At 47.7% G+C, this 139,710-nt stretch overlaps 8 protein-coding genes and 1 pseudogene across 23 annotated transcripts in view; 5 read left to right on the forward strand and 4 right to left on the reverse strand.

The window, feature by feature from the left end:
* Window positions 1-999: 999 nt before the first annotated feature.
* Window positions 1,000-40,469, reverse strand: Spink8 (serine peptidase inhibitor Kazal type 8 (putative)). Of its 3 annotated transcripts, none has more exons than XM_085688878.1 (6): window positions 40,448-40,469; window positions 12,373-12,452; window positions 9,975-10,030; window positions 8,286-8,407; window positions 3,487-3,529; window positions 1,000-1,276 (listed from the first exon to the last, which is right to left on the reverse strand). In XM_085688878.1, exons 2-6 carry the CDS (start codon window positions 12,437-12,439, stop codon window positions 1,244-1,246), a joined length of 321 nt encoding a protein of 106 aa, XP_085545004.1. In that variant the 5' UTR covers window positions 12,440-12,452; window positions 40,448-40,469; the 3' UTR covers window positions 1,000-1,243. The 3 variants fall into 3 exon arrangements, with proteins under 3 accessions (XP_085545004.1, XP_085545002.1, XP_048279808.1); XM_085688876.2 differs by lacking the exon at window positions 40,448-40,469 and adding an exon at window positions 27,390-27,495; XM_048423851.3 differs by lacking the exon at window positions 40,448-40,469 and adding an exon at window positions 15,844-16,043.
* Fbxw12 (F-box and WD repeat domain containing 12) lies at window positions 36,163-77,152 on the forward strand. Its single transcript, XM_085688605.2, is given in 12 exon segments — window positions 36,163-36,252; window positions 36,972-37,009; window positions 37,183-37,380; window positions 38,071-38,099; window positions 38,295-38,400; window positions 50,146-50,199; window positions 50,201-50,363; window positions 54,941-55,151; window positions 57,487-57,668; window positions 58,307-58,431; window positions 75,851-75,997; window positions 76,747-77,152. Coding segments are annotated over 12 exon segments (1,749 nt in total).
* Window positions 42,064-42,182, forward strand: LOC125393789 (5S ribosomal RNA; annotated as a pseudogene).
* Window positions 76,488-102,295, reverse strand: Plxnb1 (plexin B1). Of its 5 annotated transcripts, none has more exons than XM_048424134.3 (38): window positions 102,271-102,295; window positions 97,499-97,551; window positions 95,638-96,750; window positions 94,814-94,996; window positions 94,310-94,438; window positions 94,084-94,184; window positions 93,287-93,419; window positions 92,876-93,032; window positions 92,485-92,593; window positions 92,298-92,406; window positions 91,238-91,912; window positions 90,935-91,057; window positions 90,621-90,743; window positions 90,187-90,280; window positions 89,928-90,100; window positions 89,648-89,799; window positions 88,320-88,425; window positions 88,010-88,146; window positions 87,586-87,762; window positions 87,279-87,414; window positions 86,869-87,111; window positions 86,137-86,313; window positions 85,912-86,060; window positions 85,147-85,247; window positions 84,844-85,061; window positions 84,553-84,731; window positions 84,356-84,422; window positions 84,040-84,186; window positions 83,266-83,434; window positions 82,911-83,014; window positions 82,751-82,835; window positions 82,397-82,569; window positions 82,108-82,268; window positions 81,874-82,021; window positions 80,705-80,769; window positions 80,503-80,578; window positions 79,506-79,580; window positions 76,488-78,368 (listed from the first exon to the last, which is right to left on the reverse strand). In XM_048424134.3, the coding sequence occupies exons 3-38, from the start codon at window positions 96,742-96,744 to the stop codon at window positions 78,264-78,266; spliced, it is 6,366 nt and encodes a 2,121-aa protein (XP_048280091.3). In that variant the 5' UTR covers window positions 96,745-96,750; window positions 97,499-97,551; window positions 102,271-102,295; the 3' UTR covers window positions 76,488-78,263. The 5 variants fall into 5 exon arrangements, with proteins under 5 accessions (XP_048280091.3, XP_048280090.3, XP_085544998.2 ...); XM_048424133.3 differs by lacking the exon at window positions 102,271-102,295 and adding an exon at window positions 101,963-102,052; XM_085688872.2 differs by lacking the exon at window positions 102,271-102,295 and adding an exon at window positions 101,182-101,352.
* A 2,008-nt stretch (window positions 102,296-104,303) lies between these two features.
* Ccdc51 (coiled-coil domain containing 51) lies at window positions 104,304-121,957 on the reverse strand. Of its 5 annotated transcripts, none has more exons than XM_048423014.3 (4): window positions 121,306-121,957; window positions 107,086-107,405; window positions 105,724-105,888; window positions 104,304-105,282 (listed from the first exon to the last, which is right to left on the reverse strand). In XM_048423014.3, exons 1-4 carry the CDS (start codon window positions 121,370-121,372, stop codon window positions 104,530-104,532), a joined length of 1,305 nt encoding a protein of 434 aa, XP_048278971.3. In that variant the 5' UTR covers window positions 121,373-121,957; the 3' UTR covers window positions 104,304-104,529. The 5 variants fall into 5 exon arrangements, with proteins under 5 accessions (XP_048278971.3, XP_048278973.3, XP_048278972.3 ...); XM_048423016.3 differs by having other exon boundaries at window positions 121,615-121,956; XM_048423015.3 differs by lacking the exon at window positions 121,306-121,957 and adding an exon at window positions 114,792-114,889.
* Tma7 (translation machinery associated 7 homolog) lies at window positions 114,902-119,229 on the forward strand. Its single transcript, XM_085688875.2, has 4 exons — window positions 114,902-115,034; window positions 115,132-115,187; window positions 115,270-115,357; window positions 118,942-119,229. Exons 1-4 carry the CDS (start codon window positions 115,019-115,021, stop codon window positions 118,974-118,976), a joined length of 195 nt encoding a protein of 64 aa, XP_085545001.1. The 5' UTR covers window positions 114,902-115,018; the 3' UTR covers window positions 118,977-119,229.
* Window positions 121,958-122,053: 96 nt separating the features above from the next.
* Window positions 122,054-137,364, forward strand: Atrip (ATR interacting protein). Of its 3 annotated transcripts, none has more exons than XM_085688873.2 (13): window positions 122,054-122,389; window positions 123,595-123,725; window positions 124,618-124,788; window positions 126,916-127,034; window positions 128,513-128,670; window positions 129,651-129,752; window positions 130,100-130,229; window positions 130,388-131,065; window positions 135,590-135,726; window positions 135,881-135,969; window positions 136,367-136,447; window positions 136,565-136,814; window positions 137,204-137,364. In XM_085688873.2, the coding sequence occupies exons 1-13, from the start codon at window positions 122,140-122,142 to the stop codon at window positions 137,269-137,271; spliced, it is 2,364 nt and encodes a 787-aa protein (XP_085544999.2). In that variant the 5' UTR covers window positions 122,054-122,139; the 3' UTR covers window positions 137,272-137,364. The 3 variants fall into 3 exon arrangements, with proteins under 3 accessions (XP_085544999.2, XP_048278968.2, XP_048278969.2); XM_048423011.3 differs by having other exon boundaries at window positions 122,055-122,389; window positions 135,878-135,969; XM_048423012.3 differs by lacking the exons at window positions 135,881-135,969; window positions 137,204-137,364 and having other exon boundaries at window positions 122,055-122,389; window positions 136,565-136,704.
* Window positions 137,365-137,504: 140 nt separating this feature from the next.
* Trex1 (three prime repair exonuclease 1) lies at window positions 137,505-139,224 on the forward strand. The gene is made up of 2 exons (XM_048423021.3): window positions 137,505-137,942; window positions 138,232-139,224. The coding sequence occupies exon 2, from the start codon at window positions 138,239-138,241 to the stop codon at window positions 139,178-139,180; it is 942 nt and encodes a 313-aa protein (XP_048278978.2). The 5' UTR covers window positions 137,505-137,942; window positions 138,232-138,238; the 3' UTR covers window positions 139,181-139,224.
* A 193-nt stretch (window positions 139,225-139,417) lies between these two features.
* Window positions 139,418-139,710, reverse strand: part of Shisa5 (shisa family member 5) — a 21,022-nt gene continuing 20,729 nt past the window's right edge. For all 4 annotated transcript variants that reach the window (XM_048423025.3, XM_048423026.3, XM_048423027.3 and 1 more), the window contains one exon: window positions 139,418-139,710. This exon is cut by the window's right edge and continues 775 nt beyond it. The gene's annotated coding sequence lies outside the window, so the exon portion shown is untranslated.

A 139,710-nucleotide genomic window follows, 5' to 3' on the forward strand; every position in this document is an offset into this window, starting at 1 on the left:
TTCTGTCCCAGTCTTCCACGTAGCTGGGATTGCAGATCTGCTCCATCAGGCCCGGTTGAGTTTGTTTTGAGCCCTAGATGCCTTGCTGGGAAGTATTTAGAAACACGACTATCCCCAGGAATTACTCCAATATCATACTCAACAAATTTTCTTTCAATACAACTCTGAATTCCAAGCTGGAGACAGTTCAGTGGTTAAGAACATGGGTTGCTCTTGCAGAGGATTGAAGTCAGGTAGCTCAGCCACCTGTAACTCAAGCTCCACGGGGTCCAGTGCCTCTAGCTTTTGTGGACCACCTGTGTATATCCACACCTAGACACATACACAGAATTTAAAAATAAAAATGAGGGCTGGAGAGATGGCTGAGCAGTTAACAGCACTGTCTGCTCTTCCAAAGGACCAGGGCTCAATTCCCAGCACACACATGGCAGCTCACAGCTGTCTGTCGCTCCAAGATCTGATACCCTCAGACGGACGGACATACATGCAGGCAAAACGCCAATGCATATTACGTTAAAAAAAATAAAACCTTTGGAACTGGAGAGGTGTTCAACAGTTAAGAGTACCTGCTGTTCTTCCAGAGGGCCAGAGTTTGATTAAAATCTGAATCCCTCTTATGGTATAGTTGTTTTGAGACATGCTGAGAGCTATATGGTTCACAGGACAAATATCCAATTTAATTATGACCAAAGTCCAAATATTGCTGCTACTGAGATATTTATTCCCTCACTTAGCATTTCATTGGTTATTTGGTCGTTATGTGAAAATATGGAGGGGTGAGAACATAGACTATCAGATATATTGAAAAAGGTTTTGCTGAGTAGTGATGGCGCATGTCACCTCCCAGCACTAGGTGGATCTCTGAGTTCAAGCCTGGTCTACATAATGAGTTCCAGAACAGCCAGGGCTACAGAGATAAACAAAAAAGAAAAGAAGAGAAGAGAAAAGAAAAGAAAAGAAAAGGTTCTTATTAACCGAGAAAATGTTTACCAGCCAAGCTTATGCTGAGAATCATTTATTGAAGAAGCAAATCAATGAATTTGATCCAAGTACCTTTTTGCCACCAGGATGCATTTCTCAATGAGCTATTCTTTTTTTCCTCCAAACGTTGGAGATTGAACTAAGGCTTCATACACACTAAGCAAATACTGTACCAGGAAGTCCAGCCCCTGTCCCCCAAATCTGGTGTCTTAGAAGACTCAGCCATCATGCTTCACTTGGCTGTCTGAGGATTCAGTAGCTTTTATTCGTGTTCAATGTCTTCCCCGGAGTAAATCTGTAAGAGAAATGTCTGCTTAGCGACACTGTAGTCAGTGAAATTATGAGAAAGGCTACTGCGCTGAGAACTGTACACACCCACACTCCAGGAGGATGCTGACCCCTGAACCGAGACTGATGAGAGACATTCTGATTTCACTGAGGATGAAAAGATAACTGAGTAGATGTGGGCAGAGAAGAGAGCAGAGGGTGTGGGTGCCTGTGATTCTGGGGACTTGGAGCCTCTCAGGGTGCTGCTCCAGCAGAGCAGATGGAAGGTAGAGGCATTAGATTAGAAGCCTTTTAGTGCCACACAGGGGATAGACCAAGGGCTGTGTGAAGAATAGAATGGGAAACGGATCCCCACATTCAAAGCACAGCCCTATCAGTTCTAAGCCCGGAGGGTTTGAGGCAGATCATATGACCTCTCCAGACCTCAGCTCATTTGAATGTGAGATGTAGCTAAGAGCTGTGCCTTTAAAGGTCTAGTGAGAGGGCTGGGGGAGGAGATAACAGCAAATAAAGGGTGTGATAGTAGGCACGAAGAAGGGCTGGAGATAGGTGTAAGGACCAGCCCTCCCCCTGTTGTATGCTGTATATGGATAGGGAACTTGTGCAAGTCTGTGCAGGGAGGAACTGCCATTCATTCATTCATTCATTCATCCATTTATCCATTTTCTTCTGCTTCACACCTTGATAAACACTGCTATAGACTTCTAAGTCACTTTGCAAAACTATGAGAAAATTTCTTTGCCATCTTCTAGATTTGGAAATTCTGGTCCATAAGATACATATGTACATAATTTGTTACATTGTCTAAAACATGTGAGATTTGTCCTCCACAGTGACATAAAGCCCTCACTGTTCCCAGAGCGTGTGAGAATACTGACATCTTGTCTCCAACAGCTGGGTACTTCCTGGCCTTCTGACTTTTCCGGCAGCCAGGAAATTGGCATCTTACTATTGTTTCGATTTGAATTTGTCCCGTTATTCCAGAGCATTTGAGCAGATTGCACGTTTTACAATTAAGCCGAGAACAAAACCAAGTGCACACTTTCTGTCTCTGAATTTATGTTTTAGAAACAGGGTCTTACAGCAGAGGGAACTTGTTTGACCTGTCTCTAATCTCAAGGGTAAGACACCAGAATCTTCTGTTTGTTCATATCGAACTCGTAGGTTTAGATTTCTTTTAGTTTATCATTGGTTTTCAGGCTTGGTTACATATACTTATTTTCTGTTTCTCTGTGTATCAGGCTATCTCTATAGACAGGATCTTGGACTTTCTTTTGCTTTAGTCTAAGAATGGCTGTCTTTCTTTCTCCCCTGCTTCCTCTTCCCTTGCATTCTCCCACTTCATGCACAGCATCTTTCTGAGTTGCTAGGCTGGTTCTGACCTTGCTATAGATGGGTTAATTGTTATTTTTTAGAGCTTGGGAACGTTTGAAGATGCCTTTAGAAGATGCCAAGGAGACCGGACATGGTGGTGGCACATGCCTTTAATCCCAGCACTTGGAAGGCAGAGGCAGGCGGATCTCTGTGAGTTCCAGGACAGCCAAAGATATACAGAGAAACCCTGTCTCAAAAAACAAAAAAAAAAAGAGATGTTAAGGAACTAATTAGATGTTGTAACAGCAATGGAGTTATATAAAGAAATGACCCAACTTAGCAATGCACTCTGGAGAATGTTGGGGCGAAGGATAGGTCCAAGTCTGTGTAAATTCTTCATCAAGCACAAAGAAAAATAGAGGAAAGACATAGGCCACCATCCCCCATTTTTAAAAATCTGCATGACAGATTTTACCACTCCTTCTCCCTTTGTGCATTTTGATGGTCTTCTTAACAGACTGTTACAGATCCCCGGTAACAGTGGCTGGTGAAATGTCCCAGGGACTAAGAGAAAATGCTGCACAAATGTGCGGACTTGAGTTTGAATTCCCAGTACCAAGTGAAAACCTTGACATGACTGTGTGTCCCTCTGCGTGGCATTGGGGAACTGAAGCAGGTGGATCCTGTCTCAAGGCAACAGAACAGAGCAATAAAGAAGTCACACACAGAAAGATACCTGGCAGCTACTCCGGGCTCCACATGTACACGTGTGTGCATACCCAAATATTCATGTAGAAACCACACACACATACACAACTCACGTTCATAAATCCTTGACAACGAGCTGTTAAATATTTGTGGTCTTTTTTCAAAAATGAAAAGATAAAGAGTGATTTTACTTACACATTCTCCATCATGCATTTTAATTATGGTTCTGCTTTCATATCTGAAAAAAATTATATTATGAAATGGTTATTTTTGTTCTGTTAGATGCCATAAACTATGACCAACTCTTTTTTGGTAGTCTTAGGCAAAGCCAAGAAATATTTTTTAATAACAGTGGATTAATATATATATATATATACATACATACATATATATATAGTATCTTTTAATTTTGTGTGTATGTGTGTTTTGCCTGCATGTATGTCTGTGTATCCTTGGAGGTCAGAAGAGGATGAGCCTACATTCTAGCTCCAAGGCTTCCATAGGCACCTGTATTTACACATATCATGCTCATGTGTGTATGTATACGTGTACATGCATGTGCATGTGCACAAACACATACACACAATTAAAAATAAAGCAATCTGCTGGGCAGTGGTGGTACACACCTTTAATCCCAGCACTCGGGAGGCAGGGGTAGATCTGAGCTCGAAGTCAGCATGGTCTATAGAGTGCATTCCAGGCCAGACTCCAAAGCTAGAGAGAAACCCTGTCTTGAAAAACCAACCAACCAACTAACCAAATAAATAAAACAATCTTAAAGTTTAAAATACCATTTAATGCATGTATCAATGAATTAGGAAACCTAGATGACACTCAAAATTTCACAGAAACACAGTTATCTAAACTGACTGGTAAAGAAATGAAACAGCTCAGTAGACCTTCAAGTAGAATCATTAAATCTGTGATCAAAAGTCTCCCAACTAGTCTTGTTCAGGCAACCATATTGCTGGGAAACAAGACCTGCATTATGTCTGCACCAGTTACCATGGCAACGTGGGTGGGGCCATCTCACAAGGCCCCACCCCTAGATGATGAGTTACTGCCAGTGTCTTCTGCAAGGATGGGGATTGGTTTTCTTCAGGAAGAAGCCCTTCTTAGGTTATCCCACCCCAAGTGGTCAGCCCTAAACAGAAGTAAACATAAGCAAACATAAATGAAGTCAGTAGGGTGTGAGTGTGTGTGTGTGTGTGTGCGCGCGCGTGCGCGCATATCCTAAGGGTCCTGGAGAAGTCCTATAAAACCACCATCCTCGTATGCGATCAGCAAGGGCGTTTTTATTCCAGCATGCTGGGGCCTGCCATCCCACACAAAGACAAGATGGCGAAGACCCGGAGAGGAGCTCACAAGTCTCCTTTTAAGCACAGCCAAGGGGAGGTCCTAGGGCAGTAAGGTCACTTTAGATATGATTGGCTCAAGCAAGTGGCGATCATATTAGTGTGTTCTAATTGGCAAGGGCTAGTCAGGGACTGGTCAGGGCTGGATGAGTCTTGGGCTTTGTCCTTGAGCTGCTGTGGGGGCTGGCTGACCTAGGTACCCACTGTGGGGGCTGACTCAATGGCCCAGGCTTGGGGCATCCTGTCTCCCTTGTCCCTGTTGTCAGGGGCACCAATGATTAATTGCCCTTTGTTTGTGGCTCTCTCAGAAACTGCTTGCTCAGTCTCAGGAAACTGAGGCTTGATCTCTGATAGAAGACTGAGCAGCCCGCTATGGCGTCTGCTTGGTCCTCTCATTTACGTACAATGATTAAGGAAACAGAGAGGGACTGGGGAGGGGGACACACAGGAGTTGGAGAGGGAAGAGGGAAGGGTGAGAACGATGTAAATATGGTACTTATGCTTAAAATTCTCAAAAATGAAAAGCTTAAAAAAAACCTAGAGGACCAAAACTCTCTCAACAGGGAGAGTTGCTGTTGGGTTGCTGCCAAGGCGACAACCTGAGCTCATCCCCAGAACGCACAGGTGGGAAGGAGGGAGTCAGCTCCTGCAAGCTGCTCACCTCCATGTGTGCACTGTGGCATGCACAAGCTCTCTTCCCTAAATAGATAACATGTGACCATTTTTTAAACGAAAGGATTCTAGACAGAAACTTGAATTTGCACACAGTGTAGTGGTGCATACTTGTAAATAGCCCTCAGGAGGCTGAGCCAGGAGGCTGTGAGTCTAAGTTTAGGCTGGGCAACAGCAAGCCTGAGGGCAGCTTACAACTGCTTTATTTTAGTAAGACCCTGTCTCAACAGACAAACTTGAATCTCTATGAAGAAACAGAGAACCAGTAGTGGGCAGCTCTTGCAAAGCTAGAAAAGATATAAAATGTATTTTTTGTTTGTATACCTTTTTCTCCAGATTCAAAAGAAAATAGCAATAGTTAACCTGGTATACAATAGTTATGCCTATGTTAACTGGTGTACAATACTTCTGCCCATGTTAACTGGTATACACAGTTATACCTGTGTTAACTGGTGTGCAACGGGCAAAGGTGTAGTTTGTACAGCAGTGATCACTTAAAGAACGAGGGAATATATACTATTTTCTCTGTCCTTCCTTTCTTCTTTTCCTTCCTTCTTTCCTTCCTTCCTTCCTTCCTTCCTTCCTTCCTTCCTTCCTTCCTTCCTTTCTTTTTCTAAGACAAGGTTTCTCTGTGTAGCCCTAGCTGTCCTGTAGCTCATTTTGTAGACCAGGCTGGCCTCAAACTCAGAGATCCACCTACCTTTGCCTCTTAAGAGCTAGGACTAAAGGCATGCATGATCTTTAACATCTTTATCTATAATTGCTGTAAATGCAGATTGGATTGCTATAAAGTTTATTTGCAACCTCAGGGGAGCTGCTAAGAAAATATTTTAATTAATTAGTTAATTATTTTTGAGAGAGTTTCTCTGTGTAGCACTGGTTATTCTAGAACTCACTGTGTAGACCAGTCTGGCCTTGAACTCAGAGACCTGCCTCTGTCTCGTGGTGTGTGCCATCACCAACCAGAGAAAATATTTTATTATACTTATTTTTTATTTTGTTTGTTTGTTTGTTTGTTTTAGATGGATTCACTATGTAGCTTTGGTGGGACTAGAGCTTCCTACATAGACCAGGCTAGCCTTTAGCTCACAGAGATCCCCCTGCCTCTGCCTTCCCAGTGCTGGGATCACAGTTGTGCATCATGACTATTTTTGAATGGTTGGGGTGTGGAACACAGGGCTTCACTTATACCAAGGAAGAGTTCTACCACTGTGCTATATCCACAGGTCAAGAAAAGAATTTACTTGTTTATTTAGTGCTTGTGTAGACATGTGTGTGTGTGATGGATGTGTGTTCTGTCCACGCATGTGTGTGTACAGGGACCTGCTTCTGTGTGTACATATGGAAACCAGAGGAGGAGATAGCCTGTTCTATATTATTTTACCTTATTCCCTTGAGATAGGGCTTCTCACTGATCCTAGAGCCTGGCTGGTGCTGACAAGCCTCAGTGGTCCTCCTGTCTCTGCCCCCATAGCGCTGGGGTTGTAGGCAAGCAGCCAAGCCTGGCTTCCTCGTGTTAGTGGTGGGCATTTGAACTCTGGTTCGTGCTGGGGCCACAAACACTCTTCCCCACAGAGCCGTTTCCCCAATCCCTACTTTTGTTTACTCTAGCAGAAGTGAGTTTGCGTATGACATCATCTCTTGGTTTGTGGGCCCCACCCCTGCTCTGTAACTGGCAGTTTTCTGTGCCAGTCATTGAGGCTGACATACAGATTTGCTTCATAACTCTTTTATGAACTCTTAGTGTAAGCTTTCTTATTTATACAACCAAGAACACCAAACAAGGCTGATTCCTGTTGGCCAAGCATCTCTCACACTGACCAAGATTATTTTTTTTTTCTTAAAGAAGACTAAAACAAGGGTGAATGTTTGGCCAGTCTCATGCCATTCTTCTTTTCTCTTAAGATATTGGGGACCAGGCAGTGGTGGCGCACACCTTTAGTTCCAGTACTTAGGAGGCAGAAGACAGGCAGACAGAGTTCGAGGTCAGCCTGGTCTACAAAGTGAGTTCAGGATAGCTAGGGCTACACAAAAACCTTGTGTTCAAAACAAAACATAACCCCAAAAAACAAACACACAAACAAAAGATATTGGCTTAACTGGGGAATATTACACAAGATATGGTTTTCCTGCCTCAAGAAAGCGGCTTCTGTCTGAGAATTCCCCCACTCCTGTTTGTAGGTTCCTTAATTCAGACTTCTGTGCCTTGGACCAAAGAGTTGGGCATTTTGCACAGGTGTTACCAAAAGCTAAATGTCACTGGCCCCAAACTAAACCACTGACAGGATGAACATTAAAAAAAAAAGTTGTTTTGGGGAATAATATTCATTCAAAGACCAATAAATCATTCACTGGGGAAACTCCTTACCCAACTTCCTCCTCCTCCTCCCCGTTTTCCTCCCCTTCCTCCTCTTTCTCTTTTTTTTGCCCATCTCCCTTCCTCCTCCTTTCCTTTAAGAACTGTTTTCGTCGATTGTATGTACGTGTGTGTGCTTGTGTGTATGCATGGGTCTGTGTGTGCTGTGGTATTAAATGTGGAGGTCAGAGGACAACTTTTGGAATGGAGGACCTGTCCTTCCGCCATGGCTCAAACTCCAGTCTCAGATTTGGTGCCTTTACCTGCCGAGCCATCTCACCGGCCTCTCTCCTCAGCAGGCTGTTCTCTGGCCAGGTGAGCCAACTGGGCTACGGTCACAGGTCACATGGTGTGAATGCTGCACCTGTGCTACTGAGTTCCCTTCACTTGGTCTTTGTCCGCACCAGACACTGCACTCTGGCCTCTGTGGCTTTCTGTTCGTGCATTGCTGACATGGAAGCTCATTCAGCTTTGGGGAGCAGGAGGAGAAAGGGAAGAAATGGAGAAGCAAGTAGTGGGGGTGGGGTGGGGGATGAGGGGTCCCGAGGAAGGAGCTAATGGAAGAGAGAAGATCTAATGGCAGAGGCAGGGATAATAAAATGGAGACTTACAGAATTCTGGAGCAGAGATGACACTCGCCGCCGTAGGTAACTTGGTCACTGCCACATATAGGCTCATTGGGCTTGAAGTAGGAAAGCATCCAGCATTTCCTTACGTTCTTGTTGCACAAGGCCTGAAGTGAGACACAACACTGTTGCCATCACCTCCCTCCAGGTCCTTTGTTACAGGTAACAGGGACAGGGATGGCGTAAGGAACACCGGGCCTGGAGTTTAGGCAACAGGCTTCAAATTCTCCGCATTTATCCTGGTCCTTGCCATTGACACCTGCATGACTGTAGTAGGTGTGCATTCCCCAGCCTCCCACCAGGTCCTTCTGAGGAAGAAGTCTCTCTTCTACAGACCACAAAGTGTGAGCGCTGTGGCACAGAGAGCAAGAGCTGGGAAATCTCTTTCCAAACAGGCGTCTCTGGAGCTGGAGCGACAACTCAGCACTGGCTGCTCTTCTGGAGGAACAGAGTTCGAGTCCCAGCTCCCATATGAGATGGCTCAAAGCTGCCTGTAACTCCAGCTCCAGACTATCCTAGACTCGCTTCTGGCTCCTATGGGCACCTACCTATATATAGGTGGCATACATCCATTTAGACACACATAAATTAAAATAAAATTTTAAGAAAAAAAGGAAAAGAATTTCTAAAAATGGAGATTTCTTCTTTTAATTTTCTTTTTGTTGTTTTTGTCCTTTTTTAGAAAAATATTTATTTAGCTTTATTTTATGTATATTTGCTATAAAGGTATCAGATACCCCAGAATTGGAGTTACAGTTGTGAGATGCCATGTGGGTGCTGGGAATTGAACCTGGGTCCTCTAGGAAAGCAGCCAGTGCTCTTAACTGCTGAGCCATCTCTCCAGCCCCCTTCTTTTCTTTTCTTTTCTTTTCTTTTCTTTTCTTTTCTTTTCTTTTCTTTATTTTATTTTATTTTATTATATTTTTGTTTTGTTTTGAGACAGGGTTTCTTTGAAGTTTTGGTGCCTGTCCTGGAATTCACTCTGTAGACTAGGCTGGCCTCAAACTCACAGAGATCCTCCCAGTTGTGCCTCCTCAGCCCTGGGACTAATAGTATGTACCACCATGCCTGGAAGAACTGGAATTGCTTATGAGCATTGGTGAATGACTTACAATCTGTGCCTTAAACGGCAGTGTGCTCAAACTTGTCACAACAAGGTTAAGATATAGAGTTGACAAAGAAGGCATCACGGGGTTTGGAGTGAGGGTGATATATACATGTCCTGGATATCACCATGGAAAGGATGTCCACAGCCGCGTGGGACCAACCTGAATTCTGGTTTTGTTTTTCGAGATAGGATTTGTCTGTGTAGCCTTGGCTATCCAGGACTGCTCTGTAGAGCAGACTGGCCTTGAACTCAGAGATCCACCTGCCTCTGTCTCCCAGGTACTGGGATCAAAGGCGTGCACCACCACCACCTGACTGGAACCAACCTGGATTTGAACCATGACTTCCTCATGCATTTAGTGGTAGTTATTACAGGAGGCTTGCAGATGGTAGTAATGTGTAGGAAGAGCCCCCAGGGACAACCAAATGAGCTGCACATACTCTGGGACTCTCTTATTACGATCATGGTGTTCCCAGGCAAGTTCCTCCTGCTCCCCACTCCCAGGTCCCTGGGAGGGAAACTGACTCTCCATTCCTATTCTTGGGAACCTGGGAAGTGGAGCTCACCTTTGTCTCCTGGAAGATCTCATCAGTCACGCGAGTGCCCATAGGGAGAGGGAAATCTGGAAGACAAAAGCACACATGGCGAGTTATTGCCCGGTCTGTGTCCTCAGGGAAAAGGCTAGGTGATGGAGGCTCTGCCTGTCATTCAAGGGCATCCCGTCCCATCATCCGAGCCCAGGGTTCCCCTTTAGCGCAGGCTGGCCTCTACAGGAATGAAGAGAGTCAGGCGCTCCGGCCTCTTAGTGAAGTTGAGACCTGGCCATCCCCTTCATGTTTCGTGGGTAAATACCTTCCCAAAAGCTTTAGATTTCTTGTCTTTTTTGTCTGTTTGTTTGATTGATTTTGGTTTTTCAAGGCAGGGTTTCTCTGTGTGGCTTTAGAGCCAGTTTCCAGAACTTGCTCTGTTAGACTTAGGCTGGCCTCGAAATCACAGAGATCCGCCTATCTCTGCCTCCCAAATGTTGGAATTAAAGGCGTGCACCACTACCACCCAGCCCTCATCATTTTTAAACTTTTTAAAATTTGTATATGTTCATTTTATGCAGTAAAGACATTACATATTCTGTGAGGCTGGAGAGATGGCTCAGCAGTTAAAAGCCCGCATTACTGCATTACTCCGGCAGAAGATCAAGGTCAGTTCTCAGCTCCCACAGGGTGGCTCACAACCATCCATAACTCCAGTTCCAGAGCACCTGACACCTTTTTCTGGCCTCTGAAAGCAGTGCACAAACACACTGAATGTATGAAAGCAGTGCTCAAACACAGTGAACATATAAAAGCAGTGCTCATACACACTACACACATGAAAGCAGTGCTCAAACACACTGCACATATGGAAGCAGTGCTCAAACACAGTGCATGTATGAAAACAATGTTCAAACACACTGCACGTATGAAAGCAGTGCTCAAACACAGTGCACGTATGAAAGCAGTGCTCAAACACAGTGCACGTATGAAAGCAGTGCTCAAACACAGTGCCCTGCTTGTGGGTCTCCTTGCTTAAGGCCTGGTTACCTGCAGGATCCATGGATTGAAACAGTCGTCAGAAGGACATGAAGTAGGATGTGGGTAGTGTGTTCAGTAGCTGAGAGGTGAGGGCTGAGTGAAAAGTGAGGCTATGTGGACATGTGCCCATCTCCCTCCAGATAGGATTACACTGCTATGGAGGGAGAGGAGAGATTTAAGACATGAATAATCATTCTCAGGTAATGTGGGATTCCCCTCTGTATGTTGCGATTATCATTGATAAATAAAGGAACTGCTTTGGGCCTATAACAGAGCTATAGGGGAACACAGCTAGGTAAGGAAAACTAAATGGAATGCTGGGAGAAAGGAGGCAGAGTCAGAGAGAAGCCATGGAACCCCATTACCGGTAAGCCACAGCTATGTGACGATACACAGATTAATAAAAATGGGTTAAATTAATATGTAAAAGTTAGCCAATAAGAAGCTAGAGCTGAGCCAAGCAGTGATTTAAATAATGCAGTTTCTGTGTGGTTATTTCAGGGCTAAGCGACTGGGAATGAAGAAGTGGCCTTTCTCTAACACTCAGGTTTTTACAAAGCTTTTAAAGGTGTGAACCTTGTGGGAGAAAGATCAGTTTGAGAGACAGTAGCTATGGAAAATATGAGACTAAAGATGAATGAGGCACTGGGGATCTTAAATAAGAAAAGAATGAGTAGGGGTTGTCAGCTCTACAGTTAACTGTAAAAGCCGCTTTTGCCTAAAAATGGTTAAACACGGGGGTTGGAGAGATGGTTCGGTAGTTAAGAGCACTGCTTGCTCTTCCAAAGGTCCAGAGTACAATTCCCAGCAACCACATAGAAGCTCACAACCATCTGTAATGAGATCTGGTGCCCTCTTCTGGTGTGCATGTACACATGCAGGCAGAACACAGTACGTATAATAATAAATAAATAAATCTTAAAAATTGAAAGGTTAATCATTAACTAGGAGAATATCAGAATCCCCTTCTCCAGAGCCTGCTGAAGTTCTTTTTTGGTTTGAAATATGTACAGTTACGAACCATGGAAATGAATGCTTCCTAGGACTGAATGTCCTCTTGATAACCTAGTATTTTGGAAAAGTCAGTGGCTCTGGATTTGAAAGGCTGGGATTCAACTGCAGGTTTTGGTACTTAGTAACACTGTGTGACTCCTTTCTTTCTCTGGATTTCAGCTTCATCAGTAACACGAGGAATTAATGATCAAATAAATCTAAATGGTGCCTGAGGACATAGCTCCATGGCACAACGCTTAGACAGTGTGCGCAGGCTCTAGGTTCCGTCTCCAACACTGCAAACGAACGAATGAATGGCCCTACATGGCACTTGCACCTCTAATTTTTCCATAGCTTAAATCGATTGCAGGAAATGTGGACAGAGCAAGAACTTGCAACTCACCAACTGCAAAGGAAGTCCACACTGAGATGGCTAGAACAAGGAGGGCAGTTGAGAAGGTCGCCTTCATGGTGACAGAAGACCTGTGGAAGGAAGCACAGTCATTTGGTGACAGCAACAAGGAAGGCAGGTCTGGCTTTGCCCTCCGGCTTGCAGTGGTTTCAGCAGTGGAAGACACCCCTGCCTGAAGCAACCTCAGGGGTAAAGACAGCGCCAGGGAATGTTATCAGCTCTATCCTGGAGGAGAGCGGCTTCTCCATGTCCCCTGGTCCTCGAGTGTAGAGAGCAGCAGCCGTTTGCTGTCTCCCCCGTTCTCAGGGAGAGAGGCCTTCTGCATCCTAATAAGCAGCTGCAGAATCACCCTTGCTGCAACAGGAACTGCAGCGACGTGAGTCATAAGTCATTCTACTGGGTAGCGTTAGAATCAGAACCAGGACATCCAGTGTCATCCAGATGACATCAGCCCGTGTGTCAGAGAAGCAGACCACCCTGGATGCTCCCCTCACCAATTGCTTGCCAAGAACTCTCTATTTTTAACCCCTGCATAAAACCAAACCACAGAAGCTAAAAAACAAGGTTAGTACTTTTAGAGACTTTCCCATAGCTTTGGGCTTTGATGGATTAGACCTTTCCTTTAGTTTTGGCAGGTCCTACTCTCTACACGCTGAGTTTTACAGCCTAAACAGTGCTTCCATCATGGAGTCAGTTGTGCTAAGGTCTCAGGGTCTGCTAAGTCTGGGGCCCTGTTACAGTGGTTTAAATAAGAATGGTCCCAAAGGCTCATATCTTTGAATGTTTAGTCATCAGGGAATAGCGATACTTGAGTGAGAAAGATTAAGAGGTGTGGCCTTGTTGGAGTAGGTGTTGCTTTTTTTTTTTTTTGAGGACGTGTGTCACTGGGGTGGGCTTTGAGGGTTCAAAAGCCCAAGTCAGGCCCAATGTTGCTCTCTTCCTGCTGCCAGCAGAGCCCAGTGTAGAATTCTCAGCTCCATCTCCAGTACCATGTGTTGTGAGATGTTTGTTTACACTGTGCGAAGACATGTCGTTGCGATTTGTTTAATAAAAAGCCAAAGGGCCAATAACTAGGTAGGAGAGGTTAGGTGGGACTTCTGGATAGAGCGAGGACCTCATAGGGTTAGAATCTAGGGAGACACCAGCAAGATGCCCAGCAAGTCAGATGTACAGAATGGAAAAGAGGTAAAAGCCACATGGCAGAATGCAGATGAATAGAAACAGGTTAATTTAAGTTATAAGAGCTAGTTGGGAACAGCATCAGCTAAAGGCCGAGCTTTCATAATTAATAATAAGTCTCTGTGCCATTATTTGGGGGCACAGCGGACAAGAGAGCTCTACTACAACCATGTCTACCTGTGTTACCCCATACTCCCTGCCGTGATGAAAATAGCCTACATCTCTGAACTCATAAGCAAGCCTGCAGGGAACCATGGAGCTGGGTTGGCCTAGCTGTCTTGAGAGGCATGTGTCACAGGTTTTTCAGGTTAGAGTCCGTGGTTCCTGGGGCAGAATGTGCCTTCCAGGTCCTGAGAGACCAATGTGCTCCCTCAGGCAGTGAAGCGTTTAGGCCACTCTGTGTTTCTCTGTGTGTTTCCTTGGAAATCAAGGAAGCATGGAAACTTGATGGGGCAACCGGTCTTAAACATTAATCTTGTGTACCCTGTATGACTTGCAAACTTCATAGTATCCTGGCAACTACAACAGCATTGATCATGGCAATCGCCATTATATTCTGTTTCTAATAAAGGTACAAAAAGTCTGATGGCTCTCAATAAAATCGTCACAGCCTCAGTTGTGCTGTGGACCCTCCAGCCTGGTCTGATTTCATTCCTGGCGGCCCTGTCAGGTGACCTTGGCCCCGTAAGTAAACGTGGGAGCTTACACAAGTTCCAGTTAAAAGCTTTGTCTTATAAGAGCTGCCTTGATCGTAGCGTTTCTTCGTAGCTATAGGACAGTGACCAAGACAGTGTTCTTAGGAATATTTCCACAAGATTGCATAACTATAGTTCAGTAGCCCCGTATGATGAATAAACTAGTGGGGGAGTAGAGCCCACTGGTTTCTCTTTCGGTGTCAGGTTGGCTAAAAGGAGTAATGGAGTGGTGTTAGGCAAGAGGAATTCTAAAGAATATGGAAGGCCGTTAGTGTTCAGACCGCAGCCAGAAGTAGAGCAACTTTTGTTGCATTGAGAGGCACAGAGGGTGACAAGGCACCTTCTTCCATCCAAATGGATGATCGTATGTCACTCACTAAACACACATATCTTGCCGGGAACCCTTGAACAATGAAGTTCTAAAGCAGCACAGGATTTTTCCCGATCAGCGGCTTCCTTAGGAACAGTGTGCCACAGACACTGCAAAGCAAGGTGACAGTCACTGCTGCACATCTGCAGAAAGTGCCTTCCAAAACAGCGGCAAAAACTGGGTCCCCATGCCCCAGGCCCCACAGAAGGGAGAAGCGGGGCTGAAATCACATCGGCAGTGAGAATTCCCAGACTGGACTAGAAACAGTACATCAATGCCATGACATATGGAGTAAGGGTAGTGTGATTTCAGCAGACTTCATGGGTGCTAAGTTAAATTTTTAAGGGGCCCATTTCTGAGGAAAATTCCTAGTGTTTGCTCCGAAGCCCCATTTGGAGCAGTGAAGAGGAGACCGAAACCTGTTTCCCGTCCCTGTTTGCTGTAAAGTGAGCAGGTCACAGCCAGCCCAGAGCAAAAGAACTGTGGAGACAACTGCCTCACAGCAAAGGCCCGGCTGTCGGCAGCATGACAAGGATCCTAAACATGGGAGAGACTTCCAGACACGCCGCTTATGGCTAAGTAAGGAATGTGCCGCTGTGCCCAAGGACGACCTTTTACACATTATTAAATACAGCTATCTATCTATCTGTGTGTGCATAAATATGCATATATATGTATACACACACACACACACACACACACACACATATATACATCTCACTGTTTAACAACAAAAGAAAGAAACTGATTTTTAAACCCAAAATTAATAAGATACCAGAGATGACTAATAATATTTGTGAAATGAAGAAATAAGTGCCAGGAGTTTTTCAATGAACTGTTCTAAAGTTGCAGTTACCTCTGGGGTGTGACCTGTAAGTCAACAGATGGTAAGAAAAGAAAAGGACAGAATCCCAGACACTCACTGCCATGCTTAAACTTTGATCATGCATTGCTCTGGAGTTAATAGTTAGTGACCAATGAAATTCCCAAAATGAAAACCAGAGAGCTGGTAGCACACGCTCACTTGCGCTATTGAGCTGGCGAGAGCACACGCTACTCTCGGTATCCAGTACATTTTGCTACTCTTTTCATCCTGCACACTTCCCAGACAAATGATCAAGTTGGGCAATTTCAGCCCAGGACGTCCCTGAATAAAAAATGAATAATAAAACAAGTTGTTTCATTCTTAAAAAGTTGCCAATTGGTAGTTCACGTTACCTGCTGTGACTCCCGCGGTTGCTCTGAGAAACTGGCTGAGCTTTTAGGGGAAGAGGAAATAGCAAGACTGGCAGGAGGCAGGTGTTGTCGCAGAGGACAGTTCCTGGCAGTGAAGACAGTGAGCTGCGAAGTTCAAAAATATAAAGAAGTACAAGCCAGGGGTGTAGTGGTGCGTGCCTGGGTCTCAGCACTTGGGAAGCAGAGGCAGAGGTAGGCAGATCTCTGTGAGTTCAAGGCTAGCCTGGTCTATATAGTGAGTTCTAAGACAGACAGGGTTACATATTACATATTGAGACTTCATCTTTAAAAAAAAAAAAAAGGAAATACAGTTCAAATGACAAATTCCATGCTTCCAAAATCCTGAGTTCACATTTCAGCGTCCTGGAGGTGGAGCGTATTGTCGTCCACTGCCACTTTGAAATGTAACTCCTCTTGCCAAATTTGCTATCATTTTAGAAATAGGCCATACTTAATTTTTTGTTTGTTTGTTTTTGAGACAGGGTCTCCTGTGACTGATCGAGAATACTGAAGAGAACCTTGAACTCCTGATCTTCCTGCCTGGACCTGTTAAGTACTAAGATTATAGCTGTACACTACCATGTACACTGATTGAGTGATTGATTTTGAGTTCCTTTTAAGCCAGGTAGAGGTGGTGCACACGCCTTTAAGCCCATCATTTGAGAGGCAGAGGCAGGCGAATCTCTGTGAGTTAGAGGCCAGCCTACAGAGCAAGTTCTAGGACAACCAAGGTTACACAAAGAAACCCTGTATGGAAAAACAGAAACAAAACAAAAAGATAATTTTATCCTTAGGTGTGCATCTGCCACATAATGTAGATTTCTGTGGAGGCCAGAAGAAGGCATTGGATCCCCTGAAGCTGGGGTTACAGGTAGTTGTGAGGTAGGAATTGGGTGGGAGGAACTGAACTTATGTCCTCTGGAAGAGCAGAAAGCACCCCAACTGCTGAGCCATCTCTCTGGCCCTGGTTTTAGTTTTCAGAGACAAGGTCTCCCTCTGTAGTCCAAGCCTCACTGTGTAAGTGAAATTTTATCCTCCTGCTTCTGCCTCTCCACGATTGGGATTACAGGCATGAGTTATTATATCTTGCTCAACAATTACATTCAGGATAGCTTCAGATAATTACACATCATATTAATTACCATCTACACATAGGTAGTTAGTTATTTTATCCAGAGTCAAAACATATTCATATGTGATATCTTGTCTGTACAAATAAAGTTTGTCTGAAGATCAGAGGGCAGGGCCAGCCACTAGCTAACCATAGAGATCTGGAGGTCTGTACAGACAGACAGGAAGTGATATGACTGGATGGAGAGAGGAAGTGATACGGTGGAAGGAAACAGGAACTCGGTCTCTTTTTGGCTGGGAAGTTGAGCAGGTAAGGAGGCAGTGGTTTGGCTCCTTTGTCTCTCTGCTCTCTCAGCATTTTCCTCTACATCTGGCTCAAGTCTTTTATTATTAAGACTTATTAGAACTCATGCTACATATTCATCTTTTGGAGGAGGAGATTTTGAGGGAGGGTCTGACGCAGCCCCACCTAGCCTGGAGCTTGTATGCTTTCCTTATTGAAGCATTAACTTGTAACATTTCTAAAATTGCCTACTAGAGTCTTTGTGTATGCACATGTGTGTATGTGTGTGGGTAGGCACACACATGGGCTAGTGTACAAATGGATACCTCAGTGTTATTCCTCAGATACTGTCCATCTTGTTTAGTTATAAAGATTTATAGTTTTTTATTTTACATATGTGAGTGTTTTGCCTGCATGTGTGTATATTCATCACAGGCAACAGTATACACGGATTCCTGAAAAGGGCGCTGGATTTCCTGGAGCCGAGTTACAACCTGATGTGAGCTGCCATGTGGGTGCTGGGTACCAACCCAGGCCGTCTGCAAGAGTAGCAAGTATTCTTAATCACTGAGCCATCCCTTCACCCACCCTGCCCCACCCACCTCCATCTTGTATTTGGAGACAATGTTTTCACTAGCCTGAAGCTTGCCAGGTAGAATGGCTGGCTGGCCATCCAGATTCCGGAATCTGCCTTCCCTAGTATAAGATTTGGGAGCTGAAAAGAGGACTCAGCTTTGAAGAGCACTCATTGCTCTTGTAGAGGACCTGAATTTAGTTCCCAGCACCCCTATGGTGGCTTACAACCCTTCATAACTCCAGTTCCAGGGCATCTTATGCTCTCCTCTGGCCTCTGTGAGCACCTGGCACACATGTGGTACATACACAGACATGTGAACAAATCTCATAAAATAAAAATAGGCTGGCAGTGGTGGTGTACGCCTTTAATCCCAGCACTTAGGAGGTAGAAGCAAGAGGATCTCTGTGAGTTCAAGGCCAGCCTGGTCTACAGAGCAAGTTCCAGGACAGTCAGGGCAACACAGAGCAACCCTGTCTTGAAAAACAAACAAACAAATCATCAAATCATCATCATCCTTTTTTAAAGTGAGCCCTAGGCTATCATGATGGCTCAGAGAGTGAAGGTATTTTTAAGCCTGGTGCCTCAAGTTCAATGTCCAAAATCCACAAAAAGGCAGAAAAGAGAACCGAATCCTCAAAGTTGTCATTTGGTCTCCCACCCCCCAAAAACACATACAATCTCTCCTTACACACACACACACACACACACACACACACACACACACACACAAAACCTAAGTCCAGCAAGATGAATTAGTGGATAAAGACACTTGACACCAAGCCTGATAACCTGAGTTCAATACCTAGGAGAGGTGTCTACTATGGTGGAAGAAGAGAACTGAGTCCCAAAGATTGTTCTCTGACCTCCTCAAGTGCACTATGGCACACACATCCAACCCCCTCTTCCAAAATAAATAAATGTAATAATGAAAAAATTTCAAGTTAGATCATTTCATGTTCTCATCAATTTCCATTTTATCTGTGTACTTAATCAAATAGCCCAGTGGAGGCCAAGGAGGAAGCACAGTGCATCCCCGGGGGCTCCAGTTACAGGAAACTTATCCAGTGCTACCTGACCAGTTTTCATGTAAATGAGATAACCAGGAACTTGCTTAGCTTATTACAGTGTAAATAAACCCAGAAGAAAGGCGGCATAAAGAGAGTTGGTGGAAATCTTTGTTCCAGAATGGGCATGTCATCATAAATGTTACAGCAAAGATTTTTTAAAATAAAATTTTATGTGATGTAATAGTATTACTCAAATTTAATGTTTTGATGAAGCAAATTATATTGTTATCTAACTACCAAGAATCAGGAAAATTGCTGGAGTTTGATGGCGCATGCCTTTAATCCCAGCATTTAGAAGGCAGAGGCAGGCAGATCTCTGAGTTCAATGCCAGCCTGGACTACCAGCCTGGTACTGTGGGAGAATGCTTTTGTACACTGTAAAGATTTGTTACTCATACTGGTTTAATAAAACACTGATTGGCCAGTAGCAAGGCATGAAGTATAGGTAAAGCAACCAGGCTAGGAGAATTCTGGGAAGTCAGAGAGATACAGACACCAGCCTGTCTGCACAGGAAGCAAGATGAGAATGTCTCATTGAGAAAAGGTACAAAGCCATGTGGTTAAACACAGATAAGAATTATGGGTTAGTTTAAGTTGTAAGAGCTAGTTAATAATAAGTCTGAGCTAAGAGACCAAACAGTTTATAATTAATATAAGCCTCTGTGTGGGACTGAATGGCTGCAGACCTGGTGGGACAGAAGCTTCAAGCTACAGCCTGCACTACAGAGTGAGTTCCAGCACAGCCAGGGCTACACAGAGAAACCCTGTCTCTAAAAACAAACAAACAAACAAAAAGTATCAATAAAATCAGACCTGGAAAACTGCTTCAGTGTTATCTAATCCAAGTCACTCATTTGACATGAGGCTTAAATGACAGAGGCATTGGGTATCTCCATACTTACAGGTAGTCAGGTTCTAGTCAATCACAGGAAAGAATATCTATCATCTCTATTTACCATTTGTCTATCACCTGTCTATCTATCGTCATCACTTTCATTTGGGAGAGACACCAAGAACCCACTAGAAAGATTCTAAATTGGCATCTTAGAAACAGAACCCTGGAGAGGCTTTGTTGACTACAGTGGTGTTGGGATGAGAATGTCCCCCATAGGGTCAGCTGTTGGAGTACTTGGTCTCCAGATAGTGGTGCTTTTTGTGTAGGTTTAGAAGGTGTGGTCTTGATGGAGGAAGTATGTCACTGTGGGTGGCCTTTGAGATTTCAAAGCCACATGCCATTTCCAGTTCTTTATTTTCTCTGTCTCCCGCTGATAGCTCCAGACATGAGCCCTAGGGCTTTGGGCTAGGGCTTCCATGACTTCTGCCACCCTGCCACGACATACTTTTGTCCCTCTGGAATCATAAGCCAAACAAGCTCCTTTTCTATACCTAGCTTTGGTCATGGTGTTTGTCACAGCAATAGAAACGTAACCAAAACAACTACATCGCCCCTACTCTTCGGGATAGTGTGCTACCAATCATTATTTTTAGCCATTGCCACAATTTTCCAGAAATAAGCTGAGTACCAGTGTTCACCTCTTTCTGCTTCCTGACTGCAGATGTCATGGGACCAGGTGCATTGAGCTGCCACTGCCATGATTTCCTTGCTGTGGGATATTTTTTTATATTTATTTATTATGTATACAATATTCTGTCTGTGTGTATGCCTGCAGGCCAGAAGAGGCACAAGACCTCATTAAGGATGGTTGTGAGCCACCATGTGGTTGCTGGGAATTGAACTCAGGACCTTTGGAAGAGCAGGCAATGCTCTTAGCCTCTGAGCCATCTCTCCAGCCCTGCTGTGGGATATTTTGATCGCACTCTGACACTCCCAAGATTGCCAATAAAGTTCACTTTGAATCAGAGGGCAGAGCTAGCTACTAGCTGACTGAAATTAGCCATAGAGGTTTTGGAGAGCCAAGGGCATATAGAGAGACACAAGAAATAGTAAGGAGGGTTTAGAAAGTCTTGGCCTTTTTTGGATTGAGGAAGAAGAGAGGGAGGAGGTCACTGGTCACTCCACAGCATCTATGATCATTCAGGTTCTCACCCGATATCTGACTCCCAAGTTTTTATTGATAGCGTATAACCAGATAAACTGTTCACATCCCCCCTGTGATGGGCTGTGCCTGGAACCGTGCGTGAGGCACAGTGCACACTTCTTCAGGTTGCTTGTGACAGGGTGTTTGATCATAGTGTCAGAAAAAGTGACTAAGATCAGTGATATCTCATTGAGTTGTTTAATTTTTTTAGGTTTAGGTTAGTTGTTTAATTTTATTATTTTTAAGTATTTGTGTATGGGGGGTTGTTCACTTGAGTGAATGTGCCCACGAAGAGAAGAGAGCATTGGATCTCCTGGAACTGGAGGTGCAGTTAGCTGGGAGCTGTCCGCTGTGGGTGCTGGGAACCTAACTCCTTTATCTTCTGTCTGCTGAAGTGTATGTTAAGTATTTTTCGCTTTGTTTTGTTTTTGTTTTTTTGATACAGGATTTCTCTGTGTTATGGTCCTAGTTGTCTTATAACTTGCTCTGTAGACCAGGCTGGCCTTGAACTCACAGAGATCCATCTGTCTCTGCCTCCTGAGTGCTGGAGTGCTGGGAATAAAGGTGTGTGCCACTACCGCCCGGCTTAATAAAATATTTTTAAAAGTGTATAATAGAATTGACAATGAGAAGTAAATAAAGATCACATTCCCCATCAATGTTTGCTAAAACAGAGCAAATGTTTGTTGGGTCATCGGGCTTGGTGGCAAGTGCCTTTATCTTCTCGACAGCCTCTAATAATATCTTAAAAGTGAAAGGAAGAATTTAAATTCTTCTTATGCCTTTTGGTACCCATTTGTCTTGACCAGATCGCCAGATAGCTCCCTACATCCTGTTTGTAGTATCTGACTAACAACGTTGTTTTCAGTACAGAGGGTCAAAGTTGAGATTCCTCCAGGTTATACTGTGACATGCCACAGAACGAAATGACCAGAACTGTAGAAGGGTCAATGTGGGTGGCTTTTTTTACTAAGAAAATAGAAATTGTTTTTGATCTTCTCTTCTGAGCAGGTGGAAAGAACACACTCTTCCCATAACTAACTAGTGATGGAGCTGCCCACCTGCGCCTGAAGGCTAACACACGTGCACAGTGGCCACCAGGGAATAGCCACAGGTCAGGTTGTGCTAGCTGCCTCTCCCCTGCTGCGATGTGTGTCGGTTTTTGCAATAGTCAGACACAGGATGCAATGGGCCTAGTGGACCCCTTTATTCAAGGCTACAGTTTTGCCTGAATGAAGCATGGCTGCTTTATAAAGCTTTGATCCTTCGAGGCAATATCTGGCCTCCTCACCAGAATGAATTTTACTTCACTTTACCATTTATCTGCCACTGCCCTGCACATCTGTCATAAGTTTATATCACAGACCAGGAAAGTGATGATGGAGTAAGTTCCCAGGACCACGGCCTACGTAAGACGTAAGTTCACAGGACCACGGCCTACTTAAGATGTAAGTTCACAGGACCATGGCCTACGTAAGATGGACTCAGTGTTTCCCAGTTCGTTATGAAAGTTATAGCTGACATTTTTTATCACCGTGGCATGAGAGGGAGCTCATTGTCTATATCTCGCTGCACTCAGTAGAGCTAGGATTATTCCCTTCTCCAGTGGAAAGTCCCATAGGTCCCATTAGGCAAAGACTAGGTGATAGATGTTCTCTGTACTTACAAAGGTCCATTCTCAAGAACATCCAGACAATGGGCTCTGTGTGAGACCGGGGAACGTGATTTTCTCCTGATGGCTGACGTGAGTGTTCTGCACCCCTGTTCTTTGTTGCTTCTGTCTGTAGATCATAAAGTCGTTATCCTCATTATCTGTGTAGCATTGTTCCCAGGACCAGCAAGGCCTGCTTGCCACCGACACAAAACCTGGTAGCTCAAGGCCCCCAAGTTGCAAAGACAGCCTTGTTTCTGGCTTCAGCAACTGTACCTCTCTTGCTTCTGACAGTGAAATGTTACCTCTAGACCCATGTTAGATAGAATTCCATCTTCTTGCTGGGACCCAGGGAACCCAGTTTCTTAGTAGCTCCCCTGCCTTCACCTGAAGACACAGTAGGTGGCCGAGCCCTCTCAAGGATGCTCCACCCACTTAAAGAGTCCCATTCTGGGTTGCTTTGGGAACAGGTGTGGCTACGATTGTCTGGGAATGTGATGGACTAGTGGGGCCTCATGTTCAGTTCTTACAACTTCGCTGAAATGCCTGACCCTCTTTGTTGGCCACAGCTGCTCTGCATCATTCACGATGGCAACTTATGTCTCATCTTCAGAGAGAGCTCTTCATTAGCGTTTCTATTGCTGCGAAGAGACACCATGACTGTGGTCAGTCCTATAAAGGCAAACATTTAACTGAGGTGGTAACTTACAGCTCCTGTCCTGTTCTTTTCTCTTTCTGTTAATTACGACCCTATAAACTCTCAGCAGGATTTCCACATTCCACATAAGCAGAATATATTTCTGAAGCGCAGTTCTTTCCAAACCATGGTGAAGGGCTGGAGGGATGGCTTAATGGTTAAGAGAACTGATTGCTCTTCCAGAGGACCTGAGTTCTAGTCTCAGCAATCACATGGTGTCTCACAACCATCAATAGTGGGACCTGATACCCTCTTCTGGCATGAAGGCATACCAGCAGGTAGAGTGTTCACACATAAAGTTTACGAAAAAAAAAAAAAACAACCCAGAAACCATGGTGAAGACTTACCTGGAAGGTAAATATGAACACAAAAGTTACGAAAGGGGCATATCAACTTTGACAGAGTTTGCTAGACAGATGTGGTAGGTGGCTCATGCCTGCAATCCCAGCAGTTGGGTGGTAAAGGCAAGGAGGATTAGGAACTCGAGGTTACCCTTGCCTATTTAGCAAGTTCAAGTCCAGCCTGAGCTACTTGAGACCCTTTGTCAAAAACAGAGGTTGAGCTAGAGAGAAGGCTCAGAGGTTAAGAGCAGAGGACCTGAGTTCAATTCTCAGCAACCACATGATGGCTCACAACCACCTGTAATAAAATCTGGTGCCTTCTTTTGGTCACGCAGGTATACACGCAGGCAGAATACTGTATACATAATAGATGAATACTAAAAACAAAAACAGAGATTGATTGATTTTGAGATAATTTATCATTTATACATGACTGCGTGCAAACCACCTTGCAAAACCTCACAGCTTTAAAGAAACTATTTAGCTCCTGTGGGTTGGTGCTTTGACCCTGGCTCAGCTGACTCAACCTGTTTCTGATTTAGCTCCACATCAGCTGGGTTTAATGCGTGTGTGGGCCACCAGGTGGCAGTTCACTCAGGTGCTACTCATCTGGATGGTGGTCCTTGTGTGTCGGGAGGATGGTGATGAGTAAGGCCATGGATCTCTGTTGTCAGACTAGCCCAGGATTGTCTACTTGCCTGGGCACAGTCCCTAGAGACAAGAAGCCAGCCTAGCCTCTTGAGGCATGGACTCTGCCGTTTGCTGCTTTGTATTAGCCAAGGAAAAGTCACAGCGACAAATCTGATTAAAGACAGAGATGGACTGGGATACAGGGTTAAATCTTGGGGTTCAGTCACTAGCACCAGAGAGGAGAGTGTGTGGGGGACAGGGAGTCAGAAGTGGGGAGGAAGGAGGAGCAGGCGCACTTTGGATGGGAGGAGCTACAGGTCTCATTATAAAGAGGTGCCCCTCTCCTAAAAAGGCCAGGTCTTTTTAGGCACTCTTTTGTAATCCCACACTGGAGATGCTTGGATACTTGATGCCCACTAGACAGATGGCCTAGCCCAATCATTGAACTCGCAACTAATGAAAGACTGTCCCAAAGTAAGGTAGAAACTGGTTGTGGTGGCACACACCTTTAATCCTAGCATTTGGGAATTAGAGGCAGGTGGATCTCTGTAAGTTCAAGGCCAGTCTGGTCAACAAAGTGAGTTACGGGACAGCCAGGGCTACACAGAGAAACCCTGTCTCAAAATCCAAAAACAACAACAACAACAACAAATAATGTACACAGCACCTGAGTAACACCCTGAGGTTGTCCTCTGGCCTCCATACTCACAATGACACACAGACACAGACACACAGACACACAGACACACAGACACACATGTGCTCAAACATGAATGTGCACAAAATCAGAGGTGTGCTTAAAAAGAGGCCATGGAAGCTTGCAACCGTTTTACAACCTCTGCCGTGTCTTTTTCTTCCTCTCACTTGGAAAAAACTTCAATTTGTATCTTTTGCCTATAGTCAACCCTTTGCTAATTTTCATATCTGTCCTTTAAATAACAAAGGGTCAACCCCCTTTATGAAGCTTTTTGGTAGCTGCCCACAGGAAACTTCCTGTGTAACATTGTGGGCTTATCACAATATTTTTATGTGGAACTGACAAGGTGACTTAGTGGGTGAGGGTGCTGCACAGGCCCAACAACCTGAGTCCAGCCCTGGAACTCACAGTGGAAGGAGAGAACTGACCCCCCAAATTGTCCTCTGACTGCCACACACATGCTGGGACTGCCTTCCCTCATACAAATGTCATATGCACACACATGAAATAATTCAGACATGTTTATTTGAGAAAAAAAAAAGCAGATCTTTTCAGAAAAAAAAAGGCAGGAGCAGCTTGTGTGGAATTGTACATCAACACATTTTTAAAAATATTTTATCACATTCTACTGAGTGCATCTATTTAATTTTGTAGTTCTATCTTTTTATCCTTGTGAGATGGTTAAAAAAAAATACAGCCAAACCATTCCAATTTATGAACATGGATCTCTGGTTGTTATTTCATTTTTGTTTCTGCCAGGTGAGTGTACTTAATATTCATTTTGTCCTCAAGAAAAATAATTGTCCCTATTTTGGTCAGTATTGGGAAATACAGCTTTGTTGGGTCTTCTGGGACAGAATCTGGGGATGTAGAGGTTGGCCTCAAACTTACCTTTCTGCTTCAGCCCCACAGGTGGGGAATTATAGGCAGGTACCTCCATGCCCAGATAAAGATTTTTTTACATTTATTTGGTTTTATTTTTGTTTTATTTTTAGTCTTTTTTCAAAAGTTAATCATTTTCACAATATTAATTCTTCTATTGTGAGGTGGGAGATCTTTCAGCCTTCTCCTGTCTTCCTCCATTTCCTCAGTGTTTTAACATTTTTATTGTAGGGGTCTTTTACTTCCTTAGTTAGGTTTATTCCAAGCTAGGTAGCAGCCATCTTCATCTTCTGGGATTTTTTTTCTTTTCTTTTAAAGATTTATTTATTTACGGATGAGTGCTTGGTCTACACATACACCTGCAGGCCAGAAGAGGGCATTATATGCCATTACAGATAGTTGTGAGCCACCATGTGGGTACTGGGACTTGAACTCAGGGCCTCTGGAAGAGCAGTCAGGGCTCCCAATTGCTGAGCTTTTCTCCAGCTCCCTGTTTATAGTTTTTAAAGATTTTATTTATTATGCATATAACATTCTGCCTGCATGTATGCCTGCGCTCCAGAAGAGGGCACCAGAGCTCTTTGTAGACGGTTGCGAGCCATGTGGTTGCTGGGATTTGAACTCAGAACCTCTGGAAGAGCAGTCAGTGCTCTTAACTGCCGAGTCACCTCTCCTGCCCCACGTTTATTTATTTATTGTTTGCATGTGGGAATGCATGTGTGTAAATTCAGAGGATAGCTTGAAAGTGTTCATTCCCTCCTCCTACCACGAGGGTCCCAGGGGCTGAACCCAGGTCCTCAGGCTTGGCAACAAATGCCTTTACTTACAGAACCCTTTCACCGGCTCCCAGCTTAAGACAAGACATTTTCTCCACCCAGAAATCTTTACAAAGGTAAGCCAGAAAGAAAACTTTAGTAAGCCTTAAACCAGAATATGGTGCAAGCCCGGGAGGACGCAGGCAGAGCTCATCCTTTTGCGTTGCCACGCAAGCACAACCGATTACACAGATGCTCTTTGCAGCCCTGCCTGGTAATTAGTCCTTAATCAGTCCTCCAGTAAGAGAGTTTGACAAGGCCATTTGTTTATCCTAAATTCACCTGATAATTAGGTCACCATCTGGATTAGTTAATTGGTTTTATACAACGGAAAAAGAAGTTTTCTTTATGAACGAGCTTGTAGTTTTACAATTGGGAGCCAGACTTTCACCGGTCAGGGCTCCTAATCATCCACAGAAACTGGGAGACAGGGCCCTGGTATAGCTCATCAGATTATGTCTCTGTACTTATGTAACGAAACATTTTATAATATAATGATTATTTCATATTAAGAAGACATTTAATAGAAAAGAATAAATTCATATAGAAGTGTAATAGGTTTATACATACTGTATAATAAGATTTCAAGTTAATCTGAATGACATCTTCAGAGAAGTACCTAGACAACCAGAATTTGAGTGGACAGAATATTTAAAGAAATACACACCATTCTGAGACATGAAGAACTTAATTATCTTTTCTAAAGAAAAGTAGGGAAATCTTTCCTTTGTTCTTCAGGGGGGAACTCCGCTCCGTTTCAATCTGTCCTCGCCCTTACCTTGAGCAGAGCTCCTCTGGGTCAGCTGTGGTCTTTAGTAACCATGGTATTTGGCATGCTTCTATTCTCATCCGCTTAGCATTGATTAATCCAGTCCCTCGTCCATCAGGTCATAATTAGATCGCATGCGCCAGAGACGGGTCTGGACTATGTTGATTCATCTGTGAGTCAGAGGCAGACTCCTTTCATTACGGAAATTGTATTGCATAAAAGGAAACATAACAAACAGATAAATAAATGTACTTAATAATTTATTTACAGTCTAATCACAGGTGCTATTAAGCATAACGAGGACATTAAAACAGCACGAAGGCCTGAGCTGGATGGGGGACATTGTAAGAGGGACACGGGTGTTTGAACTGTGAACTGAACTGGATGGGGGACATTGTAAGCGGGACACGGGTGTTTCAATTGTGAAGAATTTCAAGGAAGACGAAGGGAGTCAGTGTCACAAGCAAAGAAAATGAGATTTTTGACTGGAGGAAGGGAACAGATGTGGGTGCTATTTGGCTGTGAGGAGGAACATGGGAAAATGATCTGTGGGGCCAGAGAGAATTCTGCTTTAAAACATGTAAAGTTGGAGCTTTCACTTTTTATTTATTTATTTATTTATTTATTTATTTATTTATTAAGTATACAATGTTCTTTCTGTGTGTATGCCCGCAGGCCAGAAGAGGGCACCAGATCCCCTTACAGATGGTTGTGAGCCACCATGTGGTTGCTGGGAATTGAACTCAGGACCTTGGAAAGAGCAGGCAATGCTCTTAACCTCTGAGCCATCTCTCCAGCCCGAGCTTTCACTTTTTTTTTTTTTAAAAAAAATGTATTTTATTACTTTTTTTATTTATAAAAGTTTATTAATTTATAAAAGTTTCCATTTCCGCCCCTCCTCCCAACACCCTCCCACTCCCCCCACTCCCTCTCCTCCTCCCTCTCCATCCCTAAGAGCAGTCAGGGTTTCCTGCCCTGTGGGAAGTTCAAGTCCCACCCCCCCAGGTCCAGGAAGGTGAGCATCCAAACAGACTGGACCCCAAAAATCCAGTATATGCAGAGGAAACAAGTCCCAGTGTCATTGTCAATGGCTTTTCCGAAAGACCCCGTGCCAGCCACATTCAGAGAATCCGGCCACATTCAGAGAATCTGGTTGGATCACGTGCTCGTTCAGTCCCAGTCCAACTGGCCTTGGTGAACTCTCATTAGATCAGTCCCCTTGTATCAGTGCTCCAATGTGGGTCTCTGTCTCAATCTCCATCCATCAACGGGTGAAGGTTCCCTCTGGTCTTGCCTTCTTTGCTCACGTTCTCTTTCCTTCTGCTTCTCATTTGGACCCAGGGAGTTAAGTCCAGTGTTCCAATGTGGGTCTCTGTCTCTGTCTCCATCCATTGCCAGATGAAGGTTCTATGGTGATATACAAAATATTCATCAGGGGGCTGGAGAGATGGCTCAGAGGTTAAGAGCATTGCCTGCTCTTCCAAAGGTCTTGAGTTCAATTCCCAGAACCACATGGTGGCTCATAACCATCTGTAATGGGGTCTGGTGTCCTCTTCTGGCCTACAGCCATACACACAGACAGAATATTGTATACATAATAAATAAATAAATATATTAAAAAAATATTCATCAGTATGGTTATGGGCCAAGGCCGGTTCAGGCACCCTCTCCTCTGTCCAGAGAACAATCTGGGGATTTCTCCTTGGACCTGGGATCCCCTTTATAATCAAGTCTCTTGTAAACCCTAAAATGACTCCCTTAGTAGAGATATATACTTCCCCAATCACATATCCATCCTTCCTCCCCCCCATCCCAATCCCCCGAGCTTTCCCCATTCCTCCCCTACTCCCTTCTCTCTAACCCTCTCCCCTTCCAACAACCCTCCCACCCCCCCATGCACCCGAGGTTGCTTGGCACTCTTGTCTACTTCCAATCTCCAGGAGGATAACTACATGATTTTCTTCAGGTTCACCTTCTTATTTAGCTTCTCTAGGATCACGAATAATAGGCTCAAAGACCTTTAATTATGGCTAGAATCCACTTATGAGTGAATACATACCATATTCCTCTTTTTGGGTCTGGGTTACCTCACTCAGTAAAGCGTTTATTCCTATTTTTATTGAAACATTTTACATATATGTCTCTGTGTGCAGGTGCCCATGGAGGCCAGAAGAGGGCATTGGATCCCTTGGAGCTGGAGTTACAGGCAGTTGTGAGCTGGGAACTGAACTTGGCTCCTTTGGTAAAGCTGTGAGGTCCCCTAACTGCAGAAGTATCTCTGCAGCTCCTGAGATGCCTCTGAAGAAGAATACAATAACAGCCAAAAAATTACCCCTCTTTTGATTTTATGTACATGAGTGTTTCACTTGCGTGTGTGTCTGTTGTCCTTGCTTGTATGTCTGTCTAGCACCCGTGTGCCTGCTACCTATGGAGAGCAGAAGAGGGCATCAGATCCCATGGAACAGGAGTTGTGAGCAGCCATATGAGTGCTGACAGTCAGTCCTGGGGCTTCTGAAAGAGCAAGTGCTCTCAACAGCTGATTTGCCTTTTAACATCAAAATACAGGGCTAGCCTGTGACTCCACCTCCAGGTGATCTAACACCCTCTTCTGTCTTTCTTGGACACCCGTTCACACCTAACATATGCACACATGCAGACACACTCATAAAGAACTAAAATTTTAATTAAAAAATCAAAATACAGATGTTGAGGAAACAAGGGGTTAGCTTCTAATCCACATTAATTGTTGGCAGGAGGTATTGTGAGAGGAAGCAGGGCACAGACATGGTTGAAAGCAGGGATCCAGACTTCCTTAGCTGGATACAATGGTGTGGTTTGTGGAGAATGCATGCTCCTATGAAAACAGATTAAAATGGAAATCAGATTTTCAAAACTTAATCTTTATGATCTCTTCAGAGAGTTGCCTGGCTAACTAGGGTCTGAGTGGGCAGAGCATGAAACGGGAACTGGAGTGGCAGGTCAAAATTCTTCATCTGGTTTCGGCCTGCAGGCATCTGGCCGTGACCTGGAAGGCTGCTGGACTCCCAGTCTTAGAGATTGGGTTGCTGGGCGGCTGCAGAGAGAGCCAAGTAAGTGGCGAAGGTGAGCTGTGGAAGGCCAGACTCCGGGAGGAGAGGGGAAGGCGGAACCCGAACTCTGACTTGAGGGAGATCCCCCTCCCTTGAAGGCTTTCATCAAACGCAATACTGCATTGCACATGGGAGCAAAACTGTGGGTGAGAAGCCTCTAATATCTGCCAGGCTCTTAAGGTCAAAGAAGAAAACCTTGGGTTTCAAGACCTAATCAAGAAGAGGAGGTCTTTCATAAACACACTTCTTTTGTTTATTATTGTGATGTATGTGTGTGGGTGTTTGGCCTGCATGTGTGCCTGTGTACCAAATGCATGCCTAATGCCCTCAGAGACCAGAAGAAGGCGATGGGTGTCCTGAAACTGGAGTTCCAGATGGTTGTAAGCAGCCATATGGGTGCTGGGAATTGAACCTGAGTTCTCTGGAAGAACAGCCAGTGCTCTTAACCACCGAGCAATCTCTCCAACACTATAAACACACTTCTTTGTGGTTGTTGTTGTTGTCGTTGTTTTGTTTTTTTCAAGACAAGCTTTTTCTATGCAACAGCCCTAGCTGTTCTGGAACTAACTTTGTAGACTAGGCTGGCCTTGAACTCACAGAGATCTGCCTGCCTCTGCCTCCTGAGTGCTGGAACTAAAGGCATGGACCACCACCCCATAACCTGTAAACGCTCTTCTTTAGGGGCTGAGACAGCTTAGATTCACATAATGAAGTAACATTAAAGTGTCCCAGAAGACGTTAAGAGTCACATAGCTGGGGACTGGAGAGGTTGCTCAGCAGTTAGGAGCTCCTGTTGGTTTTCCAGAGGACTGAAGTTCATTTTCCAGCACCCACATCAGGCAGCTCACAACCTCGTGTAATTCTAGTTCCAGAGAATCAGATGCCCCCTTCCAGGCACCAGCACATTTGTGTACACACGTGCGCGTGCACGCGCGCGCACACACACACACACACACTCACACACACGGGGCTGGAGACATAGCCTGCAGGTAAGAGCATCTACTGCTCTTGCAGAGGACCCAGGTTTGGTTCCCAATTATCTGTAACTCCAGTTCCAGGAAATCCAACAGATTGTGCTCATACATACACTCAGGCATTACACACACACACAAAATAAATAAATATTAAAAATAAAATTTAGAAAAAAAAACCCAACTTTGAAGCTGCGAATCTGCTTGACATTAAAATCACCTTTGTCGGACCAGGCGTGGTGGTGTACACCTTCAATCCCAGCACTGAGGAGGCAAAGGCAGGCAGATCTCTGTGAGGTCAAGGCTAGCCTGGTCTATAGAGTGAGTTCTAGGACACAGAGAAACCTTGTCTCGAAAATCAAACAATCAAAAGGATCATCTTTGACCAGCCTTGCTAAAGAGACAAATAGATTTATTACTGAAATGGTTCACTAGACCATCACAGCAAATCTGAAATAGATCAGCATGTAGGCCATCAGTTGGTTTCCCATCTAAGAGTTCAGTGCAATATGTTAAAGACCATGTTGAAAAACAAATTCACAATGAGTCACAGGCTTAAAACAGAAAAAGGAAAGTGGGGGATAAAAGGCCAGAGAGATGGTTCAGTGGTTAAAGCACTCACTGCTCTTGCCAAGGACCAGAGTTCTGTTCCCAGCGTCTACTTTGGGCAGCCCACAGCCTCCTGTAACTCCAGCTTCAGGGGATCTAATGCCCTTTTCTGGTCTCTGTGGGCACCCACACACGTGTAAACAGAATCTTTTAAAACTTTTTGTTTGGAAGAGGGTCTCTATTGTGCCCAAAGTGGCCTGGAATTCTTGATCCTCCTGTCTCAGTCTTCCATGTGTTGGGATTATATGTATGCACCATCATGCCTGACCTTATCGGCGAATCAATCCCACACCAGTTATGTTTTAAGGGGTTATTTATTTTGGGGGGTAAAACTTACATACACCATAAACCGTCAGGAAGGGAGCCAAGTCGCAGGAGCCGGGAGCAGGAGCCAGGAGCAAGCACCGGAACCAAGAGCCGGAACCAAGAGAGCCTGATCCGGATCTGCTTCTCTTTTTAAAAGAGAAATATACCACGCCCCAGTGGGCTGGTATTTCAGCAGCTATTGGCTGACGGAGTGGAATTCGCTCCCCGCTGCACTGTGGGCTCGTATTTCAGGGACTCTTGGTTGAGGCAGCGGAAGTTACTCCCACAACATGACCTTTTTTCCTTTTGTTTTTTGTTTTTCTGAGACAGGGTTTCTCTGTGTAGCCCTGACTGCTCTGGAACTCATGCTGTAGACCAGGCTGGCCTCGAACTCAGAGATCCATCTGCCTCTGCCTCCTGCGTGCTGGGATTAAAGGCATGTGCCACCACCGCTCGGCTCCTAACTTTAATTGTGTAGATACTCAGGTTTAATATAATCATTGTTGAGAAGAATACCATTTTCCTTATGGAATGACCTTGGTACCTTTATTGAAAAGTAAAGTTGTCCGTGTGAGTTTTTGCACCTGCTGCTCACGCCAAATTCTTGGAGTCATCTTGTCTTTCTCTCCCTTGCTACCTATCTAGTCTATCTCCAAATCTAGCTGACTTTAACTTCAAAATATTTTGTTCTTACTGGCACATCACTCCAAAACCATTGGCTGCACCATCATTTTGTTTGTGTATCTTACAGTCGAGAGGTCAGAGTAGGAGAGTGTTTGCTTCGGGTCTGTCCTAGGCAGGATTTCTATTACTTCAATCAAACACCATGGCCAAAAGCAAATTGGGAAGGAAAAAGTTTATTTGACTTCCACTTCCAGATTGCAGTCCATGATTGAAGGAAGTCAGGACAGGAACTCAAACACATCAAGAGGCAGGAGCTGATACAGAGGCCATGGAGGTGTGCGGCTTACTGGCTTGTTCAACCTAACCCAGGACCACCAACCTGGGGATGGTATCACCCATAGTGGCCTGGGTCCTCCCCCATCAATCACTAATTAAGAAAATGCCCTACAGGCTTGCCTACAGTCAATAATTTGGAGGCATTTTCTAAGTTGAGGTTCCCTCCTCTCAGAGGATTCAAGCTTCTGTCAAGCTGATGTAAAACTAGCCAGGACAGGGTCTGACGGGTTGCAGTCCAGTGGTGTCCCGGGCTGCAGTCATCCTCAGATTCCTCTGTATTCATATGTCTGCTGCAGAATCTGAGCTCAGGCATCCTTCTCCCTGTCTCTCTGTAAGGGTCTCTTGATTTGCTCTCCCTTTACAGAACCACAGAGTAGCCAGACTTCTTACATGGAAGCGGAAGATTGTGAGGGCAACAGCTTGGTAATGCCTCAAGTCTGTTATCAGCATCTGCAGACACGTCTTCCTGCTGCCCTCGGCAAGGTCACAGCTGCTTGCATCAGGAGTGGGTTAAGAACCTGGGTGCTTTCTTGCTCAGAGCCCCTCGCTGATGTTGTTGAAGTGGTTATTATGGGATTCTCAACCAAAGTGAACATGCAAATGTATCTTTATTCAATAGCTGCAGTGGATTGATTGGCAATGCCTTGTAAAAGATACGTCCATGCCCCAAACCCTGGAACTTGTATTACCTTTGATGACAAAGGTGTGAATGTTCCTTAATATGATAAAACACCTGGCTCGGTGGGATGGGGGGATGGGTAAGCAATCAAGAGCATATGCTGCTCTTATAGAAGACCCAGGGCCCTGCCAAGGGACAAGTAGTAACTAGACCTGGGAGAGAATGCATTTTTCCCACATACCCCATCTCATTTACACTCATTTGTTAATGTGCTTCAGGAAGCTAGAGCAATGACCATCTTCAGCTCTCACTGTGTACTGAGTATCAGGGCCACCAAAAACGTTTCTCAGCCCAGCTCTCTAGTCACTTGATGGTGACATTGCCGGATGACCCGTCAGTGGAACAACCAGTAAAGTTATTTCTTTAGGGACTGGAGAGATGGCTCAGTAGTCAAGAACACTGACTGCTCTTCCAAGACTCTGGGTTCAATTCCCAGCACCCACATGGCAGTTCACAACTATCTGTAACTCCAGTTCCAGGAGATCCAATGCCCTCTTCTGGCTTCTGCAGGTAGGAGGATTTCATGTTTCAATTCTAGGCCAGTCTGGGTCATAGGATGGCACCCTATCTCAATCAATCACACACACCAAAAAAAAAAAAAACCCTTAAATAAGTATACACTGTAAAACTAATCAAATCTCGCATGTGGATGGAAAATGTCTGTTGCTAAGGGGTTTGGGGTAGCAATGCCTCATGCTGTTATAGGGAATGATAACAGCTTCTTGTTGAACCTAGTTCCCTAGGGTCCAGGACACACACTCAGAAAAGGTCAGAACCATCCTCTGGCTCAGCAAACATGCAAACAGAAAATTCAAAGCCAGGCATGGTGGTGCACACCTTTCAATCCAGCACTTGGGAGACAGAGACAGACAGATCTCTGAGTCTAAGGCCAGTCTGGTCTATATACCAAGTTCCAGGCTAGTCAGCCAGGGCTAGGTAATGAGACTCTTTCTCAAAATAAAATAAAGAAAGGAGAGAGAAAAGAAGGAAAGAAAGGAAGAAAGGAAGGAAGGAGGAAGGAAGGAAGGAGGAAGGAAGGAAGAAGGAAGAAGAAGGAAGGAAGGAAGGAAGGAAGGAAGGAAGGAAGGAAGGAAGGAAGGAAATTGACAAAAGTATGGCACAAGGAGCATTTAACTCCTCATAGGCTTGTACTGTGACCTGTAGCCCTGTCTTCTGCTGCTTTGGCTTCTCAGGGCACTTCACGTTCTAACCTCCGTCCCTGTCGTAGCAAAGTCAGTGGTGGCGTCTGCAGTCCTCAAAATTATTTTCAATCTGAATCAGTGGACAGCATAGTCTAAAAAGCATGTCTATGTGTATATATGCCATGCCTATGACCATTGTGTGTATGTAGTATGCATGTGTCTTCGTGTATATATGCATATGACCATAGTGTATATGTGTGCATGCATGTGCCTATGTGTGTGCATATATGAATATGTCTGTGTGTGCACACTCTAGTTTAGTGCTGGATTCTTTGAGTTTTTGTCTGAAAGGACAAAGGAGCGCAGCTCCCTAGGGTCCAGGACACACGCTCTATCCTGTAGATGCATAGAATGTAATTTTGGAACAAAAACATATTCTGATTTCTGATTAGTAATATATGCTTGAATAAAATCATCATGGGGCTTTTGGTTTTCTTTTTTTGAGACAAAGTCTCATTCTTTAGCCTAGGCTGAATTGGAATTCATGTGCCGTGATGTGTAAGTGCCTATATACATGAGTGCACGTGCGCGTGTATGCGCACGCTGGCACATGTGTGCACAGAGGTCAGCAGCAGGCTTCAGGTGTCTTCCTCAGGTGCTCCTTTCTACCAGAAAGCTAAATACACACATGCAAAATCTCAGAGGCTGTATTGGCACTGAGAGGGAGACCCTACCGGTCTAATTCCGTTCTCAAGGTAGCCATCAACATGAAAAACAGATTCCCTGTACCATTTGGAGCCTCCTAACGGGCGTCACATAAACAAGTGAACTGAGCATGTTACTCAATATTTTGTAGAAAGTTCTGGCAAGTACATCAGGCCGAGAGCCTACACCCCTGCAGCTCACTTCAATCAAAGCCTCATGAGCAGCAGGTATCAATCCCGCTAATTGCTGCCGTCTTTGGCCAAGTCTTTAAAACCAGAGCAAGTCAGGGAGGAGAGCGAGTGTAGGCTTAGGCCATGAAAGATGGAGATTTTTTTGCCTAGTGTGTCATTATGGGAAATCTTCTCCTATCTGGATGCCTTCAGCTTGCTACAGGCTGCCCAGGTGAACAAGGTAAAGACTCTTCACTTTTTACTGCTGTCTAATTGACCAGCTCTGTGCCTGAACGCCTCCAGTTTGTATACTCCTACAAAAGGCCCTGTTGGCCTTCTCCTCCCCCCAGCCACGGAGTTAGCTACCCCAGCAACACACTCACACAGCCTTTCTTCACTCCTTAAACTGACTCTATTCAGACCTGTCCATTCAGCTCTGACGCACTAGCTCATTTGCTTCTCTTGACCACTAGGAGTGTTGAACTACAGGACAGCAAAGGGATACGCTGAGGGCTCGTGGGCTAGCATCATCCACTCTGAAGACCTCAAATCCTGGTAAATGAGTCAAGTGTGCTAGCGCAAACCTGTAACAGAAGCATGTGGGAGGCAGAAGCAAGAGGACCAGGAGGTTGGGTCATAATTAAGTGGTAAATTTAAAGTCATCATAGGCTACGAGAGCCCCTGTTGCAAAACAGTATGGTAACAACAAAATTCTGTTAAATTAAAGGAACAAGCTGATGGGTGGAGTTGTGCCACTGATATGTGAGACCCTTGAGGCTCCCAGGTCAAAGGTCATCCTTCCTCCAAGCTCTTACAAGATGACTTGTGTTTGCTTGGGGTAGGGCTCCCCAGGCAAGCTGGGCCTGGAGACCTGGGACCTGTGTAGGTCAGCCCAGTGCAGAACAAATAGAGCAGGGGGAGGCTTGCTGACTGACTTAAGGACTCCCTTCTCTCCTGCAGAGCTGGCATGAGGTTACAGGCAGTGATTTCCTGTGGAGGTAAGGAAAGGGGCAGGACGGGGCTTCTGAGTCCATCACCACCACCCCCCCCTCGCCCGCACCTCTGGTGTGTGAGATACATCCAAGAAGATGAACGTGATGAGAAGCTCGTGGAGTGTGACAGGGGCTCCGAGGGGGTGAACCAACCGGGATAGCGTGACTGTGCCTTGCAGGAAGCTGTGTCTGAAAAGATGACCCTGTTGTGACATCCCCCTAGAGCTCCTGAACGCAAAGACTTGGAAGCAGTTCTTCCTTCGCCAAACTAGGCAAGAACACTTCATGACCCGGGCAAAGCCAGAAGACTTCATCTACAAAGAAATACATGGGGACTTTGGTACGGACACCCAGTCGATATTCCCCCATTCTATGCAGTCTTATATTCTCATTGGATAAGAGAAGGGGAATTAGAATTTAATGGGTTGAGGTTGTCATCTAGCCATGGAAGCAGCACTGGTTCTTGTCTTGTCTCCTGTGATCTGAAGGAAACACCCAGAGTGATGGTGTAACAGCGTAAGCCAGCCCAGCCCTATCTCCCCATTTCTCCAGAGGCGTCCTATCCTCCCCAGAATATACAGAAAAGTGAATTGGAAAATTTCTAAATAGCATAAGCTGTTATTTCCCTTTCCCTAAAAACTTCCTTGTGACAGTTTTCTGATGGAGAGCTACTTTAATTTTTTTACATTGTTCTTAGCATGTGCATGTGTGATTATGTACATACACATTATGTGTATTCAGAAGACAACTTTGTGGGATCTCCTGATGGAAAGTCTTGTTGTTCGAGAGAAGGCCTCATTATGGATATGAGGACTCGATATGAGGACCAGGCTGGCTTCACAGACTTGAGATCTGCCTCTTTCCTGGGACTGGAAGAGTATGCACCGCCATGCCTGGCTTTTTTTTATTTTTTCAGAAAGGGTCTCATGTACCAAAGGCTGATATCAAACTCTCCATATAGCAAACAGCAATGACTTTGAATTTTGGATCTTTTTGCTTCCAAACGAGGGCTGGGATTAGGGTTTATGGGATTCTAGGAATAGAACCTAACGCTCTACCGACCCTAGTTACAACCCTAGTCCCCAGGACCGGTTTTGTATCTATAGAAACAGATTAAAGAGTTAAAAAATCTGAGCCGAGGCCAACCTGCAGCTTGTTTGGCTGCCTCTCTTCATCCTTCCCCAGCTGTTACCCGAGCCTTCCTGCAAAGGGAGAGGGAAATGGGAGCAAACCTTTTTTGAGTCACCCCTCAAGCATCTAGTGTCCAAATATTGTTGGGGTTTCCTTGCAGGCTTGGGTAATGTGCACTATCTCTCTGGGAGGGGCTTGACCAAAGAAGGACAAGGAAGACCGGTTGTCTGTGTGGTGATATCCTTGGCTCGTCTTTCGACCTGGCCCAGGAGCAGCTAAAGGGGCCTAGACCTGAATCCTGAATTCATCTCTTGTCACAGAGATGGGGTCTCCTTGTACAGCCCGGCTGTCCTGGAACTCCCGATGCAGACTGACCTGCTTCTGCGTCCCCAGCGCTTGGGTTTAAGGTGTGCACCACCACACCTCCACTCTTGGTTTCTCCCCTCCCCCCCCTTTTTAAAAAGATTTATTCATTTTATGTGTACAAGTGGTTTTCCTGAATATATGGATGTGTACCACATGTGTGCCTGGTGCCTGTGGAGGTCACAGGAGGGAGTTAGATTCCTTAGAACTGTAGTTACAGATAGTTGTAAACTTTGGGTGCTGGGCATTGAACCCAGGTTCCCTGCTGATTCATCCTCCGGTGCCTCTCTATGTCTTAAAGTTTTCATTTTAGAGAGCTTTCACTTACTTGGTTAGGTTTACTCTCAGATTTTTTTTTTTGGATATTTCTTTTTTATTTTATATGTGTGTATACCTGTGTGAGTTACAACTGGGGGCCGGCAGAGGCCAGAAACGGCTGTGGGATGTTGGGTAGGCTCTGGCAACCCACCTGGGGTCCTCTGCAAGCGCAGTGACTGCTCTTAACTGCTGAACCACTGCTCCAGCCCCCTACTCCAGGGTTTGGTTGTTGTCTGGAGGTTGCACTTCCTTCGTTTGCTTTATTGCTAAGAGGAAGGCCATTGGTTTGTTTTGTTCAATGTTAATTTTGTAGCCTGTCAATGTGCTGGGAGCTTATCAGTCCTAAGAGTTTTCTGGTGGAGTCTTCAGGGTCTCTTAAGTACAGAATCACAGCTGGGTGGTGGTGGTGGTGGTGGTGCACGCCTTTAATCCCAGCACTCAAGAGGCAGAGGCAGGAGGATCTCTGAGTTCGAGGCCAGCCTAGAACTACAAGAGCTAGTTCTAGGACAGGTTCCAAAGCTACAGAGAAACCTTGTCTCAGAAAAAAAAAAAAAGATATAGAATCACAGTGTTTGCGAATAAGGCTACTTTAGCTTCTCCCTTTCCTATTGGCATTCCTTTTGTTTGCTTTTCTTGGCTAAAACAGTACCATACTGTGTTAAGAGTGGACTAAGTGTGGCTTTCCTTGTCTTGTTTCTGATGTTGCCGGAAATGCTTTGAGGGCATCCAAGAGGGAACAGTAAAGGAACTACGGATGTGACTGCTCATATGACTATGGTTTTAATATAGATATGAGAGAACAGCCAGTGAGCAGAGAGAGGAAGGAGACTGAACATGGCCAGCAGGCTGGCCTTGGCCAGAGCTAGGGAAGCAGGGGAGCAAGAGAGTAGTGGAGACAGCAGGAGAACAGAGCATAGTGAGAGTAACATAGAGAATAGTGAGTTAGAGGTGGGTGAGTAGTGCAAAGGGCGGGAGACTGGATGGGTGAAGGCGGAGAGATCGCACGCTTATGAAAAAAGGAATCCCACACTTGCTCAGAACTAAGAAATAGACCAATGTTTATTAAAAGGTAAAATTTACAAAGTCAGGATTCTCTGCTTGAACGATGGATGAAGATCAGATCCAAAGCAAACTGAACAGCAAACAGGGCCCAGGGGGAAGCAGAGAGGAAGGGGCCTGAAGAATGCGCTTCAGCATCCAGGTAAATAGTCTATGAGGCCACGCTCCAGTAGGCGGGTAGTTGCTAGCTATGAACCTTCCCGCAGCACCTCCCCCTTTTGTTTAAATAAGAGAGTTCTAAACCTACTACAAAATTATATACAATAAGAACAAATATCCTATTCTAACTAGCTTAAGTCCTGTATAATAAATAACTTGGCCAAGTCTTAAGAGGAAAATAACTACATTCATCTAGTCTTTAACCCATTGAAGATCGGAGAAGGGAAATAATGTTACCTGAGTAATTAGGAAGTGCAATCAAACAACTTACAAATCATGCAACAAATCATAGACAACTAGCTATCTGGGCAATCACCCAAAGTCACATTTGCAACATTGAAGCAACCAACTTTGGCTAAGGCCTAGAATGACTGACAAATTATTTTTAAAGGCAAGAAAATTTTCAAATCTTACCCTGTCTTGGCAAGATTTGACAGTTCTGCTTATCCACCTCCGGATACTCTGTAGCTCGCTCAGTTCTTTCTAATACCACCTAGTACCACCTACCCAGGAGTGGCACTGCCCACAGTGGGCCAAGCCCTCCCACACTGATGATTAATTGGGAAAATGCCCTCCAGACTTGCTTAGAAGCAATCTGATGGAGATGGTTCTCCAGTCGAGGTTCCTCTTCTCAGATGACTCTAGTTTGTGTCAAGTTTACACACACAGAATCATCACCAATAAAACAAAAACTAACGAGGACAGTTTGTCAAGAACAACCCTCATTGTGTTGAAATATGTTCCTTCTATTCTGAGTTTCTTCAGAACATATATCATGAGATGTTGGATAATGCCCTTTTCTGCATCTATTGACATTCAATTTCTATCCTCGAGTCTACTTATATAATTTATAACACTTATTGATTTTATATATATTAAACCATGTGTGCATTTTTATAATAAAGTCAACTTGATTGTGGGAGTGATTTTTTGGTATGTTCTTTTTTTTCTTTTCTATTTCCCCTGAGACAGGGTTTCTCTGTATAGCCCTGGCTGTCCTGGAACTCACTCTATGGCTGTCCTGAAGTCACTCTATTGACTAGGCTGGCCTTGAACTCAAGAAATCCACCTGCCTCCTCCCAAGTGCTCAGATTAAAGGTGTAAGCCACCACCGTTCAGCTTGGTATATTCTTTTCCTAAGACTTATTTTTATTATTTTTACATTTTTCTATGGGGGGGGGTCTGTGCACATGGGTACAGGTACCTGTGAGGCCAGAAGAGGGAGTTGGATACCCTGGAGTTGAAGTTACAAGACAGTTGTGATTACCCTAGGTAGGCACTGAAAACTGAACTTGAGTCTTCTGGAAGAATAATGTTCTCATAACCGTTGAGCCATTTTTCCAGCCCCCTGGTGTACTCTTGAATTTGATTTGCAAGTATTTTGTTGAGAATTTCTGTATTTATGTTCATCGGGGGATTGACTGTTACTCTCCCCCCACACACACTGCTTGTTTTTTTTTTGTTGTTGTTATTAAAACTTTCCATCTCCTTCCATCCCATTTCCCTCCCACTCCCCCCACTCCCCCTCCCCCTCGCTCTCCAGTCCTAAGAGAAGTCAGGGTGCCCTGCCCTGTGGGAAGTCCAAAGCCTCACCCTCCATCCAGGTCTAGGAAGGTGTGCGCCCAAATGGTTTATTATGTATCAAGTGTTCTGCCTGCATATATCCCTGCAGGCCAGAAGAGGGCACCAAATCTCATTACAGATGGCTGTGAGTCACCGTGTGGTTGCCGGGAATTGAACACAAGACCTCTGAAGAGCAGCCTGTGCTCTTAATCTCTCAACTACTCTTCAGCCTGCAGCTCTCCCTCCCCCTTTTTTGCTATGTCTTTTTTTCTAGTTTGGTATTGGGTAATAATAGCTTCATAGAAAGAATTTGGAAGTGGGGCAGTAGTGGCGCACACCTTTAATCCTAGCACATGGGAGGCAGAGGCAGGTGAAACTCTGAGGTTGAGGCCAACTTGGTCTACAAAGGGAGTTCCGGGAGAGCCAGAACTGTTAACCGAGAAACCCTGTCTTGAAAAAACACACACATCTACAGCCATACCACCCTGAACTCGCCCAATCTCATCTGGTCTTGAAAGCTAAGCGGGGTCAGGCCTGGTTGGTACTTGGATGGGAGACCACTTGGGAATATCAGGTGCTGTAGGCTAAAAAAGAAAGAATGCACACATAAAAGTTTGTTAATGTCCCTTCCTAATGTCCCTGTGGTGTGCAGTGGTTTGAGAAGCATTGGTGTTAGTTTTACTATGAGGTTTGGTAAACTTCACCAGGGAATTAATCTGGCCCTGGGTATTTATTTGTTCAGCTTTTTGTTTTGTTTTGCTTTGTGTTACCTTTTTGCATGTGTATGTATGTGGTAATGCATTCATGTGTACATTCCTGTTCATATCTTAGTTTAATTTCGGCAGGTCATGTACACCTAGAAATGTATCCATTTTTATTTTCTAATTCATTGGAAAGCATTTATTTTTAAAGTACAGCCTAATGAGTTTCAGAATTTTGCTGATCTCTGTCATCATGGCTATCTTCTGTCATTTCATTGATTTGTGTAATTTACTTAGTTTGTTTTTTTTAAAAAATATTTATTTATTTATTATGTATACAGTATCTGTCTACGTGTATGTCTGCAGACCAGAAGAGGGCACCAGATCTCATTACAGATGGTTGTGAGCCACCATGTGGTTGCTGGGAATTGAACTCAGGACCTTCGGAAGAGCAGGCAATGCTCTTAACCACTGAGCCATCTCTCCAGCCCCCTTGTTTTTTATTTTCATTTCATTAATTTCTTCTCATCTCTTTATCACACATGTATTTGTGTATGTATGTGCACATGCATGTGCCTACAATACCATGGCGTGTGTGAAGGTCAGGACAACCTGTGGGAGTCAGTTTCCTCTTCTTGTCTTGTGGTTGTCAGTACACTGAACTTAGTCTTTGTGGAAGTGCCTTTACCAGCCAAGCCACCTACCTCACTGGCCCCTTTGCCTGGATCTTAGTGATTTATTTATGTCTGACATTGGGGTCGCTGTGTTTTATTTCCCAGGCATATTCACTTATTTGAGGTTTCTCTGAGAAGAGTTTGTTTTGAGAGAAGGTCTCACTATGTAGCCTTGGTTAGCCTGGAACTCAGAGATTCGCCTGCCTCTGCCTTTGCCTTCTGATTTCTCTTCTCTCTGGTGTTCTCTGATACGTTAATGCAGGAGTTTGGATCTGTAAGCTTTGCTCTTAGGACGGCTTTCCCTATATCTGATGGTTTTTCTATGTTGTGGTTTTTGTCTTCATTCAATTCTAGAAATCTTTGTTCCCTTTTGATTTCTTCAATGACTCCACTCACTATTCATCAGTTAATTTGATCTTCGTGAATTTGCATATGTTCTATAGATCCTATGACTGTTGGTTATAACTTTATTCCAGTGTTATCAGATGGAATACAAGCATTTCTCTTAGAATATATACTATATATTCTACAATATTTGGGTAGAATGTTCTATAGATGTCTTAAGTTTTTTTAACCTATGTAGCAATTTAACTCAGTATTTCTGTTTATTTTTCTGTCAGGATGGCCTGCCAGTTGGTGAGAGTGGGGTATTAAAGTCACCCACTACTTTCGTGCTGGGATTAATCTGTAACTTTCCAGGGGTGTTTGTTCTTCAAGTTTGAGTACCCATTGTTTGGTGCATATGCTTAAAATTGCAATGTCCCCTTGATGATGGATCCCTTCTTTGTAACATGAGGGCCGGCTTGTTGGGGTTTCTGTCCCTCCCAGTACCCCAACAGCCGGCAAGCAACAAAGAAAAATCATACACAGGACTCCATAAGGTTATAAACTGATTGGCTCATTAGGTCAGGCTTCTTGTTAACTCTTATAACTTATATTAACCCATTATTCTCATCTATGTTAGCCATAATGGCTCAGTACCTTTTCCAGCGGGGGCAGCTTACATGTTGCTTCTTCAGTGATCTGCGCAGGAGTGCTGAGAGAGTTTCTGCTTCCAGAATACTCCCAGTCTCTTTGCTCCACCCCTACTTCCTGTCTGGCTTTCCCGCCTATACTGCCTGCCTGGCCAATCAGCGTTTTATTAAAATATGATTGACAGAATACAGATAATTCTCCTGCACCATTTCCCTCTTTTTTTTTTTTAAACAAAGGAAAATACCCATAATCCATTTGTTGGGAATGTGGGCGTAGTATTTCAGGCTACTTCCTGCTGGTTGGGGGTGCTGATAGTCTTAAGGGGACCTAAAGAAAATTTAGAGTTATAATCAAGTCATGACTGGAGTATCCTGTGAGTCTCGATCATCTCAGGCAGCAGTCTTGGATCAGTTCTGGATGTAGACCTCTGTCATCTGGGCCATCTGTTCCTATCGGAGATTTTTCAGGTGGCCTCCCTTGGTCAAAGGTGATTATTCTTAACTCTGAATAAATCCAGAGTCTCTCGTTTTCTGTGGAAACAAAAGCAAAATCTCTTCTCCAAAGTAACATACCTTTTGACTTCAGTTTTGAAGCCAAGGTATTTTCAAAATTCCTATCTTGGGTTAGTTCAGCAGCATTTATAAACAAAAGTCTTTTAGCAGTTGTTGCTCCTTCCTCAGCAATCAAACAATTTAAAGAGAGCATAAAAGCATACAGTATGAAGATTCTCTGTGCATTTTCCATCTTTATGTGGCTTTATTTTAACCTCTATTTCTTTTATTTTTACTTTTACTTTTTGAGACAGGATCTTTGTATATCTTTGTCCTGGAATAACACTGTAGACCAGGCTGTCTTTGAACTCAGAGATCCTCCTGTCTCTGCCTCCCCAGTGCTGGGATTAAAGGTGTATGCTACCACACCTTGAACTCACAGAGATCTGTCTCTGCCTCCCAGGCATTGGGATTAAAGGCGTGTACTACCACACCTTGAGGTCACAGAGGTCAATCTACCTCTACCCCTTGAAGTCACAGAGGTCAATATGCCTCTGCCTCCCAGGCATTGGGATTAAAGGTGTGTACCACCACACCCAACTACTCTCTTTCTTTCCTTTTAACTTTAAGAACTTTAACTTTTAGTCTGCATATACACACTGTAAACCATTTAGAGGTTTTCTTCCTCTTTGAATCTCTCTTTACTGTATATTTTTCTTTTTCTGACCATATGAGTCTTTAATTTACTAAGCAATATGGAGAGCTGTGGCTTTGATGACTAGATCCAGCTCATTCCTTAGCTTTTCAGCCTCAAGGCTGAGGTACCAGCCAGAGCTGTGTTCACTGCCACAACTCTATGGCATTTCAAGGTCCTTGCCAGCAAGCAAGCTGCAGCATTCTGCTCACAGACCACACTCAGTCGGACTGCCTGCCTGAAAGAGTCAGAGTTTGCTCTGGCAGGACAGCCCAGATAGCCGGCATTTTAAAACAGCACAGTTTTTCTCCTGCTACAGCTGAAAACTGAAAAGAATGCGTTCAGCTTGTCATCAACAACATTTAAGTGTTTTGTGGCAGGACCTCTTTAAAGAGCTGCAAGGTTTTGCAGCTAAAGCTGAGTCAGGAAGCCTCTCTCAGATGAGAGCGCTTGCTTGCCTCTAGCAAGCAAAGTAGACCTGAGAAATTGCTGCTACCAACAAAACATGCTTTACTCTATTCTTTCCCAAGCTTTCTCAAGCTTTCTGTGGATTCAGTTATCCACGTCTGGGCGCCATATGTAACATGAGGGCCGGCTTGTTGGGGTTTCTGTCCCTCCCAGTACCCCAACAGCCGGCAAGCAACAAAGAAAAATCATACACAGGACTCCATAAGGTTATAAACTGATTGGCTCATTAGGTCAGGCTTCTTGTTAACTCTTATAACTTATATTAACCCATTATTCTCATCTATGTTAGCCATAATGGCTCAGTACCTTTTCCAGCGGGGGCAGCTTACATGTTGCTTCTTCAGTGATCTGCGCAGGAGTGCTGAGAGAGTTTCTGCTTCCAGAATACTCCCAGTCTCTTTGCTCCACCCCTACTTCCTGTCTGGCTTTCCCGCCTATACTGCCTGCCTGGCCAATCAGCGTTTTATTAAAATATGATTGACAGAATACAGATAATTCTCCTGCACCACTTCTTTTTCTTTCTTTCTTTCTTTCTTTCTTTCTTTCTTTCTTTCTTTCTTTCTTTCTTTCCTTCCTTCCTTCCTTCCTTCCTTCTTTCCTTCCTTCCTTCCTTCCTTCCTATCTTTCTTTGTTTTGTTTTTTTTTTGAGACAGGGTTTCTCTGTAGCTTTGGAGCCTGTCCTTAAACCACTCCGTAGACACTCCGCTGCTGGGATTAAAGCACGTGCCACCACTGCCTGGCAATAGATCATTTTCTTAACCAGAATAAAGTGACCTTTATCTCTTCTGGCTAGTTTCAGTTTGAAGTCTATTTTGTCAGACATTAAAAGAGTACCTGTCTGTTTCCTAGGTCCATTTGCTTGGAATTCCTTTTTCACCCTTTTACCCTAGGGTAGTGTCTGTCTTTTTATGGTGAGGTGCATCTTGGGAGACCTTTTGTTAAGAGCTTTGTTTTGATACCTGCTCTTGATCTCTTAAGTGTTTTTATATCTCTTGACTCAGTTTTAATAGATTTTACTAAAGAACTGACTTTATAGAGAGACCCCCATGGTACCAGCACACAAATTTTGTCAAGGCACAGCTTGGTCAATTTAGGGAACCCACGCAGGTGTTGTAGAAGCAAAATTTTGTGATTTTTAGATCTTCTGATCCTGTGTGTGCGTAACTAAGAACGGGAGCTGTGCTCTCCTGGGGATGGGACACTAGACACAGGCTGTTCTCCCCAGGATTCTTCCTATGGTGGTCTCTGCCACCAGGGATTGGGTACCTCATCCCAGGAACTAAACAGAACAGAATGCGGCTGGCACTGGGCATTGTTTCTCTTGGGACCTTAAGCTGTGTGTCTTAGGGGAGGAAAGGCAGTGGAGCCGTGGCAACATTGCTTGACACAGCACCAGTACACCTGTGTGTGGGAGAATCAGGGGAATCTTGGTTCTCTTTTCCCATCTGGTTTGTTAAAGGTTGGGAGCCCTTGTTAAAGCCCTGGGAGAGGGATAGTGTGAACCATACAGGGCCCTACTCTTTACCCTAGTCCCTGTGGGAAAGTACACAGGCCTGGCTATGCCTGTGGTTCTTGAGGAAAGTACCCATGGTTTGCTTCTGCATCATGACACCAGATCCCCACTGTGCACTCCCTGCTGGTTTGGGCAAGAGTTTTCTTGTGTACTCTGACTTGTGAGACAGCCATTTGCTGAGCCGGTGTAGTAGAATGTCTATGAGGTTCCAGGTAGACTTATCTGACTCTCAGGCATGGGGCGTCAGAGCAGTCTATGGGGTCCCAGGAATGGGGTGTGCAGGCTTTCCTACTCCAGGACAATCTATGGGGTCCCATATTTGGGTTTGCAGCTTTTCTCCCAGAGCAGTATAAACATAGGGCTAGCTTTCTTCTTGAGGAGACTCCAGGTTACAGCATTCTATGGGGGGCTCTGGTAGGCGAGATTCTTTATTATCTCTGGGGGGGGGGTGACTGATCTTCTTATAGATGAAGATGCTAGCAGTAGGTGACGATATTCTTTATCTTGCTATGACCTTCCCTGTTCTGAGTTTGCAAGGTTTCATTTTTTTCTACGGTTGAATCCCAGTGCTCAGTAGTCATGTATCAAAGTACACAGCTGTGTGTCTGTGCCCCCACCCCCATGGAGAAGTGGGTGAACGAATGCTGAATGCTTCTAAGAGAACATACTGCTTATCCTCTGCTCTCAAACACTTTTCTTTTTGTCTTAAAAGGTAAAAGAGTCCATGCTATATAGTGATAGAATGAACATTGTTTGAGAGAAAGTCTCAACGAGTTGTCCTGGCTGCTCTGGAACTATGCCGACCAGGCTGACCTCCAACTAAACAGAGATCTGCCTGCCTCCTGAGTGCTGGGACTAAAGGCATGAGCCAACACACCCAGCAAATGTGTTTTGTTTTTATTTGTTTGTTAGTTAAGTCACTGTTTTGTTTGGCTTGTTAGGTCACAAATGTTTAGAAACATTGTCAATTGTCACAACAAAGTGGAAATGTACTATAATGAACTGGATGATCTTGAGGTCGAAGGTTTTTTAGTTTTTTAAATTATTTTCTTGTTGTTCTCTTTTAGGAGATTGATTAAGACAGAATATCAAAAGGTCCTAGAACTCACTAGGTAGCCTAGCCTGGCCTCAGACTCATAGGAACCCTCTTAGTTCTGCCCCTAAGTGCTAGGATACAATGATGGATTAGGTTACCTGGCAGAGAGCTAAGTGTGGAACTTGACTTCAGCCTCTTGAGACTTAGAGTCCTGTGCTACATGGTACTAAACACTTTGATGGGTTACCTTTCAAAAGAATCAAAGTGGGAGTCGCATTTTAGTGAAAGATTAACTCAAAGAGGAGATTGCGTTTAGGGGAAGAAAGGGGTTACTAATAGTTCCCATGCAAATGGAGTTAGGGCTTAGAAATGGTCATATTGATTATTGTCTATATTTTTTTTCAAATATTTATTTATTTATTATGTATACAATATTCTGTCTGTATATGTGCCTGCAGGCCAGAAGAGGGTACCAGACCCTGTTACAGATGGTTGTGAGCCACCATGTGGTTGCTGGGAATTGAATTCAGGACCTTTGGAAGAGCAGGCAATGCTCTTAACCTCTGAGCCATCTGTCCAGCCCTATTGTCTATATTTTTATTAAATTCCCTTAATATTTATGCTTTTGGCTTTTTGGGTGGTGGTGGTGGGTGTTTGTGTGGTGTGTGTGTGTGTGTGTGTGTGTGTGTGCGTATGTGTGTATGATGTTTCTAAGCTAAAGAAAAGCCTGAAAGAGAAGCTGATTTTTATTTTCGATGTATAAGAGCTGGTGATACAATAACAAATTTTGTGATGATTAAGTCATTGTGAACAGGTTTTGTGTGTTATAAAACAATTTTAAGTGGAGTATGTTGGTGCATGCTTTTAATCCTAGCATTAGGGAGAGGCAGTTGGATGAGGTCAGCCTGGTCTACAGAGTAAGTTCCAAGACACTAGGACTACACAGAGAATCCAAGTCTTGAAAACCCAACAAACCAAAGTTAATACTGCCAGAAGTGGTGGCCAAGGCCTTTAACCTCAGCATTCAGGAGGCAGAGGCAGGTGGAAATGAAGACACAGTGCGATCAGTAATGAAAAGTCCCCAGACTATCTTACAAAAGATACAGCTTTAATAAAACAGAAGGAAAAACTAACACCAGAATTCCAACCGTCTGGAACGCTGAATCCAGGCCAGAGCAAGGGGTGGGGGTGGGGGGGCGGCGGTGCACCCTCCAGGTTTATAGGTAAACTTTTGCCTTAGGGCAACACGCCTCACAGACAGAATATGATTGGCTGAACTCCCCTATCATGGAAATCTGAGCTTGAGTTCAGCCTGGTCTACATATAATGAGTTCCAGGACAACTAGGACTGTAGAGAGACCATCTCAAAAACATAAATAAAATAAATTAAAAAAAAACCAACCAAACACTAGCCCCACGAGACATGGCAATAAGAAGGCAATGCATGCTACACTGTTAGTAAAAGGCTAAACTGGTATAGGGTGACTGTTCTTCATACATGTTTGTGAGAGTCAGTTCTCTCCTTCTGCCATGCGGTTCCTGGGGATTGCATTCGTATCATCTGGTTTGCGGGCAAGTGCCTGCTGAGGCAAATCACCAGCCATGTTTTTCTTTACAGTCTGTGGAGTGAATGCTTACCTCTGGGCATAGAATATATGTCCTGTTTTCATGTCCACTCCCACCCCATAAGTAATCTAGATGGTTATAGTTTTCTTTTTTGTTGTATCTTTTTTCTTTTTTGAGATATCCTTGTAGTGTAGCCCCAACTGGCCTGTAACTCGATAATGTAAACCAAACCGGCCTCAAACTTACAGTATTCCTCCTGCCTCTGCCTCTCTGGGCTGGGGTGACAGGCGTGTGCCACCATGCCTAGCTAGAGATACTTAGAATTTTTATGTCCTTTGCGTGTAAGAAGTGGTTCCAGTCTGGAAAAGGCTTCCAATTAAAGTTGGTGGGTGAAAGCAGTGGAAATAGCTCCTCAGACACACGACTGCCCTTGTTCCGCAGGGTGTTATGACCTGGGAAAGCCCAGCACAGTCTGCCCAGATTGAAAGTGGCTACGCTCTCTGAGATACACTTTGCAATCACCATAAATATGGAAGCAGCCATCAAGGTGTGGAACTGTCATGACAGGGATGCTCTGGCGACTAATGCCATGTCTGCCTCCTGTGGGTCGCTGGAAGCTGTTCTTACAAAGGATGGCCCATTTGTCTTGGTAAGCAACCCCCAAATCTAGAGTAGGCATACAGAACAAAACACTGGCCAGTTTGAGGTCCCATCACTGTCAAATCTGTTTGTCCTCTCGGAGTTGTCTCTGCAAACCTGAGAGTCAGTCACAGCACACGGATAAAAGACGGCTGAGCTAACCTCATGTACCATTCCTAAGTCATCTTGCTTTTCTTTGTTTTGTTTTGGTTTGGTTTTTCAAGACAAGGTCTCTTTGTGTAGCCTGGCTGTTCTAGAACTTGCTTTGTAGACCAGGCTGGCCTGGAACTCAGAGATCCTCCTGCCTCTCTCTGTCTCTCAAGTATTGGGATTAAAGACGTGTGCCACCCTCACTGTGCCCCTAAGCCGCGTTTTTAAAAATTTAAAACAATTTTCTGGAGGCCTGGGGCGAGATGGCTCAGTGAGTAGGAGTGTTTGCTGTGCAAGCGTGAAGACCTGAGTTCAAATCCCTGGCAATCACATAAAAAGTGGGTAATAAAAAGTACCTAAGTGTGCCGGCGGCCCCAGTGCTGTTGGGGTTGGAAACAGAAGAGTGACTGGGGCTTGCTGGCTGCCAGTCTGCCTTGCTCCAGGTTCAGTAAGAGACTACCTCAAGGGAATAAGGTGGAGACCGAGAGAGCAGGATGCCTGATCTGTATGCACAGGTGTGCACATCTCCATACACATGCACAAATATACATACAACACACAATTTTTCTAAATGATTTTACATTTTTGTGGTGTGGGGCAATGGTCTGTAGTCTGTCAATTATATTTTAAATAAACTGCTGATTGGCCAGTAGCCAGGCAGGAAGTATAGGCGGGACAACCAGACAGGAAGTAGAGGTGGGTCAATGAGAACAGGAGAATTCTGGGAAGAAGAAAGTCCATTCCTCAGCAGTCCTGACCCAGCCACAGAGCAAACAAGCTATGACTGTCTCGCTGAAAAAGGTACTGAGCCATGTGGCTAACATAGACAAGAATAATGGGCTAATATAAGTTAAAAGAGTTAATAAGAAGCCTGAGCTAATGTGTCAATCAGTTTATAACTAATGTAGACCTCTGTGTGATTTCTTTGGGACTTAACAATTGCGGGAACTGGGCAGGAACCAGGCAGGACAGAAAACCTCAGACAACATTTTTGCTTCTTTCAAATGTTTATTATTATTTTTAATGTTTTATTTATTCTTGTTTTATGTGTACTGGGTGTTTTCCTTGCATGTACATCTGCATGAGAGTATCAGATTCCCTGGCACTGGAGTTACAGACAGTTGTGGACTGTTGTGTGGGTGCTGGGAATTGAACCCAGGTCTTCTGCAAGAGCAGCCAGTGCCCTTAACCACTGAGCCATCTCTCCAGCACTCAAATATTTACGAATGTGGAGTCCATAATTTGGAAAGAAATAGTGGAGAGAAAACTGTGAATTTTATCAGATAATAAGGAAAAAGTATAATGTTGACACCCCAGTGAGTCCTTGGGGAAGAGTGGTTTAGGACTTAGAAAATCTCCCTCCTCATATATGTGTGTGTATTTGAGTCAAAGTCTTATGATGTAGTCCTGGCTGGCCTGAAACTCACTGTGTAGACCATGCTATCTTCAAACTCAGAGATTAGCCTGCCTTTATCTCCTGAGTGCTGGGGTTAAAGACATATGCTACCATGCCCTGAAAAAGTCATATTGTTTTGTTTTTTGATTGTTTTTTGAGAAGGGTTTCTCTGTGTAGTCCTGGCTGTCCTGAAGCTCACTACTCACTATGTAGACCAGGTTGGCCTCGAACCTAGAGATCCACCTGCCTCTGCCAAGTATTGTGATTAAAGGTGTGAAACACCGCCCTGTAAAAGTCTCTTTTTTAAAAAAAATTGTGTAGTCAGGCAGTGGTAGCACATGTCTTTAATGCCAGCACTTGGGAAGCAAAGGCAGGCTGAACTCTGAGTTTGAGGCCAGCCTGGTCTACAGAGCAAGTCTCAGGACAGCTATGACTGTTTCACAGAGAAACCTTGTTTTGAAAAACGAACAAAAAAAATTCATCCTGGAGCGGGGCTGGAGAAATGGCTCAGCGGTTAAGAAGCATTGCCTGCTCTTCCAAAGGTCCTGAGTTCAATTCCCAGCAACCACATGGTGGCTCACAACCATCTGTAATGAGGTCTGGTGCCCTCTTCTGGCCTTCAGGCATACAGGCAGACAGAATATTGTATACATAATAAATAAATAAATATTTAAAAAAATCATCCTGGGCCTGGTGGTGCACTATGTTTAGTGCCCTTGGAGGTCAGAATAAGAAGTCATTGGAGCCCCTAGGACTGGAGTTAGCAGTTGTGAGCTCCTGTGTGGGTGCTGCTCTCAAAAACCGCTGAGCCACCTCTCCAGTCCCAGAAGCTCTCATTTTTTTATTTCTTAAAATTTTCTTTTTTGGCTGTAGATATATATTTTTTTTAATTTATTATGCCTACAGTGTTTTGCCTGCATGCACGTCTGCATGCCAGAAGAGGGCACCAGATCTCATTACAGATGGTTGTGAGCCACCGTGTGGGTGCTAGGAATTGAACTCAGGTCCTCTGGAAGAACTGCCAGTTCTCTTAACCTCTGAGTCACCTCTCCAGCCCCCATGTCTCATTTTTTAAAAAATCTATTTTTTGTTTTGTTTTTCGAGACAGTGTTTTTCTGTGTAGCTTTGGAGCCAGTCCTGGAACTTGCACTGTAGATCAGGCTGGCCTCAGAGATCCACCTGCCCTTGCTTCCCGAGTGCTGGGATTAAAGGCACGTGCCACCATGGCCCCGATTAAAGGTCTATTTTTAATAATGTGACTGTGTGTAGGTCTGTGCATGTGAGTACAGGTGCCCACAAAGTCAAGAAGAGAGAGATTCAGACCCCTTGGAGCAGGCAAGGGTGAGCCACCCGAGGCAGGCACAGTACGCCTGAGCTGTCCCCCTGGGCTCGTAGGAAGTCTTACTTGGTGGGATTGTCTGAGCCACTCTGGGGGGCAGGCTGGTGCGTCTCAGAGTTGCCAGTGCTGCTTCCTTCATGTTTCAGGTTTTCCTACTGATTGACTGCTGGTGCTTTGATTTCAGACAGGTGACACGGATTCCCGAATTACAACTTGTTTCTAGACTTCCTGCATTGAAGGACACTATTGACACTCTCTGTTGCTCTCCTCAGAAGACATGGGTCTTCCTGAATAAGAAACATCCACACATCTCTCCAAAGGTAGGTCCGTTCCAGCACCTTCAACTTCTGGGCGGGAGAGTCAAGGATGGTCCTGCCCTCAGGGAGGACTAGACAGACCGCTCCTCTCTCCTGGACCCTGTTGTCCTCAGTCAGAAGTGATGCTCTGGGAAGCAACACTGCTCAGTCACTACGGCAAATGTCTATTAGTGTCCTTGAAACCTGGCTCAGCCAAAGACAGGTAGAATAAGGGTCCCTGGAGGCCTTTACTTTGCTGGCCCTGAACTCACAGCAATCTTCCTGGACTGTGCTCCTATCCTCCCCAGGAATCCACCTCTAGTGCTGGATTTCAGATATGGGCCACCGAACCTGTTGGGAGGCCCTGCTGGTCAGATGTTGCAGTCAGTCATGACCATGGCCCGGCAGTTCTCTCCGAACTAGGCACAATTTGGAGGACTTGTCCCTTGCTGCCCCTTTCCCTCCCCACCCCCTGAATTCTTCCTGCTATCTTTCTGTAGTCTAACCTTGTTTGGAGAATGTCTCTAAGCACGGTGCCTGACTTATCTCAGGTGTGGCCCTTGACACAGTTCCCTGAAGAAGCTTGAAGCTTTCTGCCTGCTGCCCAAAAGATAAACAGACCTTGTGTTGGACGGAGCCTTAGGATAGGACCCTGCTGCCACATTCGGAGCCTTAGGATAGGAGGGTGCTGTCTAATACAAATTAGGTGATGCCCCAGCCACTGTCCCCTTCCTGTGTATTTTCCTTACTCTGGAATAAAGCTGAATTCTAACACCAAAGCAGTCTCCCGGAAGGTATTTCTGTCTTGCTCACAGCCCAGACAAGGCCTTGCTTGCTGCTTCTGCCCCCGTGGTTGATGGACCGAGGGAAAAGAGGGAACCCACATGTAACCGGTGCTCTTTCTACTCCCTTCCCTCTTAACTCCCTGTTCTCTGGTGCTAGTTCATAGGTACTGGGAGGCAGACGGTCTGCTCAGAGGCCAAGCCCTTCCTCAGGGCCCATGCATATCTATTTGCTTTTTGTACATTGCTGTACTTTCAGAGCCAGCCTGGGTTATGCTCAGACTGTCTCAATGCCTCCTCATTAAAAAAACAAACAAAAAAATCAGTTCTGAACTGGCCCTCTACTTTTATTTGATGAGGAGTTCGTTGTGAAGGTCATTGAATCACCCTGTGACCTAGGTCAGGGACTCCATTCTATTTCTGTCTCAGAACATGGCAGGAGAGGCAGGAAGACAGTTACAATTTCATTAAGCAGAAGCAATGACTGCTGGGCCCTGTCTGCAGTGGCAGATGGAGCCAGCCACACCGGCCGGTTCTCTAAAGCCCCTCCCCGCCAGGTGCGGGCGTGCCAGACCCCCACTGAGCTGCTCTTACCAACTCTGCTGTGCAACCCTCTCTCCGCAGGTGTTTTTGATGAACAGCTTACTGAGGCCAATGGAGTACCCCACCCCCGTGCTTGCTGCTATAACACCTACGTTATGCGACAGCACCTTCTGGACCCCATGGCGGGAAGACAGGATAACGCTGATGTTCCAGAGAGGCCCTCACAGAGCCTTGGGATTTACCACGTATGATATAAAAATGGAAAAAAACAAGAGCAAAATAGATGTTAGAGGTAAACCTCGCCACCTTAAAAATTTCTCAAGCCAGGCATGATGACACATACCTCAAATTGGGAGCCTACAGCTGGAAAGCTTCACAAAAGGGCCATCTCATAAAACAAAGATCAGGCTGGTGAGGGGGCTTAGCATGTGCGCCTTCGTGCATACATGCACATAGATATGCACACGCTAATGATAGCTTAAAACAGTAAAAGGCCAAGAATGGTGGTGTACACCTTTTAATCCCAGCACGCAGGAGGCAGAAACAGGCAAATTCTGTGAGTTTGAGGCAAGTTCAATGCCAGCCTGGCCTACAAAGTGAGTTCCAGACCAGCAAGGGCTGTTACATAAGAAACTGTCTCAAAAAAACAAAAACAAAAATGAAACAAAACCAAAAACCAAACCAAACAAACAAATAAAACAAAACAAAACAACAACAAAACCCCTTTATTATGGGATCGTCAAAATGACTTAGAGAGGTGGTTCTCAATCTGTGGGTCATGACCCCTTTGGCAAACCTCTGTCTCAAAAAATATTTTTTTAAATATTTATTTATTTACTATGTATACAATATTCTGTCTGCAGACCAGAAGAGGGTACCAGACCTCACCACAGATGGTTGTGAGCCACCATGTGGTTGCCGGGAATTGAACTCAGGACCTTTGGAAGAGCAGGCAATGCTCTTAACCACTGAGCCATCTCTCCAGCCCCCTCAAAAAATATTTACATTTTGACTCATAACAGCAAAATTAGTTATGAAGTAGCGATGAAAAATAATTTTATGATTGAGGGTCACTACAACATGAAAAACTGTATTAAAAGTCTCAGCATTAGGAAAGTTGAAAACCACTGTCCTAGACACAGGGACACTCAGCTGCCAAGCCTTATAGCTTAGTCCTTTCACCATATGGGAATTAAACTAAACCCCTCCAGTTGTCCCTGACTGTCACTTGTGTGCCTGTGGCATGAATACCCACACAAACAATCATGTAAAAACAATTTTTAAGTTTAAAACAAACGCTATTTTCTTATCTCTCCCAGAAGTACTCATATGAAGTCATAAATGCATGACTTTGGTTGTTTAATTTTTATTTACTTATTTTTTTTTTTGAGATTGGGTTTCTGTATAATCCTGGCTGTCCTGGAACTTGTTCTGTAGATCAGGCTGACCTTTGAACTTAGTTATCCACTGGACTCTGGGGTTAAAGGCGTGCATCCCTGTGATGATTGGACTCTGGGGTTAAAGGCGTGTATCCCCATGATTGGACTCTGGGGTTAAAGGCGTGTATCCCCGTGATGATGCAAGTCTTTGTAAAGGGAGCAGAAGGCGCCTTAGCTAACCGTGAGCCCAAGCCTCTTTGCTGGCCGCATTCAACTGGTCACTACACTCTACCCTGCTCTCTTGGGCAGCATATTTCCATTTATGTTGACAGAGGTTTCTGTTCTGCCTGGACCCAAAGAAACACACAGAGGTCTATATTAATTATAAACTGGCTGGCCTACTAGCTCAGCCTTATTAACTCTTACATCCTACATTAACCCATAATTTTTGTCTGTGTCAGCCACGTGGCTTGGTACCTTTTATCAGGGGGGCAGTCTCATCTTGCTTCCTCTGTGTCTGGTTTTCTCTGTGACAACAGCAGACCGACTCTTTCCTCTTCCCAGAATTCTTCTATTCTCTTTAGCCGCCTCTTTCTGCCTAGTTGCCCGGCCAATACTTCCTGCCTGGCTACTGGTCAATCAGCACTTTTTTTTATTATTATTATTTTTATTTATTTTATTTTATTTTTTCTAAAATTGCAGCAGCAGCAGGATATTTTGGGTAGCTGACTACTTTCATGGAAGTCTTCAGAAAGAAGTCCCGGGCCGTGTAGTGAGATAGATTGTCTGGAACACAAATAAAAAGCCAATTCCTGCTTTCTTGGTCAAAGCTGTACAGCCAATAGAACTAGAGGGAGCATGTGTCCCTCTCTCAATTAAAAAAAAAAAGCATCAGCATTTTTTTAAAACAATACAATTGACAGGGTACAAGGTCTTTGTCCCACAACACATTTCTATCATGTATTAGGCACTGGGTTCTAAGGTCCTTTCTCAGTACAGGTGTCTTTCCAGTGTTCGGGCTATTATTGATTGTTCACACTGTCGGTGTCATAGCCTGCACTTCCATGGTCAAGGCCATGCATCTATCAGTCCACTGGACTGTCTTCATGGTCTCTACCAGGTTAGAGTCCCATGGAAGTAGGGGTATGATTTAGAAGTTGCCCACGTATTTTGTATTTTATATGGAGCAGTGCATGAAGTTGCAATGATTCAGAAGTTGCCCACGCATTTTGTGTGTTTTGCATGCAGCAGTTCATAAAGTTGCAGCCTTCCGGTTACCATATTACATTGAGAGCCTGGGATGGATGGGAGTCAGCGATAAGAATGCGATTGTGTTTTCAAGCAAGTCCTCTCTGTTTGTCTACAACATGCAAGGCATCCAGCTGCAGAGATTTGAAGGTTGCTTGCAAAGGACCATGAAATTACTAGTGGTATGTCTGAGATGCCTTCTTTCCAGTGTGGTCTGTCTGGGGTGCCTCCTTTCCAGTGTGGTCTGTCTGAGTGCCTCCTTTCCAGTGTGGTCTGTCTGGGATGCCTCCTTTCCAGTGGGGTATGTCTGGGATGCCTCTTTCCAGTGTGGTGTGTCTAGGTGCCTCCTTTCCAGTTGGGTATGTCTGGGACTCCTCCTTTCCTGTGGGCTTTTTTCTTTTTCTTTACAGATTTAAAATTTTTTTTTTTTGGTTTTTTGAGACAGGGTTTTTCTGTAGCTCTGGAGCCTGTCCTGGAACTAGCTGTTGTAGACCAGGCTGGCCTCACAAAGATCCGCCTGCCCTTGCTTCCCAGAGTGCCGGGATTAAAGGCGGGCATCACCACCACCTGTATGAATTTATGATTTTTAACTTATTACTGTTGGGACATGTACATATGCATGCACATGCAGAGGCCAGAGGCCAGTTTTCTGAAGTTAGTACTTTTCTCCTTCCACCCTTCCACAGACTCGAGGGAAGGAACTCAGAGTACCAGGCTCACTAGCAAGTGCCTTTACCTGATGGGCCACCTCACGGGCCCTTCCCCTGTATTTTGATGTGACCTTGACTCCTGTCCACTCACATCCAGATGTCCTTTGAAGGATTCCCTCCACGTCATTTCTACATTTACTGATGGCTCTTTGGATGTGTACATGTGGGAGGAGAGAAGGCTAAACCTCAGGAAGTGTTACCACATGCAAAACGAGACACATGTGGGACCACCAAGGTAAGCTCTGCTTTGCAACTTAAACTCTACCTTAGTAATAATTTAAAAACTTCTGAATAAAAATGCATTTTTAAAGTGCATTTTACTTTCTGTAAAAAGATATGACTAGGCTTATGATCCCAGCATCACATAAAAGCTAGTATTGTGTTGTGTGTGGAGGAGGATCCAGAAGTCCAAGGACATCTTCAGCTATGTAGGAAGTTTGGGGACCAGTCTGCACTAACTGAAAAGTCATCTGAAACCAAAAAGAAGATGAGAATTGGCTAGGCATAATGTATGCCTTGTAACGTAAAATGCTGCAGATCCTTGGAGGCTGCAGCAGGCCGAGGGTTCCAGGCAGCCAGGCAGGGAGCCTCATGGTGGGTGAGAGACCTCCAACAGGCACGCCTTGTAGAGTGAGGTTGGATATTTATTTAGTGGGTTATAGAAGGGAAGGGGAGAAAGAGAGAGAGAGAGAAACAGAGGGAGGAAGGGGAGAAATGGGGAGAGACAGAAGCTGCCTCTTTGAGAGGGAGATGGAAAAGGGAAGAGACTCAAGCAAGATCAGCTTGCTTCAGATGGGGGGAGGGAGTGGGCATAGCCTGTCTCCTAAAGGGACAGAGCAGTTCATTACATACCTTTAATCCTAGCACTTGAGAGACAGAGGCAGATGGGTCTTCTGTCAGTTCCAGGCCAGCCTGGTCTATAGAGAGTTCCAGGACAGCCAGGGCTGTTACACAGAGAAACACCCTGTCTGGGGGCGGGGGTCAGGGAGAATTGCTAATTCTTGTGATTGTGGTACATACAGCTACACGTCAGCAGTTTGACTCCCACAGTAGAAACGAGACTATGCCTTCACAGTTTGTCTTTAATGGTAGAATGGGCCTCTGAGTTCTGCACCCACTTGGGTTGCTTCATTCATGGAATTGGCTTTTTTTTTATCTCCATTTGGCTAACTTTTCCCATGAGTTTTACTTGCCTTCATCCAAATTATTCTCAATGAGCAAGGTGTGCTGGTACGTGCCAATTCCTAGCACTGAGCACACTGAGGCAAGTATTGATTGCAAGTTTCAGGCCATCTTGGACAATTTAGTAAAACACCCCGTTGCCCTACTCCCAGTCTCCAAAAGTAGGGGAAAAGTTCGCTTTGAATTGTTTTTTGTGTTTTGTTTTGTTTTTTTTGAGACAGGGTCTCTCTGTATAGGCCTGGCTGTCCTGGAATTCACTCTGTAGACCAGGCTAGCCTTAAACTCAGAGATCCACCTTTCTCTGTCTCCTGAGTACTGGGATTAAGGTGTAGGCCACCATTGCCCATACCAAGTCTATTTTCAACAAGGTCAACAACACACACATGACAACTTACCACTATAATTTATATTACATGTATGACTTAATGATATTTTCTCCCTATAGATATGGGAACACACACCTATAATTTCACCACTCAGGAAATTAAGGCAGAAGGATTACCTCAAGTTTGAAACCAGCCTGGGCTACATTCAAATTCATTGCTAACCTATATAGTGAAACCTTATTTTAAAAACATTTTTTCCACTCTGTGGGCTTTCTCTTTATTCTCTTTGTTTTGTTTGTTTGTTTTTGTTTTGTTGTTTTTTTTTTCACTTTGCTGTGGATAAGCTTTTCAGTTTGGTCCAATCCCATTTGCCAATTCCTGGTTTGGTCGCCTGTGTTTGGGGTCCTAGCCAAGAACTCTAGCCTAGCCCAGAGTCACAAAACGTTTTCTATAGATTTGCTTTTAGTCGTTTCCAAGTTTTGGGTCTGATCTTACCTCGAGTCTGTTCCGAGATAATTATTGAATTACTGATTAGTGGGTGATACAAGAATGTGGTGTTTAGCTAACTTCTTCAATACCGTATTGGAGAGACTATTGTTTCCCTTAAACCGGTTAACCATGCATGTGTGGGTTCTGTGACTGGGCTCTGATGGACCCGTTTCTATGGCAATGCCATTCTGCTCTGCTCACAGTAGCTTTGCGTGATGCATTTTAAAATCTAGTATTGTGATAACTCTTAGTTTTGTTGTTTTGGTCAAGAAGGCCTTCGCTATTTAAAGTGTGTGTGTGTGTGTGTGTGTGTGTGTGTGTGTGTGTGTTGGTTGTCATTTTGAGACATCTTTTATATCCCAGGCTGGCCTGGAAGTTGCTATGTAGCCAAGGCTAGCCTAAAGCTTTATGTATCCAAAGATTGCTCCCTCAGCCCCAGTCTTTCGATTGTCATCATTTTATTCTCTTTCGGGATTTGGAAAGGGCTTTTCTGTGTCCTTCCGCCTTCTGTTGACGCTGAGAGAGCTACTGTCACTGGAGTCTGTCACTCTGTAGATCCAGGTGTCAGGGCCTCTGATTCACGTTTTTAGTGTTGTTTGTCATCCCCCTCCTCCCCCGTGACAGGGTTTCAGAGTGCTGGGACTAAAGTTGGTGTGTGCCACCACTGCCCAAATTTTGCTCAGGTTTTAGAAATTTGATTTTGATGTATCTACTGTGAATATTTGGAATTTAATGTGTTTGGGTTGATCAGCTTTTGCCTCTGTAGATTTACCAATTTGGGGGAGGTATGTGTCTTTCTTGTGCTGGGGGAGTGAATCTGGGTCTTGCACATGTAAAGTATGGATTCTGCTAATGAACTTTACCCCAAAACTTGAGGGCATTTTGTTGTATTCTTAACATGCCTGGTGGGGGGAGGGGGAAGGGTTGCTATTTATTTATTTATTTATTTATTTTTACTCAACTTAGTGCAGAGGAAGAAATGGATGACAGGCTCCCTGAGTCTGCAGGGCCAGGAGCAGGAGAGGTGTGGACTTGGATTCGCACTCACGGGGAAGGTTTGATGTTTATGAGCTCCAGAGAAAGCGTGGTAGCTATGCCCCTCATTAATAGGAAATGAGCATGATTGACAGGACTGCGATGCACGTCTCCACGTCACCTGATGGCAAGGGACGCGTTGATGCTTCTGCTATGTCCACTTTGAGTAGACCGAGTATAGCTAGGGGAACAGAATTCAATTTTAAATGAATTTATAAATTAAAAATTTTTTTTTGTTTGTCTGTGTCAGAGTCAAAGTCTCACTGTGTAGCCTACACTAACCTCAGACTGTCTCAAACTCATCTGTTTTCCTGCCTCAGCCTCTAAGTTGATGTGATTCAAGGCATGCGACATCACACCGGGCTTCTCTTATTGCTAAGTTCAGATAGCCCTGTCAGAGATCCGAGAACTGTGACGGAGGCCTAGCACAGGAGGCTGGAATTGGCACTCATGCTAGGAAGTCTGCCTTTGCCAATGTGTGCAGCTACACAAAAATAATCTGAGATGGCTCAGCAGGTTAGGCGGTTGCCACCAAGCTGGCAGCCTGAGCTGAGTCTCAGCAGGTAGGGCGGTTGCCACCAAGCTGGCAGCCTGAGCTGAGTCTCCGGATCTTACTTGGAAGGAGAGAGCTGATTCCCACAGGTTATTCTTTAATACACACACTGTAAATAAATAAAAATCTTCTGAAGTATTTTTTATTCCTTTTTGAGACAGGATTTCTGTGTTGCTTTAAAGCTTGTCCTGGAACTAGCTCTTGTAGACCAGGATGGCCTCAAACCCACAGAGATCCGCCTGCCTCTGTTTCCTGAGTGCTGGGATAAAAGGCTTGTGCCACCCGGCACCAGCTGGCGCTGCCCCTCCCACCTGTGCACTGATGTCTTGTTTGTTTGTTTTTCCTCTCTGGCAGCATTATCTCCAAAGCACAGTGTGATAACGTGAGCATAGCTTGAGTAGTGGGAACGGGTTCTGATGCTCCTTTCTGTCGGCATATATTTTGAAAGTCTGCTCCTGAAAACTGAATGGGCTGTGTGTCCTCTTCCTTACTATAATAAACCTCTATTTGCAAGGCCAAACTTGTGATTTTAGTGTTGCTAAGAAGTGATGAGGACAGATGTGGTGCACACACCTTTAAACCCAGCACTCAGGAGGCAGAGGCAGGCGAATCTCTGAGTTTGAGGGTAGCCTGGTCTATAGAGTGACCAGGGCTACATAAGGAGACCCTATCTCCGAAACAAAATCCATGGCTAGATGTATATGCAATTTAGTTGTCAATCTATCATTCATTGATTCTAAGTTGACCAGGTCGTGTGGGCAGCTGTCCGCCTTTCCGTGCCTACCGCTGTAGAAACTGGGCTCAGATGAAGAGCGTTACTTTCCTGGATAAAAAAGCACCTTCTAAGCCAACCAATGGTGGTGCACAACTCTAATTCCAGCACTTGGGAGGCAGAGGCAGATCTCTCAAGTTCAAGGCCAACATCGTCTACAGAGTGAGTTCCAGGAGAGCCAGGGGTACACAGAAAAACCCTGCCTTGAAAAACAAAATAGGTACTTTTCAAATTATTTTTTGAGATTGTAATACAACACTACCATCTCCCCCTTCTTCCTTCAAGCCTTCCCATATACCCTGCTCTCCTTTGAATTCTTAGCCTCCTTTTTTCGCCATTTTTTAAATTAAACCTGCTCATAGTAACACACCTCCTCCAGCAGGGTCACACCTCCTAATCCTTCCAAAATAGTTCCAACTAGGGACCAAGTATTCAAACAATTGAACCGGGGGTGGGGAGAAGATTCTCATTTAAGTTGCAGCACATGCACACCACACACATGCACACTACACACATGCACACCACACACATGCACACATACCCCGCGTAATGCACCCCATGCACATGCACACCACACACACCACACACATCCACATACAAAAAGTTCATTGGGAGGTGAAAGCAAAAGGGTCCTCAGCAGAATGGTGACCAAGGTTAGCATGGGTTATATGACACCCTGTTGCAAAAGAAATAAGACCAAGGAACTGGAGAGCTGGCTTAGCAGTTAAGACCATAACTGCTCTTCCAGATGTCCTGGGTTCAATTCCCAGTACCCACATGGCAGCTCACAACTGAAAATCCAGTTCTTGGGGATCCAATGTTCTCTTCTGGCCTCCAAGGGCCCTACATGCTTCTGGTGCACAGACACGCAGTCAGACTAAACAAGGCCCCTGTGTGTCTATGGAAGGATGGCGCATGTCTGCAGTCCCAGCACCCAGGAGGCTGAGCCTGGTCACAGGGAGTTCAAGGCAGCCTGGACTATGTAACACCTTTAAAGTAAATAATTAAGGCTAGTAAGGATAAATTTTCTGAGTTGAGGAATGAAAATAATACAAAGTGAAAAGAGCAGGCAAAACAATGTCTTCATATCTTCATAGAAGTCTAAGGAATTTCACAATGAAATTCAGGGTTTCTGACAAATTGGAGTCATCATCAGAACTCTGACGCCAGACTCCTGGACAAGCAGTACTCCTGGAGATGAGCTGAGGAGACTCTTGCCATTGGAAACAAGTGATGGTGCTGACTGGCTCAGACAGAACAGAACCAGAAATGACTCTCCAAAGCTCAAACAGGAAGGACACTCATTCTTGGCACTGGGCTTTCTGTTAGTTGAAGTCCCAGCATGATAGAGGCATCACACATTAACCCGAGGATTTCATGAAGATATCATTTGAAGCTGTGTCAGAAGGCTCAGTGAGAGGACTATCCAGGCACGCCCGATGACTTGAGGGTCCACTCCCTGGGCCCACGTGGTGGGAAGAGCTCTAACTCTGGAGCTGGTCTCGCGCTCCACTTGCACGTTCTGGCCTGAGTATGAGCTTTGCTCATCTTCACTACCCACACACAGACTGGCCGAAAAGAATTAGAGAAGCAACAGGAATCAAACCAATTGGAATCTTAGCTTCTGTGTAGCCATCCTGTAGTCGAGCATGCTTATGATGTCCACTTCTGATCCACTAGTCCAGGCCAGTCCAGGTCCTTCCTCAGTCACAGAAGCCCATCAGTCGGCACCTGCCAGTAGTCTCTGATCAAATCCTCGCCTCCTGTGTGTGGTTGATATTCTGCTAACACTGCACTGATGTGTGTGCATCGGGCTGACTGAGGGGGGATTTTGGGACTTTTCCTCGGCTCAGCTCTCCAGAACGTCTGGGGCTTCAAGCTGTAGATTATAGAGAATTAATCCATGCCATCCCTTTATTAAAGCTCTTTGACCAGATAACCATTTAGTGGCATTTAAAATAGCGTAGGAAGGGGCTGAGAGATGGCTCAGCAGCTAAGAGCATTTGCTGACCTTACAGAGGTTTTAGTTCCTAGCCCTGCAGTTCACAGTCTTCTGGGTCACCTGCAACTCTAGTCCTGAGCAATCCAACACTGTTGTAGGAACCCTCTTGTTCGTTCCCGGTTGCTCAGACTCGAAATAACTGCACAGAAACTGTATTAATTAAATCACTGCTTGCCCTATTAGCTTATGCATATTTCTAGCTAGCTCTTGTCTCCTAAATTAACCCAGTTCTATTATTTTATGTTTTACCATGAGATTCGTGGCCTACTGGCAGCTCACATCTTTCCCCTCTGGTGACTCCATCTCCTGCCTCTGCCGCCTTCCTCCCAGTATTCAGTTCAGTCTTCCCCACCTAGCTCCATTCTATCCTATCACAGGTCAAGACAGCTTCTTTATTCATTAACCAATAAAAGCAACACATATACAGAAGGATTTCCCACACCACAACATCCTCTCTTAGCTCCTCTGGTACAAGGCAGGCACATGGTACACATACATACATTCAGAACACATATTTCAATTTCAAAAATTAAGAACCACATACCCATAAAATTGACTTTTAAAAAATGGTCCTTACTTTAAAAAGTATAAGTAAATGATTTAAAGCTATAGATCTAAGTACCCTCGCCTGTGAGTGTGCGCAGGGAGGCCAGAGAGCCGTGTTACTGTTTCCCTCTCTTGATCTACGTCTTTAAAAACAATTATTACATTTATGGGGGGTAACATGCATGTTGCAGTGCACATGTGGAAGTCAGAAGACGGCTTGCAGGAGATGGTTCTCTCCTACCTTTTGGGTTCCAGAGGCTTTTACTTCCTGAGCTTCCTGCTAGCCCCCCCCCACTTTTTTAAAAAATATTTATTTATTTATTATGTATACAATATTCTATGTGTGTGTATGTCTGCAGGCCAGAAGAGGGCACCAGACCTCATTACAGATGGTTGTGAACCACCATGTGGTTGCTGGGAATTGAACTCAGGACCTTTGGAAGAGCGGGCAATGCTCTTAACTGTTGAGCCATCTCTCCAGCCCCCCCCCCTTTTTTTTGAGACAGGCTATCTCATTGAACTTGGAGTTCACCCTTTCCTCTAGGCTGGCTGGCCAGCGAAGCCCTAGAATCCATTTGTGTCGACCTCCACTGCCCACAGCATGGGAGTTAAAGACACACTGCCGGTGATCTGAACTCCTGCTGCACTTCATGTCAGCTCTGTACTCATTGAGCCAGCTCCCCAGCCCCAGACTTGACTAGTGTATTCTGTACGGTGACATTTCACAGGAAAAGCCATTCTTAATCACAGAAACTTTGTGTGAAAGGCACTTTGGGACATCGGACCTGCTCCTACCACACAGAAACATGGACTGGGGTTGTCTTTCCCTATTGGCACCCATTATTTCATGGTAAACGATCTGAAAATCTTAAGTGGAAAGTTCTGGAACTAGGCTGAGGATATGGTAAAGTGCTTGCCTAGCATGCCCAAAACCCTGGATTTGATCCCTATCAGCACACACACACACACACACACAATGTTCATAAGTTTTAAAGTTTTACCCTGTAGGTTGGAGAGATGGCACTTGTGCTCCTGCAGACAGCCTAGGTTCGATTCCCAACAGAGTGGCTCACAACGGTCTATCTTCAGTCCTTAGTTTCAGAGAATCTGATCCAATGCCTTCTCCTGCCCTGTGGGCACTGCATGCATATGGTACACACATGCATGCATGTAGGCAAAACCACACATATGTAAAATAAAAAACCTTTAACCTGCTGGGCATAGTGGCACACATCTTTAATCCTAGCACTCAGGAAGCAGAAGCAGGTGGATCTCTTTGAGTTCAAGGCCAGCCTGGTCTACAGAGCAAGATCCAGGACAGCTAATTCTATGTAGGAAACCTTGTCTCAAAAATAGTAAAACAAAAAATAAATCTTAAAATTATGCTGGGTTGATGTAGTAGAACATGCTTTTAATCCCAGCATCAAGAGGCAGAGGCAGGTGGATGGCTGAGTTCAAGGCCAGCCTGATCCACAGAGTTCCAGGACAGCCAAACAGTACACAGAAAAACCTGTCTCAAAAATAAATAAGAAATGGACTGGAGAGATGACTCACTGGCTGTTCTTCCAGAAGCCCTGAATTCAATTTCCAGCAACCACATGGTGGCTCACAACCATCAGTAAGGCGCCCTCTTCTGGCCTGCAGGCATACATGCAGACAGAACACTGTACACATAATAAATCTTTAAAATAATATAAAAAGTATACTCTATTTACTCTATTGTTTACTTTTCTCATTGATGTGACAAAATATCTGAAAAAGCACCTCAAGGGACAGTTTATCTGGGCTAATGGTCTATGGGGAGACAGTCCATCATAATGGCATCATGGTGGCAAAGTGTGGAGAAGTTGCTCACTGTGTGTCTACAGTGCAGCAGAGCTGAACACCCTCTTGCTCCTTTGTTCCTTTTTAGTCAGCTCATGAGGTTGTGCTGCCTGGATTCAGGGTGGGTCTCCCCCCTCAGTTACACCTCTCTGGAAACAACTTCAGACTTGCCTAGAGGTATCCAGACAGGCTGACCTTGAACATTAACCCACCACCCACATTCTAAGCAGTGCTGAAAACTTGCTTGGTTTCATCCAGGGCCTGAATCATTCTTTTGTCCAACATGTGCCCGCTCTATACACTACCCATTCATTAGTCTCTTAGTGGCTGCCTGCCTGCTGGGGCAAACTGTCACAGTGTATCAGTCAGTGTAAATGAACACAGCCAAGAGCGTGAAGAGCAGCGTCCTCATCAAACAAAGGGGATGTGGGGATTTATTCAGGGCTTCTGTACGCAATCACAAGGGAAGGCACTTAAGGGTCAGGCACATGTTTGAGTATGCTCAGTTTAAAGTCCTAATCCAGGAGAGACAGACTCGGGTCTGTATTTCTGGGTGAGCTCAGCTCAAGGAACACATGTTTAAAGGATATGAAGGTAAACAAAAGATTTCTGCTTTCTTTCCAAAGCGTTTTTTTGCTGAAACAAAAGGACCTTTTAAAGAAAGGCACCTGAAGGTGCCTGCCTTGTTTTGTTGCTAACAGCAGGGACACTGGCGGACTGCCTCCCTTGTATGACTCACAAACCAGCTTCACTTTGCTTGCACCGTCTGGCTAGATTTTCTTTTTATATATAATTTTGTTGATTTTTATTGAGCTCTACATTTTTCTCTGCTCTCCCACCCCCCGCCTCTCTCCTCCCCTTCAACCCTCTCCCATGGTCCCTATCTTCCCTATTTACTGAGCAGATCTTGTCTTTTTCTACTTCCCATGTAGATTAGATCTATGTATGTCTCTCTTAGTGTCCTCATTGTTGTCTAAATTCTCTGGGATTGTGGTTTGTAGGCTGGCTTTCTTTGCTTTATGTTTAAAAACCACTTATGAGTGAGTACATATGATAATTGACTTTCTGGGTCTAGGTTACCTCACTCAAAATAATGTTTTCTAGCTCTATCCATTTGCCTGCAAAATTCAAGATGTCATTTTTTTTTTTTGCTGTGTAGTACTCCATTGTGTAAATGTACCACATTTTCCTTACCCATTCTTCAGTCAAAGGACATTTTAGGTTGTTTCCAGGTTCTGGCTATGACAAACAATGCTGCTATGAACATGGTTGAGCACACGTCCTTGTGGCACAATTGAGCATCCTTTGGATATATACCCAAAAGTGGTATTGCTGGGTCTTGAGGAAGGTTGTTTCCTAATTTTCTGAGAAATCGCCACACTGACATCCAAAGGGGCTGTACCAACTTGCATTCCCACCAGCAATGCAGAAGTGTTCCCTTTTCCCCACAACCTCTCCAGCATAAGTTGTCATCAGTGTTTTTGATCTTGGCCATTCTTACAGATGTAAGATGGAATCTCAGAGTTGTTTTGATTTGCATTTCTCTGATGACTAAGGCTCCTGAGCAGTTCCTTAAGTGTCTTTCAGCCATTTTAGATTCCTCTGTTGAGAGTTCTCTGTTTATGTCTGTACTCCATTTTTTATTGGATTATGTGTTCTTTTGATGACCAATTTCTTGAGTTCTTTGTATATTTTGGAGATCAGACCTCTGTCTGATATGGGTTTGGTGAAGATCTTTTCCCATTCTGTAGGCTGTCGTTTTGTCTTGTTGACCGTGTTCTTTGCTTTACAGATGCTTTTCAGTTTCAGGAGGTCCCATTATTAATTGTTTCTCTCAGTGTCTGTGCTGCTGGGGTTATATTTAGGAAGTGGTTCCCTGTGCCAATGCGTTCAAGTGTACTTTCCACTTTCTCTTCTATAAGGTTCAGTGTGGCTGGCTTTATGTTGAGGTCTTTGATTCATTTGGATTTAAGTTTTGTGCATGGTGATAGATATGGATCTATTTTCATTCTTCCACATGTTGATATCCAGTTATGCCATGCCATGGATTTTATTCCCCCCCCCCGTTTTGATTTGGTTTGAGAATGTTTTGGTAGGGGTGTTGGAGACAGAACTATGTGGCCCAACGTACTGGTGTGTACAAGAACTCTCCTGCCTCAGCCTACTGAATGCCAAGGTTATAGTCAAGAGCTGCCATAACCAGATGTCTTTCATTTTAAAAAAAGCTTTATAAGTATTTTAATTACGTGTATGGGGTGGCATATGCACATGACTGTGGGTGGCCTTGAGCCCAGGGACCTCCCTGAAGCTGTAGTTACCAGTGGTTGAAGCTTTACTGGTGGATGTCGGTACTGGGCAGCGAATTCATGTCCTCTTCCCAGCTGTGCGTGCTCCTAATCCATGAACCATCTCTCCAGCCCCATTAAAAGTTTTTTTATACTTTATTTTTATTTTATATCCATTGGTGTTTTTGCCTTCATGTGTATCTGTGTGAGGGTGCCAGAACCTCTGGAGCTGGAGTTACAGTTGCAAGTTGCTATATGGGCGCTAGGAATTGAACCCTGGTCTTCTGGAAGAGCAGCCAGTGCTCTTAACTGCTGAGCCATCTCTCCACCCCCCCATTAAAATTTAATTACTTTTTTAATTGATTGGGGCAGACCTGGCATGGTGCACGTGTGGAAGTTAGAGGGCAACTTTTGAAAGTTGGTTTCCTCCTCCTACCACGTGGGTCCTAGAAGTTGAACTCAGGTTGTGAGTTGTGGTTGCAAGCACCTTTACTCTCTGAGCAGAACTGTCATGTGTGCCATCTTTCCATCTTTCTTTCCTTCTTTCCTTTCTTTCTTTTTTTTTTAATGACAATATTGTGCAGTGATAGTTAATTTAAGTCTTTTTTTTTTTTTTTACTTTTGTTTTTGTTTTTTTGAGACAAGGTTTCTCTGGGTAGCCCTGGCTGTCCTGAAACTCACTCTGTAGACCAGGCTGACCTCAAACTCACAAAGATCCACCTGCCTCTGTCTCTCTGAGTGCTGGGCTTAAAGGTGTGCGCCACCATTGCCCGGTTGACAGTTAATATAAATTTTCTAATTTTTCTGACTGTTGATTTCCTGTGAATTGGGATATAGATGAGTGCTTCAGCTAGAAATACAGATGCATCTTGTGTCCTTTTAAGCATACTATAACATGCAGGGATTCAACGTGACCTAACTGTAGCCATAGCTACTGTAGTCTGGTCTCCTCCCTTTGTTTCCCATTGGATGATAGCTAATTGGAATACGTGAAGCTTTAGACCCTGCACCTGGTGCCAGCAGTGCCAGGAACCATCCTGCCATCTTTGATATTAGCTTGAGAAAAGCATGCATTAGCTTAAATTGCTTTTGTCCTCACTCCATAAGCTCCCTTCTGCTCGCACAGATTGTGGGGTGCACTGGTCTCCTTGCTACCCACAAACATGCTTCTGCAGGTAAGAAGTCTCCCAACAAATGACAGTCTGAAATCCTGGTTTGTCTGCCTTTTTCCTGGGTCTCATGCATTTGCTGCCTGTTCACACATACCATGGTTCTTTCTCCACGTGATGGCTATGAACCAGTAACTTAATACTGATAGCAACAGCAGGAGAATCAGAAATTAGCCCTACTCAAAGTTATTAGTCTTGCGTTAGACCAGTTGTTCAGAGAATTGAGGACAATGGAAATGACTTCAATATTCAATATTTAAAAACAACGCAAAGTAAGCCGGGTATGGTGGCACACACTTTTAAACCCAGTACTTGGGAGGCAGAGGCAGATCTCTGAGGTCCAGGACAGCCAGGGCTACAGAGAGAACCCCTATCTAACAAAAGATACAAGGCAAAGTGGGTGAAGTGAAATGCCCTTCTGCACTTGTGGGACCTAGAAACGGGACCTGCAGTTAGCTGTTACCTTAGCTTGTCAACTTTATATAATTGAGTCCCTCAATTGAGAAAATGCCTCTGTCATGCTGGCCTGTAGGGAAGACTGTAAGGCATTTTCTTGATTGATGATTGATGTGGGAGGGGCCATCCCACTGTGGGTGCTGCCACTCCCATCCCACTTCTGTCCCCAGGGCAGTATCCTGAGTGAAGTAGGAAAGCAAGCTGAGTAACCTCATGGCACTGGTCTCTGACCTCTGCTTCAGTGCCTGCCTCTAGGTTCCTGCCTTTACTTCCCTGGCGATGGATCTGCAAGCCAAATAAACGTTTTCTTCCCCAGGTTGCTTTTGGTTACAGTGTTTATCACAGTCATAGCAACCTAACTGGGACAGCTTAGCAACTGTCTTACCAGGACTTTCCTGTGGCCATGTGAACTCTGACAAGGACATTCTGAGAGCAGGGTTCTCTGGGTGCTGGCACTCAGCAAATGCTTCTCCTCATCGCAAATGATGAGACTTGGGATCTCTGTGATCTAAGACATCTGCTGACCTTGGGCTGTATCTGCTGGAAAGGCTGTCTGAGTTTTCTTCAGCTGGCTGGGCTCAGGAAGAAAACAGTTGTACTGACAAGGGATTAAAAGACAACCGTTTGATTGAGCTCCCTTGACACTGAAAAAAATCCCACCAAGAGAGTGGTGGTGGCGCACGCCTTTAATCCCAGCACTCAGGAGGCAGAGGCAGGCAGATCTCTGTGAGTTTGAGGACAACTTGGGCTACGAAGCAAGTTACAGAACAGCCAGAGCTGTTATGCAGAGAAACCCTGTCTCGAAAAACAAAAACAAAAATCCTATTGAGAATGCCACTTACTATAAAGCCAGATGCTTGTGTGCATTTGAGGATTTCTTTCCTTTTTAAAAGGGCAGATGGGGCCCTCTGAGATGCCTGATGACCTGTTTTGATCGGACCCACGTGGTGGAAGAGAACTGACTCCTTCTGACCACATGAGCCTGGTGACGAATTCTGCTTAGAGCCTGAAAGAGCCAGCCAGGCAAGGGACAAAGTGGTGCATGACAAAGAATTTTATTGATAAGCTAGCTGTTCACAAAATGACCAGTTAGAGGACAATGCTGTTGGAAACTGGATTATTTTCTTGAAACAGGTAACTGGAGACCGGGCGGCACCTTCTAACGGGTGATGTCGGTGACCAGGTATGCAGACCTGACCTCATTACTGGTCACAGATGTTTTTCAGTCCTGTAGATCTCAAGAACAGTAAATATTTCTGTTCAAATGGTCATTTCTTCGGGTTGTCCTTACTGATTAGTTGTGCAGAGTTCCTGGGATATTACACAGTGGACAGACTAGAGCAGGCAGCTGCCCAGAGGCCTGTTCCGGCCCAGCAAACACATAGTGGTGGCACACGCCTTTAGTCCCAGTCCTTCGGAGGCAGAGGCAGGTGGATATTTGAGTTCAAAGCCAGCCTGGCCTACAGTGTGAGTTCCAGGACAGCTAGGGGTATACACAGAGAAACCCTGTCTTGAAAACAAAACAAAAAACCCACTTCACCTGTGAAAGAAAAGGCCAGGCATACTGAGAGAAAGGAGAAGAAAGAGAGAAGGGGAGGGAGAGAGAAAGAATTAGATTTTAATGTTCTAGTTCAGAGTTACAAACTCAGCTTATGACGGAAACGCCCTAAGGACAGAAGGGCTCCCTGTGTAGTATGTGATGGGGACATTGAATCTCAAGGAGGACCCAGGTCTGTTTCTGCCCTTCCATGTGATCGACGCGGTAACCTTAGGAGGCTCAATGTGGAGCTTAGACCTTCTGCTCCCTCCCCTTCCTCACCTTCCGAGAAACCTGTGTGGAGTGGATCAGCCAGCAGGTCTGGCCTCTTGGCAAGGAGAACCTGGAGAGGACCTGGGTCCTGCCCTTGCAGGGATAGCTTTCCCACAGTGACTTCTCTGCCAGGTGGTTAGGGCATGACTTATGGAAGCAGGGGCTGAGGCTGCGTAGTCTGTTCTCTGTGTGGCCACTGCCAGGTGAAAGCCCAGTTCTTAATGCTCTCAGTCCATGGGGCTTCCTACCAGGGCTCCCTTCCTCCAGGGGCTTCCTACCAGGGCTCCCTTCCTCCAGGGTAGAGCTTAGCTTCTGTCTGATCTATTACCACACGCACATATCACACATGTGTGCTGTTACATTCAAACACAATGAGGAGCCTGGATGAGGCTGGGAGGAAGTGTCCTTAAACATGGGGCTCCAAATGCAGCATGTACCTCAGTCGGGGGTGAGGCATGCAGGCATACTGGCTTTCACATCTCTGGGGTGACTTGCGTCACCCCAGATGAAGCTATAGACTGAGAACCTGTCTTCTGCAGCCGGAAGCCTGCTGTTGTCCTTGGATCACAGCCTGGAGAGACAGCACGGGGGCACTGCCAGCTCTGAACAGTGTAATTTCTAAGGTCCTCCAGGTAGACTGTGTGGCTCCTCCCAAGGAGAACCAGGACACGGGGGAGAGGGAGGGTACTAAAAACCAGGAGACTTGGGGCCAACTCTTGCTATGGCTGGAACAGTCTTGCACAGAGACCCTGCTGGTCACTTACAGGGTTGGCATGAAAGGTGCTCATGTCGGTTCCATCCTTTGTCTTTCCTATTGCTGTCCACTCTGCTCTGCAGTGCAGAGCTGCCCTCAGACAACCTGAAAGAAGTCTGGCAAGTGGGAGGAGCATCCTCCTGTCAAGGCCACCTGCAGTAGATGTGGTGCCCGCGCACCACCCCTTCATCTGCAGCAGATGCGGTGCCCGCACATTGCCCCTTCAGCTGAGGTAGACGTGGCGCCCACGCATCGTCCCTTCAGCTGCGGTAGATGTGGCACCCGCGCATTGCCCCTTCAGCTGAGACAGGTGCGGTGCCCGCGCATTGCATTGCCCCTTCAACCACATTGCCCCTTCAGCTGCAGTTTTCCACTCGCCCCAGCTGCCTGGTTTTGTCTCTTTAAGCTCAAGGCTGGGGACAGATGCTCCACCTCTGGAGCAGAGACCTAGACTGAGGAAGCTGCAATCCCCACCCCCTAATGCCCGCCATTTGGTAAGCAGGCTCTGGACAAACTGTCCTCTTTCCTGGTACCACCAATGCCCTGCCTGGACCTGACCAATCTAGTGATTGTTTCCTCATTAAACCCTTCCAGATGCCAGCTTAAGATGTCACTCAACACAGGACGGCCCCCACCATGCGCCAGAATGCTGCTTCCCATCTCTGAAGATATCCAGCCACTCAGGGAAGTGAAATTAGAACCCAGGTCTCCTACCTCCCATGGCAGGGCATGGGCCTTATGTCTGGGAAGGCAGTAAAGTCTGGGTTGAAGGAAAGGTTCAAGCAAGAGGGGCTTGAATCCTCCTCCTGGTAACAAATATTCACTGTGGCAGCGAAGCATCCTGGCATCACAACCTACCAAACCACAAGCCTGAGCCAAGAGCATGGTGTCAGCTTCCCTGCCCACCACAGCCGTGACAAGTAGAGACGGGCTGTGAGCAACAGAAGCAACGGTGGCCCCTTCTGTGGGCGACCAACTTTCAGCTTCTTTTCCCACCCTCCCACCAACGAACAATCACAACCACTGCTGGGAACAGCCACAACGGTTTCCTACTGGCTACTCACTGCTACAGGATCATTTTCTGTCCTGAAATACAGCTCACTCTCCACCTAGATTTTGGAGCTTGACTTCCGCACTGGAGTCCACTGCGATTGTGTGTAGATGCTTGTGTCCGCATGTACACCTGAGCTCGGGAGCTCCCAGAGGCCAGAGGCGTCACATCTGGAGCTGCAGTTACAGATGGTTGTAAGCCACCTAATATGGGCTCCGAGGACCAAACTACTCTGGAAGAACAGTTAAGCACTTGTAACGGCACAGCCATCTCAATTCTACACTATGGCCAGGAGATGGCAGTATGAAGCAAGACACCAGCCATGGGACGGCACATTCCTTCTGCAGGTTCTCTGTGGGGTAGAGAGCCCATAGGTCTCAGGAACAGGTCATCCAGATAATCCAAGCACTTCCGCCTCCCCCAACCATCTTGCAGCCAAGAAATTTTCTTTCAGACATCACACAGACACCTTTTCCTTCAATTTCTGTTAAGTTTGGAATGGGATAAACTATCACTTTTTTTTTTTTTTTTTTTTGAGAAAAGATCCCTGTATACCCTTGACTGGTTTAGAATTAACTGTGTAGACCAGGCTGGCCTTGAACTTGGAGTGACTCTCCTACCTCTGCCCCTCAAATGCTGGGACTACAGGTATCCATCAGTATGCCTGGCAAGAACAGACACCTTCTTAAAATTAATAATGAGCTGGGCAGTGGTGGTGGAGCACTACTTTAATCCCAGCACTCAGGAGGCAGAGGCAGGCGGATCTCTGAGTTCTGGGACAGTCAGGGCTACACAAAGAAACCCTGTCTTGAAACACCAACAAAAGCAATGAGCTTTGCCTATGTGCACGCCTGGCAACCACAGTAGCCAGGAGAGAACGTCGGCTCTCCTGGGCCTGGAGTAGCTACCATGTGGGTGCTGGGAATAAAGCCTGGGTCACCTGCAAGAGCAATGAGTGTTCTTCACTGCTGAGCAGAAAGCTTCTGAGATCCAGCCAGGGCTGGTGGTGCTGAGCTGCCATCTCTGTACTCAGGGGGCCGAGGCAGGAGCAATACTGTGAAAACCAGGCTAACCTAGGTCGAGACCCTTCCTAAGAAAATCTACACGCAGGTATGAGAATTTATCAAGACTTGTAGTCATGGAAAAGTGTGTGAGTGAGGTACCCACAGAGGCCAGAAGAGGGCATCAGATCCCCCAGAAATGGAATTAAAGTGGTAGCCACCTAATGTGGGTGCCCGGGGACTGAACTCAGGTCCTCTGAAAGAGCAAGTGCTGGTAACCACTGCGGTCTTTTCAGCCCTTTATCTTTGACACAGGATCCTGAAAAATAGATGAAGCCATGAACCCCTGCCTTAGCAGACCGGAGGTGGGTGTGCACTTTTTAATGTGTTCTCCTGCAGGATCCTGGTGACACAGGCACTGGTGGGCACTGCTGCCCAGGAGAAGGTCTATGCTGTGGCCCAGCATAGTCTAGACTGGATATCAGTCAACGGCCTCCTGTGCTTTTGTCCCTCTCCAAGATTCAAGGTGACTTTCAAAGTACCTCGGTGCTCATCAGTACAAATCCAGATGTTACACCCACAAGCACCATTCTTATGTTAATATATATATGTATACACACACATACACACATACATACATACACACATGTGAGATGGGTGTGGTGATGCACACCTTTAGTCTAGCTCTGGAGGCAGTACGACTGAGTTCAAGGCCAGGCTGGTCTACATAGCAAGTTCCATGGCAGCCAGAGAGAAACAGTGATCCCCTATCTTAAAGAATTAAAAATCAATATATGCAAAATCTGGACAATTACTCCGATATTTAAACTGGTGGGGAAAGTGAGACACAAAGGGCCTTTGTGCACTAACAAGTCCATGAAAAACAACGAGGGCACACCTTTGTGAACTTGGAGAGAAAGGGAGAAGACGAACCAAACTAAAACGGGCTTCGACCCAAGTGAGCTATCGCCAAGTCCTGTTGGCATTGGCACGGCCATTCTTGGCCATGGTGTTTGAGTCAAGACTTAGCTTCCTATCGTATGTGGTAAGGTTTTATTTTCACGACATCTTTTATCACAGTGTTCTGTGAGGCTGAGACATGAGTGATTCAGAGCATCTTCAGGACTCGCCCTTCCCGTGAGTGCGCGCCCAAGCATGCCGGTACTCGGCCTTCCTCCCCAGGAACCCCCGCCTCCCAAAGGACTTCCAAAGACCGCAGAAGCAAGCCTGGAGCAGAGGTGCAGCTCTCTCCCCATGTTGATTCAAGCTGCCGCCCTCCCTGTGCCTGTCTGAAGTCTAGCCAAGACCTCATTCCCTGTCAGCCCATGGTTAGCCCTGGGAGAGGCAGACATTCTCAGTGAGGATAGGATCTGGACTAAGACAGCTATTATTAGTACTGAGGTTCGCATGCTCCCAAATGAGGACCCGACTGATGACCCCATCTGTGACTGTGGCTCCCACGTCGGGCCGGCAGGGGCAAGACGGGATGTTAGAGCTGACAGAAATAGCAGCAGTGGTTACCGCCGGAATGAAAACCAACATGGCTCCTGCTCTCTTGAGGACAAGGACTTTGGAGATGACAAAGAAGGCCTCCTCTTGGAATTGTATCAGCCCATCTCTTCAAACCTTCAGGGAAGACCCCAAAGGTGGCTGTCCAAGGGGGAGCTGAGGACACTAAAGCCCTCACCTAGTGAGGCCTAGGGCACTTTTCACCTCCAGTTCTGCTGATCCAGGCAGCTACAGACACCTCAGTCTTGTCACCGGCAACTTCAAACAGGAAAACGCCATGCAAGTGGGCCGCCACACAGGCAGGTGGTTGGCTTTGAGTCCCTGCCTTAAGGTACCTCGACATGGACCACAATCTGGAAATCGGGTCCAGACACAGGGCCATGGACAAGGACCCTTGATACCCACGGTGCCTGCAGTCACCTTTAAAGACGCCACACTTCTCAATTCCTTTCAAAATCATGGACCATGAGTGGAGACATGAGCACAACCTGCAGACAAGGTGGAGCCCTTGACAACGGAGAACCTGCTCTCCCCATCAGGCCCCAGCTCTCCCTGAGTCCTATCACGCTTCGACAGTGTTAAGGCCTTTCATAGGGGTCAGGAGATCCTTTAGAATGTGACTGTGCCCATGTCCCCAACAGCTGCCAGTCAGCAGAAGGGTCGGTGAGTCCCCGGTCAGACTCCACACCAGGTGTCATTCTTCCACAATGAGCTGCACCATGGGTGGGCCACTGCTCTCCCTCCCCACCAGCCTCCCAGAAGAGAGGGTGGGCCTGAGGCACCACGGCTGTTGAGGCAGCAGCAGCCTGGAAAGGCATTTTTTTTTCCTTTTTCCTTTCAGGCCTTGCAGTTGGCAACAGGAAACAGAGACAGAGGAAGCTCAACTGAGGTCAAGGAGGATGGATGAAGAGGACAGGAAGTGGGAGGGCTCTCTTCCTTCTGCTGTGATTCCTGATGGGACACAGGCCAGTGCAGAACAGTACAGTGTCCCCAGGGGCCAGGAGGCCCTACCAGACATTCTCTGGAAACCCTAAGTCCCCAGCTCCCTGTAGGCTGGCGTCACCCAGGCAGGATGTCACATAGTCAACAGGCTTGGGGCAGGCCTGGCACTGCCCACTGAGCCACTAGGTCCCAGGCTTACAAGGTGGGCCCAATGGGGCTGAAGCCAGCAGGAGACGGGGAGTCACCTTTCATTAAACTCTGCTTGTCAGTCACTACAGGCATCTACGAAGGTGGCTCCCCCTTGAGATTCCAGGGCTGCCGAGGAGGTGCTAAGATACAGCAGGCCAGGGCTCCCTGGCCCCTATAGATCCGTGACCTTGTTTTCCACAGCAGCAGCGATCTGCTGGAGCCGGTAGCCCAGCTGCATCTTCTGGGCAGTGCCGTCCTCCTCCAGGGCGGTGATGATCTGGAAGACAGAAGCAACAGAATCAGGGGAGACGTCTCTGAAGCCCACGATGACTGCAGGTGGACTTCGGAGGGCCTAAGGGCTGTAACACAGTCAGGGGTAAGTACAGAGAAACCCAGTTAATCACCTCACTTATTGTCAGGGAGAAAACAGAACTAAGTCACCATGGCTGTTTTTCTAGGGTTTTTTGTTTTTGAGGAGGAGGTCTCAGTGTGGCCTTAAACAAACTTCCGGCCTCTCCAGTGTTGAGAATAGAGTCCAGCGTCACCACACAGAGATGCTAAAGACCAGGCAGTTGGAGACTGACATACTTTACTCATTACTTAACATTCTTTCCCTGCCCAGCTCATTTCGTGCAGGATCCAGCCTTACACACGCACTGGCCTTCCCGAGGGTCTGCTGCAGCCATCCCCACTGCCCTGCCTGCCAGCTAACGGCATATCATGAGTCTATGTGCCAAGACCAGGAGGATATGGTATGGGAGACAGATAGGCAAAAGAACAACCAAAGAACCACAAACAGGGCTGCCTCCCTCTCGCTCCCACAGTGTGAGACTGCATCACCTCTGCTGGGGCCCCCACTGCACTGAAGGAAGCTGGTTTACCTGGCTGTGGCCAGACCACTAGGCTGTGGGCCATGACACAAGCTCCTGGACTCTCACAATGTCAGGCTTATCACTGATACCACATGAATGTGGTGATTCTACTAGAAACTCATAGGATAACTAACAGGTACTTAGAACAAGAGGCCTGTTCAAGAGAGGGCCTAGAAAAAACCCTCCATGACTTTGCTGTACCTCATTCATTCATTCTTTGGTTCCAGAAGTCCAGCCCAGTCTGTACCCACAGAAGTGGTAATATCTGGGACAAAGCCAACCCTAGAATCTTCAAGGGATGGCAACTAAGTGGTCTTCTAGCACATCCCACACACCATCTCCAGACCTTTGCAAACTCTCTAGGTAGCCCCAACCACTACTACCATGCCTGGAAGCCATACTGCAGGACCAGGATGGGGAACTGTGGGGACAGGGAGAGCGGGGCCATCATCACTGAACCAGTCGATGGAGCCCCCCTCAGTTTCCCTAGGAGCAGACTGATAGCAAAGTCTGCCTTGCAGTCGGGGCCCGGGTGTGCTCACCTGGTCATAGTATTTGTTGATATACTTGTAGAGTTCGTGCAGAGCCACGCGTGCCCCAAGGTCACCGGAGTAGTTCTGGGGAAGAGGGCAAACAAAAGGGGAGAGAAATGAGAAGGAAGTGAAGGGGGGGGGGAGACCCAGGACCCTAGAGAAGGATGAGAGCAGAGAAGGGGACCTGAAAAAGAATGGGCCCTGTGGTGGGAAGCCTCTATATAGGGCAGGACCCGAGATTACAGCTCAGGCCAAGGCCAAAGACCTCCATGGTAGGGTGAAACCCCAGGAGTAGTTTTGGCAGGGGCTGGAGTTTGCTCTGGAACCCACCTGCCTCTCCCAGGCGAGGCTAGAGCTAGATAGTTCTCCCATTCAGCCCACGTGACTTCAGGGCCATGGGACTGGCTGGGAACTCTGTGTCATTTTGCTCTGATCTTACTCAAATGTGTCCTGAGACCAGTCCAAAGTCCTCCATGGGGACATCAGATACTCAGCCTCTTTCTCTTGACAGTAATGCTGATTCAGCCTCAGTAACTCATGGAGATCTTAGGGGATCCAGGGCAGAAGCACACCCCCATGAAGGGCTTGACACAGCTGTATCCCAAAAGCCCAGCTGTCATTGGTAGTGTGGGTGTCCTTGTAACCACTTAAGGAACACTGTCCCTCGCTCCTAATGTTCTCATGTGGGTGCTACAGGTGCCACATGGTAGCAGAGCAGTGGGCAGGACGGGTAGGTGACTCAAAAGGCTCAGAGCTGAACACCACCTACTCCACAGATCCTAGCAAGGGCTACAACTATACAAGCACCTGCTTAGATCAGATTAGGTGACAGCTATCAAAACGAGACCCCTGCTCACTCTGAGATGCTAGGTCTGGCCTTTTGCAGTAACACCGGAACACACTGTTCATATGGCGACAGAGTGTGTGTCCTCTCCCAGCCAGATCACAGAGGTATAGAGGTCACAAGGGCTTTTCTATAGTTGAGACGTATGAAGGGAGACCTTACCCGGGACAGCTCGGCTAGGACCGAGTTCATCTCTTGGTCACTGGCCGGGACGGTCTGTTTGATGTCTGTATAGTATCTGCCAGAAAGCCAGGGACAACACGTGCTAAATAAACCAAGTCCATTTCCTTGGTGCCACCAGGGCTCACCCAGGGCCTCAGCTGCACACACCCCCGCCTCCCCAGACCCACTCCTTCCCCGGTACCTTTCCACCATCTGTTTGTAGCGGGGAATATCTCGGGCATACAGAAGCTTGTTGATGGGAGAATCCTAGACACCAGCAGGAGGGCAGCAGAGAGGAAGGAAGGGTCAAAGTTCAATAGCGTGATCAGCACCTGGGGTCTGGCCAGCACCAGTTTTATAACTAAACGACCCACATCCCAGGACCCTCCCAGCAACCAAGAAACCAGGATCATTGGTCACCCTAGCCTACTTCCTTGTTTTTGTTTTTTTATTTTTATTTTATATTTTATTTTTTTGTATGCATGTGTGGAGGTCAGAGGACAACGAGCAGGGGCTGGTTCTCTTTTTATACCACATGGGTTCCAGGGATTGAACCAGGTCATCAGACTTGTCAGAAGGCGCCATTACACCACGGCCCTGGCCCGGGGACCCCATGTCAGAAGACTCTTGAGCTGTGACTCCTAGGACGTTGTCTGGTGTTCTGCCCACAGCCTCTCCCCAGCAAGCTGCTGGTTCTTCCCCAGACTCTTCCTTTCACACCACTGACAAAAGACCTCCAACGCCCCAAGAAACCAAATCTGCTAGGCATCTGGGGGATTGATCTAGGACTGGGGAATCCATGACTCCACCAGGGACCACTGGTGACCCCCTGCAACTCCTCGGGCTCACCCCCAAACCTGAGCTCACCATCGTCTGGGGCCTGGGAGTCTTGCCTCACCCTTCAACACCCACATCGCTAATCCACACCTGTACCTTTGCTGGCTTGAGCTGGCCTCTGCTGCCGGACCACAGGCTAGGCCACCTACAGGTACCTGCCAGGAGTCGCTGCCGAATCACACTGTTTCCTGTGGCTACTGCCTGCCCTAATGGTGAGCCCTGACCAAGTACTGCTACACAGGACTAAACATCAGTCTGTCACCACACTCCACCCCAACTATGGGGCTACACCTACCTCCATCTCAAGTCTGAGCTGACACAGGTGCCACACCCCCTCCCTCCTCTTATCCCCTGAGATATGACTATGGCCACCTTTTGAAGAGACTGGGATGAGGCCTGGTGTGAGAATGCCTTAGGTTAACGGCTGCCCCCCAACCATCATCACCTTTCCAACTATGTCAAGAGCCTGAAGCTCTGTGCACCCGACACTGTCCACACCCACTTGGGCCACCTGGGTAAGCCCAGCCTGCTCACCCTGCCCAGTTTGTGGTCGGCCAGGGTGCAGGCATCCATGAAGGTCTGTGCAATGACGAGGAGCACCGCGTCCATGTTATCAGATGTCTGCACATCAAACACGAACTGCGGGTTTTTGATGATGTTGATCCAGAACCTCAACGGCAGGCTGCAAGTCGGGGAGAAGGGGGCCGGTAACTATGCTGGGGAGCCAGGAGGCCCTCATGTCTGTTCTGAGCCCTGCTCCTCCCACACCTGTTGGTCTTCCAGATGTGGATGGTATCCTGGTCAGAGATGCCGTGCTGCTGAGCCTGTTCATCCAGCAAATCGAAGAAGTACTTCACAGCCAGTGGCACAGGGCGGCTGGTGCTGAGAATCACCTGGAACAGGTCATCCACAAACTTCTGCAGTGTACCCTGCGGGAAGACAAGGCAGCTCAGAGCCCAGGTAGGAAGGAGACCAGCAGCCACTCCCTTGTACAGGCTCCACACCACCCGCCCCTACATCCTCTGGGTCACTGTTCTTCCTAATAGCCCAGTCCTACCTTCATGGACAGCAGGCGTGTCAGGTAGATCTCAGGAATAGCCTTGGCTCGCTCACGCTCCCCGCCCCGAAGACTGCCCCTCCGCGGCCTGGGAGGCTCTGGCTCCTCACTTGGCTTTACCAGGTGCCAGGGGCGGATGCCCCCCTCATCTACATCCTCCAGCATTGGGGTCCCTGTGCCAAGATGGAAGAGTTGGGTGCCCCCTACACGGTGCTGCCACCTTTTTGGGAAGCACCTGGCTGGGGCTCCTCTGAGAAAAAGAGACACAGGCCCTCCCTCCGTCTGAAGGGCTTTCCCTGCCACCCAGGACTGGACAAAACTAGTGCCCACAAAGAGGAGGAGGTGGGTACTCACGTTCTCCAGGGACATAATCTTGGTTTTCCCTAAGAACATGCTTTGTAAGGCAGGGGACGAGGGCCACCGTTGCTCCGTCTGGGACCTGCTAAGCACAGCTGGTGACCCTCCCACCAGTCTGTGCCCACCCTATCCAGCCTCCAGCTCCCACCCCTCCCACCTTGTAATGCTGCAGGGTATTCAGACGCCTCCACAGACCCTGGATCTCGGAAGTGACATCCTCATCAGAAAGGACGAGGTGCCCGGCCACTCCGGACCGCCATTCTGCAAGGACAAGAGAGGACCTGGCTCAGGGCTTTCAGCATCCTCTTTCTGCCACGCAGCCCATCCCATCCTAGGAGACAAGGCCCCTCCATCCTCTCCAAAGAGCTAGACCAGAACCCTCTCCAGGTGAAAGGTCATCTGGTAATGTTCCAGAGCCAGGTTTTGTAGCAACTTCCAACATCCCACCTGCCCTCACAGCACCAATCTTGGGCTATCTCAGGGTCCTCACGCCACCTTGCTCCCGCCCTCACCAACATCCAAGGTGCGAGAGTCTGGTCGCTGGGCAAGGGGCAGTCCCTTATACAGCTGGTCAAGCATCTTCTCCTTGGCCTGAGAGATGGTGTCACAGTCCAGGACTTTCACGGGTATACCCTGGGCTTCTCCTGCCCCAGGCCCCACAGCCAGAAGAGCATTTAAAGTCTACACAAGAAATGCGAGTGATTTCAGGACTGGTTCCACAGGCAGGATGACGGTCAAGGGCAGGGACAAGACTGCAGGCTCTGAGGCCAGCCCAGCACCATGCAGTCCTTACCTCCTCCCCCGTCTGCCTCCCTGCTTGATGCAAATGCTCACAGGGAGAATGGGAGAATCCCCAAATGAGCACATAACCCTCCATGTCTCAAATAGTCTCCCCCTGATGTGTTAGCTGTTCAGCAGACTAGCCGGGAGTGGGTGACAGGGAAGCTCCAGGCAGGCCTGCCTGCCAAGTGGCTGACTTATGGGACAAGATTGCATCCCTAGTGAGACGGCAAGAAAGCTACTCCGACCCAACACGGATCGTAAGTCAGGACCCTCTGAGACTCCCACCTCAATCCTTCCACGCTAGGGTTGTGGCTCAGTGCTGGAAGAACGCTTGCTAATGTATGTGAGGCCATGCGTTCCCACTACAATAAATGAATAAACAGCCCCTCCAGCAGGCAGCCAGAGGTCAGAGAGGATCTACATCCAGGTACAGACGCCAGAAGCCAGTGGAAACTGATGGTGTAGACCAGACATACGGACACCTGCCCAGAGCACACCCTCACCAGGGGACGGTACTCCACATCCTCTCTGAGCAGGCGGTTGTCATTCAGGGTGTACTTGGCTTTGCCAGTCACACTGTCCACGGGACCCTTGTCCACTTGATGCTTAATCCCTCGGAAGAGCATGTACAGAGGCTCGCCCACAGAGTCCTGTGGAAGTGTGGGCGGTCAGGGCCTCTGGCAGGAGGCGAAAGTACACGGGGCATGTTGGGTAAGGTCTTGTCTCTGGCAGTAGTAGGCAAGCTACATGGGCTGCTGGGGACTCAGTGTCCTAAAGGGCCCGACCCCCCCAGTGAAGACCTGTGGGCCCCGCTCTCACCCGCACAAAGGTGTAGAGGCAGATGGACATCCAGTTGGTGAGCAGCTTCTCCACCACAGTCTCTGTCCTGAGACAGCAGCAAAGGGAAGGCCAGGGTCAGCAGGGGGCTACAGGGCTCTGTTCCACAGATCACCAAACTCAAGACCCTGGCTCTACCTCCCGTGCTCCGGCTGTACTACACCCTGACAGCCACATACCTGCGCAGCATCAGCTTGGGGTTCTTGGCCACATATTGGGCCACCAGGTCACTAAGCAGAGTACGGAGGATGTCAGTGAAGTATTCGAGCTTCCCGTGAAGCGCAACAGTGAGCAGAGATGCAACATAGGCACGGTCCCGAGCAGAGAAGGTACGCTGGCTCTCCAGCGTGTGGATGAACTGAGGTCAGGGAGGGAGGAGAGCGAGGGGTGCGCTTTCAGAACAGGCGGAAGAGACTAGGGCCATCCAGTTAGGAGCAAGGAGGGATGGGGAAGCCGGGCGGGGAGTGCACCTTGGTGAGGAAGAGCTTGCTGTTAAGCAGGTTGGAGAGCTGCCCCAGGCCCTGTTCCACAGTGGGCCGCCTGCTGTCAGGGACGCCGAGATCCCTGTGCAAGGGTGACTCCCGGTGCCCTGGGAAGAAGACCCTCTCTGCATACACCTTGTAGTCAAGGAAAGGGATGCCGCTGCCAAGGAGGTCGCTGGTGAGATCAGTCATCTCAGTCATGAGGTCTGTTGAGCAGAAAAATGTCAATGCATCCCTTGTGACCAGAGCAGCCTCGGGCAGAGCCCTGCGGCTACTCCCACTCAGTCTCACCTGTAAACTCCTTCTTACAGCGGTCCCGCACACTGCTCTCCAGATTCTCCAGCTGGATCTGCACTTTCTTATAGTCCCTCAGGGCCTGCTTGCTCTTTCTTCTACTCAGCAAGGGCAGAAGGGAAAGGCCAGTCCTTGTTGGGCTTGACTTGGCTCAGACCTGCTTATTTTTACTCCAGGCCAACCCCAGTCAAACCTGATCCAAAACAATTCATCCTGTCCCATTTATCCCTCACCCCTGTCCCCAGCAAACTCCAGCTACGCCATATAGGCCCACAAGTTGATTTTATAAACTCAGTTTGTTAGAACTCGGCTATAATCAATGGTTTATATATTGCTCATGGCTATTCTTATGCCCACGGGAAAAACGTGAGTATTGTGGGAGACCACCAGGCTTGTTGCAACCATTCCTAGAGGTCTGATCGTTCATGTAAAATATCTGCAGAGGGGCACTGGAGAGATGGTTGAGAGTACAGGACCCACATGGCAGCTCACAACTGTCTGTAACTCATCGTTCTAGGAGATCTGACACCTTCACACAGACACCAATGCCCATCGGATAAAAATAAAACCCGGGCAGTGGTGGCGCATGCCTTTAATCGCAGCATTCTGTAGGCAGAATGGATCTCTATGAGTTCAAGGCCAGGCTGGTCTACCGAACGAGTTCCAGGACAACCAGGGCTACAAAGAGAACCCTTTTCTTGAAAAAGCAGAACAACCTCTGCCCGCCACGTTGCCCTGCCCGTCATAACTGGCGACACCCACCTGTAGATGAGAACGATGATGATGACACCCAGAGCCAGGAGAGACGTGCCCACTCCCAAACCCACTTGGGCCGCCACGGGAAAAGCCACAGGGCTCTCGCCATCATACTGCACACGACCCAGGGAGAAGCGCAGGTTCCCCATCTGTACCTGTGTGGGAAGCGATGTGTGAGCCAGCACCCCAGACGCCACGAGGGCCAGCTGTACCCAGGCTCTGCCCACTGACCGTGAACTCAGGCAAAGCGTCTGGTGTCTCCTGGGAGGCATGCTGCTGTGGCAGGGGCTGCTCCACAGGGGGCTCACAGTACAGGTGGTGCCGGGTCAGTGTCTTCACCACACAGGGGCCATCTCCTATCATGGCCACCACCTCCTCCTTAGACATAGCGAGGTCCAGATTCTCCCCCTGGAACATAGGGTCACTGATCTGTTACTCAGAACACTTGCCACCTGGAGCCCATCTTCCCGAAAGGACAGGTCGGCCAGGAGACCATCGCTCCCTGCAGGCAGAGCCCATGGTCAGAGATGGCCTTTGGATTGCCACCTTAACCACCTGTGCTTCCTACCTCCTCAGCTGAAACTACAATGATTCCCCACACCCTGGGCAGTGAACTGTTGAGTTACCCTCGGCTAGGGGATGATGGATCATCTGGCTCTGACCTGTCCAAATGCCCACACACTACGTATGTACCATGTGTGTCATAACAAGCATCTAGGGTCATCCGTGTAAGCCCAGTTGCCAAATAATGATCAGCCAGTTACCTAATGTGTACCCAACTACTGAATAGAACACAGATACCTTCGTGGAGTACAGGGACCCAGGCTACCAAACGAGTCTCTGCCATGACCTAGACTGGCACCTGTCCTGTACCGGCCCCCTTCTGGGCCTGTTCTTTCAACTCTGACCTGTCTAGCACACACATACTATTCTCCTACAAACGAGCCGAGAGAGGCACATTACCTCCACAGAGAACACACTCCCTGGCTTGTGTCGGAATGGTGCGGTTGTGTCCTCGGGGTTGAGAGAACGTAATGTGGGGTCAGCCTCATAGGAGAAGGGTGTGGGGCTCAGTGCGGCAAAGTCGAAGACCACGTTGTCCAGGATAAACTCCACCTGGACCCAGGGGTCCTCTGGCGGGCCCGGGAGAGCGGGTGTGCGGCACATGATAAGATGGGAAGAGTTCACGAGACACGGCTCCTCAAACTGTAGGGGAAGATGAGAGCAGGTGCAGCTGTGCAGAGGTGGGAAGCATCTCCTCTGGGACTAGCTTCTCCATGGCTGCCCACAGATGAGGGGAGAGATGGCCAGCCTGGTGGGAGCAGGGGAGGCTTGTGGGCATGCCATGTGCTGGGGGCTCTAGAAGAACATACTTTCTCAGAAACCCCATGATGCCTCTGTCCAAGCCCCTGGTCAGGCTGTAGCATTCTTGGGACCACAGTTACGCGGATTCTTGGCATCTGCACCACATCCAGATTCTGGCCACGGACCCATATCTCACGTCCTCCACTGAAACACAGCCAAGGAGCCGTTCATGACTTACACAAACCAGGACCTAAAGCGTAGCCCAGTCCTAGCCAGCTTACTCCCAAACCCAAATTCACAGCCCCCATTCCCAGAATCCCACCTCTCCCACCATGAGAACTGAAAGACTTTCCACACATGCTTTTGGCCCCACACCTGAAGAAGCTCTTGGTGGGGCCCACAGAGGTGATGTTAGGGTCCGATGTGTACTTGAACTGGCCGTGTTGCAGTGTCCGCTCAGTGGTACCAAACCAGACAGCCACTGACAGTGCAGCAGGCACAGGGTACGGGCTGGTCTCACAGTATAGCTGCTCAGACTGCTGGTCCCGGAGCCTGGGAGGGTAGAAGACAGGCCAGACCCAGGAGTCGGCGACCTGCTCAAATCTTGGCTCACTTTACTTTCTTAGCAACCACAGATTCCAAGTAGCCCTGACATACTTCTCCCACAGCCCTGGCGTTGGCACCGCTAGCCAGAACTTTCTTGTCAGGCAGCCTTGACCCATTCCACACCGGCTTTCCCCACCACCCCAACTCCTCCCTGGGCACCATGGATTTTGTATAACAGGAAAACAACCCTTACAAGTGGCAAGGCTGGTCACCAATCACCACACGGATGTCCTCTAGCCGACCAGTCAGGAGCTTAGAACCATGAAGGGTGAGGCGGGTGCCTCCGGCTCTCGGGCCGTGGCCTGGGAAGATGGAGTGTACTTTTGGATCCTGGGGGGGTGGGGATGACAGGCAAAGTCAGGCCAAAACAGAGGCCGGGGCGCCTCAGACCAACAAGGCAGCCTCAGGGTGGGGCGCTCTATGAAGGCAAAACCAAACGGGCTAGGACACCCACAGAGGGAGAGGCCCGTTGGCAGCTGGGGGTTGGCTGAGCAGTCAGGCACCTGGTAGGCAAAGTTGAACTCTGAGACACTGTGTCCTCTTCCAGCCACCTCCACTGCCACAGCGCCTGTCACTTCCTCCCTGCTGGTCCCAGTGATGCACACAAGACTGAAGAAGGCACAAGACAGGCAAGGGCATAGCAGGCTAGACAGATGTCCCTCAGAGAGACCGGGCAGATCCTCTCCCTGCCACTGCCCAGGTGATGTGCTGTGCCCATCCCCCGTAAGATAGGCCAGCATCCCCTCTGGCTTTGGCGAGAACTCCCTACAGCACACTCGCAAGCCCTGGCATCAGAGAAGGCACACTCCTGGTTTAATCACGCAGGTACAAACCCCAACAAGGAGGAGCCTCCCTCTCTGACGTGACAAAGGAGCTCAGGGAGCCGATTGTGGTGGGGCCGCTGAGTGAGTAAGGGGGCTCATCAGCCACCCCAAGCGCCCCACCATCACCGCATGGTCAGCAACCACTTGCAATGTAATGGAAACCTGACCTGACCTTGAACAAAAGGTCCCTGAAAGCCTCGTTCGGGACTGGGGGCAGATGTGAGCAGTCGAAAAACACTGGTTCTTGGCCAGAAAACAGAAGCCTGAGGCACATTAACTTCCAGAATGCTAGGCCTACAGTGGCTAACACTGTCACGGTCAAGTGGTGTGAACTAGCCAGGGAGGCTCCAGCCATACTCTATCTTACACTTCATAAATCACCCAAGCCTGATGCTTCTAGAATTATTAATAGTCTAGAAGCTCTGGGGTTTTTATTTACCAAACATCTGGAGGCAAAGTGCACGCATGCACAGTGACCCCTCGTTTAAAATAAACTGTGGGGCTTTGCAACAGCTCTTCTGAGGGTGCAGTGAAGAGGTCACCCTAATATCCTGCCAGGTTTGGGCCCTGCTGCTCATGGGTGTCTCCTGGACAACGTTCCATATTCGCCTGTGGCACCCTGGAGATGTCCCACAGGAGCCCCTCCCAAGAGCCTTGCCAGGGTAGGTCTTAGAGAAGAAGGGCCGGGGAGAAGGCTGCTGAGGAACCCGCGACAGGATATCCAAGGCTACTGAGAAAGCAAGAAGTACATCTCAGCAGAGCCATCAGCAAGCTCCAGGCAGCGACTCTGCCCAAAAGACCAGAATCCCCAAGCAGCTCAGGCTAGGGACCTGAACCAGGTATGCACAGGAAGCCAGAGTTCCAGGCCTCCGTGGTAGCCCAGCGCTAAGACACCAACACCATAATCAAAGACGGGAGAAAGGGAAGCAGACGAACAGAGGAAGGAGGCCCTGGACAGGAAGCCATCTAGCCACAGCGTCCTCTCATGTTGGGCCCAATCGGCTCACCTGCTGGAGACCTCGTATTCCCCAGCATCAACAGCACAGGGCACTCCAGCCACTCTGACCATGTCCAGCACATCCTGCACCTGCTGGCCCAGGTTGGAGCCCCTGATGGTGACACGGGTGCCTCCATCTATAGGTCCAGTCAGTGGCTCCACCTATTCCGGGACAAGGACACTGTCGGCCTCTGTGGTCTGAGGCGATGCATGACAGACCTCCCTCCAAGGGCAGCAGTAAGGGAGGAGACACGCCAGCATTCCAACATACCGCCAGCATTCCAACATACCGAGTGAATGAGAGGCGCCGGGCACTGAGTGGCCACAGTCTCAGCCTCATGGCAGGCTTCCCGAGCCACACAACGTGGATGCTCCCCTTCACACCACACACAGCCATACTGGGGCATGGCAGTTTGGCAGCGGCTGCAGTCGCCATGTCCCACGGAGCAGTCATAGAGTACCACTAGAGACAGCAGGAGTGACGTGTGATGGTGAGGCCTAGCAGAGCTGATACCACCCCGCCTGCCCTGTGGTCCCTGAGCAGCTCACCATACAGCCCGTCAGCACTGTCCACACGTAGGCCACCTGCCCAGCGCAGGAACAGCCCCACCTGGAGTTCCGGCTGCAGAGCCTTATAGCTGAACTGGAGAAACGGGAGTGAAGTTATGGTTTGGATCAGGCCTACAGAGGGTGTGGCTTAGGAAAGGACCAAAATGACTAGTTATCGGAGCAGGGTTGGAGGTCAGTATTGGAATTCTGGGATCCCAGAGTAAATGGACAGGATCAGCAATGGAATCAGAAGATAGAACCCCTGAGACATCAACTTAGAGGTCAGGCTGGGAAATGGGGACCCCATGAGGCACATGGCACAGCTGGGGTAGCCATTTGTTTCGCAGTGTCAAAGCTTAGGCTGTGACAAGCACAATGTAGCCAGCTGAGGTTAACAGCCAGTCTATGCCCACCCAAGCTCCTGCGGTCCGCACCTGGTGCTGCTGGCACTTGATGTGACACCAGGCACCTGGAGGTGGTTCACACTCGACCTGGGCCTCAACCGCCACCTCAAGGCCCTCCAGCTCCATCACACACTCGCTGTTCCGCGGGCCATCCTGGGGGTAGAGAACATGTTGTTGTTCAGGCCGCTTTAGAAGCTAGACCCTGCAGGCAGGCCACAGTGCAGGCTCTGGTACAGCCCAAGATGGGAAAGAGAGCTGGGCCTGGCGATGCTCTCCTCCTGGGCAGAGCTGGTCAGTAGTCAAGCAGTCTGAGGGGAAAGAGGTCAGCTGGACAGCAAGCACACCTGGAAGAGCCACAGGTTCCTGCCGCGAAGCTGGACTTCTCGCTCCACATGGACTGGTATCAGCAAGGAGCCTTGAACATTCTCCACACAGGGGCAGGAGCTCACCCTTTGACTCATCTCTCCCTGCGGGCACCGACAGTGAGGCAGTCTGTGGCTCCCACCCTGCCCACCTCGGTCCTCTACCTTGCTTGACTCCAGAGGGCAGTCCTCTGTCCCCACCCTCCCAAAGCAGAATCACAGGGTGAACCACCGGCTCCATCTTCCCATCCCCTCCCGAGGCCTCCTTCCTGGGCTGGACCTCACCAGCTCCCAGAGCCCGGGGGTGTCGTACTGGTAGTCGAGGCTGGACAGGAGGATGAGGGGGGCAGGAGAGCCCTCGCGCTCTGCTGAGTCTCCATCACCTGAGAGGAGTGTGGAAGTGGAGAAGGCGGGCGTGTCACCACCCGTCCACTCATCCGCCTCGGGCAGCTCGCCTCCTTCTTTCATGAGCCAATCCAGAACAGGCTTCATGGAGCCAGTGGCCCCTGGGAAAGTGGTGGCTGGAGCAGTGCCAGGGGGCTGGTCCAGAGCCACCGAGGAAGGCAGGGCCTCAGGGCCAGGCTCTGCAGGGGACACGGTGGCTGCATCTGAGGGGAATGGGTAGGAGGCCGAGAGGTCCTCAGGTGTGGTCACTGGTCCCAAGTCAGTAGGGGCAGGGACAATGGTTCCAGGTGTGGTAGGGAGGTCAGGAAGGAGGGGCTTCTCATGCAGAGGTGTCTCTGTGGACGTAGGGGAAAGTATGGGGCCAGGACCCACCCATGGGCCCCAGAGGCTAAGCCGGGAAGGCCTGGCCCCAGGTAGGACATCTGGAGTTATAGAAGGAGCCCTAGGCTCCGCTGGGAAGGTGGTAGGAGTAGGGGTGACCATGGCTTTGGGGACTGTGGGTGGGAAAGGGGTGAGTACATCCCTTGCAGGAGGAACTAGGGACAGAAGTGGGCTCTGAGAGGGAAGGCCAAGAAAGCCAGGAAGGGCCACTCAGCAGGCAGGTGCAGGAGCAGGCAGGCAAGGGGATGTTAAGAGGGAAGAAGACCAAGGAAAAGAGAAACAAAAACATCCCATTAATTCTCTAAAGCAGAAACACAGAGGGCAGGCTCCAGGGGGTCTGTGCTGAGGTGGGGAGCCAAGGTCACACCTCTTGCCTCTCAGCTTAAATGTCCTCTCCCAAAACAGATGGGATGGACAAGCAGCCATGCTCCAGGGTGTCTGTCACACAGAGCAGGTGCTCAGGACAGAACTTCCCTGGAGGCTGGCAGGCACACAGACCCCAGGCCATCAGAGAACCTCACCCTACCCCCAACAGGCCTCATCCTCGAGTCCCACTCACCTGCTGGCTTGCCACCATAGGCCCGGCGTCACATGAGGCCTTGTGTGTGCACAGGTGCTGCCACACACACCAGTTACACCCCCAATGGCTGCTCACACAGGCCCGGCACCTGCACATAGCATAGTCATGGAATGGAGGTCGAAATATGGGAGCCCAGCGCTGGGGACAGACAAGGTAAGGAACTCACGGCGCAGACGGGAAAAACTCAGTAACTGCCATACAGTCATAGAATGAGACGGAAGTGTTGGCAATCACCACGGCACCAAACCTGAGCTCCACATTCACGGAGACATGGTCTGCAACATGGGGGAGAAAGGCGGAAATGAAGAGTGGGGAGGGGAGGGGATCCAAACGGAATGAGGCTAATACCCCAAATGGAGACAGGAACTAGGGTCGGAGAACAAAGTCCATAGGACATAGCATGGACAGACACTATGGGGTACAGAATCAAGTAAGAGGACTCAGAGCACAACCAGGGCTATGTCTGGATTCACTTTACATCCCAATAAAACCCGTTAAAGCAAAATTAAAGCAGGGTATGGCTCCCAGGTCCGGGGCTGGCCCCTTCTCTCACCCACCGGCTCCTCTCTGCAGCATCGGAGCCTCGCTAGGGTCTGGGGAGGGGCACATCACACCAGAACCAGTCAGTAGAGCAGGGCTTTGATGGTCTCCAAAGTAGCAGAAATACGATTCCCCTGGCCAAAGAGATGGCAGGCCTGGCACCGACAGGAAAACCTACCAAGAAAGCCAAGGGCATATCTGGACGCATTGGGTGGTATACCAGGGCACCAAGTACAGGCTGGCACTAGCACCCCATAGCCCTTGAGGCCTCACAAACACTCTGACCTTGACTATTACAGAGAGAAATCCAAGGACCAAGAGAAGTGCCTGGCAAGGCCCTGTGGTATTTCATGCAATGACAAAAATCCAAGGTCTCCATCCATCCCAGAGTTCTTCCCATTGGGGCCTGGCCTACTCCAGTCATTTACCTCCCTCTTCTCCTCGCGACTGATATTGGCAGGGCTCACAGCCACCACCTGAAGACAGCCCAGCTCCGACTGGAAACTCCACACCCACTGTTCGGGGCCCTGACCCCTTGTGCACTCCGACCGGCGACTGCATCTAAGAACCAACATGTAACCGTAGCGGTGTTTCATTTGTAGTTTAATCAATAAAGCTTATCTGAGGATCAGAAAAGTGAAACAGCCACACTGGCCAGCCTTACAGACCAGGCAGCAATGGCATACACCTTTAATCACAGTAGCCTCACTAGCTTGCCACAGAAACCAGCCGGTAGTGGTGCACGCCCTTAATCCCAGAACTAGAGAGGATTATAAAATGGAAGGAGACAGCTCTCAGGCTCAGTCTCATCCTGAGGTTTTCTGGAGGCGGGATCACCATTTTCAGACTGAGGTTGAGGTAAGAGCCAGTGGCTGACTGTTTTGCTTTTCTGACCTTCAGGTTGAACCCCAATTTCTGTCTCTAAGTTTTTATTAATCATGCTTCATGTAACTGTGACCCTCAAGCAGCCACCAAAAATTCACAAAGCAAATGCATCTTTAGGCCTGAGGCCCTGGTCACAGCTCTCTCATGGGGTTGATACCAAGCTCTTGAGTCTGCTGTGGCATGAGGGGAGTGGGGGAGATAAAGGGCAGTGGCAGGGCTAAAGGGCAGTGGCGGGCTATACAGAAGTCAGAGGTTGAGATTTGATGGACAAGGGTGGAAAATCTTGTAGGAAGCAGTTCCAGAGGCACAAGCCCAGATCAGCAGTTGGTGGAGCACTAACCTGCCCAGGAGCACACACCATCCACAATAAGGGTCCCTGTGGGCAAGGCAAGAGTCACAGTCCAGGCGCTGAGCACAAGGGGCCACAGGAACCTTCACAAGCTGTGACAGCAAAGAGGACCTGAGGCTGGCAATCCAAAAGCCAGTGGCTCACCCACATACAGGTCCCTGTACCTGCCCAGAGACCCCTCCCAGCAGTCATGCCCTAGCCTGTGTCTAGGACTTACAGTAGTCTGGGTCGCTACATACAGATGCTCGAAGGTACCATCAAAGGTAAGGTCTCTGCTCACGGCAGACCCCAGCTGGATGCTCTGGGTAGAGTACGGGGCAACACTTCCTCCAGGGCCTAAGTAGACCTACGATGAAAGACCACAAGTTCTGGCACCAAGCCGAAAGCCACAGACTCAAGACCTTCCTCCGCTTAGAACTAAATCAATTTATGAATTAGGGTTTTCTCTTTGGGCGAGTGTAGTGGGGCAGTCTTGAAACCCAGCACTCTGGAGGCAGAGACAGGCAGATTTCTATGAGTTTGAGAACAGCTTAGTCTATGTTCTAGGCAAGAGAAGTTATTACAACCAGCCTTGAGTAGGGTGTATGTATGTGGGAAGAATCATGGGTAAATATCACCTAACCCTGGGAGGAGCAGTATAAACCGAGCTGGGGCAGGGAAGGGAGGCATGTAGTATGTCACATGGCACACAGTTCAGTCTTGATACGTTCTAAGGATGTACCCTATGCAACTGTCCTTGACTGTCACCCAGGAAAGCGATGGTGTGTCCATCCTCTATGGTGACCGCCACAGCTGTTAGTTGAACCCCTGGCAGCTCCAGAATCGGGGTGGCTTCCAAAGGGACACAGCTGACCATGGGGCTGGGCGTGTGGTCTGAGCCACAAGGAAAAGCATCTGGCGTATCCTGCAGGTAGCAAAAAGCATCACTAAGACCCCACCTGGATAACCTCTGAGGACAATCTTCTCCTAAGCCTGAGCCTCCCCAGCAGTTCCACCCGGGCAGCACACTCTTACATCCTAAGCTTTACCTCGGTGCGGTTTCCAGTGGTTCCTTCTCCTTTTCACCCCCTACCCCAGCTGTGGCCCGTCTTCTGTCATCTCTTTCTTGGGAGCTACTGCCCCCAGTTGCTGCACTCAATACCATCTCCTGAGCCATGCCCTAAAGCTCTCGCAGTCTGGCTCCTCGTTCCCAGCACACTGGCCTGGGCCCTCTGCACCTCACTGGCTCAGTGAGTAGCGTTTTTCCATCTCTATCCTTCCTAGGCTACAGCCACACGAGTCTTGACCTGTCCTATGGCTCCAGAACCTAAAACTAGACGGCTCATCCCAACACTCTATCCTTACCCTTCAGCCAAACACTCTCATAAGCCAACTTCTGAGGTCCCTTCTTTAGCATCCTGACTCAGCCACTGCAATAAATGCGGTCTTCTTGCTCAGGCTTAAAAGGAAAGACCTAGCACCTGGACGAGAGTCACTCCACCCACTCACTCCCTGCTCCCCTAAGCCTTCCTGGGCAGGTGCGTGGTGGCAAACACCTGGACTCACCACTGGCAGCTGTGCACAGTCAGAAAGGACATCATACGCAATGTCAGCCACCTTGGTCCCATTCTCAGCGCGGCCTTCCCGGGTGTAACAGGCATCTCGAGTATAGTTAGCAAGCTGGTCTACCTCATCCAGGGGGAAGGCACAGAGCACAGAGGTTCCAGATGCCCCAGTAGATGCCGACAGGGGCCAGTCCACAGTGGGAGGAGCCACGGAGGAGAAGGCAGCAAAGAGCACATCCCCACGGGCCACCTCCTTGGATGTGGCAACAGCTGCAGCCTGGATCACACCATAGCGCCCACCCTGGCAGGCCAGGGGCAGTTCCACATAGGAGTAGTAATGCTGGTCCTGAAGGCACACTCGGGACACATAGGCACGGAAAGCTCTAGAAGGGGCCTTCAGGTCTCGCCGCAGGAACAGGAAGTAGGCACTGGCCCCACGTACAAAGGCACTCACAAAGTGGTGGCTGTACTCAGAGAGGCGGCCCACTGCCAGCTTGGCTGTCTCTTCATAAGAGAAGGCAGCTTGGGGGTCCGGAGGTCGCAGGGCCCGGGTTGTAATGGGAGGAATGCCACCGCCCACGCCCCTGCTGGTGTACCCCCGCCCCACAAACAGGAGCGGCTCCCCCGCCAATCCCTGGGCAACTAGTCCCACTGTGCTAACTGCAGGGTCATTTGCAGCCACATACTGGGTGTCCCCAGGCCTCTCTGGCCTCAGCAGCAGTTGCCCGATCTGTCCCAGGCTCCTTAGTTCACAGATGCCCTGGTGAACACTCCCACACACCACCAGAGCCTCTGGGCTGACCAGGAGCAGCTGGTTTGGGTTGTTAGTAGGCTGGGCTTGGGGACATTCGTCAGGTATCACAGGTGGCAGACAATCTCGGCTGTCATTCACAGGGCCTGTGGACACCACGGCTTCCAGCTGCAACCCTGGGCTCAACTGGAACAGGAAGTTGGTGGCCCCTACATAAAGGGTACCTGAGGTGGGGTCCCTTGCCAAGTGCTGTAGATGTGTGCCATTGGCAGTAAAAGCAGCTGGTAGAGGGGATTGTAGGGTGAAGACACACCCGGCCCAGAGCATCTGGAGAAGAACTGGGCCGAGGACAGGCATGGTCACCTGGTGGAGAGAAAGGCTGGGTGAGGCTCACATGGCCAGGAGGGTACTCAGAAGTCACTGACGAGGGACAGGCACTGCCAAGATGCTCTTCCTAACCTGGCTACGTAGATATTCCCAGTATCCACTAGGCTTAGATGCCCGGGGTGATCCCAGGACTACACACCTACCGAGGCAGAGACAGAAGACACTGCCCTTGGGAATCTCAACACTGCCCCTTCTCTGTAGACACTACGCTCTCAGGGGACCTGCACCTACCCATACTCCACCCTAGCTCCCCACTTGGTCTCCTTGTCCCTTCTAGACCCTGCTCTCTGACTCAAGTGAAGACATTTCTGAGGATGGAGAGGGCCCCCTCTGTATGGGCACTAGGTTCTTAGACAGGAGGAGGCGGGGTGATGAGGTCGTATGGACCACCAGCACGTCCTAACGATGCCAGAACTCGATGCAGGATGCGTGTGACAACACACGCCTTTGATACCACTCAGGTGGCAGAGAAAGGTGGATCTCTGTCACTTTGAGACCGGCCTGGTCTATATAGCGAGCTCCAGGACAGGCACATAGAGACCTTGTCTCAATACAACAACAAAATAAACAGATGAAGAAAAGAATTTGGACGCAGAGCCTTGCAGGAAACAGGTGATAACCAATAGGCTATGTTAGATGGGTGAGGGCTGAAGGACAGGGCCCCCCACCTTGGGGAGCCCTGCGACAAGCACACTGTTCCCCATTAGGGTCAAGTCTGGCTCACCTGGCAGGGCTGGATGGATCAGGCGACAACAGCATGACCTGAGCAGGAGTCACCTAGCCAGTGGGGGAAAGCGGAGTATAAAACTGGGGGCTGGGCTGCAGGCATGCTGGAGCCCGAGACTCCCCTCTGCACTCCCCAGTCTGCCGGTGAAGCCCAGCCCAGCCTGGCCCTCAGCCACCAAACACATTCCACAGAGGACGCCTCCTCAGAGCCCACACGGGGAGGGGGAGGGCAGCAGAGCCAGGCACCCGAGGGGCCTGGGAAAGGTCAACTAGAAAGAAGCCCCATGGCCATCTGGGCCCACTCAGGCCCCTAGCACTGCGGTCCCTTCTCGGCATTCTTCCCATCCCACCCTTTGCTTTAACTCTGTTCTGTCACGGCACTCACACCAACCAGGGGTCACCCTAACCCAAACAGGTGCCAACACACCAGCAGGTACCACTCACATATACTAAGATGTATGCATACCACCTACCCTGAATGCACACATCTCCACACAAACACAGGAGCACGTGCACATACAGACATACACATAAATGATACATGCAGATATGACCTAGGCACACAGAAGATACATACACACAAACATATAGACACACACAACATACACACAAACATAAACACGCCACACAGGGCACACGTATCTATGTTCAGACACCACATGAAATCAGTCATACAAAGCTCTGCCCTCTACAGACACTGCATCGACACATCATACTCACCCACCAGAGACAGACACATCACCCACATCAGATACCCGCACATACAGACTCACGCACACTTCCCTGGTTCCAGCACTAAGTCCTAGAAAGCTGTGGAAGGCAGGCCATCTCCTGGAATGTTCTCTCCTGCAGGTTGTAGAGTCAGAACCCAGAGTGCAGTAGGAATGGTAGGCGGGGTATTCTGAGGGAGTCATCATGCCTGGCTGTGCCCTGCAGCCCAAATCCAACCCTAGGACCAACTCCCCAGACTCTGAGTGCCCGCTTTCCCACCTTGCAGGCCCCAGCTAAGGCTCCTAAATCCTAGACCTAAGTAGTTATGGCAACACTACCTTTTCCCAAATCCACTGGTCCTCAAGCAGGAACACAAAGTTTGGTTAGGTTATGGGGCAAACTATTCTACACTGAGGAACACTTTTTCCTCCTTGCCTGTGCCCAGGCCACAATGCCCAGCCCCTCCCACCACCTAGCTGCCAGGCTGTCTATGCAGAATGTTCCCAAAGTTCCCTTTCTTGCGCTTGGATTGGCCCATACTATCAGAGGCCTCAGCAGGACGCTCCTGAGGTTACCCTATCATAAGCAGGGCTGGGCACAAGGCTAAGAGGAAGGTCCAGCAGCCTGGTGGGAGCAGGGACGCTGTGGTCACAGCCCAGTGGGAGCAGGGGGCCATGGCCACAGTCTGGCTGGGCACTGCTCCCAAAATAGCTTGGGGGTTTCCATTTTTAGTGTGCAGAGAACAGGGCAGCTCTATGGGAGCGGGAACAAGGCTGCCTCTGTTTGCCACCCAAGGGGGTGTGAGGGAAGAAGGCAGCAGGGAAAGTCTTGAACCCAGCCAGAAGCCCAAGACTGTGGCAAGGCCAAGCTACTAAAGAGCCCCCCACCTTGTTTCCAAGGGATAGAGAGAACACATTTCCTCCCCTGGAAAGGCAGAAGCCACCTCTTGCACTGCTACTGCCCAACCTTCCCTTCCACCACCTTGGCCCACAGATGTGCCCTGGGCACAGGGTCCCATAGTGAGACCAGCATTTGCTGTTCCATTAGCTCGTAAATATTTGCTCAGAGCCTACCGCATGCCAAAGTTTCTCAGCCCTTAAGGGGCAGTAACAAAACCACTCCCCAAACTGAAACTACAATTGCATTGGGGGGGACACCGAGAGAAACGCGAGGGCTCCAAAGAGCTCAGCACACAGGTCAGAGGTTGACCCACTCGAAGGAACTACGTCAATAGGCCTACATACCATGGGCAAGGGCAGGACAAAGGGTAGTGACATTTCTCTCCTGCACGCGGCGGACAGATTTCACTTCTCTTCGGCTACTCACCACAGAGAGACCCCTAGTCCCTCCGATCTAGGAAGGGCTCACTGGATTTTCTTTAAACAAAAATGGAGCGTACACACCCCTCAAGCTTTTGGGGTACCCTGGGTCTGGAGAGATGAAGGCCAGGCCCCTCTCGTCCACAACCACCCCCACAAATGCTCTTCGTTCCTGCTTAAACTGCAGGCTTGTTCTACTCCTCCCCGCCATCACAAGGGCTGTTCCCCAGGCCTGGAATGCCCACTCCCTCTCTCTCCCATTACCTCCCACACCCAGCCATCACCTCCCTGGAGAGCCTTCCTAGGCTTCCCAGGCTAAGGAGGTGACCCTGTGTGGTAGATGAAATGGACACACCTAGTCACCAGCCTCAACTTCCTTGGGCTCTGAGCCTCAGATTTCCATTGGTGGGAGAAGAAGCTGGACCACTCCGATCAGTAAATGTGGTAGAGCCCAGTGGGCCGCAAGACCATTTTCTCCCGCTGCAGCCTCCCTCTCTGGACAAGGCATAGAGTTCCCACTTTTAATTAGGAGACCCTAGCAACTGGCAAGCCCAACACAAAGCAGGTGTTCCCTACATGGGGAACGAGCCCCCATTTCACCGCCAAGGAAGGGTAGGGGTAATATGGAGCTTACACACTGCTTTCCAAGCCTCTTGGCCTCTCAAAACACGAGGGATTGGCCCAGTTTTATTAATGATCAGACTAGAGCAGGCTGAAAACGCTTATTTGGAGCCAAGCCTCACGCCCCTAACTTGCACTGCCAGTATCTCCTCCCAACTCCCCACATCTCAGACTCTGTCCAGGCTCATAGCCAAAGTCTAACTCTGCCTGTGCCCAGGCCTGCCCCACAGGCCTCTTCAGAGCCCACACTCCCTGAAACCTTCAGCGGGGCCCAAGACTTCAAGCGCCACCTGACCCCCACTCCTGCAGCTGCTCTAAGAGGGCTCAAATTCAGCCCATCCACACCTGTACATGTATTGTACCTTGTCTAGGAGTTGGAGTGGGAAACCGGCCTTCCCTCCCTGAGCCCCCGTCCCAGTTTTCACTTAAAGGCGAGTGTTACTCATTGACAGTGAAGTGGTGAGCATTGCACACCTGCTTTCTGGATGTTGAGTGGGGTAGAGGGATGCCATCGTTGACCAGACAACCGCGATGAATTAAGGGTCTCATCAAGCACCCGCTGGGTATGTCGGTACCAAGACCGAGTCCCAGAATTAGAAGACTCGTGGTCCCCCCTCCTTTGTCGGCCTCAGTCTGAAGGGTCTGTTACCCTATGGGGAAGCCTCCACTTGCCCGCTTCGGTTCATCCTCAGCCCTCCGCCCTCCACCGCGCCACGGGACAAAGACCCCACCAGTGGCCCTTGGAGGGCGGGGAAGGGGCCGGCCGGTCCCGACTGCGGCGGTGGCGGCAGCGAGGAGGGGGCGCGGAGGAGCAGCTCCACCTCCTCTATCTCCCAATCGCGTTACAGGCGGTGCCGCCAGAGTTTGCCTTCGCGCGCACGAGTGTGGTCTCAACTCTCTGGACCGAAGCCGCCCACCACTCCACTCGGGCTGCCCGTGTCCAGCGGGACCGAGGCCTCGGGTCGTTGCACCTGGGTGCGCGCGGCTTTCGGCCTGGCCCCGCCTTCCCAGCCCAAGCCCCGCAACTCACCGCCCGACCTGCCTGCGGGATGCGCGCGGCGAGGCGTCCGCGGGTAGCTCCGGGCTCGCTCGGGATCTGCGCGCGGCGACCTTCCCTCCCCTCGGAGGTGGGTCTGGCGGAGCCGCAGCTGTTACCCGGAGACCGAGGGGCGGAAAACTGCGCCCGCTGCCCGCCCCTCCCGCCGCGGCGCTGCCACCGCTGGGAACAAAGGAGACAAAGCCGCGTCGGCCGGCCCGGGCTCCGCTCCTTCCACCCCCCCCTCCCGTCGGGCCGCCCTCCCCCCGCGCGCCGCCCGGGTCAGGCCGGAAGCAGCCCGGAGAGCGGGGTGCGCGGTCCCAGCCCCCCGGGACCCTTCATTCCGGTCCCGCGGGATCGGAGTTTGTGAAGAGCCGGGATGGGGGGGGTGATCAGCCCCTCTCATTAAGTGGGGGTTGTTGCAACCCGGCGGTAGCCATGGCTACGCGGACGTGAAGGGTGAGGAGCCTAGCCCGGAGCGTGGGCGGTCCGCCCCGCCCAGCGGGGGCCTCACCTGCGCGCGCCTCGGGACCAGCCGCTAGCCCCACTGCCCGAACGCTGGAGGCCGCAGCCATGGTTGCTTGCCTTACTCCTGGTTGTAGTGATACAGCACTTGCCCTGCCAGAGTTCGATGGGACTCGTGCCCCTCACCTGCCCGGCCTGTTTCCAAACCACCATCTTCACTACCCCCTACGCGCCTCGCCCTGCACCCCGAGCGCCCTCTTTCCCTTCTAGTTCCTGGCCCTTGTAGCCATCTTCCCCCAACTTTCTTCACCTGAACTCCTAGGCGCCAGCTTTCTCCTCTTCTCACCTGGCCCTGCCCACCTTTCCTTCTCCCAGGACTCCGCAACACCCAACCTCTCCTTCCGGCCCCCACCCCTGGCTGTTTGAGGAGAGCCCGGGCTTTGGACCCGAGTTTGCGCCATCACTAAGCCTTGTAACCTGACACCTCTCCCCCAACCTATTCGCTCACCCACAAGTGGGGGTGATACCACCCATAGGCAGGGCTGTGAAAACGGAGCACACTGGCTGCGAGGTGCCCAAGTGGGGTCTCAGTTCCTTCCTTTCCTCCAACGCCCGTACCTCAAGCTATCCAGAACTCAGAAGCTTTGAGCAAGTCTGGACTCCCTCCTTGGAAAACACCTGGGTCTTCCTGGGCAGAAGTTCTCCCGAGGCACGACGCACTGTGTCTTATGCAGGGTCTTTCACACCCAGGCTTGCCGAAGGCAATCTGTGGGGCCGGGACCTGACCCATCCTGAGGGCTTTTGGAGGACTTTAGCTCAAGGGCATCGGCACATCCAGAAAGGCAAAATTTGCCATATATAGAAGCCTCTAAGGTTAGAGGGCTCCTCAGCAAGGAAGCCTTCCACATAGGTCATGGCACTCAGAGCTGATGCCAGGCTCCTCTTCCACCACACCCTTCCGCCCCGTCTCAGGGGTGGGGTGGGGGCTGTGCTGGCTTGTTTGATGTCAACTTGACCAAGCTTGAGTTATCTGAAAGGACGGAACCTCAATAGAGAAAAATCCCTCCATAAGATCCCGCTGTAGGGCATTTTCTTAATTAGTGATTGATGGGGGAGGGCCCAGCCCCTTGTGGGTGGAGCCACCCCGGCAGGTGGTACTGCATTCTAAGGAGCACCCCTCCTTGGCTTCTGCATCACTCCTGGATCCTGCCCTGTTTGGGTTCCTGTTCAGACTTCATAAATGATGAACAGAAGCCAAATAACCCTTTCCTCCCCAGCTTGCTTTTGGTCGTGGTGTTTCATCGCAGCTACTGAAGCTGTAAGATAGGGTCCTCTCCTCTTCGTGCTGTCTAAAACAGCCTTCCCCTGAGGTCCCAAATCACCCACTCCTCTTTTCCTCCACCCCCACCTTCAGCACCTGATTTCAGTCACTTAGGACGTCGTCCCACATCGTGACAACCCTTCCAGGTTCCCTCACCCCAGGCCTGACGTTCAGACCGCCAGCCCAGCACTCCAAGCCCCTTTCCCCACCCTTTAGCCTTATGTCCTCAGCTCTCCCAGATCTGTCCCCACCTCAGCTAGGACGGTCTGCCCTGACTCCCTTGCTTCCCTTCCACTTCTGCAACTTAGAGGAGAGCCCCTTCCGTGTGTGGTGAGTCCACTCTTAAACCCACTTACTCAAGTGCATTCTCCTTGGAGCTAACTTTATTCCAGAGGGGAGCCTGGCCTCATCCGTACAGATACAACACTTCCTGGCCCTTCAGGAATATGAACACCCTTAGGTGCTGGGGTTGTTTCACCCTTGGGAACCACTGTATACCGAGAACGAAGTGTCCAAATGACCAAGAGACTAGGTTCTCAGAGGTTCAAAGAACTTGAGGAATCATTTGGGCCATGCTTGCTGTTTAAGGTGAGCACAGCATCCAAGAGTAGAGGGCTCCTGGTGGGAACACTTCTGGCTCCACAGGCACAAAGCAGCTCCCACCTGAAGTGTACAGCTGTGGTGACCTCGGGGGTGAGGGTACCCTCTGGGGTGCAGGCGCACTCTGGGGAGTGGTATTAAATTGATTCCCCACTATGGTTCTACACCTCTAATACTCAGGCACAGAACAACACTTCACAAATTCTGTTTACACAAGGCCACCCACACCATTTAACTGAGGAAGTCAAGGGTCACTGTTCCTCTGAAAAGAGGTCAGAGTTCTCAGCTCCATGCTGCTACCAGTATGGGTCTGAACTAGGCCCATGCCTTTTGAGGGCCCAGGCTACATGGGGAGTACTTTGCACCAGGGCATCAAGGATGCAGACAAACCATGGATCTGTAATGATGTCCTCCATCTCTTCCTTCTTTTCTTCTGAGCACACTTCAACATCAAAACCAGAAAGTTCCTCTCCTTCCTACCCCATGGCAAAAAGCTATGCACCAGGCTAGGTTCTGTTCACCTGAACCCCTAGGCAGGAAGGCCCAGCAAGCAGAGGGTAAGTCAGGATACTCAAAGTGAGAATTTAGACCTCAGGGCTAACCTCATCTAACATAACACAGCCCTGAGCTAGGACTAAGATGGGGCAAGAAAAGGACTAAAGGGTGAGTTCTCTCACTTCAGGCAGAACTGCACATCCCAGATTTCTGAAGTCAATGACAAAACTGAGTCTGATGTGAAAATCTTTTAAATAATACAAATTCTTAGATATTTTAATTGAACATTTACAGAAAGTTTTGATAATTATGTAAATAAGTATTACCTACAAAATAAAAAACACCTGCTGGTCAGCTCCTTAGACGACACTCAGTCTGAGGCTGTATGCATCTCAAGATTGATTATAACACCAACAAAAGCCACATTCACCCTTAGGCCCCTTTGAAGGAGGACCCCAGGGCTAACTGGTCTTGAACAGCATGTAGAGTACAGGCAACGTGGCCATAAAGGTCACACAGGTGACCAGCGTGCTGCAGATAGTATTTCTGTTGACTTGTGCTTCTAGCCTCTGCTCTGTATCGGACAGGGCCAAGATCACACTCCCTTGTTCCAGCAAAGAGCTGGGCAGGCTCCCATCTGCTGGTTCCGGGCCTGGATGTGCCGCAGCCTTTGCAAGCTGAACCAGCCCAGCCATCTGGCTGCAGGTCTTTCCCAGGCCATCGAGCTGCTCTCGTAAACCCTCTAGGCAGGAGTGGACCTGCCGGGAATGACTGAGCTGCTCTCTCAGGGCAGCTGAAAGGGTTTCTATGTCTTTCCCTTGGGTAGAAGAGGACCCTGTTGGTGACCCGGAGCCCTGGCCCTGCCCAGCGTGTACCAGGCCCCTCAGATCCACCATAAGGTCCTTGAGGTCTCTCTGCTGGAGGGAGTAGCTAGAAGCCTGTTCACGGATGGCTTCCTGGAGACTGACAGGCCCTTTCTGTGCCTCCAGGAGTAAGGCCTTCAGTTCTTGTAGCCGGACACGGTTAACATAGGTGGAGCCAGCCACACCGATCAGAGCTCCGAGGACTGACCCAATGAGGGACCAGTTCTTAGTTCTCTCAGCCCTCGTGCGCTCCTTCTCATGACTCTCCCGCACAGCTGCGGAGAAGAGAGAGAACTTCTCCCGCTCTGAGTCTTCTGCACGCACGTATGCTGCTCGGAGCCTCTTCTCTTCCTGTGGGAGCAAAGTGGTGTCAGGCAGCAACCAGGAGCTTGTGACTGCAGCCAGTGGCACGGGGCCACTCCCCTGCCCCTGGCTCCACAAACACCTGCTGCCTGAAGAAGACAAAAAACACCTGGCTGGGGGGGGAGTGTGAAAGGCGTCACAAGATCCTCCCACTGGGCAGTCAGGCAGAACATGTCTCTAGGAAATAAGTGGGTGGCATTCCCTGAGCCAGCACCTCCACACGCTCTTCAGTCATTCGGGTGCCAGTCCTTCGCTGGACTGTTCGCCCAGTACTCAGGAAAGAGCAGGCACACAGGCTCCGGAAGCCTGGGGCCATGGCCACCTTAGGAGCTTCTAATTAACAGTCAGGGTTGAACTCCCCCACAGCCTGCTGTGCTGGGGCCTACGGCCATGTGCAGGTGCCCAGGGGCTGCTTCCTGAGGGGCTCACCTGCAGCAGCCGGTGCTCCACAGTGGCCAGTTCCAGGTACTGGTTGTCCTCCCTGGAGACTCGATCCAAACGGTCCCTCACCTCCTTCAGCTTAGCCTGCTGTGTCTCTAAATTCTCCCGAGCCTCTCGGACAAGGCCACGAGCCACCATGAACACTTTCTCTGCCTGCAGAGAGAACGTCAGATGCCATCGGGCCCTTTGTTCATCCCCATAAGGGCTCAGCTTCACAACTAACAAGGCCACAGCTGAACAGAGGTCACTGGGGTGTCACTGTGAAAGGTAGAAACAGTTCTTGGACCTTAATCCCGGCTCACTCTGGCATGCTCAACATGCAGCCATAGGCCACGCCCATGTGAAGCACTGGATTTATTCATTCAAGCAGAAATAACATGCCCCTGAGAAACTTGCAAAAAGCAAACAGTGACACAATCTCTGTCCACTAATACCAGCCAGCTCTTGTCTGATGGAAATCACCATGAGGAACCAATGTTCTTACACTGTTTCCAGTGTGCTGCTGAGGCCTGTAGTACCACCACCAAAGCATCACTACAGCCTCCAGCTGATGGCCCTGGAGATTTCAACTCAGCAAAACTCACTGATACAAACAGTATCCAAGGAAAAGGGACACCATGTGCCTAAGCCTCAGTTTCCTCCTCCCTTGCCACACTGCTCTGTACCTGGGTGGAGGCAGGTGATGGGATGGACTCCCGCTGCCACCAAGGACTTGAAAACCACAGGTGGCTCCGTCTACTTCCCAATACAATGTTTCCCAGTGCTCTCTGTCTTCACACCATAGGTAAAATAGCCCATCCACAAAGGACAATTTGCTGTCCTTACACAACTTGGGAATCATTAGCTAGGACATTTTAGCAGAGAGCAGTGGGTATAATTACAGAGAGACCTTCACCCCAGTACAACAGACCCAGATTTCCGCGTGAGAAAGAGTCAAATGTTTCTACCAGTGATGTTCATTTCAGACAAGGCAAGTCTGAGCTGGGTGTGGTGACCCTATAATCTCAGCTTTGAGGCAGGAAGATCACAAGTTCGCAGCTAGCTAGAATATACTGTAAGTTCTGGGCCAGCCTGGACTTTGGACAAAACCCTGCCTTAGAAAGTAAAGAAGGCCAGCTGTGGTAGCACACAGCTGAAATCTCAAGCTCAGGAGATGGACACAGGAAGATCAGGAGTTCGGCTACAGAGGGACTCCAAGGCCGGTCAAGGATACGTAAGGCCTTGTCTCAAACAGCGTCCACACCGTTCCCAGCTGTCATCACATGTGCCGCTGGGAGCTGTTTTGTTGGGAGCCCAAGTCCTGTTTCCCCAAACAAAGGCAAAGGCGAGCACCCTAGCTCCTCTCCTCACCTCGGTGACATTCCCCTGGGCCTCTCGAACTTCATTGAGTCCCACGAACTCTTCGTATCTGTCCCACCAAGCCTTGGCTGTGGAGGCCGCTTGCTGCTGAATGGTGTGGCCCAGTGTTCTTCCCAGCACGGGGAGGCGATGATACAACCCTAAGGCTGCAGCCTCTGGTCTCTTTTCTCTGGGCTGGTTGGGACTGGGACTGCACAGAGTCCTTGTCACAGGGAGGTCCATTCCCAAGAAGCTTTTCCGTACCAGTACATGGGGCACGCCCACAATGTGCTGCATGGCAAACACAGGGCTGTACCGTGTCATTGGAGGAGCTGTGAGGAAGAGACCAGACAGATGAGCCCCTGACCAAGAAAGGCTAGACATCAGGCGGGTCTCCAATGCTAGGCCTAGTGCTGAACAGACTAATTTCTACCCCTACAGCAAGAGGAAGGCCAGGTTTTCCTATGGGTCTGCAGGACGAGGGAACACATTGATGGAAAACCTCATCAGGGCATCGTGCCTTTGCTTTCCTCTCATGAAGACTTAAAAACCACCTCCCCTGCTGTTTGGCTGGGGGCTTCACCCCCGCCCCCTGGCATCCTCCATACAAGGAGTCTAAAAAAGTGTTTAGTTAAAAGCGTCACCGCAGCCCCTAATATCCTTATTCAAAAAATCCTGGAATGTTTGGCTGGGGACTTCACCCCAGCTCCTGACATAAGTCCCCTCCCCTGGGAGTGGCCACAGTCCAGACTCCACCTCCAAGAAAGCCCGCCAAACAGTGACCCCTCCCCAGGGAGAGTCAAGGCTATCTAAACTGCCCCCCAGAGAATGAACACATGGTCTCCCCTTTTCCCTCTCCAGTGGTCATTCCAGTTCTCCTTTTATCCCCTCCGTGTTTTTCCAGGGTGCCACCCGGGAGTGCTGGCATATTTAAACCTGAGTATCTTCTAATTCGGTCTAATTTGGTTTGATTAGGATTATTGCGTTGGCAGAGAGGTTTTTCGGTCAGAAAATACTTAACACCTGTCACCCCCAAACTACATACACACCATCTCCCAGGTCTCTGACAGGACCTAGGTGAGAATCTTGGTGCTTGCTTTTTCCGCTAATGCCAGAGAAAATCCTCAAACCTAGGTTGCCCATGCTGACAAAAAGATTAACAAAGGCCCTGTGGGCTGGTCTGATGGTACAGGTTTGTAATCCTAGCTCCTTTGGAAGCTGATGCAGAAGGCCTGAAGTTCAAGAACAGCCTAGTCTATATAGCAAGTTGCAGGCTAGCCAGGGCTACACAGTGAGACCCTGTCTCAAACAGCAACAGAAACAAAATAATAATAAATAATAATACTAACAAAAAGTAAAAATGCGTTTTAAGGACTGGGCATATAGCTCAGTGACAGGGCACTTGTCTAGCATGCCGGCAACTCTAGGTTCAATCCCCAGTCCTGCAAAAACACACACACAAAAAGCTCCCTTGGGAGTGGTGGAACTAAGAACGAGGGGGAAAGTTAACTTCCAGAGTCATTTTTCTCCAAGTCCCTCACATCTAACTCCCAGACTTACTGAGCTAGCCACTAGCTCTCCTTTGAAAGGACAATTCCAGGGAGGGAAAAACCTGTTTTCCCCCGTGCTTTTCTTAGGTTCAGATCACACCATCACTCTGCCCTCCCACTGACTTTTCAGGCTCCCAAGTCCCTGTCTCACATTTCCCGGCTTCCTCCCCAGCCTCGGCCACTGCTCAGCACAGCAGGTTTCTCTGCTCGCTTTCAGGTTTGGGTCCTAACAACACCTACTTCCTCTGGCCTGACCAGGACAGGGAGTACCCAGAGTCAGGCACTGCCCCAGCCCAAGAACAGAAGGGACTCAGAACCCCGAAGGGAGGGCTAGGTTACCCAGAATCTCAGAAAAACCTGCCAATGTCCTCTGGTCAAACCACGTTAAGCCCTAAAACGCTGACCAGAGCGACATGAGCGACATCTGGTGGCCAACCAGAGAAAGCAAAGGGAGTCGGCCACAAAAGGGGAGGAAGGGCCAAGTGGAGAACACAGAAAGGCTTCCTCAAACTGTTGCTGGGATTTCTTTCCTTAGTTTCAAGACATAAAACTTCTCACAGGTGGTAACTAGGAGATGGCAGAATAATTTTGATAATTTCTCCTCTATTACATATTAACTTGATCACACGGAAAGGATATATGTAAACAAACACAGGTGGGGGGCCTTCCTCATGTACAGACCTGCTCCAGGCATCCCAGTCTTGCCCCCATCAGAGGCACTCTTGGGCCCTTTTGGAAACAAAGCTGGATAGACAAGGACATACTCTCTGGTCAAAGTAGGCTCCAGCTGAGAGCCCCAGAGGAGGGCATCTCTGTGACACTGGTTCCAAGCTGGAGCTCTACCTGAACCCTGGGGGACCATGCTCAAGGCAGCCTACAATATCCATGCCCTGGTGGTTGGGTGATCATCCCAAGCCCCAATACCAGGACCCTCAGAACAGAGGTTACCACCCCAGAATAGTTCTGTAAATATACTTTTCATTACAGCCAAGCACAAAACCCACTGTCCTTCCCAGCAACACTTGGTAGGAATGAGTTGGCCATTGCGTTTACTGTGGCCTCACACCTCCCTCTATCGCCCTCCACCCAGCAGAGCCTGGAATTTCCTGGACAGGCCCTGTATCACTACACCCACAGCAGCTTCCCTGTTCTTTTGACCCCATTCTATGGTTCAGAGGTCCCCGAAATTAAGAGGCACCCAGACATCTCTGATTGCCCTACAGCCTTCAAAGCCCCCATCTCTTCCTGAGGTCACTGCTTCCTTTCAACTTTCTCCAGCCTTTCAGTCCAGCTCTTGGCTTGTCCTCCGCAGGCTGTCTGCTCTCAGTGCCCTGGAACGTCGCTTATACCTGGCAGAGAGGAGCCCGAAACCTTGTTTCTGACACAGCAGCTCAAGAGTCTGCTAAAACATGAGGAGAAGCAGAGCCCCCAGTTTCCAAGTCACTTGGCATAAAGAGATCCGGCAGAAGTAGTAAGCTCAGGCCCTCCCAACCTCTCCCTTTCTTCTTTTCACAGCCATATTCTGCTCCAACCACTCTGACACACTGAGCATGACCTGCACGATTCTGCGTCCTGCCGTCTCCTGCAGCGACAGTCCGCTTCCTCCATGAGACTATGTGGCTCATCGATCTCCTCAATTGTCCCCTTGCAGTAAGGCCTTCCTTGACGACCTCCTTACTAGTCACCTTTCCTGCTGTCTGTATCAGATATGTATTTCCTAGCACGAACATGCACTTGGTAATAGCAGAAACTTAAAAGAGAAAAATGTCAATAACTCCCAGCTTGTTGTCCTGCTCTACGCCCTCCTTCCAGCCTCTCCTTGCCACCCCTCACGCACTGCTTGTCTCTCAATTTCAACAACATCCATCCACAGGTGTCTTATCGGCCCTTCAACCAGTGAGGGAAAAATTACGCTGGCAGAGGAAAAGCTGGGAAAGTCTTGGAGTTGTCTACAACACGGAAGGTGACCAATGCAGCTAGAAGGTAAGGCAGAGATGGGTTGAGGGGGCGAGGCTGGACAGACGGACAGAGGCCATACTAAGCAGGAGCCTAAGGACCAAGTTCAGATTCTTGCCCTTTCAGATCAGGTCTCCCACTGCCACCAGATGGCTGCTTGCTTCCTACGCTGCCTTCCTCACGCTTTTGTCATATGGCTTTTTTGTTTCGTTTTGTTTTTTTCTTCAAGACAGGGTTTTTTCTGTAGCTTTGGAGCCTGTCCTGGAACTTGTTCTGCAGACCAGATTGGCCTCGAACTCACAGAGATCCGCCTGCCTCTGCTCCCAAGTGCTGGGATTAAAGGTGCGCCACCACCACCCGGCCTGTCATCTGTTTCTTACCCTCACTTGCAGCTGATAATTTGCTTGTTTCTCACCAAGAAACTTGAAATGGGAGGGACCATGTCTACAGATTCCTAGCAGCCTTTCTCAGTTGTCAGTGTCTGCCCAGCCACAGCCCCTTATTGCAGTGCAGGGAGTTAAATAATCCAGAATCTTGCCGGGCGGGCAGTGAAGGCGCGTGCTTTTAATTCCAACACTTGGGGGGCAAAGGCAGGCATATCTCTGTGAGTTCAAGGTCAGCCTGGTTTACAAAGTGAGTTCCAGGACAGTCAGGGCTGTTACACAGAGAAACCTGTCTCAAATAACAACAAAAGAAAGAAAGAAAGAAAGAAAGAAAGAAAGAAGGAAGGAAGGAAGGAAGGAAGGAAGGAAGGAAAGAAAGAAAGAAGCAAGAAAAAAATAGAAACCAGAATTTTGCACATGCTAAGCAAACAGTGATCTCCATCTCTAGTCCTCACCTTCTCCTGCCTCTTAGTAAGAGCAATACGCAGCCTCCGACACTGTTCAGTCGTTGAGACATCTCATCTAGCAACTGTCCCATTTCTTTGTCCCTGTGTGCCATCAGATGCTTTGACAGGTTGCCAGACCCCCATCTCCACTGTTCTCCTCCCATTTGAACCCTCTCTGCAATGGCCTTTGCGCCCACCCTTGTCCAGATATGTATCTGCTCAAACATCACCTATTTCTTATAGATCACCTCCTCCACTAAATATGGAGTCCTTGATCCTCATGGCATCTGCCTTTCAGAGCCACCTCTTCATTCAAAGGCCACTTCAGTTGGCCTCCACTTGTCCTCAACTCCCTCACGACCAGACACTTTTGCAGCCCAAGACACAGTGCTCAGGTTCCTCTCGCATACAGTTTTCTGGACTTAAAAATGCTAGAGGGGGCTGAGATGACTCGGTGGTGAAGAGAGCGTACTGGTCTTGCAGAGGAGACAAATTTGGTTTCCAGTATGCAGATGGGTGCGTGCCACCACCTGTGACTCCAACTATAGGGAGCCATCGCCCTCTTCTGGCCTCCATGGACACATGCATTTATGTGCACATTTCTCCAGACAGACACATATATATGTACATGTAATTAAAATAAAATATAAGGGCTAGGGGTAGTGGTACAAGCCTTTAATCCTAGCACCTAAGAAGCAGAGGCCAGCCTCTGTGAGTTCAAGGCCAGCCTGATCTACATAGTAAGTTCCCAGGTCAGCCAAGGATACATAGAAGCTGTCTCGAAAATAAATAAATAAAAAGCTGGGCGTATAGCTTTAACCCTAGCACTTAGGAGGTAGAGGCAGCCAGATCTCTATGAATTTGAGACCAGCCTGGTCTACAGAGGGAGTTCCAGAACAGCAAGGACTACACAGGGAAACCCTGTCTTGAAAAACAAACAAGAATAATAATATATACATTACATATATATCATATTACATTACACACATATATAGTAGAACATACTTTTAAAATAATTTACATTATAATTGGATATGACACATGTCTTTTAATTCAAGCACACCTAAGGCAGAAGCAGGCAGATCTTTGTGTGCTCTAGACTAATCCAGACTACACAGTAAGCCTCTGTCTCAAAAACAAACTCAAAAAACTGGTTTCGGGGGTTGGAGAGATGCCTCAGTGGTTAAGGATAATTGCTACTCTTTTAGAGGTCCAGGGTTTAGTTCCCAGGACCTATATCACATGGCTCACAATCACCTATAATTCCAGCTCTAGGGGATCTGACTCCCTTTTCTGCCTTCCATAGGCACTGCATGCATGTGGTACATGGATGGACAAGCAGGCACAACCACACACATATCCATAAAAATTAAAAATCTATTAATGAACCAAAACAAAATGCTACAAGGCTAGAGATGTAGGTAAGGGGTACAGTATTTCCCTCGCATGGGGGAAGTCCTGGGCTACATCCCCAGTGCTGGAGAAGAACGCAAAAGAACTCATCATACTCAAAAGCGATGCTCATACCTGCCATCCCAACTCTCAGGAGGCTGGCAGGCAGGCAGGCTTCTTCAAGTCACAGGCTAGTCCAGTTACACAGTGAGTCTGTTTCTTTTCTTTCTTCTTCTCCCCCACCCTCCCGGTTTGTTGAGACAGGATTTTTCTGTGTAGCCCTGGCTGTCCTAGAACTCACAGAGATCCTCCTGCCTCTGCCTCTTAAGTGCTGGGATTAAAGTTGTGTGCCACCACTGCCCAGGGAGTCTCTGTTTCAAACCCCAGAGAGAGCAAGAGGAAATGCTTCTATCATAGGTTGTAATAATATTTGCATAATATTTGATGCATTAAAAAATCACTGAATTATACAAATTAAGTAGCTGAGTTATACAGTTATATAGTGAGTTTTAGATCAGTAAAGAACTGGACTGAAGAGATGGTTAAAATGGAATATAAACTGGAGTTTGGTTCCTAGCACTCACACTGGGCAGCTCGCAACTGCCTGTAACTCCAAGTCTGGGGTACCAGATGGCTCTGGCTTCTGAGCTCTCTCTTGCTCGCTCACTCTCTTTTACACACACACACACACACACACACACACACACTCATAATTAAAAATAATATTTTTTCCAAAAGCTGGGGGTATAGTTTACATTTGTCTAAGATGTGTAAGACCCTCGTGCACACACACACCCTACATCTGTGACTTCTTCAGTCAAGATTTTTCCTCCAGATTCTATATTACCTAAATGTCCAGCCCATATCACTGCTTGAAAACCTAATCTAATTTTATCTACCAAACTGCTTTTGCCATACTCTTCTCCACCATGGTTTATGGTAATTTACATACAAATGCTGGACTGACAACCTCACATCACCCTAAACCCTCAGTTTTCTCTCTGATCTCAAATCCACTCGATTAGCAATATTCCACTGACTTTCTAAAACCAGGTGCCCGTCCCTTCTAACTCTGCCAGGGCTACAAAGTGGTCTCAACGACCAACACTCTGCGTCTGGACTATCTCTCCTGGGCTGCTGCCTCTCTACTCCAGTCTCTGAGGTCAGCTATCAACAAACAGCCAGTGGTCTTTTCAGACGCAGCAATCTCAGGTCTCTGTCTGCTTAAATCCTTCAACAGTCCTATATTTCTTTCAAGGCAAAAGTCAAAGTCTTCACAGCTTACAGGGGATGGATCCAACTCATTTCTCTCTGACTGCACTTCCCACTAGGGTGTCTTTTCTTCCTTCCTTCAGTCATGAAGGACTGGACCTCGGGAGGCAATCCCTCACCTCAGGGCCTTGGTACTGGCTAGCTGTTTCCTGCTTATAGTTGGCTTCGTGGCCTTCGTCAAGTCCTGCTCAAATAGTCCATGAAGAGGTCTTTTCTAGTCACCCTATCAAAAACCGACATCCTACCCCCCACCAAGGGAACATTTCATAACCACTTTCTTTGCGTCTTTTTTTCTTCCTAGACAGGTCACATAATACGTGATACATAGTTGCTTTGTTGTAGGTTTGCCTTGCTACAACGTCAGCTTTGCTCAATCCCCAGTCCAGAGTACTATCTATATAGTACACAGTCAACAAAAATGAACTAGAAGAAGAAAGAATTTGCAAACGGATACACTCATTATTTCATAAAGTCCAAACTTCTTCCCGCGGCTTCCAAAGCTGAGGACCAGGTGATATTGGCCACGGCCATCTCCCATTCTCTATCGTTCCAGCCAGCTGTGCTTTCCTGGGTTCCGGAAAGCTTTGCACGCGCCTGCCCCTCTACCTGCACCACGTTCTTTCTGTGCACGACCGCAGGCCTAATAGCCAAACGCCCCCCAGTCCCACCCACCGCGGTTTCGGATCGTCCCCGGGCAGAAAGAGCCTTCCGCCTCGTACCTTAAGAGCCTAAACCTATCACGCTCCAGCGGTAAGCCCCGCGGCAGCCACTCAGATGACCCCTGACCGGGTAGCACCCTCCCCTGGAGAGCGCGTCCTTTAAAAAACGAGGGTAATTTCCTGCTTAGAAGCCAATCAGCGAGCCCGCCGCGCGGCATAGGCGCCAGTAGTAAGCTCCGTTTCCGGCTTAGAATCAGGGTCTGGAGAAGGGGGTGTTTGGAGGCGCCATGTCGGGCCGGGAAGGTAAGGCTGTTTGGGGTCTGGGGGACGGATGGACTGGGAAGAACGAAGAGGGTGATGGATGGCGGGGATGGGCCGAGCATGCTCGTGTCGCCCACAGGTGGCAAAAAGAAGCCCCTGAAACAGCCCAAGAAGCAGGCCAAGGAAATGGACGAGGTGAGGACGGGAGCGGAGGCGCGGGCGGGCGCTGAGGGAGTGGGCGACTGACCTGGAGTGAACCTGCTCTGCCTCTCCGCAGGAAGATAAGGCTTTCAAGCAGAAACAAAAAGAGGAGCAGAAGAAACTCGAGGAGCTAAAAGCCAAGGCCGCGGGGAAGGGACCCCTGGGTAAGTGAGGGTGGAGCGCAGGTCTGGGAGACAAATGCTCGGAGCCAGTGTAGGTACGAGGGCCCGACAGGTCTTCCTAGTGTTCCTGGGGTCCTTGGTGAATTGCGGGACCCTCATGTCCACGCTGGCCAAAAACCCCCTGGCCTGTCTTGGGTTTGCAACAATACGGAGGGATAGGAGTGGAAATGTGGCCAGAAAATAAAATCTTTTGCCTCGCGAACACCTTGGGCTTCCAGTCTGTAAGGAAGCTACAGAAATGGAAACACGAAAATGTATTCCGGACAGATGCATATAGCTAAGTTTTTGAATATCGTCCAGTTTCTGGCTTCTTTATAGTTTGTTACATTAGAACATAGAACTTTTACTTGCTGCTCACATTATCTGTAGTGTTGAGTCCTGAGTCACCTTTGGGTGTGTCTAGACTAAAAAATAAAAGTACAGGGTCCTTAATATGTATTTTGCTCTGTGTGCTATTTTGTGTTTATTTGTGACTATGCCGGGAACAGTGTCCAGTGCCTCACACTCTATCACTATTCCTTGCTAACCCAATCTTCCCCATGGTTCTGCCTCTTAGGAGTGAATTACAGGCCAAGCAGTCCTAATTCTGCATTTTAAAAATGTATTTATTTTTGTGTTTACTATGTATGAGTGTTTTTCGTGCCTGTCCCTGTACCATGTGTGTGCAGTGCCCTGAGAGATCAGAAATGGGTGTCATATCTCATGAGACTATAGTTACAGATGGTTATGACCTGGGAATCCAACCCGGGTCCCCTGGAAGAGCAGCCAGCACTCTTAACTGCTGAACTGTCACTCTAATCCATTGTTATTTTGTTTTTTAATTGTTTTGCCTCTTTTTATTCTTTTTTATTGCAGTACCTCATGCATGCTAGACAAGACCTCCACCATCATTATTATTTTGAGACATGTTTTTGCTAATTTCCGCAGGCTGGCCTTGAATTTATGATTCTCCTGCCTTCATCTCCTAGATAGCTGAGGTTAAAGTTCATGCCACCACCCTGGCTTTGTGTACATTGTAAAAACACTATTTTGCATTTTCTAACTAGTGCTGATTCTGCCTGGTATCAGTATGGCGTATACTGGAAACTGTCATCCCAAGACCTATTAACAGTAGGCTTGATCTCTTGTTATCCACACAGCAATGGAATTCTAGTTGTTGAGATTGCTTTTTAGCATGCAGTATCTGGCGCCTTCCTTTAGTCTGTGTTTATGTTAAGAAGGTTCAAACCTTGAAGTCCTATACAGATTGAGCATTTGTAATCTGTAAATCCAAAATGCTCCAGATCTGAAACCTCCTTAGAAGTAGAAAATCTACTTCTGACCTTGGGTGATGAGCTGCAGTCAGAATGCTGAGGAAGTGGAAATGTTAGATTACTTTAGGCTGTGTGTGAGTGTTGTGTTCATAATTGGGTCCCATCCCTGAATATGTATATGCAAAAGTCCCCCAAACCCTTAACACTTCTGGTCCTAGGAATTTCTGATAGGGAAATTCAACTGGTAATATTTCTTATTGATCACCATCTATTTTGGGTTTGCTTCCTGTTTGTTTTTAACAAGGTCTCCTGATACAACATGAGCTTGCCTTGAATTCCTATCCTGCTACCTTGTCCTCAGAATGCTGGGATGTGACTCTGTGCCTAATTTATCAAAAGATTTGTCATAGTTCTTTTACACCCTCATTCTTTTTTTTTTCCCCACCTCAAGACAGGGTTTCTCTATATAGTCTTGGCTGTCCTAGAACTCACTATGTAGACCAGACTAGCCTCAAATTCACAGAGCCACCTGCCTCTGCTTCTCGAGTGCTAGAATTAAAAGCGTGTGCCATCACTGCTCCGCTGCACCTTCATCCTTACGTTAGGCATAATTAATTGTACAAACATTTCACTAATCACCTACTTGGTACCAAATGTAGTAGCTTTCGTTTTGTTTTGTTTTGAGACAGGGTTTCTCTGTGTAACAGCCCTGGCTATCCTGGAACTCGCTTTGTAGACCAGGTTGGCCTCAAACTCACAGAGATCTGCCTGCCTCCACCTCCCTGAGTGCTGGGATTAAAGGTGTGCGCCACCACTGCCCGGCTTTGTAGTGGTATTTTTAAATTGAAGGCACAATAAACCAGTCCAGGAATATAAAACGGGATATAGTGTGTTGTAGTGTGGCAGTTAAGAATATGCAGTTATGCGTGACGGCAGTGACTTGGCAAGCTCTGGGTCAATGAGATACCGTTTTAAAAACAAAAAAAACACAAGGTTGATGGAGAATACAACCTAGGGTGAGCTTCTGGCCCACAAATGCAGGCTAACACCTGGGGAGGCTGAGGGAGACAAAGGCAGAAAGATGAATTTTTTGAGACAGGGTTTCTCAACATGTGGGTCATGATCCCTTGGGGTCAAACCACTTTCACACGGGTTGCCTAAGACCATTGGAAAACACCGATATTTGGATTGTGATTCATAACAGCAAAATTACAGTTATTAAGTAGCAACAAAAACCGTTCTGTGGCTGGGGGTCATCACAACATGAAGAATTGTATTAAAAGGTTGCAGCTTTAGAAAGACTAGAAATCATTGCTATCTGTGGTCCTGACTGTGCTGGAACTCAGTGTGTAGACCAGGCTGGCCTCAGACTCGCCCCTGCCTCCCAAGTGCTGGGGCTAATCGCATGTACCACCATACCTGATTAAAACCTTTTCTTCATACAGTTTGTTGGCAGAGACTGCTCATTTGTTCCCGGCATCCCATACCCGTAATAATCACATAGACACTGTATTATTTGCAATACTGTTTGGCCAATAGCTTAAGTGTATTTCTAGCTAGCTCTTACATTTTAAATTAACCCATTTCTATAATTTTATATTTTACCACGAGGCTCATGGTTTACCGGCAAGGTTCTGGCACATCTGTCTTCTGCAGTGGCTACATGGAGTCTTTCTGACTCTGCCTAATTTCTCCTCTATCTCTGCTTGGAATTCCTGCTTCTTTATTAACCACTGGTGTACGGGGGAACCTACATCATACTTTGATCATGTTTTCTCCTCCCCCAGCTCTTTCCAGGTCTTCTCCACCTCCCTACACACCAACTTCTGTGTCCTTTCTCTGTTTTAAAAAAGAAAAGAAAATAAAACAAAACAATGGAGGGGGCCACAAAAAAGGAGAGTGAATTCAAAGCCCACCCTTACTGTTTAATAAGACTTTACTGTAAACAAAAGTTAAAACACTATAAAAACAGAAAAGACAAACCACCAGATGAGAATTGAGGCTTCTCACATAGTAGTTTATAACCTTAAGTCATCAAACATCCAGAACTACTTATCTATTACATGGGTTGCTGTGAGGAACGTTAATAAGCCAATCTGAAGGACACAATAGTGTAGACAGAGAGCAGTTGCAGCTGTTGAGTCCTTGCCCCTGCCTCAGCCGTGCTCTGCCTTTGTAGGAGAGATGGTGTTGAAGGAATTGTGCGTGTTTGTGTCATAGTAAATACCCAGCACAAGAGCCAGGTGTTACCAGGTCCCCTGAGGCTTTTTAGCCACACATATATTTTTCCCTTATCGACTTTTCTTTTTGCAGCCACAGGTGGAATTAAGAAATCTGGCAAAAAGTAAGCTGTTCCTCATATCTGAGATGATGGTGACCCTCTTCCATTCCTATTTAAACATCTGGATTCCCTGCCATAACATCTTTGCCATCTACAGCTAGAATGAAGTGTTATCCTGGAGCCTGTTAAACATCTGGATTCCCTACTATAACATCATTGCCACCTACAGTTAGAATGAAGTGTTATCCTGGAGCCTGTTGTACATTGTAATAAACTTTTGTAAAAAAACAAATAATAATAAAATAAATAATACAAATGGCTCATTGTCTCTAGTGTTCAGCAGTTCCTACCTCAGCTGTGAATTGAAAGTGAACCCAGTCTGGAATCCTGCCAGAGCCTGCTGTTTCGTCTTTGTTGTACTTTGAATTCTGTATCACTTTGAATTAAACCAACTCATTCAAAGGCTATCATTCTTGTGTGGTTTTTTATCTAATGGCATGCTTTTTCAGAGACTAGTAAAAGGAAGTATACTTTGTAAAGAAAACCACCTGTCTTTCATGATATTGAAGTTGCTATATGTTCATTTGTTTAACGCAAACTATGGTAATTCAGGCAGAGACCAGGGATCCCTGGAGCTCTGAGTTCAATTGAGACACCCTACCTCAATGAATAAGACACCCCAGCCTGGGATTCAAAATGTACTTGCATGTGTGCTCACATATCTGACACACATGCAAAGGAGGAAAGGACTGATCTTATTAAACTACAACTCATAATTGTTTTTCCTTGGCTTAACATTCTTCAGTACTTTAAAAAAAAAAGCCAAAGTTCTTAAAATCAGGCTCTAAGGCAGTGCTTCTTAACTTTTCTAAGGCTATAATCCCTTAATACAGTTCTTGTGGTAACCCCCAATCAAAATTCTTTTCATTGCTACTTAGTAACTAATTTTGCTACTGTTATGAATCGCAATGTAAGTATATGATATGTGACCCCCAAAGGGGTGACAAACCACCACTTGAGAAACACTGCTCTACACGGTCTGGATACCATTCCTTGCCTTCTGATTTCTACTATTCACCCTCTAGTCCATTTGCAGCCACAGTAGTCTGGGGTAAAGACAAATCTCACTTGTTTTTGTTGTTTATTTGCTTGTTTTTGGTTTTGTTTTCCGAGACGGGGTTTCTCTGTAGCTTTGGAACCTGTTCTGAAACTTGCTCTGTAGATCAGGCTGGCCTCGAACTCAAAGAGATTCACCTGTCTCTGCCTCCCCAGTGCTGGGATTAAAGGCATGGCCACCACTGCAAGGCTCTCGCTGTGTTTATTGTTTGCTTGCTAGGTTGCATCCGATGCAGCCCTAGATGTCCTATGGAGACCAGGCCTGCCTCCCAAGTACTGGGATTAAAGACATGAGCCACTAATGCCTAGTTCTGTGTTTTCTTTTTGTTTTTGTTAGTGGCTAAGAAATACACAAATAGCAAGCACACACAGATACAGATCCTTGCAAAGCAGTGAGGAAGCCCAAGCCCTTCACTGTGTCACCAACTCAATTCCTTCTGTCTTACCTTTAGAAAATCCTATCTCCTTGGGAAACAGTCATACACATAAAAACAGTTTTTTAAAAATCAGGTTGCTTTGGTCATTTCCAAAAAGCACCTTCTTTGAACTTTAGGACCATGGGGTCTTGCCAGCTGGCTCCCAGCCCCAAGCTGCTGGAAACAACAAAAACAAAAGCCAGCAGTCATGGCTTCCTGCCCGCCCCCCCCCCCCAGAAGTTACTTCTCTTTTATTTTCTGGAATCTAATCCTACCTGACAATGAACAGCCCTGTCTCTTTTCTGAACCCCAGACCTTAGTTATTAAGACTTGGGTATTCAGACAGGCATGGTAACTCAGACCTACAATTCTAGCACTTGGCGACTGACACAGAGGACTGAAAGTGTGAGACCATCTCAAGAAACAAAAACAGCTTGACAGGGTGGTTCGGGTCTATAATCCCAGCAGTCAGAGAGAAGGTAGGACATTTTGGAGTTTCAGGCCAGTTTTGGTTACATGGTAGTTCTAAGTAAGCCAATGCCTTCCGACCTTCGTAGGCATCATGTGTGTGGTGCACAGATATACATGCAGGCAAAACACTTATATACATAAAAATAACAAATCTAAAGAACAAAACAGAAGACTTAAGGCATTCTAGACCTGAGCACTCTCCTTTCACCCGATATTTTAGCAGATTGATAGTCTTACAAGCTAAGTCTGGCACCGAGTAAGCGGAGTAGAAAAGTCCCGATCCTGTTGCTCTCCAATCCCCCATTTCCGCTGTTCCACCCACCACTTCTGCTCATAAAAGCCTGTTATACACCCAAGCAAAACCCAAGTCTTTGCTCCTCTGTGAAGTTTTACCTCCTCTCTCTGCCGCAGTAACTTCCACCTGGTATCCTTGTCGAAGCTGAATATTTCTCAGTAACATCGCACATCAGCCTCTTACCAATTTTTTCTTGCCAATTTCCCTCAAACTGTTGGGCAATTCAAGGACCACTCACAGAAAGCCTTCCTTGACTTCTTGGCCTTCATTCATCTCTATACACCCAGCGTTCAGCGTTCATAAAGACTCTCCGAGAAATAAATGAAAGCTAACGGTCCGAGAAGTTCTGAACAGGCACACCGTTCTAGAGCGCAACCTTCCCAGACTTTTCTCAAATTCACACATACTCGAAACATTCGCTATTCTGGAAGATCCCCGCTTTCAGAAGAACTGCTGCATTCCTCTCCTCCCCAGGTCTGCTCTTCCAGGCCTCCTCCCTAAGACAGTCTCCGGACACAGGCAGGTGAGTCAACCGCGAAGCGTGAGGTGAAATAGAGCTGACCGCTGAATGCTGCCTGTCTCGATTCAAGGCGAACTGCTCGTCGGAGGCTCTGTGTTCTACACAAGCCAGGGGAGACAGCCACAGGTGCCGGTGGTCAGACGCACCGCGATCCCGCCACACGAGAAATCCCGGTAGCGCTGCACAGCGCCCGGGCACAACCCGCGGGTTAGCGGTCTTGAGCCGGGACAGGCAGGAACCTGTCAGGTGTAACGGCGCGCTCTGCACACGTCATCTCTCTGCGCCCGCCAGCTGACTGCTGATTGGCCGGAGGCTGGAGGGAGCGGCGGCGCGCGGGCGGTTGGGCCAAGTTGGGCTTGCCGCGGACAAGGCTGTGCTTCGCGTTCACGGACGCTGCGGGCTGAAGGAAGTCATGGCTGGGACCCCCGCACCGAACAGCCACAGGAAGCAGAGCGGCGGCCCGGCGCCTCTCCCTGGCCTATCGCGGGCCTTCGAGAACCCTCCGAGCAAGCGGGCCCGGAGCGTCTCTGAGACCACGGTCCCGGACCCCGAAGACCCATTCGGCGCGCACGCGGAATTCACCGCCGACGACCTAGAGGAACTCGACATCCTCGCGTCACAGGCCCTGAGCCAGTGTCCGGTCGCGCCTCGGAACCTGTCCAGTGAGTGCTTATGGGGGCGCCTTTCCCCCGGGAGTGGTGCATAACTCGTCAACGCGGTGACTTTGGCATTGGAGCCTTGCACCGCTTCCCTTTCTCTTTTTAAGACTAAGGAGCACCCCGATCTAAGGGCGGTTCTGTTTCAAAAGGTCCTTCAATTTGGTGGTTAAGACAGCTGCCTAAAGGCCTCATACACTCAGAATTGAAATACAGACAGCTAGACTGCTATTTATTTTCCTTGAAACATGACTACGACTACCTCAGGACTGTCACAACCCATGTGAGAGGAATTAGATTTTATGCAGCCCACACTGTAACTCTTGGACTGCTTGAGCATGGGAAGCCTCTGACAGAGGCAAGAGATGATTCTTATTCAACCAGTAATCTATGCTAGTTACCCAAACAAAGGTTAGGAGTGGCAACAGCCATAGGCAATGAACAAGAAATACCAAAACTTAAAATCTGTGGACTGTCAGGAGGATTCAATGGGCCGTTTGCATCTGTACTTAACACTTAAGGCATCTGAAACATAGGATTATTCCTGGAAACGGGAAACGCGGACCTCCATCTCTCCAGCAATACTGCCTGGAAAACCAGGTACCAGAAAACGCTCATTGCTGTCCAGATGTTTGATATGGCAGTGGTTAGCACTACTCTCCATCTGGGGGCACAGGCAACTCCTCCTCTTTCCTTTACCTTAATCCATCCCTGGAGCCCCACCTCCCCCGTGGAATATATCCACTTTGTTCACCATTGTGTCTTTAAAGACTAGCAGATCCTATGCCTAGCCTACTGCAGTAAATAATATTAATGATATAGCAGAGTTACAACCAGTGAAGTCTTAGCTATTAGCTGAGACTCTTGAAATTGGGTGAGGATATAAAGGGAGAGTATCCAGATGTATGATTTCATAAGGGTTCTTCATGAATTTATATCATTTTCTGAGATTGAAAAGTACTGTTAAATATTGTCTACCGGGTCTTTCTCAATTTGTCTCTTAAGACAAACATTTTATGACAAAGGTGGGTACATACTGAGTCCTGAAGTATATATATGAAGGATATATGGGATTTTCTTTCCAAGACAGGTTCTCACCCTATAACTAGGCTATCCTTGAACTTGAGATCCCCCTGCCTCCGCCTCCTATGAGCTGGGATTATAGTTCTGTGCCACCATGCTCAACTTAATGGGAACTGTTTTGTATACAGGTGCTGATAAGATTCACCAATTAGATGGGTTATCAAATAGTCCTATGAGGAAAAACAGAGAAAACATTCCAGTTAAAGATAATTTTGAATTAGAAGTACTTCAGATACAATACAAAGAACTTAAAGAAAAGGTATGTAACTTGTGAGGTTTCTTTCCTTGCTTATTTAGTCTAATGCTGAGAATTGAACCCAGGACTTTATCTTTACACATGCTATAAACAGAACCACTCTACTGCTAAACTATACTTCCAGCCCTAACTTGTTGTAACTTGTAGCTAATTCATTCATTTAGGTATTAAAAAGAATTGTGTAAAATATATAAAAGGTGGAAGATGGAGAGACGGTTCAGTGGCTAAGAGCACTGGCTGCTCTTCCGGAGGAAGGTCCTAAGTTCAATTCCCACCAACCACATGGTGACTCACAACCATCTGTAATGAGATCTGGCGCCCTCTTCTGACCTGCAGGTATACATGCAGGCAGAATACTGTACACATAATAAACAGTTCTTTTTTAAATTATATATATATATATATATATATATATATATATATATATATATATGTAAACTTTAAAACAAGCATCTAGATTCATTGCCCTGAAATGGAAAGATTGGGGGGGGAATGCCACCACATACATGCAGAGGGTGTTGGATCCTCTGGAACTGGAGTTACAACTGGTTATAAGCCACCTGATGTGGTTACTGAGAAAGGAACCTATGTCCTCTGCAAGAGCAGTAAGTGCTTTTAGTTGCTAAACCATCTCTAGCTGCCATAACCAGTACCTTTATATGAGGAACACCTCATCATAGAGGTTGCTCTTTCATTAGTTTTGTAAGCAATTAAACATCTTTTATATGGCTATCTGTAGGTACTGCTAAGAAAATCAGAACTATAACATGGAATTTTAGTTCTGTGAAGTGTGTGACCCATAGTGTTAAATCAAAGCTGAAAGAATCTATATAAGTGGCAAGTATATTCTAAAACAGTTCTTGCTGAATATCAACTGGTTGGGCATAATTTACAGCTGAAATCAATGGAAGAAGAAGTCCTAATTAAGAATGGAGAAATTAAAATTTTGCGTGACTCGCTGCATCAGACAGAATCCATTCTAGAAGAACAGAGAAGATCACATTTCCTTCTTGAGCAAGAGAAGACTCAAGCACTCAACGAAAAAGAAAAGGAGTTCTCTAAAAAGGTGACTCATAACATTTGCTTTGCTATGGACAGTAGTTTTGCCTATTCGCTAAATTCCATTAGAAGCAATAACCAGGCTGGCGGGGTGGTGCATGCCTTTAATCGAAGGAAGCAGAAGATGTCTATGAGCTCTAGGTCAATTTAGTCTACATAGTGAATTCCAGACCAGTTAAGGTTACATAGTGAGACAATGTCTCTAAAAAAAATAAAACAAAATGGAAGCAATAGCCAGTGTTGCCTGGAAATATTCAACCATTGTGTGTCTTAAATACTTTCTGCTCTTAATAAACGGTGTGCACATTTCTTCCAGGATGTGCATTTGGTTTGGAAAAGGACTAAGATGAAACTCTGCTTTGCTGTGGTTGTTGGTTGTGGCAGGAATAAATCACTAGCTTAGGGTGTCTAGGAATAGGCTTGAATTAGGGTTCTTTGTTAGATAAGAAATTCAGTTACTCGACTTACCAAAAAGGAAATATATTAGCACCATGTCCAAAGTCTAGGAAGACAGGGATGTTCTGTGGTTTCAAATGACTTAAACCTTACCAGGATATGTTTTGGGTCTCTGTTAAAGAGACCTGCTCTCCCAGTAGTGTGCTCTGACTCCCAGGCTCATGTACATACATTTCAAAAATCCAGAGTACAGTTAAGACTTGGGCTTTCTCAGCCGGGCATGGTAAATACATGTTTGTAATGCTAGCGCTTGGGAGGCTGGAACAACAGTGTTAGTCCAAGGACAGCCTGAACTACACAGTGAGACCCTGTTTCAAAAAGAAGAAAAAAGGCTGAGGTTCCCTATCTCTAACTTAAGATTTTTAAAAAGCAAATGACTGGTATTAAGGCAGGTACCTGTTTCCAGATTAGCTGTAAAAGCAAAGGATAACTATCATTTAAATCCCAGCCAGAGGTAGGAAAGGGAGGTTGTGTTCTGCAAAGAAAATGATTGGTATCCAGTATCTCCCACCTCTTTCCTTCAGAACATCTTTGTTCCCCCTTTTTACTGTGTAAGGGAACAGTGAGGTGGACAATAACGAGTAGTGTCTGCCGCCATTACTTCCTTTAGCAAATTATATATGTACATGCACTTGTACCTTCACAGAACAAAGGTTGTTGGGAAGCACAAACATGACTTTTTCTTGACATGGTAATGTAGCCCAGGTTGGCCTTAAAGTCACTTTGTGGCCAAGGATGCCCTTAAGCTTCTGAACTTCCTGCTTCTGCCTCCTGAGTGCTGGGATTACAGGTGTAGTTGCTGCCATGCCCTGTTTATTTAGTGAGAAGATTAACCTAGGGTGCATGCTAGGCAGACACCCTTCCATTTGAGCTTCCAGGTTTCTTTTCCTCTCCCACTCAGTCCTTCCCTCTGCTTTCCTATCACAGGCATACCAATACCCAATTTCCCAGCTTACTTAAGATTTTTCTCCCCCTTAGCACCCTCCTTCTAGTTTCATGACGCACATATACACAGGTTTAGGCAAAACTTGCAGGCTCCCTGCTCAGACTTTCAAGAAGCTCTAGGATTCTGTGCTGCTAAGCTAATTAGCAGGTGAGTAGCCAAGGCCTGTGAAAGTAGAAGAGGATTCAGAGTTTGACAGCAATTTTGGGAGCAGAGCATGTCTCATGGTGTGGAAGTCGGCCAACAAAGCATGTTCTTTTTGAGATAGGTCATCTCCCCAAGCTCCATGCTGAGGGCTATACAGCTATCATTTTACTTAATCCCTGGTTCCAGCCAAGGACCTATGTTAGAGATTCAGACAGTCTAAACAAGTAATGGGGCTTGTTTTTAACCCTCATAAACTGCTTCCATATGTCTTTCTAGAGTATTTTTCAATGGAAAAACAGCTAACATTTGAAGACATTTATATTGCAATAGACATAGATAACGTGTTTTGTTTTGTCTTTGAGACAGACTCTCACTATGTAACCCTGGCTGCCCCTGGAACTCAATATGTAGATCAGATTGGTCTCAAACTCAGAGATTCACCAACCATACCTACCTTTGCTTCCTGAGTGTTGGGGTTAAAGGCATGTACCACCATGCCCATATTTTGGGGTATGTGTATATTATAGTGCTACTACTATAAATACCTTTATAAAGATACTACAAAATATCTTTCTTTGGCTTTTTCAGCTTCAATCATTGCAATCTGAACTCCAGTTTAAAGATGCAGAAATGAATGAATTAAGAACAAAGCTGCAGAGCAATGAACGGACAAGCAAACTCGCTGTCCCCTCCATTTCCCACCTCAGGTAAGGAGGGTGCTGCATGTAGAGTTTAGACTGGCAATGATTTGCAAAAAGCCTGACAGCTGTCTGGATTGTGTTGACTGAAGGACATTTCCTGATGGATGCAAAGGTGGCTGGATGAGGCTGGATGGTCTGAGCCAGTCAGTGTAAATATTCTCCCTCCAGGAGCGCGTACCCTGAATGGGGCACTAGTAGCACAATTCTGTGAGACTACAAAGAGCTGGAAAGATAATATCTATTTTTTTAAGGGAAAAAAAGGTTTATTTTGGGTAATAGTTCAGGGAGTACAGTCTGTCATGTTGGGGAAGGCCTGGCAACAGGAACTCACGGCTGAGCAGAGATGAATGCTGGTGCCGGCTCGTTTCCTCGCTTTCCCTTTTTATTCAGTCCTGGACACAGTCTGTGATGGTGCTATCCACAGTCAGGGCAGGCCTTTTTTCAAATTTTGAAAACAGACCTACCTTTATTTTCATGTAATTTATTTAATTAACACTTTCCTCCCCACCCCCACCCTCAAAAAAGCAAGTATATTTCAGTCCTGGCTGCTTAAAGTATTTTTGCTCATTTGCTATCTGGCACCTTTGTCTTATAGCCCCTCCTTTGCTGCCAGAAGTGCTCAGCTTGTTAATGACCTGTGTCCTGCCCTCTGTCCCCATAACAGTCTGTCATGTGTCAGCCTTGACATTTGAGCTCTTTCTGGTATAGACATTCTCCTGCCTTTGCTCACGCTGGGCAGGGTGAAATGGAACTCCCCTTGCCTAGCATGCTTCAGGTGAGGTGGGAGAGATGAGGTCTGTCCTCACTTCTTCACCCATCAGCATTAGGAAGACGTCAGAGTAGTGGATACTCTCTGATATCTGGCTCAGACTGCTGTCTAGCATGAAACCGTCAGGGCTGACGAGCTTACTCAGTTTTCAGTATACTTTCTAATAGACTCTCTTTGTTTTAAAGATTTTTTTTAATTATGTACATCTGTATATGTTTGTGAACAGGTATGCATTTATGAACACAAGTTCCTACAGAGGCCAGAAGAGGGCATTGGATTCTGTAGAGCTGGAGTTACAGACAGTTAGGAGCTGCCAGACATGAGTACTGGGAACAGAACTTAGGTCCTCTGCAAGAGCTATATTCACTATTAATGCTGAGCTATCTCCGACCCCATGATAAACTCTTTTGAAAGTTTTTGGACCCAGGCACTGATTACTAAAAACTGAGTTGTTCATTTAAAAACTTTGGGGGGGGGGGGGCGCGTGTGTGGAATTGGAAATAGTAAAGACTAACAGCCAGTATTTTTGGGTGAATGAAAATTCATACTACCTTCAACACAGACTAACATTCATAAAAGATAAAACCTCTAGTCAAAATGTCTAGACATGAAAACTTAATTTATAAAAGTTTAATTTATGTTAGAACTATTCTAACCAGGTATTTTAAGGTTTTAACAGAGTCATAACTTTGCCCTCATAGTTAACTCTTTGCAGTCCTAGGAAAGGCTCTTCTGTGGTTATAAAGTCAGAAGCATGTTCTCCACGTGTTGGAAAATCAGCTTTCCCTACAAAGGAATCTTTTAGTGCTAACATGCCATTCTCCCATCCCTGCCAGACTGAAGCAGCACACAAATTTCTGGTGGAACAAGAGGGTAAGTCAAACTAATATAGTTGATTGCTGTGTAATTGACTGCCCTAGGAGTGACCTAAACAACAATACTTACTTCCTCAGAATTTCTCTGCATTAGCAGTTTGTCACATGGAGACCATATTGGGGTTGGAGAGTTTTGTTTTGTTTTTCCAGACATGGTTTTTCTGTGTAGTCCTGGCAGTCATGGAACTTACTCTGTAAACCAAGCGAGCCTGGAACTCAGAGTTCCATCTGCCTCTGCCTCCCAAGTCTGGAGAGTCTTCTCTTTTTTTGTTTTGTTTTGTTGTTGTTGTTTGTCAAGACAGGATTTCTCTGTAGCTTTGGAGCCTGTCCTGGCACTTGCTCTGTAGACCAGGCTGGCCTCAAACTCACAGAGATCTACCTGCCTCTGCCTCCTGAGTGCTGGGATTAAAAAGGCATGCACCACCATCGCCCGGCTTAGAGTCTTCTAAGGTGGTCTGGAGACTCTGCTGTGCTACTTTATTTTATAATTAGATGCATCTCCACTCTTCCCACATCAGTCTTTTCAAATTGCTGTTACTGCTCTCCTGAGAAACTGCAGCCACATTTTTGGTGTCTCCAACTAACAGGGCATCACACTGTAGGCAAGAGCAGAGCACAGCAGCCTGGATATAAGTTCCAAACACACTACCTACTAGCTTATGTGATCTGGGCAAATCTGTTACCTCTGTGCTTCAGTTCTTCATATGTAAAACAGCTAGTTATGACCTCTAGTCATAGGGCAGCTCTGTGAAATTAATGGGCTCATATGTATAAAGTTAGTGATTGCTGTTTTCACCATATTGTTTCATTTACAATGAGGCAAATAGATATATTTTCCTTTTAGGGATCTGGAGGTACTTTGGCTCTGGTTTTGACAGAGTTTGAAGAAGAGAATATCCAGTCTTTTAAATATTATGTGTATGAGTTTCTAGAACACCTGTTCTTTTATGGTCAGCTTTGCACTCACGTTTTTTCTAGTTTCAGATCATAAACCCCACAGTCTGAGAGGTAGCCCCACGAAGCAAGATGTGCAGCAGAAAACTCTCTCTGACAGCTGGATGCAGAGATCAAACAGTCAAGGTACCAAAATACCTGCTTTTCTGTAGAAGCCTGCCTGGCTTTCATTTTCTCCTGTGATACACAGAATGGCCTAGGGGAACTGTCTGAAAAGCCCATTCTAGGCACATAGGAGTCTGTGACTTAGAAAGAAAAACAAAGCTGGGCGGTGGCTCTTACCTTTACTCCCAGCAAAGGCAGGTTGATCTCTGAGTTCAAGGCTAGCTTGGTCTACAGAGGAAGTTCCAGAATAGCCAGGGCAACACAGAGAAACTCTGTCTCAAAACCAAAGGGGCAGAAAAAAAAAGAAAGGGTGGGAAGGAAGAACTCTCCCTTGTCAGAACATTCTGGAGTTACCTTGTCTTTTGCAGGTTCTATTTTGATAAACCTGCTCCTGAAGCAACCTTTGGTCCCAGGGTCATCTCTAGGTCTTTGTCACCTCCTGAGCAGTTGTTCCGAGGTTCCTACTGGCACCCTCTTGCAGCCACCAGGGCTCAGTAGGTAAGCATGAGACTCCTGAAGAGCTTGTTTGGGAAAGTGTTTCCACAAAGTGTGTGCCTTTCTGGTTCTGGCCAACATGGCTTGTTTGGGGAGACTAGAGAACTTAGCAGACAGGTGATTTTGGGTCCTTAACCTAATCTGTTTTCTTTTGTTTCCAGTACCTTGGCTGGGATTTCAGGCCTCAGGACCATCAGTTCTCGTGATGGGTCATTTTCCCCCTCTGCCTTGAGAGAAGCACAGAACTTGGCATTCACTGGATTAAATCTGGTTGCCAGGAGTGAGAACTCACATGATGAAGACCTTGCAAAGGGCAGCAGGAGAGTCTTCCCGCTCGGCCAGCTTCCTGGAGCTGTGCACCTCCTCCCACTTGTACAGTTTTTCATCGGCTTACACTGCCAGGCTCTGCAAGATTTAACTCTAGCTAAGAAGAGTGGGGTGCCTGGGGACTGTCCGACACATACCTCCTGTGTGAGCTCTGGGGTAGAGGCCAGCCCAGAGGACTTGCTCTGTCACCTGGAAAGCTTCTCTGTGGCCTCACTTAGCCTCCTTCAGCACCTGGTATGCCACAGCGGGGCAGTTGTCTGCCTATTACTGTCAGACTTGGGGACAGATGCCACTGCCAGGGAAGGAAACCCAGTTCAGACTTGTGCAGATACGACCTCAACCTCCAGGGAGGATGCTCATGACCAAAAACAGCATCCACTATTGACGATGCTTCTTCAACTGGTGGCTTTCTCTTCTACAGCATCAGGTCATTTTCAAGCCAGTGTCCTGAGCCAGTGCCTCAAAGTTTTGGTGAAATTAGCTGAAAATGCTTCCTCTGATTTCTTGCCCAGGTATAAAGACTCGCAGGAGGCATGATTCCCTAGGGGTCTGCCCTGACCTCTTGAGGTCTGACCTGTGGCTCTGGCACTTTGTTCACATCTTGACTTCATTTTACTACTCAGCTATGGCTTAGTTCAGGGGAGTTCTGAAGTGATGGGAGTGGGGGCCGAATAAGCAAAGCACATGGAATTAGATACCGTGAATGTCCTGCCTCCAGACAAAGGCTGCCTTAGAGCCTTTGAGACTGAAATGTGGATTAGGTGAAGAATGTGGCACAACATATTGAAACTTGGTAGAGTTCTGTAAGGAAGCAGAGACTCCAGGAGTGTCTGCAGCCATGAGCTGACCTTTCTGGGAGTCTGTCAACCTTGTGTCCACATCTACTGTGAGTCACAGGTTACTTGCTTCTTAAGAGGAGTTTGTTAGAAGTGATAGTACAATGAATCTAGCTCATAAAAAAATGTTATAAATAACTAATTTGGGGCGCTAGAGAGATGGCTTAGTAATTAAGAGTGCTTGTTTTTCCTGCAGAGGGATCTGGGTTCAATTCCCAGTACCTACATGATAGCTCATAACCATCTGTTATTCCAGTTCCAGGGGATCCAGCAGACATGCATGTGGTGCACATACATGCACATAGGCAAAACATTCATACACATAAAGCAGAATAAGTAAATGAATCTTTTAAAAAATTATAAATTCCTAACTTGGGAGTTGAGAGCATCAAGGACAAGATAAGGAGGATTATAATTGACACTGGCCAGCCTGCCCTTCCATCCAGCCATCCATTTGTTTCTCTCGAACAATGCTTGCAAGAGTCCAAGTAGTTTTTTGTTTTGTTTTGTTTTTATTTTTATTTTATGTGCATCAGTATTTTGCCCTGGGTGTCAGATCCCCTGAACTGGAATTATAAACAGGTGTGAGCTGCCATGTGGGTGCTGAGAATTGAACCTGGGTCCTCTGGAAGAACAGCCAGTGCTCTTAACGTCTGAGTCATCTCTCTAGCCCTGAGGTCAAGTGGGTTTTTGTGTGTGTGTGGGTTTTTTGTTTTGTTTGTTTTGGTTTTTCAAGACAGAGTTTCTCTGTTTGTATAACAGTCTTAGCTGTCTTGGGACTTCCTTTGTAGACTAGGCTGACCTCAGACTCACTGAGATCTGCCTGCCTCTGCCTCTCAAGTGCTGGAATTAAAGGCTTGCACCACCACTGCCTGGCAAGAGGCCAATTTTTTTTTAAGATTTATTTATTTATTATGTATACAACATTCTGCTTCCATGTATGCCCACAAGCCAGAAGAGGGCGCCAGATCTGATTACAGATGGTTGTGAGCCACCATGTGGTTGCTGGGAATTGAACTCATGACCTCTGGAAGAGCAGCCAGTGCTCTTAACCACTGAACCATCTCTCCAGCCCTAGAAGGCAATTCTTATATTAAAGTAATACCACTGTCTAGGTCTAGTCTCTGCCAGGCATCATGGTCTATGCTTTTAATCCAGCACTTGGTAGACAGAGACAGGTGGATCTCTGAGTTTGAGACCAGCCAGAGCTATACAGTGAGGCCCTGTCTCAAAAAACAAAGTCTTACCTCTGAGCTTATCATTCCTTTTACTTTTTTGTGGTGTTTTGTTTTGTTTTGTTTAGATAGTTTCTTGTGTAACCAGGCTGGCCTCAAGCTCAGAGATTTGTCTATCTCTTGTCTCCTAAATGCTGGGATTAAAGGTTAAAGGTGTGTGCCACCATTGCCCACCCAACATTACTATTTTCTTTTTTTTTAAATGTTTTAATTAACTTATTTATATTTGTTTATATATTTAGGTTTTTCGAGACAGTTTCTCTACAACAGGCCTAGCTGTCCTGAAACTAGCTCTTGTTCAGGCTGGCCTTGAACTCACAGAGATCCACCTACCTCTGCCTCCTGTGTGCTGGGATTGAAGGCGTGAGCCACCACTGCCTGGCTACATTCCTATTTCTTAAAAGTGCTTCTGGGTAATGTTTTATCCATCCCAAAGTGGTGTATGAAACTGAACAGAGCACTTCAGTACAGTATAGACAATACATGGGGCAGATTTGCCATCCACAGGCCCAACTTATACTGGCTAGTTGCCTGTTTCCTCTGTGCTTAAAGACTGAATCCCAGAAACCCCGTTTCCCATTTCTGTTAGCAGACCCCTCACTCTGCTCCTGTTCTGTTGACCCACAGGTATTCATAACTCTCATCTAATGGATGCTTCTACTGGCCAGATACTAGTGTTTCATTCACTGGCTCAGGTGACAGTCCTGGAGACTCTGGATTCTATACTTCACACAGAGCCTGGCTCAGTCTAAATGCTCAGTCAGTGTTTGTTAAATAAGCCCTATGTGAAGTAGAAAAGCTTGTCTAAAAATGCCATAGGGTACATATAATGGTACATTATAAGCCAGTTATTATAAGCCACTGCTCCATCACTTTCAGACAGCCCCCCACAAAATACTTCTGTTTAGATTTCATTATATCATGTGCTCAAGATGAACTGCACAGCTTCCTCTTTGCCTTCTAGTGAAAGCCAGGGTGGATGCTGTCAGGGCTGTAGAGCAGGTGTAAGTAGCTGGGAAGCTTGCAGTCTGCTCAGTGTCACTGCCCGCCCAGCTTGAAAACCCCTCACCCAGAGAGCAGGATTCATCTAGTTTTCTAGACCGGTGTTATGTGTAACTTGTCTGTTTCCTTTTTGAGATGGTCTCACTATATGCGCCCCTCCCCCCAGCTTAGCCTGGAACTCACTCAGTAGACCAGTCTGGCCTAGAACTCAGAGATCCACCTGCCTCTGCTTTCCGAGTCCTGGGATTACAGGTGTGTGCCCCCGTATCTAGCATAACATTGTAAAAGAAGGTTTTACAGCTACGGGAGAAAAAAAAAACACTGGAAACCAAAGATAAAATCTCTCCAGGTATGTTCAACGGCCATAGTGGGCTAGATAGGAATAGTTAGGCCAGAAAGCAACTAAGTTAAACTCCATTTTCCCAGAGATCAACAGTACCTGTCAACTAAAGAAGGCCAATTTCTTGTCTGTAGTGTGCTGTAAAACAAGCTGGAGAGATGGCTCAGTGGGTAAGAGCACTACTTATGCAGGGTGGTGGTGGCGCACACCTTTAATCCCAGCACTCGGGAGGCAGAGGCAGGTGGCTCTGAGTTTGAGGCCAGCCAGGGCTACACAGAGAAACCCTGTCTTGAAAAACAAAGAAAGAACATTTGCTTTTCCAGAGGTCCCCAGGTTCAGTCAGGTTCAATTCCCAGCACCCACATAACTCTCTATAACTCCAGTTTCAGGGGATCTGACACCCTCATACAGACATGCATTCAGGCAAATACCAATGCACACAGGAAAAAAAAAGAATGATATAAAACTAGTTTACCCCAAATAGTGAGCCTTTGCTTTCTAGTGACACGGATAGGCAGTCTCCGCTCCATGCTCTGTGCTGAGATGCCCTGTATGTACAGACTGCTGCAGACATAAGCCTCAGTCCTAGGTGGCCTCTCTCCCACCCTACCACTTCTCCCTTGTGTTAATGTAGGTAGTGTGGGTAGAGCAAATCTAGTCCTTGGGACTTGGTTCCTTGGCCATAGCCATCTCTCTTTGTCTCTGAGACCTAAGGGGAAATAACATTCATATCCATTCTCTCCTCGTCCTCCTCCTCTTCTTCTCCGTTTCTCTCTCTCTCCCTCTCTCCCTCTCTCTCTCTCTTTCTCTCTCTCTCTCTCTCTCTCTCTCTCTTTTGGTTTTTCGAGACAGGGTTTCTCTAGCTTTGGAGCCTGTCCTGGAACTAGCTCTTGTAGACCAGGCTGACCTCAAACTCACAGAGATCCGCTTGCCTCTGCCTCCCAAGTGCTGGGATTAAAGGCGTGCGCCACCACCGCCTGGCCTCTCTTTCTCTTTTTCACAAACATGCACACTGTGTGCCCCATAGTAGGTACTTTTCCACACTGGTAACAGACCAGTGTTTTCTGACAAGTGCAGAAAAATGGCTTTCTTTGTTCTATTAATGACCTCATAAGACAGCTGTAGCCACATTCTTGTTACTTTTAAAGCCCTGGCTAGTCCTGTGGTATGAGACAAAAGACATTTCTCATGCTAAAGATATGGACCCGCATCCCTGTTTGAGAGCAAATGCAGGAAGGGGCCAGGGTGTGGTCATGCAGCCCAGATCCAAAGAGTCCTGTCCCTTTACTTGATAAAAAGCCACGTAAGGTCTATCTTCTTTAGGGTGAATGAGGGTTGTGATACGGTGGTAAGACTCAGCTGCATGTAGGCCAGGCTCACCTCCAACTCATTGTGTGGTGGATCCTGCCTCTGCCTCTCAAGTGCTGAGATTATAGGCACGTACCCCACCCCCACCGAAGGCCTGTCATTTTTAAGCCACAGCAGGCCTGTAGTAAAGGTTAATACTTGTCTACCTGTGATAGTCTTGAAGCAAGTAGGCGATGGTTGGGCCAGCATTTGAACCCAAGTCTCACTGCATTAAGTGTCCTTTTGGAGAATGTCATAACTGTGCCTATCCTTCAGGTTCTCCTGTGTGTTGCCGATGTTGCCACAGTGCCTCAGCTCAGAGCTGCCACTGCCATGTGTGCTGCTAGCTGTGGAGCTGCTCTCTGTTCTGGTGGACCATGACAGCCTTGCGCAGCAGCTGTGCTCCAACTCAGGTCGGTCAGGGCAGGCTGGGCTCAGCTATCCTGGAGCGGGAGGGAAGGATTGGAGCAGGGGCAGGTTCAGAGGCTCCCAAGGGCTTCTGCACTTGGACCCCAGGCTGCAATGAGAAGGGAGACCCTGAGTAAGGCTGGCCATCCTTTTCAGAAGGCTGCCTTCTCCTGAGGCTGTACATGTACATTACATCAAGGCCTGACAAAGTGGCCTCAGAGACACAGTGGCTTCAGCTGGAACAAGAGGTGAGACTGAGAAACTTTCAGAGACTGCGCACCCTCCAACCCTCCTAAGAGCCCAGGGTCTCCTTTCCTCCTGTGGGAAAATGGGAGTGACAGTTAATTTTGATTAGTTTATCTAATGGCAAAAAGTAAAATTTAGGGGTTCCTTACACAGAGGAATACAAATGTCCCCAGGATTACAATGGACTCAGCAGAGTTGCCTGACAATGCTGCCTGCGCTTTGGGGCCTGATCCTGGTCCCAGAAGTGGGTGAGCTGTTGATGAGATTCGGGTCTGAAAGCCTCAGACCCCACTCGTGCAGGCAAGCAGTTGGAGAAGCAGTGAGAGCTTAGAAAGGCCTGTGAAAGCGCTGGTGGCGGTGTTTGTTCTGCAAGGGCTGAACCATCTCTTCTTGTTCCAGGTGGTATGGCTCTTGGCCAAGCTGAGTGTGCAGAGCCCTTTCCCGCCAGGCATTGGTTCTGACTGCCAATGCAACGTAGAGGTGAGTGGCCAGGGACTAACAACATGGTACCAACAACGTGGGTAAGGATGTCCTGCTTCCCTGAAATGGCTAATGAATAAGTCATTAGACCTTAGTTTGTGCCCTCTCTTACCCTAGGCAGTCAGAGTGCTCACCGTGATGCTGCACAGACAATGGCTGACTGTGCGGCGGGCAGGGGGTCCAAGGACCCGCCAGCAGAAGCAGACAGTACGCTGTCTGCGAGATACTGTGTTGCTGCTGCATAGCCTATCTCAGAAGGACAAGCTCTTTACTGTGCATTGTGTAGAGGTCCTGCATCAGTATGACCAGGTGATGCCAGGGGTCAGTATGCTGATTCGAGCCCTTCCTGATGTGACTGACTGTGAAGGTAAGCCAGCAAGGGGACCCTGTCCTAGCCTTCATGTGCCTATACCTGAGGCTCATGAACTGTCAGACTCCTTTGCTGGACTTCGGTGGGTCTCCCCCACCACCAGAGCCATTCCTGCCACTGTGGACATTACCTTCCTGCCTGGTTCTTTGAGTATGCTAGGCTGTCCTTTGATAATGTCTATTGAATTGTCCTAGCTGAGCCATGGTTTTTCTAGAAATATCTGTCCGAATTGCTTTTGTATCACTTTTGCCCACAGTAGCTGAGGGAGCAAAGCCTGGGTATGGAAGGGACTGGTTAGTTCCCGTGTTGTTAGGGGAGGATGGGTAGAACTCCCGAGCCTCAGCACCATCAGGCTTAACCTCAGAACCCTCTTCCTTTTGGCTCAGAGGCAGCCCTGGATGACCTCTGTGCTGCGGAGACAGATTTGGAAGACTCTGAAATGGACTGTAGCTGAGGGCCTGAGAGTCCGGCCACAAGGTGGCACCAGCTCCCACCACTGTCTTTGCCTATCCACTGATTAAAACTGCAGTTCCTGCTGAGGACAACAGCTTTGTTCCAGAGTCCAATTTGTGTGGCTGAGGGAGGGATATGGCAGAGTAGGAAGTAGCTTGATTAGGTGCCTCCCTTTCCCTCCCCTACTGGAGTTGAGATGATCTCCTTGGTGACTAATCCGCCTTGAGGAAAAACCCTGCCTCTCTTCGGGAATTATCCTGAGTCATAGCTTTGGACTGGGGCCATGGGAAGAAAACTTTGTTGTGTAGCAGGGAAGGCAGCCTTTTCCTAGGAAGGCCTGGGAAAGTGGGCCAAGGACAGGGGAAAGGCAAGGAGAGCATAGACTAGTAAGCATGCTTGAATCCTGGAGACAAACCTAGGATAAGAGGGTTGTCAGGGCTGGAGCACTAGTCTGTCTCATCAGTCAGCAGTATCACAGCGGAGGATCTAAGGCCTTTGGGGCGCTTGGAGAGGAGGGAGGGCTTTAGCAAATGAGGGCCAGGCCTAGCAGGCTGGCTAGCTGGGCGGGCCTTGTTCAGGAGGCAGGCCTAGAGGCAGACCCAGGCAGTTTCACTTCCTGAGCCCCTGCTGCCAGCAGCAGAACCAACACGGTGCCTTGCTGCCTGCTTCTCGGTAAGTGTGGACCTTAAGGGTATGGGGTAAGACAGAAAAGGATAAGTTTCCCTCACTCCAAAGGTGGTCAGCAGTAGGGGAAGGGCTCCTCCCTCAAAAGGATAGCAGTTTGCCCATTCCACTAGGGAAACAGGCCTGTCTTCTAGCTTCCTGCTCTGAAAATGGGCACTGGATAGTGCCTGACAGAAGGGAAGGTCTGAGCTGTGCTATTGCCCACACCCTATCCCCATCCCCGTCCTTGCCCACTTGAGATTCTGCTGGCACTCATCTACCCCATGCTCCTCCTCAGGATCAGCATGGGCTCACATGCTCTGCCCCATGGTCCCATGCAGACCCTCATCTTCTTGGACCTAGAAGCCACTGGCCTGCCTTTCTCTCAGCCCAAGGTCACAGAGCTGTGCCTGCTGGCTGTCCACAGATATGCCCTGGAAAACACCTCCATCTCAGGGGGGCAACCACCTCCAGTGCCCAAACCACCCCGTGTGGTGGACAAGCTCTCTCTATGCATTGCTCCAGGGAAAGCCTGTAGCCCTGCAGCCAGTGAGATCACAGGTCTGAACACAGCTGAGCTGGAAGTAAATGGGCGTCAGTGCTTCGATGACAACTTAGCCAACCTGCTCCATGCCTTCCTGCAGCGCCAGCCACAGCCCTGCTGCCTTGTGGCACACAATGGTGATCGCTATGACTTTCCCCTGCTCCAGGCGGAGCTTGCTATACTGAGCAATGGCAGTCCTCTAGATGGTACCTTCTGTGTGGATAGCATTGCTGCCCTAAAGGCCTTGGAACGATCTAGCAGCACCTCTGAGCATGGTCCAAGGAAAAGCTACAGCCTGGGAAGCATCTACACCCGCCTGTATGGGCAAGCACCGACAGACTCACACACTGCTGAAGGCGACGTTCTAGCCTTGCTCAGCATCTGTCAGTGGAAGCCACGGGCCCTGTTGCAGTGGGTGGATAAACATGCCCGGCCCTTTAGAACCATCAAGCCCATGTATGATATTGCAGCCACTGCTGGAACAACCAACCCAAGACCATATGCTGCCACGGCCACTACATCCCTGGCCACAACCAACACAAGTCCCAGCCATGGCAGGAGCAGGCAACCCAAGAGTCTTCCTCCAGCAAAGGTCTCAGAAGCCCCATCACAGGAGCTGCTGGCCCCACTGGGCCTGTTGGCCTGCCTGACCTTGGCAGTAGCCATACTGTATGGACTCTTCTTGGCCTCCCCTGGGCAGTAAGCCAAGAAGGAAAATCTGATTAATAAAGACCCCCACAGCACTGACTGGTACTTGTCGGCTCCACTTCTTCACAGCCTGGGCCTCTTGAGGCACAGTCCCTGCCCTGCTAAGAGCAGGACAATCAAACCTGCTAGGCTAATAAAAGTAGGGGAAAAACAACTTCAAGAAGTAGACAGAAACAGTAACTGGTGTATAGCTAAGGCTAGCAGCCCAGGCTCTGAAGGAAGAGGAAGTGGGTCCAAATGTTTGCATTTATTATAAACAAGGGTACAGAGCCTGGATGCTCAGAAACACACCAAATAGATACAAAGCTAGGGCAGCTGGTGGAACAGCAACCAATAGGGAACACCGAGATGAGGTATTCATGTCTGGGCCAGAGCTACCATCTGGGTCTTCCACCCCCATTTGGTCCAGATAGCCCCTTGGCCCTGGTGTCCCTGTTGCCAGGACAAACTGGACTGTTCTACAGGAGTCAGGTGTCAAGGGAAACAGACTCAGAGGTCAGGAGCCAGGGATTTCAATCTCACACC

Source organism: Myodes glareolus, chromosome 4 (assembly GCF_982192425.1).
Source record: "Myodes glareolus chromosome 4, mMyoGla1.1, whole genome shotgun sequence".
Lineage (NCBI taxonomy): Eukaryota > Metazoa > Chordata > Mammalia > Rodentia > Cricetidae > Myodes > Myodes glareolus.

Bases quoted from the DNA above. Each gene is read 5' to 3' on its own strand.
- Spink8 (XM_085688876.2), bottom strand. From the start codon at position 27,460: ATGAGAATAGAAGCATGCCAAATACCATGGTTACTAAAGACCACAGCT. The intron at 10,031-12,372 runs GTGAGTTGCAAG...TTTGTCTTCCAG, and splicing joins GTGGACTTCCTTTGCAGTTG to ATTTCCCTCTCCCTATGGGC. The intron at 1,277-3,486 runs GTAAGTAAAATC...TTTCTCTTACAG, and splicing joins AAATGCATGATGGAGAATGT to ATTTACTCCGGGGAAGACAT.
- Plxnb1 (XM_048424134.3), bottom strand. From the start codon at position 96,744: ATGCCTGTCCTCGGCCCAGTTCTTCTCCAGATGCTCTGGGCCGGGTGT. The intron at 90,281-90,620 runs GTGCGGACCGCA...CCGTTTCTCCAG, and splicing joins TCAAGTGCCAGCAGCACCAG to TTCAGCTATAAGGCTCTGCA. The intron at 85,062-85,146 runs GTGAGACTGAGT...TCTGCTCAACAG, and splicing joins CTGTAAGAAGGAGTTTACAG to ACCTCATGACTGAGATGACT.
- Tma7 (XM_085688875.2), top strand. The intron at 115,188-115,269 runs GTGAGGACGGGA...GCCTCTCCGCAG, and splicing joins AGGCCAAGGAAATGGACGAG to GAAGATAAGGCTTTCAAGCA. The intron at 115,358-118,941 runs GTAAGTGAGGGT...TTCTTTTTGCAG, and splicing joins CGCGGGGAAGGGACCCCTGG to CCACAGGTGGAATTAAGAAA.
- Ccdc51 (XM_048423014.3), bottom strand. From the start codon at position 121,372: ATGTTACTGAGAAATATTCAGCTTCGACAAGGATACCAGGTGGAAGTT. The intron at 105,889-107,085 runs GTGAGGAGAGGA...TTCTCTCTGCAG, and splicing joins CCCAGGGGAATGTCACCGAG to GCAGAGAAAGTGTTCATGGT. The intron at 105,283-105,723 runs GTGAGCCCCTCA...TTGCTCCCACAG, and splicing joins TGGAGCACCGGCTGCTGCAG to GAAGAGAAGAGGCTCCGAGC.
- Atrip (XM_048423011.3), top strand. From the start codon at position 122,140: ATGGCTGGGACCCCCGCACCGAACAGCCACAGGAAGCAGAGCGGCGGC. The intron at 122,390-123,594 runs GTGAGTGCTTAT...TTTTGTATACAG, and splicing joins CGCGCCTCGGAACCTGTCCA to GTGCTGATAAGATTCACCAA. The intron at 130,230-130,387 runs GTAAGCATGAGA...TTTTGTTTCCAG, and splicing joins CAGCCACCAGGGCTCAGTAG to TACCTTGGCTGGGATTTCAG.
- Trex1 (XM_048423021.3), top strand. From the start codon at position 138,239: ATGGGCTCACATGCTCTGCCCCATGGTCCCATGCAGACCCTCATCTTC.